General features: G+C 40.6%; 3 protein-coding genes across 7 annotated transcripts; all 3 read left to right on the top strand.

Annotated features, from left to right (window-relative positions):
- Positions 1 to 33,987: 33,987 nt before the first annotated feature.
- On the top strand, positions 33,988 to 53,316 carry si:dkey-205h13.2 (mucin-5B). Its single transcript, XM_059002627.1, has 13 exons — positions 33,988 to 34,188; positions 34,398 to 34,425; positions 38,169 to 38,202; positions 38,931 to 38,954; positions 39,564 to 39,735; positions 40,485 to 40,588; positions 41,434 to 41,605; positions 43,733 to 43,839; positions 46,044 to 46,224; positions 48,621 to 48,724; positions 50,175 to 50,346; positions 52,466 to 52,605; positions 53,008 to 53,316. Exons 1-12 carry the CDS (start codon positions 34,097 to 34,099, stop codon positions 52,569 to 52,571), a joined length of 1,296 nt encoding a protein of 431 aa, XP_058858610.1. The 5' UTR covers positions 33,988 to 34,096; the 3' UTR covers positions 52,572 to 52,605; positions 53,008 to 53,316.
- Positions 53,317 to 59,956: 6,640 nt separating this feature from the next.
- Positions 59,957 to 111,212, top strand: LOC117432409 (transmembrane protein 269). 3 transcript variants are annotated; one of them, XM_059002625.1, is made up of 7 exons: positions 59,957 to 60,211; positions 72,270 to 72,322; positions 94,149 to 94,290; positions 95,361 to 95,458; positions 101,141 to 101,284; positions 102,517 to 102,717; positions 108,218 to 111,212. In XM_059002625.1, exons 1-7 carry the CDS (start codon positions 60,171 to 60,173, stop codon positions 108,325 to 108,327), a joined length of 789 nt encoding a protein of 262 aa, XP_058858608.1. In that variant the 5' UTR covers positions 59,957 to 60,170; the 3' UTR covers positions 108,328 to 111,212. The 3 variants fall into 3 exon arrangements, with proteins under 3 accessions (XP_058858608.1, XP_058858609.1, XP_033910197.1); XM_059002626.1 differs by lacking the exon at positions 59,957 to 60,211 and adding an exon at positions 61,006 to 61,053; XM_034054306.3 differs by lacking the exon at positions 59,957 to 60,211 and adding an exon at positions 69,431 to 69,832.
- Positions 111,213 to 116,533: 5,321 nt separating this feature from the next.
- On the top strand, positions 116,534 to 140,287 carry LOC117431916 (zinc finger and BTB domain-containing protein 40-like). Of its 3 annotated transcripts, none has more exons than XM_034053178.3 (18): positions 116,537 to 116,741; positions 118,261 to 118,978; positions 119,911 to 120,038; positions 120,556 to 120,754; positions 121,430 to 121,575; positions 122,263 to 122,455; positions 124,652 to 124,788; positions 125,488 to 125,686; positions 126,855 to 126,991; positions 127,331 to 127,502; positions 131,463 to 131,843; positions 132,918 to 133,124; positions 133,707 to 133,871; positions 134,624 to 134,838; positions 135,363 to 135,525; positions 136,530 to 136,616; positions 137,960 to 138,129; positions 138,866 to 140,287. In XM_034053178.3, exons 2-18 carry the CDS (start codon positions 118,267 to 118,269, stop codon positions 139,061 to 139,063), a joined length of 3,609 nt encoding a protein of 1,202 aa, XP_033909069.3. In that variant the 5' UTR covers positions 116,537 to 116,741; positions 118,261 to 118,266; the 3' UTR covers positions 139,064 to 140,287. The 3 variants fall into 3 exon arrangements, 2 of the variants coding, with proteins under 2 accessions (XP_033909069.3, XP_033909070.3); XM_034053179.3 differs by having other exon boundaries at positions 116,538 to 116,741; positions 121,433 to 121,575; XR_004548736.3 differs by lacking the exons at positions 137,960 to 138,129; positions 138,866 to 140,287 and having other exon boundaries at positions 116,534 to 116,741; positions 134,624 to 134,812.
- The last annotated feature ends 3,892 nt before the right edge of the window (positions 140,288 to 144,179 follow it).

Raw genomic sequence — 144,179 nt, 5'->3', positions numbered from 1 at the left:
ACGAAGGGTACTTGGGGTATTTCCATCTCCACCTCAACCGCTTCATCCCAGGTAAATAACCAACAGTGACGTGTACTGTATCTTTTGGGAATTCGTGTCTTGAAAGCAAATTTCTGTCATTTTGTGCATTTTCAGTATTACAGTGGGCGTTTCTCTTGTGTTTTTCAGGTACCAGTGCAATTGCCATGCACTTTCAGGCGTACCTGCTGGAGGGGCTGGTGAGGTGGAACGAGGACCGCGCCGCAGCTGCAGTGGAGGGACCAAGACAGATCCTGCACAGCTACAGTGGCTCCCTGCAGCACGCCCTCAAACGATTGAGCCAGAAACTTCTTGGCTCCAGTCTGGTTGAGGATTTCACCAAGCCTGGCGAGTATACAGGTATGTAACAGCATTTACTTGTTAAGCATTTACTTGCAAACTGCTTATAACTGTGACTACGAAAACAATAAAGCTGCTCACACTTCTTGTTTTTGTTTTTTTTTGCAGGAGAGCTCATTGGAGTTGAGTACCTGTACTCGCAAACAGGCAGCGTGCTGCAGGCCGTGGACTTTTTCTCCCAGATTATAAAATATCCAATTGTTATTTTAAGACTTTGTCTCAGAACTGCAACTTGCCCATATTGCCTCGGGAGAGACTAAGACAAGCACTCCCGTCCTCCGAAACATTTCTATTTTTTTTATGGTGGTGAATTGTTTCTTTTTCACATTTTTATTGTTTTATCTGTCTTCTAATGTACCCCAGCAAACCTACATAGCTTGTTATTCAGCACAAGTTCTGAAAGCCCCCACGGTGAACGCCCCCATGTGTAAAACTGATTGAAATATTGAACCACAAGTGTAATGTAAACACTAAAATGCATATATTATAATCTGTTTTGTTCCAGTTTTAGCTGTTTTGTTTGCTATGTTGAAAGCTATATTGTTGAATTTGTCTTTCAATGTAATTAAATATTTATTTTACAACAAGTATGTTATTCATACTGTATATCGCACTACCTGCTCCACTGTTTAATAAGTATCAGTATCTCTGGACATTACTTTTTTCATAAACACTTTGGGCTTACCACTATGTTCTTGGGTGTTAAGCTGATCTAATCAAGACAGCCAGACAGCTGGGGGGGTGGGGGTATCTGAACAAAGTCACCTGGGCTGAACATTGAAACAAAAGATCATCTTATTAAATGGTTTACCTGATGGTTGCATGATATATGCCTTTATTTTCTATTCATTCACATTGAACATTGAAATAAAAGTTGTATACCTATTGGTTGCACGAGATATGCCTTCAATTTCCAGTCATGCAATGTAACAGAATAATGTCCTATAGTAAATTGTATGTAATTGTCTGGTGTGGATTTACTGCATTTTTTCATCTGTGGTTTTATCTTTTTTATTGTACACATGTTAAGTATCAATAAAATAAGAATGTATTTTTTTAGTACATTGTATTGGTTCATTTCATTTTAAAATGCCTATAATAGAAAGGAATTAGCAATATATAATATTTGATTAAAAAAAATCTTCTCCAGGGGTTTTCCTTACTGTTGACATCATTAATATATCACTATTATTACTATATTATTATTATTATGCATACTACATTATTCAATCAATTTTATTTTATATAGCATCTTTCACAAAGGCATAAACACTACATAATAGAATAAAAACAAAAACGAATAAAAACAAAACATTACACAAGCTGTATTATAAAAATATGATTTGAATCCAGTTATAAAAATAAATGCATTTAAAAATAAATGCATTTAAAAATAAACGGTGGACGCAATCTCTCACATATTAAGAAGCAGCGGAATAAAAATAAATGTTGTGCAGTGCCGTGAAAATTAAAAAAACTGAAAGTAGAATATAGAAAAATACAAAGATCAAAATGAAAATAGTGGACAGTCGTAAAGCGTGTAAATATTATGAACTTGTGGACGATATACTAGGACACTGTCCTATTATTACTGGTGCAGGGGCAGTCAATACTCCACTACTGGGCGTGGATGTTGAAGGCATTGTGTATAGGGTTTCTGCCGAAGACAAAATCACGGACGACATAACAGCAGTTGATATATGGTTACCGTTACCCACACGGATGTATGCATTTCGTGGGGACAACTGGGCTGTTTATGTACCATGCTGACACGGTATGGAAATGAAAGTTATGGAAACGAGGTATAAGAGCCGCCCAGCTCAGTGAGGAGAACCTGGTTCTGCAAAGCCTGGAGACGTCTCCACATAACATTCTGGAGGAAGAAAATCACAGCGCCGCTCTGCAGGGGGAAAGTGTGGAACAAGAGGGGAGGGAAGAGACCAGGAGGTGGGACTGCAAGTCCTGGAGGATCCCAAAGAGATGGAGATCCTCTATGAAAGAAACGAAGAGGAGAAAGTCAGTGTCAAGGAGCCTTGAAAGAAGAACAGCTGGCAAGCGAGAAGGGAAAGGTGTTTGACTGGGTTGAAAGATTTTCAAAGAAAAACCAGACAGAGGAGAAAGATGCTGCTGGTGCTTCTGCATCTAGGGAGGGTGGCAAACAAAAAAAAGAAAGGGAAATCTAATTTAAAAAATAATAAAAACAAATTTACATAATTTAAAAAATGTTTTAGAGATATAGAAAGAGAAAGGAGCACCAATAACAATTGGAATACAAAGACAATCTGCAATGACAACTTCCTGAAGAACAAGCCAATACAAGTATAGCGTCTGTCTCCGGAATTAAAAGAAACTGAACAGGTTTGGAGCTACAGTGTGAAATGGAGACTCTGAGAAGCACAGAAACAGGTGGGCTCCTCCTGAAAAAGAGGGTGTGACAGGGTTGGCAGAGTGGTGACGTCAGGCCAGATGCAGGAAGAAAAACAAACAGGCAAGTACTGCAGTGCAAAGGCGCTGCGGCGCCGATTATTTTCAAACAAAAACAAAATAAATATCCAAACAAAAACACTTTGCTCACAGAGCGAAAATAGAAGCTCAAACAAAACAAATCACGAATACAAAACAAAATAGTCAATACAAGTCAGGCTGGGCAAACGCTGTCACTGATCCTGTATGTTTTTTATGATTTTTTTTAAAATTTATGTCCTTTCTCCTCTCGCTCTCCCGTACTCTGCTCTGTACACCCACCCCAAACTGAGACCGCTTCTGGTTTATATTTACTATGGCCGAGGGGTTAACTATCAATTCTCTCATTACCCCTCGGCCACATTCTGCACACGTTTTTTAATTACTACTGGCAGAGCCGACTCGCCTCTGCCAGAACACACTTAAATGAAAAACAATAACAAAACAATGCACGGCTACGCCGTCATATATATTTTAAAATAAATACAAAAACTAAACAAAACAGATACAAAATAATACACATTAAAACACAGGGGCGGAGCGGTTCCCCATTCTATAATAAACAATACAAAAACCCCACATTTTATGGCAGGGCTTTGCCCCGCTCCCTTTTCATGTGCAGGTGCTCTCCTGCTCTGTGATGCACTCAAGAAGAACCCCAGAGAATGGAAGCGCCCACGTTGAGATAACTGCTGAGACGGAGCTAAGGCAGGTACATGTGGAGGGATTACTAGTGTGGATTTGCACTTCAGCTATAAGAAGGAACATGTATACCGGTAAGTTTATACAACGTTTGTGATTAGAAACGAATGATACATAAAAGACAATTTTGACATTTTTCACAGATATGCTCTATGGGCAGCAATAATCTTCTCCTTCCTTCAGATGGAAGTGTTGAACTTGCAGAACACGATGGTGTGGAATGGCTGTGGAGTGGGAGTGTGAAGGCAGTGAGACTGGGGCTGTCCTTCCAGCAGACAGGGCCAGAGAGTCAGAAGCAGCTCCACACAGCTCCAGAGACGAGTTAGGGGCAGAGAGACAGCTCCTGAGACAACGAGACAGGGGCAGAGAGACAGCTCCTGAGACAACGAGACAGGGGCAGAGGGACAGCTCCTGAGACAACGAGACAGGGGCAGCCTCTCACAGCTCTGGAGACAACGATACAGGGGCACAGACACCTCCGGAGACATGAAGACAAGGGCAGAGAGACCACTCAGGAGACAACGATACAGGGGCAGAGAGACAGCTCCGGAGACAACTAGACGAGGGCACAGAGACCGCTCCGGAGACAACGAGACGAGGGCAGAGACCGCTCCGGGGACAACGAGACAGAGGCAACCCCTCACAGCTCTGGAGACAAGGAGACGGGGGCAGAGAGAGAGCTCTGCAGACAAGGAGGCAGGGGCAGCCCTGTATTAGACGAAGCAGATATGCTATTATTATTATTATTATTATTATAGTAGAGCACTAGTTTTAATAAGTTTCTAATCTTCCAAAACTCTTAGTTGGTAGATCTAACAGAGTTCTCAGGAGGAAGCTGCCCTTTGCAGAAGATGAGGAGTCTACTGGTGAACCCCTATTGAAAGTGAGGGTGAGGAACGATTACACCATCATTCCATCGAACAGCAGCACCCTGAACCCACCCTGCGCCAGTGAAGAGGAACCTGGGGGTATGTGGAGGACCTTTGATTTAATTGACAAGGATCTTGAATGGGATTGTGACGGAGTGAAGACCCGTCAATTGTAAATCGTGTTTATTTCTGTGATTTATTGTGTTAACCTGTTATATACCAGTACTTGTTTTCATTCATTCCCATATTCTGCTACATCCACAGCAGTATATTACCTTCATTTTCAGTAAATGTGTTTTAGTGAAATGTGTGTTGTAAACCTAGTAAATAGTTCAGTTCGTGCCTTGTTTAAAATACTAGAATATGGACCTTGATTGGTGGGCCAATTAATCAATTCTTCAATTTGGGTTTACTGAGGCAGGTGTGTATAAAAGGCTGCACCTGGCCTATCTGTGTGCTAGTTCTGTGTGCTCATAGTCTTTACAGATGTGACTATACTGGACTCGTTTTTATTGTAGAGGGAAAGTGCTAGTTCTTTGTGCTCATAGTCTTTACAGATTTGACTATACTGCAGTCATTTTAACTGTAGAGGGAAGTTCCCAGTGATACAGGCTCAGGACATTATTAACACTAGTTCAGCAGCTGGACACTGATGAAGATGAAGGCTTTAGTGTTGGTGAACTCAAGCCAACAGATACAAAGTGATCCTTTTAAAGAAAAGCTAACACACTTACCTCTGATTAGCACTGCCAGTATTATTAGCGATGCTATTAAAGAGCAGCTTGGAAAGAGTATGAAGTGGAGTGGGGTGAGTGAATTGTTCTTAAAACATATATTGAACCAAAACAATTTTGTGTATCAATCTTAAAAGGGAGCATTTGCAATAGTTGAAGACAAAGGTATTTTTCTTTGCATTAAGTACACACAGGCCCATTACCGTCTCCTTTATCGTGCCAGTAAGTGTTTAACATGACAGTATTTCATCGGGTGATGCATACATTTTATTTACTGTCAAAAACGTTAGAATAACGTACCCTAGGGCTCCCGAGTGGCGCATCCAGTAAAGGCGCTCCGCGCGGAGTGCAGGATGTGCCCTATAGCCTTCGAATCCAGGCTATGTCACAGCTGACCGTGACTGGGAGTTCCTAGGGGGCGGCGCACAACTGGCTGAGCGCTTCCCAGGTAGGGAGGGCTTAGGTCGGCAGGGGAATCCATTGCTCACCGCGCATCAGCGACCCCTGTGGCCGATAGGGCGCCTGTGGCTCTGCAGCGGAGCCGCCAGATCTGTGTTGTCCTCCGGCACTATAGGTCTGGTGGCATTGCTGTGGATCTGCAGTGCGAAAAATTACGGCTTGGCAGGAGCACGTTTCGGAGGACGCGTGTTCCAGCCTCCGTTTCCCGAGTCGGCGCGGGGGTTGTGAGCGGTGAGCCGAGGATACAGATAATAATTGGGCATGCTAAATTGGGGTGAAAATCGGGGTAAAATAATTGGCGACGACTAAATTTAAAAAAAAAAAAAAGAAAAAAAAAAAAAAAAAAAAGAATAACGTACCCTTAGAGACCAATTATCTCATTAGCATATTATTAGTTTGATTCATAAATCTGTATTGTGCTGTTAATTGATCCTTACCAGCATCATAATTAACACCTGCCTCAGACCAGGCGGAGAATTAAATGTGTCTTAATGGTATCTTTTCCTAGCAAAATTTCTGCGTTTAGGAACATGTATTTAAGCTAATAGTAACAAAAACTAGGGGCAAGTATGACTATTCATGAGATAGGCCCTTTTTTTTTTTCGGCTTGTCTCGGCTCCTGTCGCTCCCACTCGGTCATTGAATGGTTTTCTCGGCTTTTTCCGGAGAAAAAACGACTAGAAACCCGTTTTTTGCATTTTTTTGATGATGTCGGACAGGGTCCGACATTGGACCGCAAAGGGTTAATCTAGGACTTGCTCTGGACTACACTGATGATGTGATTCATATCAGGTAATGTAACTATTTAACAGGCTCACAATTACTCACCTTTGCGGAGAACTAGAACATGAACTGGGCTCGGCTGCACCAGCTGTGCATAAGATCGTCCGTAAGTTAACACGTAAAGCCTCCAGTAAGGACTTCGTTGTTACGAGTTAGTTTATAACTAAGCACTCTTATTTCAGTTGCACCACACATACTTAATACAATACTTTACTATTTTATCACTAAGAGCGATTGATACTAAGTCGAGGACGTCATCACTGCTCAGTAGCCAATTAAAAGTGAGAATATTTCAGAGGGCTTGGTCAGTGATACAGATCGAAACGACATTTAAACTACTGGAAATAAACATACAATTTGATGTGATTGTTAATGTTTAGTTTTAGAGATTAATTGATTAAAATTAAATCTGAGCCTTTTTGTGAATCGGGATGCTGAGAGGGCACACTTTTTACATGAAGGAATCTTTGACACTCCACTAAAAATGGAAGACAGGCTGTTTGTGGAGAAGCTTCTGAGCATTAACTTGTTACCCCTGCCTATACCAAGTTGATAGAGCTGATTACAAAGATAAAAAAGAGAATGCTTGGACATCGATTGCTGTTCAAATGCAGTCCACTTGTGTATTTTACCCTCACAGCCAGTGACAATTTTCATGATTGCACCTTTATCGGCACATAACGTCATCGTATTGTCATTTGACAGATATCCCAACGATATGCTATGTAATTAATTAAAATGAAGTAAATGAGTGTACAACTATAGGACAAACCATGTATGTAGCCTAATTATACATTGGTCTAGTTATGCCAGTCTGTATCTAGCCCACCTAATGACCTACCCATTATTATTATTATTATTATTTAGTTAACAGACAAATTTAAAAAGTTGTAGCCTAAATAAATAGCCTACATACATTAATGAATATAAAAGATAGCCTGCCCATTGTAAAAAAGCATACAGACTCGTCTGTTGTGTAACCTATGGCAGCAGATTTTTTTGTTTTTTTAACTCAGTGTATTAACATAATGAGAGCTACATTATATTACAATTTGTAATACAGTTGAATCAACATGCGTACATTTATTACGCAACAGCAGTGCTCATTTTTTTTTACAACTTGGACAAAGACATTTCTCAATACATAGCTAATGTGTCGCCTATGCACTAGTTTATCAGATGTGGTTAAAACTAAAGACCTCATTTCACAGGCTACGTACAACCACACCATAGGATAAGCACGTTTAATGATGACAGACAGATATGAATATTTTTACAGAACAGCCTGTGTATTGCTATATGGATATTGGACAAGATCAATATTGTAATAAATTGTAAAATATATATATACATATATATATACATCTTGTTATTTCAGCAAAAGAAGTTCAAAAAATTTAAACGTCTGAGAGATGTTTGGTTGTGGGATGTATTATATTTATTTTCATATAAGCCACACCTCCCAACAATATTAAAAATTGTATAATAAATAATATTTATAAAACACACATTTTCTGTTTGTTCTAAACGATGTACAAAAAAATTGAGATGCCACATTATTAGAAACACATTATTTCAAAAGCATAAAATATAAACCAGTACTGTTCTATGGTACTTCTCCCTGCCTATTACTGTGGTTTAAAGTCCATATGTCACTTATTTCACATTACAATCTGATTATATTTTAAACTACACTATAATAGTGTTCCAAAAATATATATATATATCATTTATACTTTTGCGCTGTAACTGCAAGAAATGTACAATTGTAAAGCTTGTTTTGAGTGCTTCCACCAAAAAGCCCTGATTTAAAATCTTGACAAGCTTTTGTTTGTTGGTTTCTGGCAGGTACAAATTTTATTTTTTCTCTTTTGTAAGATACTGGTACAAGTTCACAAACACACGCAGACCTTTACAAAGACAGCTGTTCACGAAGACAATCAAGTGACCATTGATTCATTTTCCCCTGACAACAGCGGAACCATTTAGAAACAGCAATCCTTTTTTTTTTTACCAGCCTTAATTAAACAATTTTGTACCATTTACTTTCATATCAAAATACATTTTTAAATAGCTGCATCTATAAAATTAAATAAAATTGGATTTGAGTCACTGAGTATATGGCTTTCAGTGGCTTTATATAAAATGATGTGTGTATCTACTTGTTCAACCTTTAAAACATATAAGTAAAGTGATTTTGTTACAGAAATCTAACTATACTATGTTATATTGTGCAGGTTATGTAATGCATTGTATTTTGTTAACTGCAACCCTTGGCTTAAGTTATTGGCCACATGAATGAATAGTAATATAATACAAAATAACAACTGTAATTTAGTACTTGTCATCTTACTTTACAGATCTCTGAGTCCGCATCACAAGTCAGGTGTGTTTCTTATTTATTTGTTTTTAGAAGTATAGAACTGCAATGAGCAAGAAATGAGCGTTGAATGTACAGGTCCTTTATCTACAGAATCAGACGATGGGATCACATATGACAGTGACAACCACAACAACAGTGAAGATACAAATCACTTTGTGTCTGATGAAATCCTGGATGAATGACAAAGTTCTTGTACTTGACACAGACTCAGAGGATGAGTTAGAAAATGACCAAATTTCATTGTCAGATAGCTTGTCCAACTGGGCTTTTCAGTATGGCAGAACATTGGTTGCTTTGACCTCACTGTTGAGTATTCTTAGAATTCACCATCCAAATCTCCCTAAGGAAGCAAGGAGGTTGCTGAAGACACAAAGATTTGTAGTTGTTCATGAGAAAGCTGGTGGACAGTACTACTACTTTGGAATTATTGGAGCTTTCAGGGATGTTTTAAGTAAATTTATACATTATACCCCTGCAGAAAAATGTTTGACCTTACAAATAAACATTGTTGAAAAGCTCCTGTGAGCAGTTCTGGTCTATTTTAAGACTACTTTTAGGGTTTGAAATGAAGGTACCATATGTGATTGGCCTGTTCTGTGGGGAAAAAAGAAACCCAGCTCTAGTCCAGAGTTTTTAAAGGAATTTGCTCTTGACCTGCAAAAACTTCAGCAAGGATTTGTATTTCAAGGGAAAAAAATAAATATGAAGTTGTGTTTTGTTGTGGTGTGATACCCCTGCAAAATCCTTTACAAAGAACACAAAATGTCGCAATGGGTATCATGGTTGTGAATGTTTGATGAAGGCCATCATAACATTACACCACCTTTCCTAGAAGACAACGCTGGTTTTATTACTAATTTTCCTATTGATTATATGCACTTGGTTTGCTTAAGAGTTTGTTGGAGATTGGTGAATTTGTGGTTGAAAGGGCCCCTCAAATGTCGTTTATCTTCACATCTTGTCAACATGTCCACATCTTTGACCGATTTAAAAAGACACATCCCATTTAGGGAACTGGACCGATAGTAATCTACAGAATTTAGACAATTCTTGTTGTATACTGGTCCTGTCGTTCTGGCCCCTGTATTGGAAACTGCTGTATACAATCATTTTCTGTTGCTTTTTGCTGGAATTACGATATTGGCCAGTCCACAGCTGTGCAAGAGATATGCTGGTTATGCTCATAGCTTATTAGTTGCATTTGTTGAACATTATGGCATTAAATAACTTGTTCAAAAATCATGCTGAAGTACTTGTATGATTGTATTCGAGCAGTTTTTTGCTTTTTTTAATGGATGTGTAGTTTAATCAAAACATTTCTGCATGTTTAATACATATATATACACACACACACATTCATAATAATTTGCCTTCCTGGGCTTCTGATGTTAACTAGGGTAAAGCAACACTGAGCATCGCACACTACCAACAACACAATGCTGTGAGCGACTTTGTAATTAAAATAGGTGGAACCAGCATAACTACATGCTTCTCATCTGTGGCTCCAAGACAATTTGGAAAGTTCCAGACTTCATCTAACAGAGATGCTACTTGTCTCGATGTGCACAACTGGGGGACTTGAAGAACCTGGGGCTGCAATACATCCCCGAAGCACAACACGTCGCCTCTATTACCAATCCAATCTCTGATTTAGATCATCTGAAGGAGAAAGCGAGTGATTGAAATACAATGCAAATCGAAAATGAACTACTATCTTATTTTCGATTTTACAGCTTTATTCCTGCTCGTCTAAAACGATTATGAAATATGTTTTGAGATACAAAAGATGTTTTTTTTTGGGCCAACGTTATGATGTTTACTGGGCATTCTTAAAAATAAATTAACCATACTGTTTGTAATTAACCATGTTAAAAATAACAATCATAACAACCCAACTGTTCATAAATGTACCACCTTAAAAACAAATTAACCTTACTGTTTATAAATTAACCATCTTAAAAATAAATTAGCCACACTGTTCATAAATTAACCATCTTAAAAATAAATGAACCATACTGTTTGTAAATGAACCATTTTTAAAAATAAATTAGCTATGCTTTGTACATAAACAATCTTAAAAATAAATTGACCATACTGTTAGTAAATTAACCACGTTAGAAATAAATTAGTCATCTTAAAAATAAATTAACCTAAATTAACCATAGTTTGTAAATTAACCATGTTAAAAATAAATTAGCCACACTTCATAAATTAACCTTCTTAAAAATAAGTTAACCCTACTATTAATAAAATAACCATATTAAAAATAAATTAGCCACACTGTCCGTAAATTAATCATCTTAAAAATAAATGAACCATACTGTTTGTAAATGAACCATTTTTTAAAATAAATTAGCCACGCTTTGTAAATTAACCATCTTAAAAATAAATAAACCATACTGTTTGTAAATGAACCATCTTAAAAATAAATGAACCATACTGTCGGTAAGTTAACCACGTTAAAAATAAATTAACCTAAATGAACCATACTGTTTGTAAATTAACAATGTTAAAAATAAATTAGCCATCTTAAAAATAAATTAACCAGTTTATAAATTAACCATTTTAAAAATAAATTAGCCACACTGTTCATAAATTAACCTTCTTACAAATAAATTAACCACACTGTTCATAAAAAAAATCTTAAATAAATTAACCGCACTATTTGTAAATGAGCCATCTTAAAAATAAATTAGCCACACTTCGTAAATAAACCATCTTAAAAATAAATTAAGCACCTTAAAAATAAATGGACCAGTTTATAAATTAACCCAACTGTTTGTAAATTAACCATCTTAAATATAAATGAACAATACGGTTTATAAATTACATTACATTATTTATTTCTTAGCAAATTAATCACTGTTTATAAATTAATCATATTATTTATAAATTAATCACTTAAAAATAAATTAGCCACACTTTATAAATTAACCATCTTTAATAAATTAACCATACTGTTAAATTAACCATCTTAAAAATATATGAACCATACTGTTTATAAAAAAAACACTGTTTGTAAATTAACCATCTTAAAAATAAATAAATTAGCCATGTTAAAAATAAATGAACCATACCATCTTAAAAATAAACTAACCATATTCGTAAATTAACCATCTTAAAAATAAATTAACCTAAATTGACCATACTGTTAGTAAATTAACCAGCTTAAAAATGAATTAACGATACTGTTTTTAAATTAACCACCTTAGAAATAAATTAACCAGTTTATAAATTAACCCAACTGTTCATAACTGTGCAATCTTACAAAAAATGTACCATACTGTTTATAAATTAACCATACTGATCATAAATTAACATCATAAATGTTTGAGAAAGAATGATATATTTAAGTTACTCTGAGACAAATATTACTATGAATGGGGAAACAGATTTATGATCAAGCAAATTGCCATTAGAATTTCACTTAAACATCACCTCATAATGTTCTCATAAAAAACATACATTTTACATACTTACACATGGCTAAATAGTCTGTTGTTCTGTCAAAGCATCCAACATAATAAACATTACAATATTACCCATATTTTATGACCATATGTTGTATTATATGTTACTATACCATATTCCTTCAACCTGATGAAAACATACAGTATATATACAAAGTACAAGACAATAAAGAGAAGACACACACAATTTTGAAAAGAAACCCTGTTTATTTTAGAACCGTACATAACATTGGCAAAATATTAATGAGGTTAATACTTCGGGTGCCATCCTTTCAGTCCAGCAGACAGCATAAGACTTGTGCATTTGATGCTAAAGCTATGGAAGTATTGCTAACAGTCTTCCACTACAGTGCCCCAAGAAGAGTGTGTTTCAAGGTTTAAGTTGTTATATGTTTTTATTTTATAGTAGGAATATTTTATTGATTTAAAAATATGATTTGACCAAAACTATATACTGGTATATATACAGTTGCAGACTGAAGTCTTGCCACCCATCATTTGAAAGCGTTATTCACTGATTAATTTAGTTTCATATGTATTGTTTATTAAACTATACTTATTTATCAATTACATATTTTCAGAGTTTATTAAAAATTGATACAGCCTAGAGATAACTAATAAAGATTTCAGTTGATTGAACCGAGTTAAGACACATAGATACCTGTAGAGTTGCAGATACTGGCAACCACTGCCTAAACTCAAATAGTTTACAGCAATCTTTACTAGCACTCACTAGGATGAATAGGCCCCCAAGAGCGAGGTATTCCAGGGAGAAAGACTTGATGGGTCCCCATCTGCAGCTCCGGTTCCACTTTCCTGAGAGAAAACATTATAATGACTCTGAAAAAAGAAACAAGGACCACGGGTCACAAACGGAGATTAGATAAAGGGGCATTCAGAACAGAAAATAGGAGGCACTTTTTTACACAGAGAATTGTGAGGGTCTGGAACCAACTCCCCAGTAATGTTGTTGAATCTGACACCCTAGGATCCTTCAAGAAGCTGCTTGATGAGATTATGGGATCAATAAGCTACTAACAACCAAATGAGCAAGATGGGCTGAATGGCCTCCTCTCGTTTGTAAACTTTCTTATGTTCTTTTATTCTTAATAAGAGAAGCATTTGTATACATCACATTATTATTATTATTATTATTATTATTATTATTATTATTATTATTATTATTATGTGCACATTTACATTAATTAAAATATTTATTAATATATTATTCTTTTTGATAGCTTCTGTTTAAAAGAAGAAGAAAAAAATATTTTGACCTTTGATATTTTTGATCTTAAGTAAATGACATGCCTTTTTTATTTTAGGGATTTTTTTCAAGCCATTTGTGATGTATATAAAAATACAGAGAAATATAATTTTATATATATATATATATATATATATATATATATATATACACACACACACACACACATATATATATGTGTATATATACACAATTTTGAAAAGAAACCCTGTTTATTTTAGAACCTTACATAACATTGGCAAAATATTAATGAGGTTAATACTTCGGGTGCCACCCTTTCAGTCCAGCAGACAGCATAAGACTTGTGCATTTGATGCTGAAGCTATGGAAGTATTGCTAACAGTCTTCTTCCACTACAGTGCCCCTAGTAGAGCGTGTTTCAAGGAGAAGGGTGGGATGGTTCAGGACCTAATGAAAATACCAAGTGCACAGAAATAGAGAACTAATAGGTGATTTAAAAAAAACAAAACATGCCTCACACATAGTTGGAAGAAAATAGAAGAAGAGCTGAGATAGGTGACACTGATGGTACCTGGTGTTTTGGGGTCCCACACTGATGTTACCTGTGACAGATAAATGGTTGACGGCAATGGTATTCAATTAAAATGTTTTTTAATGAAAAATGTTTTTTTAATAAACATTAAGCATTTGCAAAATTGATAAAGAGTCATTAAAACAAAACTTTGACCTACCAACTAATAACAAACTAAAAAGCCTACAATATATCAAAATCCGAAAAACAAATCAAAGGTTATGCTTTTTGACATGGGTGAGGTCAAAGTTCACAGAATCTGAGTCTTACATTTCAAATAACATTTCATAGTGTGTAAAGATAGCTCTAATTAATCGGAGCTATCAAAACATTTATTTAATTATTGGTTTAAAAAAAGAGGAATAGTGCCCTATTATTATTTTGTGTGTGTGTGTGTGTGTATACATATATATATATATAAACGTAAACTGTACACAAACAAAAAATATAAACAAAATATAGGGTGTCGTAAACATGAAAAATGTTCTTACTGTACACAGTACAAGTTAGCTACATTCACGGGGCCGTTAGGCACCACTGGTAAATAAATGTTGAGGGCTGCCATGTTATTGTAAACGTAATGAACACATTTACAATGCTTTAACTAACATATAACCAATTAGTTCAGATCAGTCACAGAGTTTTCCATTTATATGAAATCCTCATTTTTGTTGGATGTACGCAAAGCTTATGCCGTAAAAGTCAATGCGAAACAAAAGAAAAAATATATATTTTAGTAATCTAACCAAATGAACCATTGAGAATGGCAATAAATATACCAATCCGGTAGCCATTATACAAATACCCCACCCCCTTACAGTGACCACCTATTATAACTCATAATTCTAAATGACAGCGTTACAAACTAGCAACCCACGCACGTTCCTTTGCCTCAGCAGCTTGACAGTTTGACAGGGAGCTCTCGGGCTCGTGAGTGAGAGACGCTAATTCAACTTCCTGTTGGTACTTTTTTTATTTTTTTATTATTATTATTATTATTATTATTATTATTATTATTTATTTCTTAGCAGACGCCCTTATCCAGGGCGACTTACAATTGTTACAAGATATCACATTATTTTTACATACAATTACCCATTTATACAGTTGGGTTTTTACTGGAGCAATTTAGGTAAAGTACCTTGCTCAAGGGTACAGCAGCAGTGTCCCCTACCAGGGATTGAACCCACAACCCTCCGGTCAAGAGTCCAGAGCCCTAACCACTACTCCACACTGTTGTTTTATATCATTATATTTTTAAAATGATGAATGGCGGTGGGCTGGCGCACCACCTGTCTCGACCAAACTATCTTTACGAACCAGCCTTGAAACCTCGGTCAACTGGTTAGCTCAGTGGAAAGATGAGAGGCAGGTTACTGTCCTGTTGTCTCTCCACTGAAGAGCTAAAATGTTTCTTCGCCATTGCATGTCCCCACGCTTGCTCCTACGCTCCCACGTTTTATAATCCCGCATTACTGCAGGAAAATTTCGCCGGTTCGTGTTACATGTGCCGCACGCATTGAAGCGAAGTCTATTTAGTTCTATCATTAGTGCTGTAGACGTATAAAAGTTGTCAAACCAAAGGTTGTAACCCTGGCCAACTAATGGTTCTACTAGTTCTAAAATAACTTTCTTTGCCAAGTCCGTAACACATCCATCTCGACCACCAGTGTATACATTAAAATCTAGAGTGTAACCAGTATCAGAAGTCACCAAAACCCACAGTTTAAATCCCCATCTAGTTGGCTTGTCCTTCATGTGCTGCCTAAACCCAGAACGACCCTTTGACTTTACCATCTGCTCGTCGAGTGCTAAATTTTGATTCGGCTGGTACAGTTTTTGACACGCCTGCTTGAGGTGATCTAACAGGTAACAGAGTTTTCAGAGTCGGTCCTGCTTATTTTCGGTGTCGGGGTCGACGATATGCAAGGCCGCCATAATAGATTTAAAATGATCCCGAGTCATGAAAGCCCTAGCCCATAAACCATGGTGAAGTGAAGCGGTACTCCAATACCTATGTAGGTCTGGAAGGCGCACGATGCCCATGTATACGATCAAACCAATAAACTTAAGGAATTCATCTGGTGTTACCTCATCCCAACTACCGTGTCGATTACCACAAGTGAGTCTGTCTATTACAAGACGCCACCCCTGGGTGTTTGTGAACCCGCAAATATCCGCAACTATTGCCTGTGTGAAAAACAACATAAAAAATCTATTTCACAAGTCATTCGAGATGTAGAAGATCAGAGAACTTGACTTGTGTTTCCTAAGTCTGTGCCGAGAGGACGCTTTGGTGTAAATGCCATAGGTGTGGGTGCTTGATCAGGGTCATCGTAAGTAAAAAAAACAAAAAAAAACAAACAAAAAAACATTGGGGTTAATAGGAACAGAGACAGAAGGAACAGAGAGAGAAGGAACAGAGCGAGGCATGCAAGGACGTTTCTTGATTGGCAAAGTGTACTCAGGAGTTATAAAAGTGAAACTAACCACCACAAGTATTACAGTTAAAGTAATTAATAAGAAATGTGTCTAGAGGTCAGGTACATGCAAAAGTAGTAGAGAACAGGAACAGCTGTAAATGAAAACTGGGGGGGGAAACAATTGAATAGGATACCAATGTGTATGACTGTGTTGTATACTTACCCTGCAGTTGAAGTGCTGGGCTGCGGCTTAGGCTCCTCCAGCTCATTCTCCTCCTCTTCCTCCTCCTGCAGCAGCTCTTCGTCAAGGAGGTCCTCCTCCATGGCATCCATGCCCTCGTGGTCCTCCACGAGGAGGATCTCAATCTCCTCCTCAGTCAGGGCCCTCCTCCTCTTCAGAGACTGAAACAGATGCTGGAACTCCTTGTCTCCATCCATCTTCTGGCTTACACACACCCACACAAAACATTAAAATACCAATTTTGATGGGCAGCAGTGTGGAGTAGTGGTTAGGGCTCTGGACTCTTGATCAGAGGTTTGTAGGAACGCTGCTGCTGTACCCTTGAGCGAGAGCAGACGTGTGTGAGGAGAGCTCCTGCTTAATTAAAACAGTGTTTTCAACTTTTTATTTTCAAAATCTTTTTACGTTCTCTTATTTCTAAAGCAGCAGGGCACCTTTTTTGTTAATAAAAACTTGTATTTATTGTTTTAAAACACACTTTTTTCTTTTGTTCTCCTACACTTGCTTTGTTTGCAAGTGTAGGAGGGCAGCCATTTTGGCTTGTTTTTTTCCTTTGTTTTGTTCTTTTAATTTTTACTCCATTTAAACTAGTTTCATTTCTTTGCTTTTTAATTTTTTATTAAATAGCACTTTCTTTAGTTTATTTTAAAATCACTACACTGTTTTAGTTTTTGTTTTAAAAATCCTTTTGTTTTAATCCCCTGCTTCTGCCTTGTGCAGAGTGGGGGAAGGGCAGGCAAGGAGCACATGCCATGTGCTCCTTTGTTTGATCCCTGCTTTTTTTGTTTGATTTTTATTTTAAAGTTTAAAAAAAATATATATATATTTATTTATTATTATTTTCTTTTTTGTCTTGTGCTTGTGTGTACCCCTGCGCTGGTAAGTGTTTGCAGTGCAGGGGTGTGTCTGTCTATTTTGTGTTTATTTATTTAAAATAAAACTTATTTATATTTATTTATTTTGGTCCTGTGTTTGTGTGTACCCCTGCATTGGTAACTGTTTGCAGTGCAGGGGTGTGTCTGTCTTTTTGTTTTGTTTATAAAAATAAGAATTTTTCATTTAATTTAATTTGAAAATAAATAAATAAAGAAATTTAAAAAAAATCATCATAATGAGTGGGCAATCCCAACAAGTCCCAAGAAGGTGGGCGCAGGTGGCTGCAGGGGACACTGCGACCCTCTCCAAAAATATCACGAGGAGGCACGGAGTCAGGTGCCTCCTCTGAGACTCCCTCTCGATCGAGGGCTTTGTTAAGGCCATGGCCAAGGTGGTGGGGCCATCGGCCATAGTGGCGGCCTCCAAGATGTACGGGAAGGCCGTGTTCTTCCTTAAGTCGGAAGCCGCCGCTAACACCGCGATCGAGAGGGGGCTCGCGGTTGCGGGGATGTTTATCCCTGTCGAACCGCTCGCGGCGTGGGCACAAGGATCGTCCTTTCAAACGTGACACCTTTCTTGAAGGACGACCTGCTCAGGCCCCACCTGCAGGCCCTGGGGGAGCTTAAGACCATCATCCACCCCATCCCCCTGGGCTGCAAAGATCAGCCCCTCCGCCACGTACTATCTTTCCGCCGCCAGGTGACCATCCACCTGGCGGGTCAGGAGGTGGCGGAGGGTAGCTTCGTGGTCCCCTTTGAGGGGACCAATTATGTGATTTTCTATTCCTCGGTGGAGGTGCGGTGTTACCACTGCAAAGAGCTGGGGCACCAGAAAAAGAAGTGCCCCAAGATCAAGCAGGGCGCAACACCATCTGCGCCAGCACCGCGCCCCTCCAAGTCCACCGCCCCCCCAGGGCCCTCCAAGAGGCCCACAGAGGGGGGTAAAATCACACATCCAAGGGGGGGAAGGGAGAGGAGGTACCCGGGGCGGCCGGACCCTCCGCGCCAGCTGACGGCGCGCGGGGGGAGAAGGCCGCCGAGTGGACCACCCCCCATGTCAAAAAGAAGGCGGTGGCCAAGTCCACCGGGGGGGCCGAACAGGGGGCAACGAAGCCCACCGCCGCACCATCTGGCGCTGAGTCAGGGGGAGTCCCGGAAAAGGGGACTCCCCCGCCGGAACCCCCTGTGAGGCAAACTAAACACCTCACCTCCGAGGGACAGGAGCGTGCCGCCACCGGGGACAGGACACCCGCTAGCACGGTCCAGCGGGGGACCGACTCCGGGAACGCCGGGAAAAAGAGGAAGGCCAAGGCCAACCTGCCCACTGTTGCAAGGAAGTGCAACAGGACCGGCCCCGCTTCCACCATTGTTGGGCCGGTGGCAGGGGGGTCGATGAGGGGGCAAAGAAAGCCCCCCATAAGCAAAAGGCCCCAAAGCCTCGTCTTCCTCCCCCGGCCGTGGCAGCTTTGGGCTCCACGGAAGATGTGGAACCCATGGAGGAGGCCCCCGCTGAGGGGCAGAAGGGGAGGAAGGAACCCGAGAGGGCAGAGGGAGCCCTTCGGGTAGATCCCCTCCCGGCTACAGAAAAGACCTCGGACGCCGGCCCCAAACGTACCATTGAGGGGCCGGCCGCAGCGGAGGTCGCCAAGGGGGCACAGGAGGGGCCCCCAAAAGAACACCTGCCTCGGGCACCGCCTTCCTCCAGTAGCGACACGGGTCCTGAAACCTGTGTTGCCGAGGAGGGGGCGGCGGAAACAGCTCCCGGGGCAGAAGCGGGCTCCGCAGGTAACACGGAGCCCATGCAGGCGACCCCCGCTGAGGGGCCAGAGGGGGGGGAAGAACAACCCCTCCCAGAAAAAGAGCTGCCTCTGGCTCCCGTCTCTGGGGAGGAGGCGGACTCGGCCCCCGAGGCAGGCGTGGGTTCCGCGGACAATGCGGAGCCCATGCAGGCGACCCCGGCTGAGGGGCCGGAGGGGGGAGAAGAGCCCCCCCAACCAGAAAAAGAGCTGCCTCAGGCTTCCCTCTCTTGCGGCGATGGGGGTTCCGGCCCTCATGCTGCCGCGGAGGGGGAGAGGAAAACACCCCCTGAGGTAGACGTGGGCTCTGCGGAGCCCACGCTTACAATGGTCTCCGGAGCGCAGAAGGGAGGGGAAGAACCCAAGAGGGCAGAAGGTGGTGCCCTCGAGGTAGATCCCCTCCCCCAAGCGCAACGGGGCCAAGAAACAGGTCCCCGACCTAGCATCGAGGGGCCGGTTCCAGTCACCGAGGGGGCGCGGGAGGAGCCCCTAGAAGAACAACCGCCTCTGGCTTCCCTTTCCGGCGGCGACGAGGGCTCCGGCCCTTGCGTGGCCGTCGGGGGGGGGGAACATCGCCTGAGGCGGTCCCGGTGACTGATGCGGAGGGAGTGGAAGGACCCGAAAGGGTGTATCCCCTTTCTCTAGGGGAGGGAGGGGAAGGACCCGAGATGGTGGATCCCCTTCTTTCGAGGAAAGAGGACGGGCCTGAGACCGTGCCTTGGACCTCAAAGGAGGGACACAGACCGGGAACCAAACCATCTGGCTCGGCGGCGTACGCTGAGCGCCTGTCTGCGCCCCCGAAATCCAGGGTGCAGACGGTCCCCGCGAGGGTCCCTCCGCTGGTCTCTCCCGCCGCGTCCCCTGAGGGTGGGGTGCAGGGAGGACCGGTGAAGCTCGAGATAAGGCGCAACGCGCTCACCCACCAACGGGAGTGCGTTGTGCTTTACCATCGCGAGGGGGGCGATGGAAAGCTGAGGGAGAGGGAGGAGGATACCGAGTCCACGGGCAGCGTGGGCTCGGAGGTTCCGTCCGTCTCACTCCCTGACATCACTGTGGTGGAGCTCCACGAATTCTTGGAGGCCACTGTCCACCGCAGGGACAAGGTAATGCTGGCCCTGGACAAATGGGGGGATTTCCAGAGGATCCTAACCTCTGTGAGGTCCTTCCTCAGGGCCAGCCACGCCAATAAAACTTCGGGCTCGAACGTGCACATTAGGGCCCACAAGTTACACGACCAGTTGGTGAGCTTCGGGAGAACTCAGGATCTCCCGTGAGCGTCACTGACAACTCCTGACAGAAGATCATGTATCACATCGGTACTGTGAACGTCAACGGGTGTAGGGACCTTTTCCGCAGGGCCCAGGTAATCTCCTACCTGAAAAAAGGGGGTTACTCTGTGTGCTTCCTGCAGGAAACCCACACGACCCCAGAGGCGGAAGCCAACTGGCTTCTGGAGTGGGGGGGAGAGTGTCGTTCAGCCATCTCACCGGCACCTCTTGTGGGGTGGCGACGCTCTTCTCCGGGTCCTTTCTTCCCACGGTACTCGATGTGGTAGACGTCGAGCCGGGCCGTCTGTTACACCACCGGATCCGGGACGGCGACAGTATCGTTCACCTGGTGAACGTGTACGCGCTGTCCACGGGTCCGGCGAGGGTCCAGTTCTTTCGCCAGATGTCGACCTATATGAACAACATCAGCGCCGACGAGTGCGTGGTCCTCGGGGGTGATTTCAACTGCACCCTCGAGGCCGCGGACAGGGTGGGGGGGCAAGAACACTACCCTCTCTCGTCGGCAGCTCTGAGAGAGCTGACCGCTCAGCTCTCTCTGGTCGACATCTGGCGTTGGCATCACCCAGACGTCCCCGCCTTCACCTTCACCAGGGTGAGGGAGGGGCGGGTGTCTCAGTCCCGGATCGACAGGTTCTACGTCACCAGGAACCACGCTCACTGCGTTCGCTCTTCCGACATAAGACCGGCGCCGTTCACGGACCACAACCTGGTGGCCGTGGCGGTGGCCCTGGTGCCAGTCGGGCACGCCTCCGCCTACTGGCACTTTAACAACGCCATGTTGGAGGACGAGCGCTTTGAGCAGTCTTTCCAGGACTTTTGGACGGTCTGGCACGGCAGATGATCTCGCTTCCCCATGTGGCGTCAGTGGTGGGACGTGGGGAAAGTGCAGATCAAGATCTTCTATCAGGAGTACGCGAGGGGCGCGAGCAGGCGGAGGGACTCACGGATCGAGTGGCTGGAAAGGGAGCTGCTCGATCTGGAGAGCCGCCTGGCTCGCGGGGACCAACTCGAGCAGAGCGCGTACGAAGAGAAGAAGAGCACCCTGCGGGACCTGCAGCTCCAGCGGTCCCGGGGGGCATTTGTGCACTCGCGGATCCAGTTCCTTCGGGAGATGGACCGCGGCTCACACTTCTTCTACGCGTTGGAGAAAAAGAAGGGAGACCGCAGGAACATCACCTGCCTTCTGGCAGACGACGGCTCCCTTCTGACGGATCCGGAGAGCGTGAACGAGAGGGCCAGAGCCTTTTACTCTAACCTCTTCTCTCCGGATCCCGTCGACTCCGACGCGTGCAGGGTTCTTTGGGATGGGCTTCCCACGGTCGGCGAGGGCGTCAGGGAAGAGTTCGAGGGCCGACTGACCCTGGCCGAGCTCTCTGGCGCTCTTAGTCTGATGCCCTACAACAAATCGCCGGGCATCGACGGGCTGACCGTGGAGTTCTTCAGAAAGTTTTGGGACTTGCAGGGGCCCGCCTTTGCGCGGGTCCTGGCGGAAGCCTACAAGACTGGGGAGATGCCCCTTTCGATGAGGCGAGCGGTGATCGCGCTGCTGCCCAAGAAGGGGGATCTCCGCTGCCTTAAGAACTGGCGCCCTGTCTCGCTGCTGTGCACGGACTGTGCACGGACACGTGCTGGCAGACGTGATCCACCCCGACCAGTCCTACACGGTCCCGAACCAGACGATCTTCGACAACATCTTCCTAGTTTGGGACCTGCTGCACTACTGCAAGGGGACCGGTCTCTCGACCAAGAGAAGGCGTTCGACCGGGTGGATCTCGAGTATCTCTTTGGAACCCTGCGAGCATTCGGATTCGGGCCGAAGTTCGTCGGCCTCTTCCGAATGCTGTACGCCTCTTCCGAGTGCCTTTTGAAGGTGAACTGGTCCCTGACCGCGCCCCTCGCGTTCAGGAGAGGAGTACGTCAAGGCTGCCCTCTGTCCGGACAACTGTACGCGCTGTGCATCGAGCCCTTCCTCTGCCTCCTTCACAGGAGGCTCGGCGTGCCGGACATGAGGGTGGTCCTGTCGGCTTACGCCGACGACGTGCTCCTTGTGGCCTCCAATCCGGTCGATCTGGAGAGGAAGCGGAGCTGCCAGAGCGTTTACTCTGCCGCGTCCTCTGCCAGGATCAACTGGACCAAATGCTCTGGGTTGTTGGTAGGCCCCTGGCGGGTGGACTCCCTCCCTGCCGCGCTCCAGCAATTCCAGTGGAGCGCGGACAGCTTCAAACCTGAGCCTGAGCCCCGCGCAGCCAACTGGGTGGAGTTGGAGGACAAGGTTGCTGCGAGACTGAGGTCGTGGTCGGGTCTGCTGAAAGTGCTTTCCTTCAGGGGCAGGGCTCTGGTCATCAACCAACTGGTGGCGTCGATGCTCTGGCATCGACTCACCGTCCTGAGCCCGCCCCCTGAGTTTGTGGCCAGGGCCCAGAGGAAGCTGACGGACTTCTTCTGGGCCGGAAAGCATTGGGTCTCTGCGGGGGTGCTGAGCCTCCCTCTGGCCGAGGGAGGACAAGGGTTGGTGTGCATCAGACTCAGAGCCCCTGCTGCACAACCCCCATCTAGGTGCGCAGGCGTTGGAATCCCCCGCGGTGCGGAGCCTGTTGATCTCGGCCAAGGTGACCAGAATCTGGGATCTCCTGGATCACCAACGCTCGGCGTGGCTGACTCCCGAGTCGCTGGTCGCAAGGTCGACTCGGGGGACCCTCAGAACGGCCCGCCGAGCGATCTGGGAGTGCAAAGCAGCTTTGCACCCAGACTCTGTCGGGTATCTCGAGGGGGTCCTCAGGACCGGGGAGCCATCGTCCTTCCCTACCCCCGGCTCTCCGGTCCTGCTGATCAAACCAAAGGATCGGGCTCCCCCTCAGCCTCCCCTCGAGAATCACCTGAGCAGGATCTCGCAGTTCTCCTCGACCCCCCTTCGTTCTGTGTCGAGGAGGACCCTGTATGCGATGGCGCTCCACACCCTCCACTTCCTCGCCCTCGTCTCCCGCCGAGACACCGCTTGGCGGGAGCCCCTCCAACCCCCGGAGGGCGAGAGTCCCCAGTGGGAGGCTTTGTACTCCCCGCTGGTCCCCAGAGGTGCTGGGGACCTGGGATGGAGGATGCTACATGGAGCGCTCGCGTCAGGAGAGGTCCTGCGTCACTTCACCGACTCGGAGTCCGAGTCGGTGTTCCACATTTACTTTCTCTGCGCCAGGCTGCAGCCGTTCTTTTTGTTCCTGAAGAACCTCCTGCTGCAGTTCTGGCTGCATTTTTCCCCCACCCTTTTTATTTTCGAGGCACCCTGTTTGTGGCTCCACCAGGAAGAGAGACCTCCTGGTGAATCTGCTCCTGGCTCTTGGCAAACTTACCATCTACAAGACCAGGAAGCGTAAGATCACCGGGGAGGGTCTCTTTGACTGTGGGGCCATGTTCAGGGCCCTCCTTCGTTCCCGGGTGGCGTTGGAGCACGCCGGCGCGGAGTCCACTGGCGACATGACGGCTTTTGTCGACCAGTGGGCTCTGGGTGGCGTGCTCTGTACCACCACCCCCTTTGTTTTGAAAATTTAATTTGGGGAAAAAAAATAAAATAAAAAAAAAACTGGGGTTAGTTAGTAAATTTGATTAGGGGGTGCCAAACTGAATCTTTTCACCGACTGCCTTTGGGCAGCTGGTGCGCCGGCTGCCAATAGGCGGCTGGCGCAGTTTGTTATCGGCCCTTAAATAGGCTGTACCCTTGAGCAAAGTACTTTACCTAGATTGTTCCAGGAAAAACCCAACTGTATAAATGGGTAATTGTATATAAAAATAATGTGATATCTTGTAACAATTGTAAGTTGCCCTGGATAAGGGTATCTGCTAAGAAATTAATAATAATAATAATAATAAACAATTCTCCATCTTTTTTCCACACACAGAAAAATTAAACTGACAACAACATAATAAAATAAAAAAGTAAACTAATAATAAAATACATGGCTGACTAATAACTACAACAAAATAATGCCTCACTGTTCTTTGCACAAACAAAATAAAATATTCATGGCTAAATAATACACAAATAAAGTAAATCATGATAAAATACATGGCTAAATATTAATAACTAACTTACAGCTAAGTCAGGCCTCTCTCTTCTTTACACACATATACATAAAGCAAAAAAAAAAATCCTAATAAAATACGAAATAATTACCGAAAGTTAAAATAGATAATAATAATATTAACTAACGTTACAGCTAAGAATGATACGTCCTAAAAAAAAAAACAACAAACAAAATATCAAAAGAATATTTAACATGTACTGCTGATGTAGTTTAAAATAGGGGGAAAATAAACTAAAATGAACACAAACAGAAGTGAAACTAAAATATTTTTATTTTATTTTTGTTATATGCTAGTACAGTAGTTACTCTTGTTTGGATCTTACAAAGTTAGCCCTGCCTAGCAAGCACGCACACACATACACACACAGACACACACAGACAGACACAGCGATTTTTTTTTTTTAAACCCAACAAATATAAAGTTTTAAAAACAAAATAAGGAAAAAAAAACAATACGACTAATTATTTTAAGTATTCACCTTTTAGATTATGTGCTGATTTCAGTCCTGGAATTGTAGAATTGTAGATAATTTCGAGTCCGCTGTCCACTCAGTCGTAATGGTGCTGGCAGTGATACTTGTCTTCAACTTCAAAATAATATATGCCACACCCATCCTAGCCTTAAACCAATGGTATAATGACACGGCCCGTGGTCATGGCAATGACCCAAACACAAAAAAACAAGATAGCTGGTTGGACGGCTGAGAAATTACCTTTTGTCATCATGATTTTTTAAATGAAATTAGAGCGCATCGGATGGAAAGGGTTAAACAATCACCCAGCAAGGACACGACTATCCATCCCTGTGCTCCAAACGAAGCCATTAAACAATCACCCAGCAACGACACGGCTATCCATCCCTGTGCTCCAAACGAAGCCATTAAACAATCACCCAGCAACGACACGGCTATCCATCCCTGTGCTCCAAACAAAGCCATTAAACAATCACCCAGCAACAACACGACTATCCATCCCTGTGCTCCAAACGAAGCCATTAAACAATCACCCAGCAACGACACGGCTATCCATCCCTGTGCTCCAAACGAAGCCATTATACAATCACCCAGCAACGACACGCTATCCGTCCCTGTGCTCCAAACGAAGCCATTAAACAATCACCCAGCAACGACACGGCTATCCATCCCTGTGCTCCAAACGAAGCCATTAACAATCACCCAGCAACGACACGGCTATCCGTCCCTGTGCTCCAAACAAAGCCATTAAACAATCACCCAGCAACAACACGGCTATTTTAGGACACTCATCCTAGCAACAACACGGCTATTTTAGGACACTGTCATCTCAGATATGCGTTGCTTTTATAGACATGTCACTTTCCTTGACAAGTAAACGCCAAAAGGTTGTTTTGAAAAATCTATATGATTTTGTCTTAGAGACACAAACACTCTATCATGTATTTTTGTTTCAGTATTTTAAAAGCTCATGACATAATTAAAACACTACGTGCCTCTGTTGAAATGTATAATGTAAACATGTAAAATGTATCAATTGTTATTTATTTTTTATAGGTAAAAAGATAGCTATAGGTAAAATCCCTGTTTCGAGGATGCATTTGTTAGATCTCCTGTCTTGTTAATTGAATTCCGAGGCGTCCTCCAAGATTACAAGGTTTCATACATTTATGCCCCAAAGAGATTTTTATATCATATTTCATTTGTTTTCCGTTGTTATTTTTGCTGAGTGTTATTTTTGTGGTTGTTATGAGGTAATTGGTTCCTTCTCCCACAGGGCTCTATTCTGGGCCCTTGTTATTGAATATTTATATGCTGCCACTTGGCCAGGTAATTAGTCGCCATGGAGTTAGTTTTCATTCTTATGCTGATGACACTCAGATTCACTTACAAACTAAACCTGACACAAAAATAGCTACTTCTGTACTTTCACGTTGTTGGCGGAAATTAAATTTTGGATGCAACAGAATTTTTTGCAACTAAATTGCAATAAGACAGAGGTTATGCTGCTTGGCTCTTCGCGTCAATTGAGTAAATTGGGCAGCTTCAGTTTGGTCATTGACGGGCTGGAAATTAGCACAAGTTCTGAATTTAGAAATCTCGGTGTTATCCTTGATCCTTGTCTAATCTTCGAAGCACATGTTCAAAATGTCAGCAAGGTGTCTTTTTCACCTGCGTAACGTAGCCTGTTTAAGACCTATTCATTCTCTATCTGATGCAAAACAATACTGTAAGCAAAATGTACAGAGCTCAGCAGATTAAATCTTGAGTCCCGCCCTGGCAGCACTGGCGACAGAGATGGTATGTCTGAGCTCCCCAGGGCTGCAGGTAAAATTACAGATCTCGACAGGTGGATTTCGAGCCCTGAAACAATAGTTACAGGCATTGATATACTGGGCAGGTTACATCCCACGGGGAGTGGGGTTCCTACCCAAAAGAGGTGTAACCTATTAATTCTTACCAATAGCAGAGCCGCCCCCTCCCCCCCTTCGAAAGAAGGTGGACTTCTGTGATTCTATTGCGCCATTTAAGCAGGTAAAAAAGTGTCATTTCTGATTTTACCAGACAGGCTTGTGGTTTTACAATAGAAATGAGGAAACAGCCATTGAAGCAGTAACATGTAAACAAAGCCCGGACCCAAGGTTATACCAGTTCATCTCGGTCTTGTTAAAACAGCGTGGTTCACTGGGCTGGGCTGGTTAAGCAGTAGATTTGAAAAGTCTTAAATTAAATACAGGAAAATCACACAATGTTCAGAGACAGACTTGATTTCTCACTTCTTTACCACTTAAAGGGGCACTTTGGCAAAGTGGTTGCAGTGCGCAGGTGTAGGGGTTATGCAGTGCTCAAGATAATGACAGACAACAAAGTACTGGTGAAATGGAGGTTTATTTTGTAATCCAAAGTCTGATGACGAAACAGTAAACAATAATAACAGACAATACACAGCGTTTGCGTATTGCACTGTTTAATCCACGGGTTGGCCCCGAAATAATAGTCCCAGTATTTAAACACCCACAGTTAACACAAACACGATCACAAGTCCACAGTGAGTGCTACAGTGCTTGTGGTGCAAATACAGTTGAATCATGACAGAAGTGCAGTGTTGTCTGGGTTTGGTGCTGGCCTTTAGCGACAGCTCCGGATTGTGTTAGCCATCTAATTAACAACAAACAGTTTTTAGACACGATAAAACAAACATAACACTCATGATTACAATACAGGTCTCCTTCCGGTTTAGCGTTAACCATAACAAAGAAACAGATCACCTTGCTACGTCCCCTTATATACTGTCAATTATGTCATAATGACCCCTTGGTTAACAATTGCAACTGCTCCTCCAATCCGCGGCTGCCACATCGTTTCCCTTCTGGGTCGATGATTTAGTGTATGGGAGCTCCACCCTCTTTCTAGATGGCTGACTTCTGCCTAACCCTGGGAATGAATTGTCTGGCCATCCAGTCCAGGGCACTCTGTTCCCTTTACACAGCGCCCTCACAGGTTGGGAGGGAGATTTATCACCAAGAATCATTCTGTCTCTGTCACAGGCACATAAAAGTATTACAATTTATTTAAGTCTTACATTCTTAATATGATAAACCCACCAACAAATAAATAAATAAATACATAAATAATAATATTGGGGACCGTTTATACATTATTAAGTGAACATTTTAAAACGTTATTTTTATTTATTTTACGCATCAGGAGCTACTGGGTTAAAGATAAGATGTCCTTGCGTGTGCTGACCCAGCCCTGTGGAAAGGCATTGGTTTGGGTCTGTCTTGGCAATGCTGGAGCGGCAGGGTTAGCTTCTAGAAGGAAAGGAGCACAAAGGTTTTCACAGTTACAGACTGGAGGATTATCAACTGATCAAAACAGTCATTACGCATGTATTTAAACACTTTGAATCATTTGCTTGTGCTGCAATGCACTGCATCATAAATGTCTATGGACAGGTTCTTTAGTTTTAAAGCTTTAAAAGGGCAAAAATAACTAAAACAAGCCTTGACTACTGGGGATGAATTTTAGACAGTGTCACTTTGTTACAATGTATTTACTTAAAATGAAAAACAGTTTTACCTTGGCTGTGTATTTTTGTCTGAACCTTGTGCCGATGGCGTTTGGCTGCTGGGCCCCTCATGGGCCGAAGAGGCATGGCTTACACTGGCTAGGGGTGGTATGATAAGAAAAAATAAGTGCCTGTTTGTGTTTTATTTTGAGATGCTTTTTAAAAGTTTGCTATACTTCATTTAACTAGGATGAGAACAGTTTCAAAGCGGGAAATGGTAAATAATTTATAAATTAATTAAAATAAGAGTTGGCTCTGGGCGCATTAAGTAAGTGAGCGGCTCAGTAAAACGGTTTGCTCAGTTCCGCTCCTGCTGAGCCGCTCAGAGCGCTCCTGAGCATTTTTCATCAGTGATCAGAGGGAGCGGACGCAATGGCCACCTGCAGGAAGCAAGTGGAGGTGACAGACGGAATCGACCGATTTACTTTATATGTCACCGACGATGAATTGTTTCGCCTTAATGAAGGTATGTATTAATAGCCTACATATAAGATGGTAAAATGTCTGATTTTACAATCATTTTTTAAATTGTGGACTTTTTTAAACTCAGTAATGTATTATTATTATAGTAGTATTCATATCAGACCCATTATAATTCATTTTCAGATCAATCCTATGCAATGTGGTTGTTAAACGCAGCTCGATTTGAAGCTCAGTGCAAACAGCATCGAGCTCAGCGAGGTACCAGCATCGGGGGACAGTAACTGCAGTAACTTCACACAGGGTACGGTCATTTTTATTTATCATTTTCAGTAGGCTACCTTGTCTACTGTGCGTCATTATAACTACTGGTAGCTACTAAAAATATGGATTTAGGCCTAGGCTGCTATTTGTAATTGTTTTTGTTTTGTTTTTTCTAGAGAGTGAACAGCGCTGCTGGACACATGCTGCTACGTTGCTGTTGATAGAACAGGTCGGATTAATCAGGAACAGTTCCACAAACCTGGCCAGAAGAAACGTGTCTGAATTGCATTTAATATACAGGAGGTTGGATACAGTTTTGTAATTCATTAATTTGTTATAAGAAATGGTGAAATTTAAAAAGAACTTACAAAACTGTATCTGGCAATAATAATAAAACTGGGAGAGGAAAAAAATCATGGAATATTTTGATGTTATGCATGGCATACTTGGTAGGGACCCTGCAATAACACCAGTTGCTGTGTTTGAGACGATGCTGCTGCAGCAGAAAACACAGCCTTCAGCCGCAGTAGCATCTCTTGATCCTCAGGCAGGGCCTTCAGTATCTACTCCTTCCTCAGCATCACCCAATACCCCTCCAAAATCTAAAAGGAGAACATCACAGAGTAGCCCACCATCATGGTTTAAAAAATTTGCTAATGAAAGAAAAGAGGACAGTGACGAAAAATTTAATAAATTAATAGAAATAGACAATAAACAATTGGAAATATTAAATTAAATGAATAATTTGTTGAGGGATTTTACTAACATCTTAAAGAAAACCTTAGAAAATAGGGCTGGCTTTAGTGGTTTGAGGTTTACTTTTTGCACATTAGTGCAAAAAGTTTTTTTTTTTTTTTTTTATATATATATATATTGGATTGTAATTTAAATCTGTTTCATTTTATATATGTATTTATTTGATATATGCATATATTATTTACTAGCTACCTAATTGTCAGGTACTAAATTGATTAAATAAAATGAATGAAATTGATGCATTTATCATTTGTAAGTTTCTTTTTTTACAAGGGACAGTTACAACAAAGGTAAGGTTATACAAGCATATTTAAACACACACACACCTTTACAAATTCAAATGTGCCATGAACACTGCGTGCACTATTCCTCTAAAAGGAGGTCCCTATGGCCTTAAACGGAGCATCATGCAATAACAATTACTAATTGATTTATGTACATTAATCGCAATTTACAATTACTGTAGGGCGTATGCTACACTACATGCATTCTGCAATGTTATCCCGTTTATGAACAGCCATATTTGTTGCAGTAGTGTTAGCATTGCCATGTTCATATCTATTTTCATCCTCAGCTTCTTCTTGGTCAACATTATTATTGCCTTCCCTGTCAATAATAACGTTGTGCAAGACACAAGCTGTGGTAATAACCTTTGGAATCATGTCTGCCCTTGATATGTCCAAATATTTCAACCTGCGAAACTTCCCTTTTAATTGTGCAAAGCACCGTTCAATCACTGAACGAGCACAACTGTACAAATAATTGTAGTGGCTTTGCTTTCTTGTAAGATGTCCATTGTCCCTGTAAGGGGTGAGAAGAAAGTTCTCTAAAGGGTAAGCAGAGTCACTGAGAATGTGGGCATTTGGAGGAAGCAGTTGGTCGCTCTCCATCGCTGACCTAATTGCACTATTTCTAAAAACGTGCGCATCATGCACAGACCCTGGCCAGCCTGCATTAACTTCAATGAATCGCATGTCGATGTCACAAACCCCTTGTAGTAAGACAGAGACTGAAAGCCCTTTCTGTTAAAATAACTGTCCTTTTCATTTTTTGATGCCTTAATGGCTATATGACAGCCATCGATTGCACCTATAACTCCAGGAAACCCCCACTTCTCTTCAAATGCTGCCATGTTTAACACAGCATTACCGATGCTAGGCTACTTGATAATGCTTGAGGCAATTGAGGACAAGATGTTACAGGTATCAAGATGTTAACAAGAGTTTGGTTTCTATGGGTACAGCTGAATGTTTTTGCTCACTAGCTCCTTTTATCAGCTGAACAACGTACTGTAAAAAAAAGGAAATATGTTGTAATATGGTTATATATGCAATATATTATATATAATTATAGATTTGGTATTTTGTATGCATTCTTTGATATTGATATTCGATACATATATATATAAACCTACTTCGACCGCCCATTTCAATATATATATATTGAAAAGTAGTATAATTTAATAATGGTTCAAGACTGTAAAATGGGACTGTGCTTGGTGCAGGAGGAACGGGATTACCATTGTTAATTATAATGGGTTTTACTGCTGTGGGGCTGAGTGCATGTGGAAGTCCGCCTGCAACCAGGACTCAACCAGGTCCTCGGTGAAATTCTCAACAGCAGCATTGCTGTTTGCTGGTCCAGCAGACCCTAGGACTGCTGGTAAAATATTTTCAATGTTGTTGTCGTTTATCGTTAAGATAGCTGAATTTAATAAAAATCAACATTTCTTGACATTTCGTCCATAATTACATCACAAATTGCTAATAAGGAAGCCATTTTTAAAAAGTCACTCAGTGCTCCCATGGAGCAGAGCGTTAGGTCATTTAAATCTGCTCCGTGTGCTTTCTGAGTGTTCTCACTCTGAGCGGCTCAGTTTCTTAACGTGCCCACTGTGTGTGTGCGTGTTAAATAAATAAAACCCGTCCTCTTTTGTATAAATAGCCCCTCTCAATAATAGCTTAGAACATTTCTCGTTACACAGTTATGTATTGTGACACGATGGCTCGTGTGGTGATGTCAGACCAGGAACTGAATGGACCCAGGCTGTTTAGTGAATGTGAATGAATGCGCTGATGCACCGGTTTACTGTAAAATAAAAGGTTTTAATAAAACGGAAACACAGAACAAAACACGTGGCCAAAACAACCAGACAAACAAATGGTGGACGAACCCAAACAACAAGTGACATAGCAATTGTTAGTATAATTTATCACCTCTCTCTACTCCCGTACATACTCACTGTACACCCAACCCCGAGTCAGTGAATCACTGCAACTTTTATGCAGCTGTACAGAGACTCAACTGCTAATCAATAATTCAATTGGAATCTCGGTACAAGGTTTACCTGTGAAACTCACGGTTTTTCACAATTTTGAGAGTCTCCCGGTCGTGCAATGGATTCTCAAGTTTGTGCATAAGTTTGTTATTGTTTGCGAGGCTGCAAAACCATTTAAACATGATAAAGCCGTAAATCCAATACAACTGTCCAAGCGTATTATTTCAAGCGGCGTATATTACCAATCTATATTCCTGTAGCTGCTACGCAAACTCCCCCCTGACAGGGTGGACCATTTTTATTGGGGTGTAGAATGTGTTTTTTTTTTTTTTTTTTTTTTTTTTTAGGATTACTATTACGTAACAACTGCCCTGGATATTTACTTGATGCAGGCTGTGGTCAAAGCAGCAGGGCTTCTTTTATATAGTATCTGATCAAAATATTAAATGTACAAAAAGCCAAGTTTGAAAAAGTAGCAGCCCTTTAACATGCCTAAAAAGGGACATTAAAGAATAAACCTGTATTAAATGACTTAGTTAAACAAGAGATCATTAAGGTTTATCTTTCATTCTTAAGCACAAAGTATTGTAACTGATAGAAAATCTAATATTTATTCAAAGGTCGTTCCTTAGTAAAATGGTACAATGAGATGGTATGGGTGCTACGCCAGCTTTAATTGTGTCTCGTATAACTAAGCTATCTTGTATCATATATGACCTGTGGGTGTTTGATATACGCTTTGCAGGTTTCCGCATACGTAGTTTAAAATGCAGCCTTAAGCAGAAAGTGATTTTATGCTATTACAAAAATGTTTATGGTATGTATATGTATCTATCTATCTATCTATCTATCTATATATATATATATATATATATACAGTATATACACACACAGTAATATATCTTTATATGGCATACTAATCAAGTAGCAGGATATCATTAATTTTGGTCATGCATGTTCCTATTTTGCTTATATTTAAAAACATATTAAGAATACATGTACATCAATATAAGGATATGTGATGCATATATGTAACATATAAAACGGTTACATTGCATATATTTATAATATATTGAAAATATGTGTTCTTTCTGTATGGGTTAAGAATAAACCGTTTCAACAACTGCTCAATTCCTTGGATACCTGAATTGTGTCATGCTCCTCATTGCAAAAACAAGAAAGTTAGCATCATTTTATTTGTGGAACACATATGCTCCTGGTACCTTAAAGGGTTAATGCTTAACTAGAGGTTAAAACTTCCTGTTTCCCTTTGTTTAAAGTTTCCACTGGGTATAACAAATGTAAATGTCTAAATCCAGCTCATGGTCTAAACTCCTGCCCAGAAGGTGTTTAGAAATATGAACTCCATGAGAAAGAAGGTAGCAGATCATGAGTAAGTATCTTTGGAGCACAATTTAACATCAACAATAGGTTCCTGTTCTTTGTTGTTCACATTGAAGGGTGTGGTTTGAACACACTTTGTTATAGCTATTGACCAGATAGAATTTCTGTGCCTGCTTAGTAATTATAATGCCACGGGTCTATTTAATTCCCAAAGGAATATGCTTCTCTGATAAACAGGTAGACACCGCAGATGTATCTTGTATCATATTTGCAGCTTGAAAAGCAGGTGAAGCATCTTGTACTGTTTACTGAGCTCTTGCAGTTGGAAAAGTGTTTTTTTAGGTGAGTACAAGTCCTTTACATTTTTAGTCACAATGCTCTGTATAATCTCCTGTTGAATCTCCAAGATCTGTTAATTTGAAGTTAAATAACTAGTCAGCAATTCTGGCAATAGTGGTACATGGACAAATCAATAGCTAGTTGAAAAGGAGGACTTTGTAATAGAAATGTATGGACAATGTTCACATTACTGCAAATGGTTTATTTTCCAGGAATCCCAGTGTCATGATGCAAGCACAGGTATGAATTGTATTCTATTTTGGAATTGGAAAAGTAATGTGACATATAATGAATGAAATCCATTGTTATATACTGTGACTTTCATTGTATAGATCCGTATATTTTATTCATTATGTGACATGTAACACTTCCAATGCATTTCACATGCATCTTAAATATATGGCTATAATGCATTTTACAATATATCATCTCAGTGTTTGTTTACGGTATGTTTTAAGATATATGCCAATATATGGGACTACTTTACCCAATATATTACAATATTATATTTGTTTTGTAAGGGCTTTCTTTAATACTGTAGGTAATATAATTGGGTCCCACCATTTTAAAAATCAAGAGGGATTCAACCCCAATATTGTCAAAGCACAGATAATGTTCTTTATTCCTATTCAAATCGTTTGAAATACAATAGTAGCAAATAGCAACTATTTATGTATGTATTTATTTATCCAAGGTGACTTACATTTGTTAAATGAAGACACAGCTGAAGTCTACCATTACACACATTGTGTGTTACGCCCTGAGTAAGCCTTGATCATAAGGACTGACCGATGCGGGCACTGGACATAGTCCATTAAAAAATATTTTAAAAATCACGGTCACACTTTATTTTAAGGGCTGTTTATTAACTGTTAAGAAACGTTCATTTTGCGGTAAGGCTTATACATTTAGATCTGTATAAAGTAATGTAACGGGCAGTGTTGTGTGGTGCACTGCCGTTACAGATTCTACTCCCTGTCAGTGAGATCATGTTAAAAGCTCTATAACCACGAATGCAGACAAGCCCAGTCACACAGAGGAGTTCAAGCAAAATAAACGTATTGAACAAAACTAAAAACACCCCCAATTTAACATTTAACAATCTAACCTTTCTGAATAATTTCTTCCTGATTAAGAAATGTTGGCTTCCCATATAGTTTGTACAGAGAGTAGTGATGTGTTATATGGGGGGTTATGAAATCCATCAGCGTCGATTGTGATTGGTATTTTATCTTTAGTAGCAGAAACCGGAAAGTCTTAAATAAAAAGTATTCTAGGAAAACTTTGAATTTAATTTTTGGGGAATATGAATAATATATTATGATCACAGTGCAATGCACAAAGGTTTATGCACAACAGGCGTAATACAGTATGTAACACAATTTTTGTTTCTGGGTAGTAAGTGTTATTTCCTAATTGCTTATGCCTCAAAAGTATAGAAAATGGCTATTATTCCCCACAAACTTTGCTTTTGTGACCAGGACAGTGATATTTGTGTCTTTTCGTTCACATAAAGTCAGAAAAAAACAACATATGAATCCAAATTAACATGTGCCGTAGTTCTTCACCAGAGTCTCAACCAGCTCCACATAGTTTTCGGCCTTGTGATTGCCCAGGAAGCCCCGAACCACTGCGACAAAGCTGTTCAAAGCCGCTTTCTCCTTTCTAGTGAGCTTCTTGGGGAATTCATTGCACTCCAGGATCTTCTTTATCTGTGGTCCGACGAAGACACCGGCTTTGACCTTTGCCTCAGACAGCTTAGGGAAGAAGTCTTGAAGGTACTTGAAGGCTGCCGACTCCTTATCTAGAGCTCTGACAAATTGTTTCATAAGGCCCAAATTGATGTGCAGTGGTGGCATCAGCACCTTCCAGGGGTCCACCAGTGGCTCCCACTTGACGTTGTTCCTCCCCACAGAGAACTCGGTCCGCTTGGAAGGGTCCACCATGCAGAAGTAGCAGTTGCTTGAGTGGTCAGTGGGTTCCTGCCAAATTCTTGGGATAACGAACTTCATGGCTCTCTTTTCCCCTCTGTACCATCCTACAAAAATACATTTATTTCACCCATGACTAATGTGTAAGAGATTCTCACAACATTTTTCATATATGATAAATTTTTTCAATAACATTGAAAATTGTAAAACATTTTAAAATTAAAAACTTTTACAATTTTAAAAATTTTAACAAATTTTATAACATAAAATTCCGAGCAACAATTGTCCATCTTACCTTCCAGAGTTTTTTTTGCAGTGCTCGCAGGTGAAATGAGGTGCCCAGGGTTTGTCTTGATCCCCGACAGGCATGCAGAAATATGCCTTGTAGGCCTCACACATCTTAGCACGGAGTACTTTTTCGCTCTTGTCTTGATAAATTGGCCGCAGACATAGCAAAATGCGTCTGCCGGATGCTTGCAGCCTCTTGATGCCATCTCAGAAAAATGCAGATATGTATCCACTTAGGCAGCTGGAACTAAACTGAACTGGTGGGCGTAAGGCCCCTGTATTTATACTACTATTTATATTACTGGAAAGTTCTAGAAAGTTCTAGAAGTTACTCCAAGTTTACTCAGCACTGAATCTATCTGGAATGTTCTGGAAAATAGGTAAATTTCAAAATATCACTGTCCTGGTCACAAAAGCAAAGTTTGTGGGGAATAATAGCCATTTTCTATACTTTTGAGGCATAAGCAATTAGGAAATAACACTTACTACCCAGGAACAAAAAAAAAAAAAAAATTGTTACACGGTGATATCAGTGATTTCAGTACCATGCTTCACTCATTTACAGGCCTGCACTCCCACCAGGTGAGGTCCTTATTAACCCTTTCACAGGAGGCACTGCACTTCAAAACAAGCTCCTCTGAGCAGCTTGTATGAGAAGCAGACTTAACCCTTTCACAGGAGGCTCTGCACTTCAAAACAAGCTTGTCAACTTTGTTGATAATTATGCAATAAGTATAAATACCTGTGACAGTCTGGCTGAGTGGTGTTGTCAGAACCAGGAAATGAACATACAGCACTGCGAATGAAACAGTGAATGAAAGCGCTGCTGCGCGGTTTATTAATTACGGAAAAATAAAAGCTTTTAACAAACACAAAAACACTTTGTAAAATAAAATAAAACACAGAAGCCAAAACGAACAGACAATAAACAGACAAACAAACGAGTGAAACCAGACACAAACAAGTACACGTAGTAGCAATTGTTATTTTAAATATCTCCTCTCTCACCCGTTCTCCACTCACGAACACACAACCCAGAGTGAATTAAATGTGCATCTATATATACAATTGTGCTGGGATTCAATTACCAATTATTTATTCACTTGAATCCCAGCACGTGAAGTGCAATCCCCGTGCCTAAATACAATTGACATTTTAAATACTCGTGCTCATTACCCACATTATATCCCGTGTACCAACTACAATACACCAAGATTAACACACGCAACATACAACATAAAACACAAAAATACACACAGGGGCGGGGCACATTGCCACAATACCATATTTGTAAATTAAAAGGCGGTATATTGTGGTATGCACTCCCTGTAATACTTTAAAGACACTATATGTGATACTGCCTCCGTGTGAGCAGCACTCGCGCTGTAATGAAAACACAGTGGTATTAGGAAGCTGTTAGGAACCTCTATCTGTGTTGGATTAGTTCTCTGCACCAGGGTCTATCAAGCCAGCCCTGTCAGTTTGCCTTGTTCATGTTTCAAATAATTACCCAGCAGTTCATGATTCCAGGTAATGATCAAAAACACTGTTCCAATGTACAGTATATCCAGGATTGGATTGTTAATGAGATATATTCTGCTATGTGCTTGTATTTATTGCATTGATTTTACATGGCTATGCTACAGTACCTGCAATGTGTCCATGATAAGATTTCTGTACTAGTAGCCAACTTAACCACAAACTCTTGCCGAGGTTTGTCAGTTTGCTTCTTATTTTAATTATTTTTTGTTTGCTTTTTTATAGATTTTTTCAGTTTTATTTGCAGTTACTTATGCAAGTAAGTAAAACTTTTAATTAAATCACTATGTGTGTGAGTTTTGGACGGAACAGCTTGCTATAAAAAACTTAAGCCCGGGCCAAATCAAAACTTTGACAACCCGCTAATCGCACTTAACAAAACTGTATGTAATAGCGCTTGTTTTTTTTTTGTAAGTATCTTATCTCTTCTACTCATAAATAGAAAACGCTATTAAATACAGTTTTGTTAAGTGCGATTAACGGGTTGTCAAAGTTTTGATTTGGTCCCAGCCTTAGTCAGCAATACTATATTTTCTGTTTGCAAACTCAAGGAATGATTAATGTACTATATTTAATATCTATATAAAATAATAATAATAACATACATATTGAATACCTGAGTTGCTATACCTTGTATGCTGTTATATGTAGCTAGTGCCCTGAGGATTGGCTTTGAGTGGTTCTGGGGTCTATTGCTCCAGTATTGAATTGTTACAGCTTCCTTATCCCAGATTTGAGCTTGTTTGCACACTGAACAGCCCTCCTTGTTCCAGTCCAATCCTATGACATGGCATTCAGTGCTGTCAGGTACAGGGCTCCTGTCCTGTGGTAGAAGCCCTGGATACTCTTTATCTGACCCATTTCTTTGCTGTGCAGTTAATGCTTTTCTACAGCAGCAGCACAAGGTGCTTTTTATAACCAGCCTGTACATACTCTGTAAAACTGCAGGAGCGAGTAACACAAATTGTTCTTTTATCATTTCTATAGATGGGAAGGCGATCACTGAAAACAGTAAGTACTCTTCCATCATTTAAACTAGAAAACCCCCTGTGAGCAAAGAGCTAGATTTCCTATTGGCAGAATGGTTATTACGTTGAGAAATAATGTTTTTCTTAAAGGGGCCGTTTAATCATCTATATTGTTTGCTATCCTATTATGTTTGTATGAGTGTAACTGGAAAAATCTGAGTGCAAGGAACATTTGCTGGGGCAGAAGAGACGGCTCCAACTGGAGAGCATCAGTTCTATTCCGGAGAGCACTTGGTTTAGTTTTAGAAAATAATACTTCAGTCTATTCAGCCTCTCTCCAGCCCCTCCAACACTCCGCTCATCATAAAGTGTCGTTTTCATAGCTAAAGTAGTAGCCATGGCCAGCTATAAACACGTCAAAGTATGTGGTACTATAAGGTACTAGCCGACACATTTGTCTTGACTTGGTTTATATTACACTTCCCTGCAGCTTCCTGTTATTATTAACTTTAATCGACCCATGAGAAGTTAGGGGGGAGTCAAGAGTGGGAAGTTTCCATACTACCTGATCACTTTGCATTGAGCTGGAACCAGGAACACTTTCATTAAGTCAAATATCTTAACTTCACAGTTTTGAAACTTCTTTTTTAAGTATGTAGGACACGCTGGTTTAACGATGGAAGCGTAACAAGCGAAGGAGACTTTGAAATGCTGCCTGACCTTCAGAAGAAGAACCCGGGTCAGATCTGCTCCGATCCAGTAGATATCGAGACTCGGACCGTCTCAGGAATAAAAGCTGGGAACACAGGGAACACATTCCACATGTAATCCCAATTTTTACAACTGCTTTAAAACTAGAATAAAGAGAAGAGTACACAATGTAATGTTTCTCTGTCACGTATCATTCATGTTATTTGGTTTCCTTGTTATATTCCTGCATGGTTCCCAGCTGTGCTTTCTCTACTAAAGAGCATTAAAGAATGCTTGTAGTTCATTCCCTATGAGGGTGTTTGCATCATCAAAGGTAAAGGCATTCATTTTATTAGTCTAACCTTCAACACTGGAACCTGGAAAAAAAAACAAAAAAAAACATCAGAATCATTGCATCTCATTAGCAGCAGCAATTAACTCAACCAGCTTATCACAGCACAGCCGTCAGCAGGGAAGCTCTTAAAGTCTGTCAGGTCTGTTTTACAGAAGAATCCTAAGTTCCAGAACAGAACACCCTCATTCCATTGAAATAATAGGACATGACCTTTCAAAACTGCAATGCCCATCTACTCTATACATGCAAAACAGGAATGGAATGAGGAGGACTGCAGTCCCGGCACTTAGGATTCTCCAGACAAGTAAAGGCAGATTTAGAGAAGGAGCAACAGAGCCCAGAACTACACAAAATGATTGCAAATACCACCAAAAAGAAATGGAAATATGAAAAGCAATAAGATTGGAAGCTACTGTTTAATAGGGTAAGCACTATAGGAAGCACTATTAACTCTGGCCCCATTGAAATATATGTCTAGCAGACTTGATTGATTTTGAATCATGGCTTTGTTCTGTTTCTGCTCACTAGATATAACCAGTCCCAAGGATTTGCATGCTTGAATTCCGAGCAGTGGAGGAAGCCTTGTGAAGATTACAAAGTCGTGTTCTCCTGCAACGGCACATTCTGCTCAGGTATTAAAACTGAAGCTAAACTTTTCATTTATCGATCTGCACAAATACTGTTTTCTAACTGTACACCTCACTTATGTATCGATTTTACCACTTTTATTTTATTGGCATTGAAAGATAATCTTGTTTTTTCTCATTTTTATTTGTTTGTTTTGCGTTCTGTTTGTATTATTTTTAAACACAGTTTTGTAGTTTTTCAGGCAGTATCTAAAAAATGGCTTGTCCAATTGTGTTGAAACTTGCTAAGGCATTCAGGGAGTGCATATGGGCGTAATGGATTTATTTATCTTGTCACTCCTGAGAGAGGACAAAAAGTTATTAGTTGTTTATTTGCAGACTTTTTTATCCAAGAGGCACTTACAACAACAACATCTCACCTGAAAGAGGGAGCATGAGGTTAAATCACTTGCTCAGGGTCACACAGTGAGTCAGTGAGTGAGTGAGCTGGGATGTGAACCAGGGACTTCCTGGTTATAAGCCCTTTTCTTTAATCACTGGACCACACAGCCTCCTTATAGAAAGAGATCCAATAGCTTAATAGATGCTGAACCGCTGACAGAGTTCCGGGATCTGTCAGCTAATAGAAACCAGACGAGCACTGATGAACTGAATGGTCTCCTCTTATGCTTGTAAGTTACTGTACAATGCAGGTTATACACTTTTAACAATGTAGGTGTTAAAATAAAACACACAGAGACTACACCTATATTGAAAAGATGTATTAAAAGCAAAATAATTTTTGAGATGCAGAGAGAGGAAAACAAAACAGCAGCGTGTGAACAGGCCAGGCGGCTGGTAGTCAATGCAAGACAGAAACTGAGAGTCTTTTTTTCTGTTTTCTCAAACAGGTTGTCAAACAGGGTGGTTTGATTATGATGACCCCACAGGAATGGGAGATTATGAAGTCCTGAGCCAACTTCTGACAAAGTATCCCAAAGAGATCTGCTCCCAGCCGCTGGCCATTGAGGCCCAGACGCTGTCTGGCACCCCAGCCCTGAGCACTGGAAACACATTTCAAGTGTGAGTCTGCTGTACTGTACCAGGGTATTAATATAATACCAAGTAAAAATATTTAAAAACGCAGGAACACAATTTTCTAGTTCAATTTTAGTAGCACTTTTATAAATGTGTTTTTTATTGACTTTTTAAATGTAACTACTATGGCCGGGCAAAAGGTGGGTTATCAAGCCAGGTTTGGATAAAACAAAACAGAAATGTAGGAAGTCAGCATGGCCTAGTGGTCTAAAGCATTGTAGCAGGCTGTTCAAGACCCAGTTATTTATTTTGCAAACTTGTGTGTCAATGGGACCTTGTATTAATACTGACACAATGATGCAGAAATACAAAACTTCCCCAGTTTCTTTTAAAAACAAATATATTATTACAAGGTGGGCTTTTCCTAGTAATGCTTTCACCTGATGATCCTGTTTCTGACTGTTGACTTGCAAACACCCACCGTATTAGCTGGTCAGGGATGTCATGCGCTGCACACCTTCGATGTGGTGGTCCCGGGTGTACCTGGAGATGATCTTGTAAGAGGTCGAAAAGGCAATTCTTGTTATTGACTCCAACCTGTGAAAAAGCTAATTAACAGATGCATTTAATAAAAATACACGAATACACTTCATTAAACAGTGGAATAGTGTTGTTTATATAAAGTGACAACATGTAGGAGTAGCTCAAGTATTTTAGTAACAGTAATGACAGAGTACAAGGAGGAGAAGTCTGGTAGGGTTATATCAGAACAGAATTTCTGAGGTCACAAATCCTTCCACAATGCCAATGCTAATACATTTTAAATGCTGTTAATGCAAACACCTCAAAGAGTATGGACTTTTACAGTAAAATATATTTAAGGTGATGTTCTACATTTTAACTGAACTTAAGAAAATGTAACGAGATTCTCTTCTGCTGCTGAATTTGATTTGATCCCTACACACCCAGCAAATGTACAGCTCGCTATAATATTGCAGGAATGCTTTAATTAAGAATGTAACTCAAGTGTAAGTATCTTTCATACATTATATTGAACAGTGAATATACTGAAGCCTGTGTGTCCCAAGGGCAGCTGCTGCCCTTCATCTTCAGGTTTTTTGCAGAGGCTGTGGTGGGTGGACCACTTCGACTGTATGCCCTTCATCTTCAGTTTTTTGCAGAGGCTGTGGTGGGTGGACCACTTTGACTGTATCAGTGTCACTCTTAACAACAAAGTCACTGTGAACCACTGGCTTCAACCTGTAAAAAAATGCTGGACTGGCCATTTCCCATTGACAGGTCTGACAGTCAGTCTCCTTACTGCAGTCTAATCAGAAATATGTATCATACGTAACATAAATAATAGAAAATGTAGGACTGAGAGGAAGCCATTCAGCTCATCTATGCTGGTCTTGTTCCTAGTAGCTGATTGATCTAAAAACTTAAAGGATCCCAATGATTCAGCATCAACAACAAGGCTAGGTATTCCATACCCTCACTGCTCTCTGTGTGAACAAGTGTCAGCTTACAGGCAAGCCTGCAGGCGCCAGGCCAGACTACAGGGGTCGCTGGTATGTGGTGAGTTGAGGACACCCTGGCTGACCTAACCCCCCCACCCCCGGGTGGCGTTCGGCCAGTTGTGCACTGCCCCTGGGAGCTCCCATCCACGGTTGGCAATGGAATAGCCTGGACTTGAACCGGTGACATCCAGTCTATAGGGCGCATCCTGCACTCCACGTGGAGTACCTTTACCGGATGCACCACTCGGGAGCCCCCTATCTCCACTTCATTTCTAACTGTGTCCTCTGGTGCTGGTTTCTCTGTTGCACTTGAAGTATTGGTTAGAGAACTTTGTCAAATCCTTTTTAAGATTTTAAAGACTCCAATCAAGTTCCTCCAATTCTTTAACTTCCTGAGAACCAAAAACTGCACAGTAATGCTGCTAGAGTTATTTGATGAATTCTGAGCAGTAATGTAGGCCCACATTATTGTTATAGGAAATGTAACTTCCTTTAAAAACAGTAGCACAGTTACAGCCAGCAGAATAACATAACAGCTTAAGGGTCATAACAATGTATGGTGGGCAATATAAAGGCTGTCATTTTTTTTCGCTCATGTCAGTGCCACTACAGAGTGTCCAGATGTCTTGACGTTTTTAAATCTATTTTGCAGCTATGATGCCACGTATGGATTTGCCTGTGTTAATGCAGAGCAGAAGGGGGGGAGCCGCTGTGAGGACTACAGAGTGAGATTCACCTGCCCTAGAGAGTTCTGCTCAGGTAAGTGAGTTCTCATCCTTACATTAGCATTGTTTACTTTAAAGCAAACAGCATAATCTGTAGAGGAAAGGTTCAGACGTGTGTGTGGCGGGGCACCTCGCCTCTGTGCATATTTTGTGTTTTATGTTGTATGTGGTGTGCTATTGTTGGTGTGGATATATTGGTAGGTAAAATGTGTATTAGTATGTGGGCACAGGGATTGCACAAATTAGTTCACATGCCAGGATTCAAGTGAATGATTAATTAGCAATTGAGTCCCGGCACAGCTGTATATATAGAGGCACGAATCACTCACTCAAGGTTGGTGTTCAGAGGCGGAACGAGAGTCGGGAGGTAAAGAAAAAGTGAAACTAAAAAAGAAACAATTGCTACGTGTGCTAGTTTTAGACTAGCACGACACTTGTTTTGTTCCGTGTCTGTTTGTTTTGGCCACTGTGCCGTTTTGTTTTGTGAAGTGTTTTGTCTTGGTAAACCATTTGATTCATAATAAACCGGCGCAATAGCGCACTCACTCACAAAACTGTTGTCTACTTCCTGGCCTGACGTCACCACAAGCCATCCTGTTCACAGTGTGTCACATTGTTATCTCGGTCAAGTTCAGGCCTATACCTTCAAAGCTGCTAGTCCAAGTTTGATTATAAATGTGTTACAACAAGTTATTCACACACTGTGAATATAGCTCACAGGACCTGGAGGTCAGTCCAATTCAATAAAACTGGGGTGGATCCCTTATAAAAGCTAGCATGGTAAATTCTCCTATGCTTTTGCCCTATGCATTTTCCATAGTTTAACATGGTTTGCCATATTCTTTAAGTAAGAAATAACCCACAACAGGGTGTGCGGTAAAACAATTCTTACTGCACACCCTGGGTGCGTTGTGAAGCACGAGGCTGCAGGCCGAGTGCCTTCAACAACCCAGGAAGTGCGGTAAGAATTGTCTTACCGCACACCCTGGAGTGGGTTATTTCGCTTATAAAATGGCTAGCTTTTTTAAGGAAAAAATTAGAAATATATTATGTATCCTTCCACTGAAAAAAATAGTCCCTGAATACACATATTATGTACATTGTTATTTGCCATAAACATTACATTGAGCATTCCCATTTATAGTGACATTTTTTAGATAAAATGGTATTTGGGAATTGAAAGCAGACTGATATCCCACATCTGAGGGAGGATTCATGGAACAGCTAAACACTGCACTGGCACTTGACATTGAGGGGGGAGTTTCCAAGTGTTTTTTTTTGTGTAGGAAATGATCCTACTCAGGTTTTGCGGTCTTCAAGAGAAGCTGACCAATAATTTCAGAGGCTGTTTTCACATTGATGGCTGGTAACCAGCATCATTTCCTTAGCTTGTAAACCAGCATTAGATGAATGTGGACTAAACGAGTTCTGTGTCAGTTTGCGCAGTGCCGCAGTCCTTCCTGTCCGCGGCGAGCACAATAGAATTCTATGCCGAACCCGACCTTGTTTAAAAGCCCAACGGTTGTGTCAGAAGAGAGCAGGAGAGATTTTAATTGTGTTTTAAATGTTTCTGAAATCGCAGGGTAGTGGTGAAATGTATCTGTTGTGTCTAATTTAAACATTGCCTACTCACTAGTTATATAAGGCGATATTTAGTTTAATAAGTAGATGCCGCTGCTGCATATATATATTACATGCTGAGAGAGACTTGCGTGGTGATTTCTCAGATGGCTTTTGAATAAAGTGTTACTGCTACTGCTTACCTCAGAGTTTTCTTTGTTCTGCTCTCTGACTAAATACCACAATATATTTGCCATTGTTGCTGTAATTCTTAGTGACAGAGATGAAACAAAACATTGTTTGTTGGGTAATTTAAATGCTGTTTCAGTTGTATGTTGACTTTTTTACCTACAGAAACACTGTTTAGATAATTGTTACTATTAAGATGTAGTAACATTAATAGATCAGGTAATTAAGTTGGTCTATGATGTCATAGCCATGCGGTAAGACAATTCTTACCGCACGGTCATGTGATCTTGTTAAGCCAATCACAGCACTTAATTTATCCAAGCCCATTTTATAATATGCTTTACCATACCTCCCTATGACTTTACAATGGTTACCTATGCTTTGGGAAACCTTTCTAAGGGGAATTGCACCACATTATAAGAATAATGTAATGGTTTAACTATAGTGGTGTTTAGAAGTCCTAATATCTGCTGTTTTCTTTGTTTCCAGTTACAGCAGAATGCAGGACCGGGTGGTTCAGCAGTGATGAGCCTTCAGGTACAGGAGACATCGAGAGCCTCATGCAACTCCAGCAGAAATACCCCGGGCAGATCTGCAGGACTCCCCTGTCAGTGGAAGCCCAGACGATATCGGGGATCTCAGCCCTGAACACGGAAAACATCTTCCAAGCGTAAGGGTTTTCATTGTGCTTTTTATGTTCCTAATCTGGTTCTTGTGTGGTAAGACATTACTATAAAGCCATCCTTCTTTTGGTCAGTTCATTAGACCAGGGGTGAGCCATGTATAAGGGGGTTAGCACTTTACATTAAAAGCAGCAAAGTTAAGTCTGACTCCCTGGAAAAATAATGTCATGTATTCAATTAGAGCTAGAGCTGCCCCCTGCTGCAAGATTGTGGAAGTTCAACAACATTTGAATTCAGTGTATTTGCATGCTGCAGAGTTAACAGGGCTTGTGATTTCTATCTTTCCATTTGCAGGGTAAATTGATGTTAACTACTAATTTGTTGTTTCTAATTTCATGGAGTTGGTGTCTCCTCACATAGCGTCGCCAGTTCGTTATTATTATGGCATATCTGTGTCGTTCTCTTCCCCTGCAGTGTGCATTGCTTAATTATGTATTCGCTCCTGCAGCCTTCAGGACCAGCACTGGTATAAACGTAATGAAATGTAAAGGCAGGTTTCAGAACACGTTTTAAGCACCTGCGTAATACAGGTAAACCAAAACATTACGATAGGACAGACAACAAGTAAGAAATTCATTTATAAGAAAATGCAAATAGATAAACGGCCCTTAAAATTCACCATCCTGAACTACAAGATGTTAAATGTAGTACCAGTATTTATTTATTGGAATAAAATTCAGAACAAATTACCCCCCTCCCCCCCATTTGTTATTTTTAAATTTATTTGATAATTATGTAGCTCTTATAATGTGTTAACACATGTATGTATAAACAAACACAAAATCTAGTTATTATTTTTAATGACCTTCTTATTTTTTTGTTTAAAATAGTGTACACACCTGCACAGCTCTTGCTAAATTCTAAATTGTTTTGGCTCTTTAGGGAAACGGAAGAATTTTCTTTTTGTTAACTTGATCTCTGCCTTAGCTTTTACTGAGGAGTCAAAAACTTAACTCCAGCCCTGACTAACAAAAAATGACCATACGTAAAATAAACTCATTTGATTGGTTGGTGCTGAAAATGCGTGGATTGAGTATAATCCTTTCCGTTTTAAGTAATGTCTTGTTCCCTCAAACATGTTAAAGGAGAGATTCTGAAATAACAACAAGTTAATCAAAACTATGAAACGTGAGCAAATATACCAACCCAACTTTTAACACCCAAAAGAAGAAAACTGCAGGGGGCGGGGGTGGGTGCAAATATGATTGACTGCCCTGGGGGCTAAAATGCTTAGTTACAGCTCTGATGGACAGAGTACAATGGGGAAAAAAAGTTTTGCTGGTTTGTGAAACAAGTATAGCATTATTTTAAAATGGATGTTTTTTTAATGAATGATCCCGATTCTGACTTCTATCATGCTAACTTGTACTAAAAATGTCCTTACATAAACATTTACAAAAATGTCCAGTATAATTGGATAAGCCATTCTCTAATAACTTATGTTAAAGAATGTCCTTAGAAAGTTTGAAAGTTTGACAATTAGACAAGTGGTCATTGAGATCAACAGTTTTTAACCTGGATGTCTGACTAGTCAGATATTGGGTTTGGGTTAAAGTAGTATATTCATCTCTATGGCAACCACTGGCTGCCACAACAGTGTGGGCTGTGCTGTGACTTAAGCACCTGCTGCTCTCTATGGGGCTCCACAAACCGAAATTCAAATGAAGAAGAGGCCGTTACAGTAAAAACACTGCTTCAGATACACTGGCACGTTCACAAAGAAATTTACTTTGTCATGAACACCATTTTTTTCTGAAAGGGGATTATACAGCCAGCCCCAAATTGGCAATCCATGAATCAATTTGGGAATGGCCACATTCCAAGTGTTTTTGCAGGGGTGGGCTTTTAACACCATCCGTACCAAATTTCCAAACTATTCAAATTCTAATAAACTTTATTTACAAAACACAAATAACAGGAAACAGACCCAGCAGTGGGCCACAGTCCCTGCCACAATTAGAACTCACTTTGTACAGGATGTAATCTCTCCTGAGAGAGCAGCTGGCACGAGTATAAAACAGAGGCATTTTAACTCATGTATTCCTCTTGTTTAGATTCACTTTGTAAACCAGTTTCTGTTTCATTCCTCACATCCTGGGGATTTTATAAAACTCAGAAACCCCTGAAGTCTCAATACAGCTCTTAAGCTTGTCTAATCTACACGTGGTACCCCAGAATGTAACCATTAACCCTTCCCCCAGTGGATGTAAGAATTATTACATTTGTTGTAGGTGGTATTTATTATTGATGTATTTCTCACATCCACTAGGGGCAATGTTGCAGGGTGGGAAAAATATTGTTTTACCAAAAGCGGGAAGTAGCTGAACTGGATAGACATTAATGTTACAGTGCCTTACAGTATGCGGGTTTCTTGTGGTTTTAGTTATGACACCACCTATGGATTTGCATGCATCAATTCAGCACAAAAGAACAGGATCTGTGAAGACTATCAAGTGAGATTTATCTGCCCAGCTGAATTCTGCTCAGGTAAGGACAGGCCTTGCAATGTAAATAACTTCCTATAACAAAAGGAGCCTTTGCGCTCACGCAGGTTTGGGTTCACCTCAGCATGCAGCAGCCTCTGCCGGTCAAGCACCCACGAGATCAGGAGGAGCCAGTCACGCTGGTCAGGCACCCACGAGGCCAGGAGGAGCCAGTCACGCTGGTCAGGCACCCACCGAGGCCAGGAGGAGCCAGTCACGCTGGTCAGGCACCCACCGAGGCCAGGAGGAGCCAGTCACGCTGGTCAGGCACCCACGAGGCCAGGAGGAGCCAGTCACGCTGGTCAGGCATCCACCGAGGCCAGGAGGAGCCAGTCACGCTGGTCAGGCACCCACCGAGGCCAGGAGGAGCCAGTCACGCTGGTCAGGGATCCACCGAGATCAGGAGGAGCCAGTCACGCTGGTCAGGCACCCACGAGGCCAGGAGGAGCCAGTCACGCTGGTCAGGCACCCACGAGGCCAGGAGGAGCCAGTCAAGCTGGTCAGGCACCCACGAGGCCAGGAGGAGCCAGTCACGCTGGTCAGGCATCCACCGAGGCCAGGAGGAGCCAGTCACGCTGGTCAGGCACCCACCGAGGCCAGGAGGAGCCAGTCACGCTGGCCAGGCATCCACCGAGGCCAGGAGGAGCCAGTCACGCTGGTCAGGCACCCACGAGGCCAGGAGGAGCCAGTCACGCTGGTCAGGCACCCACCAAGGCCAGGAGGAGCCAGTCACGCTGGTCAGGCATCCACCGAGGCCAGGAGGAGCCAGTCACGCTGGTCAGGCACCCACCGAGGCCAGGAGGAGCCAGTCACGCTGGTCAGGCATCCACCGAGGCCAGGAGGAGCCAGTCACGCTGGTCAGGCACCCACCGAGGCCAGGAGGAGCCAGTCACGCTGGTCAGGCACCCACCGAGGCCAGGAGGAGCCAGTCACGCTGGTCAGGCACCCACCGAGGCCAGGAGGAGCCAGTCACGCTGGTCAGGCACCCACGAGGCCAGGAGGAGCCAGTCACGCTGGTCAGGCACCCACGAGGCCAGGAGGAGCCAGTCAAGCTGGTCAGGCACCCACCGAGGCCAGGAGGCTGGCCCTTGTCCTGCAGGGTCCAGCAGCTTATTGACATCCACGGTACAGCTCCTGGGTGTAAATGGGTGCAATTGGCTTGGGATTGGAGTTATCCTGTGTTGTTGTGGGGAATTGAGGGGACACAATTGAACATTCTAAATTGGGGAAAAACTACATTTAAAAAAGAATATATAGTAGCAGCCAAGTCTTGTTTATGTATGTTCATGTAATGCACTGTGCAGAGTGGAAAGCTGTTTCACTTTTCATGAATCTGAAGCTATATATTTTTTTTTTTTGTAAAATAGAGTTTTGCCAGTTATTTTTATTGTAAGTTATCGCAGGGGCTCAGTATTGGCTCCCCACACTAATGATGAATTTTGTATCTGTGTCAGACTGCAGGACGAGGTGGTTTAATCGGGACAGTCCCAGTGGTAAGGGGGACTACGAGACTTTGCTGCAGCTCCAGGAGGAATACCCAGGAGAGATCTGCTCTGATCTGTGGAGGATCGAGGCTGTGACCCTCTCCGGAATCCCAGCCTCACAAACAGGGAACATCTTCCAAGTGTAAGGGGCTTGGTATACTAGCCAATGCACTATATTAACCTGGCTGCTGGCTGAACCACTGCTGCTGCCTGTCTGTGCGCAGATACCATTCTCAGAACCACAGGCTTGAACTGTTCTGTGACCCATCTGATGGGTATCTATGAAAACAATCTGTATAGACAGTGATGGAAAGAAAGTGATAGTAAAATACCAGAAGCCATCTAAAGAGTTTGTTTAAAGAGCTGCTGATCAGCATTGTGTAGTAAAAGGATGATCACTTCACTAAATGGAGACTTTAATGGGATGTTTTTTTTTCTTTCATTATTTCAAATTACTTGATTGAGTCTTGGAACTAAATTTACAGGTAAGCAGACAAGTTGCCTGCCCTAGTCATTGTTGTCAACATTTTTGTTGACCGATATTACAGTGGGTGTGTGTATATTATTGACACACTATGTAAAATATTGCTGATCATAAAGTGCTTGTATTTATAGTGTATGTGCATGACACATCAGCTCTTTCTGTGGGATAAACACAGGGTAACTTCTGTGTGATTGCACAGCAGATATATGCATTTTCTGGGGCTGGGTATTTATTTGTCTCCCTTCACACAAATGTCCACAGGCTACCTTATATAAACATTAATTGTGCAGTTCTTTATGGCAGCCCACAGAAAGCATAAAATGCATCATTCACGAGTAATCAGTGAGATGCACAAACAGATCAAACGGAGTGCACTGTAGTACTGTAGTAAAAAAGATACCCTCTCTGTTTTTCTTCTGCATTTAGATTATGTTTGCAGTTTTTACATACAGTACCCGCAGAGGTGAATCAGCAGTTAAGAGACTAGTTTGGCAAGGCTTTTACTGACTAAAACACCAGCAGTAAAGTTTATTAAGAGACTAGTTTGGCAAGGCTTTTACTGAGTACCACACCAGCAGTGAAGTTTATTAAGAGACTAGTTTGGTAAGGCTTTTACTGAGTACCACACCAGCAGTAAAGTTTATTAAGAGACTAGTTTGGCAAGGCTTTTACTGAGTACCACACCAGCAGTGAAGTTTATTAAGAGACTAGTTTGGCAAGGCTTTTACTGAGTACCACACCAGCAGTAAAGTTTATTAAGAGACTAGTTTGGCAAGGCTTTTACTGAGTACCACACCAGCAGTGAAGTTTATTAAGAGACTAGTTTGGCAAGGCTTTTACTGAGTACCACACCAGCAGTGAAGTTTATTAAGAGACTAGTTTGGCAAGGCTTTTACTGAGTACCACACCAGCAGTAAAGTTTATTAAGTCACTTTCCATATTGTAGACATAGTTTGTGCGCTGTCCAATTATGAGCTCCTGGGGTGGAATGTTTACTATAATGGAAATAATGAATGCTTATTTTATTATTGAAAAGTCACAGAAAGTGCATGTGCAGAAAGAAATATTCCACATTAAAGGGGAAGTCCGTTTCTCTTGACCGTTCTGCCTCTGGTTAACCAAAATAGTGCCAGTATCCAGCATTAAATCAAAATCACAGCTTGGGGGATATGGCACGTCGCAAGTGCCTGAGTTTGCACGTTGCATTCCTTTATTTTAGTGTTTATCAAAATTGCACCCCTAGTCTGTGCTACCCAGCTGGAGCCTTCATGGAAACCATCTCTCAGCATCCTGTTTGACAGAGCCTCCTCAGATGCTGAAACTCTCTGCTCACTTTTCTCTTGCTGTTTGATTTGCAGGTATGATGCTGTCATGGTTTTGCTGTGTAAATACACTCTGCTCACTTTTCTCTTGCTGTTTGATTTGCAGGTATGATGCTCTCATGGTTTTGCGTGTAAATACACTCTGCTCACTTTTCTCTTGCTGTTTGATTTGCAGGTATGATGCTCTCATGGTTTTGCTGTGTAAATACACTCTGCTCACTTTTCTCTTGCTGTTTGATTTGCAGGTATGATGCTCTCATGGTTTTGCTGTGTAAATACACTCTGCTCACTTTTCTCTTGCTGTTTGATTTGCAGGTATGATGCTGTCATGGTTTTGCTGTGTAAATACACTCTGCTCACTTTTCTCTTGCTGTTTGATTTGCAGGTATGATGCTGTCGTGGTTTTGCTGTGTAAATACACTCTGCTCACTTTTCTCTTGCTGTTTGATTTGCAGGTATGATGCCTCTCATGGTTTTGCTTGTGTAAATGCAGAACAGGCTGGGAAAGCCTGTGAAGATTATAAAGTCCGGTTCAGCTGTCCTCCTGAGTTCTGTAAATGAACAGCAGAGCTGTGTGGATTGCAGTAGGATTGGAGTAAGTGTCTGTGATTCCCTCCCTGTACAGTAACACTTCAATTACAAAATTATGAACAAACAACTAGTACAAGAGATCTTGAATTACTACATTACATAGTTGTTTAGTTCTAGTTTTGAAAAAAGGGTTTTTTGTAACTAAATACTGGAGGAAATACTTATGCCACACAGTATACTTTCAACGTAAGAACATAGCACTATTTCGTCCAATCGACCCTCCAGTTCCTAGTAATTAGTTGATCTTAAATCTTTGTCAAGTCGGGTCTTAAAGGATCCCAAGGATCTCAGCATTAACATGGCTTGGTAACCCAAAAATATAGCTAAGTGAGTAAAGTATCAAGAATCACTAAAAATGAAATGCATCATGAAACTCAATTTAAAAAAAATCTCTCTTCTTTTTTAGGATGCAGAAACAATAACCTCTGAAATCAAGACGTATGTGATGTGTGAATTATTTTTCGTAATTATAAATGAAGGATTTGGTGCCTGTATTAGTCCGGAGATGTGAAGAAAGAAATAATTGGGGTTAGGTTGTGTTTTAAACATATTTCAGTGAAGAAGGTACCAATATCAGCATCTCTCTAATGCCATTGAGCAGATTGCAAAGGCTCATGAGACTAAATTCTGTAAATGGTGACACAATTAGAGGGGTATAGTTTTGAGGCAAACATTGTCATCCGGGGATGTTTTAATAAAGTGTTTTTGGGTTGAAATGAAATATTGCGTATTGTTTCATTTTGTTATATTCCAGGGGTTAAAGTAATTTTAGCTAACAAAATAATCCTGTACATCCATTCACTATACAGGTCTGAAATGTGGAATTTTTAAAAGAAACCTGTTATTCAGCAAACATGTATTCTCACTAGTCTTGGACAACTCAGTTAGGCTATTTACATTATCATGCCACTAAGGTCAGACAAGGCCGGGAAGTTGCATCACATGTTGCCTGGCTGGGCTGGGCTGGGGGTTCAGCGGGTTTACATGTTTAGGCCAGGGAGTCCCGTCTTTATCTAATTAATATGTAAAATGGGACAATGCAGTTGTTCACAAAAGTTGTACCTCTCTCAATTTATAACATACTATGGGTGTCTAGAGTTAAAAATGGTTGGTTCACAGCTTTAGGAGCAGCCTCTTACTGGAGCAGCCTGACTCACTGGAGCAGCCTCTCACCGGAAGAGCCCGACTCACAGGAGCAGCCCGACTAACCGGAGCAGCCCGACTAACCGGAGCAGCCTGACTCACAGGAACTGCCTGACTCACCGGAGCAGCCTGACTCACCGGAGCAGCCTGACTCACCGGAGCAGCCTGACTCACCGGAGCAGCTTGACTCACCGGAGCAGCCTGACTCACAGGAACAGCCTGACTCACCGGAGCTGCCTCTCACCGGAGCAGCTCGACTCACTGGAGCAGCCTGACTCACCGGAGCAGCCTGACTCACCGGAGCAGCCCGACTCATAGGAGCAGCCTCTCACCGGAGCAGCTCGACTCACCGGAGCAGCCTGACTCACCGCAGCATCCTCTCGCAGGAGCAGCCTGACTCACCGGAGCAGCCTCTCACCAGAGCAGCTCGACTCACCGGAGCAACGTCTCACCGGAGCAGCCTGACTCACCGGAGCAGCCCGACTAACCGGAGCAGCCCGAATCACCGGAGCAGCTCGACTCACCGGAGCAGCCTGACTCACCGGAGCAGCCTGACTCACTGGAGCAGCCTCTCACCGGAAGAGCCCGACTCACAGGAGCAGCCCGACTAACCGGAGCAGCCTGACTCACCGGAGCAGCTCGACTCACCGGAGCAGCCTGACTCACAGGAACAGCCTGACTCACCAGAGCTGCCTCTCACCGGAGCAGCTCGACTCACCGGAGCAGCCTGACTCACCGGAGCAGCCCGACTCATAGGAGCAGCCTCTCACCGGAGCAGCCTCTCACCGGAGCAGCTCGACTCACCGCAGCATCCTCTCGCAGGAGCAGCTCGACTCACCGCAGCAGCGTCTAACCGGAGCAGCCTGACTCACAGGAGCAGCCAGACTCACCGGAGCAGCCCGACTAACCGGAGCAGCCCGAATCACCGGAGCAGCTCGACTCACCGGAGCAGCCTGACTCACCGGAGCAGCCTCTCACTGGAGCAGCTCGACTCACTGGAGCAGCCTGACTCACCGTAACAGCCCGACTCACAGGAGCAGCCCGACTCATGGAAGCAGCCTCTCACAGGAGCAGCTTGACTCACCGGAGCAGCCTGACCCACCAGAGCCTAAAATCTGAAAATTGTAGGTGATGCAACATTTTTGGCTATGGCTGTACATCATGGTAGTGAAAAATACATGCTAATGAGTTAACTCATCAAAATACTGTTCCTAACGTAGTGTTTTAGAACAATGGTAACAGGATCACAACAGTAACTTTTGACAGCTCTTCTTTTGTCACTCTTTAAAGGTATTTATTTACATCGTCTATACTAGCCAATGTACTAGATTAACCTGGCTGCTGGCAGAACCACTGCTGCCTGTCTGTGTGGAGATATCATTCTCAGAACCACAGGCTTGTACCGATCTGTGACCCATCTGATGGGCCCTGGTATTTGAAAGCAATCTGTAAGGACAGTGATGGAAAGAAAGGATAGTTAAATACCTAAAGCATTCTGTTTAAGAGCTGCTAATCAGTAGTGTGTTGTGAAGAGATGGTCAGTTTACTAAATGGAGAAATGTAATGGGATTTTTTTTCTTCATTTTTTCTAATTACTTGATTGAGTTGATTGAAATTTACAGGCAAGCAGACAATTTGTGGAAAATGACCTGCCCTAGTCATGATGGTCAACATTTTTGCCATACTGATATTTTGAATGTACAGTACAATGGCTGTGTGTGTTATTATTGGCACACTAGATAAAATATTGCTGATCATAATACTGGAGTGCTTGTATTTATAGTGTATGTGCTGCTTAACAGAACATTTGTGTGTGCATGATGCATCAACTCTGGTATGAGGTTATTTGTGTTGTGGATAAACACCAGATAACTTCTGCGTGATTGCACAGCAGATATGTGCATTTTCTGGCACTAGGTATTTCTTTTTCTCTCTGCTCCTAACAATAGAGGCTGTCCTATAAATACAGGGCATCTTTCACATGACTAAATGGCAGATATTCCACATTGAATATTTAGAATTTATTTAGAATGCAGTCATAGGCGCCGCCAGGTTTGTAACGTTGGTGGTGCTCAGGGGGCAGATTCCCTTATAGAAGAAATAATCTCTTTAAAAACCTTGTTTTTGAACAACAAACTCTAACATTTTCAGTAAACCCAATATCTATTGGACAGAAGGCTACCTTATGTAAAATGATCATCGTTGTGTACTTAAAAGATCTCATTTTTGTGTCTACAGTGTATCTTGCTTGTCTGACACACTGTTTGTATTGTAAAATTCCGTATTGAATGGGGATTTGTCATGTATTCTATTATTACCACAAGACTAACGTTTAATAATACTAACATGAAGATACACAGTAGATTTCATTGTATTCTATATTCATACAATTCAGAATATTAAAACAAACACATATGCTGTGCTTCTTATGTGAGGCCCCGAACGGTTTCCAGGTAAACTGAAAGTGCTCTGTGTTGCTGCTCTGGCCACTGGCTGTGAACACACAAACACGGTGCGCTTAAATTACACCGGCTTTCATTTCTGAAAGAGCTGGGAGATCCAAGTCACTTACAGTCTGACAGAGTATAAACAATAACTCAGGAGTCGTTTTTAAAGTAGGAGCATAGACAGAATAACTCAAAATACAAAAATAAGGTACATGGTAATGACTCTCAATTACCGTAAATAAAACACAAGAATAAAATCAATAAATAACTAAAATATGCATACATTACATGATAATGATTGACTGCATATTCAGTACACAGCTGAAGTAAGAATTTGTCATGTTTTGTGGCTTGGATTATAAATTAAATCGCTTCCCAAATTATAAAGGATATTTGAAAAACATTGCATTAACACTACCATTACATACCCTATTGTTATTGTGTGTTTCATACGGACAGGACATGGTGCATACAACTTGTACACCAATATAACCAAACCAGCAAAATAGGTGCATAACCAAGCATTTATACTAGTCCACTTAATTATATATTAATGTTTATACAAAGATAGAAGTAATTACTGATTAATGCATAGACGACTTACCGCTTAGAGAGCAAAAACATTTTGACGCTATTCTGTTCGCAAAATGAATTTGTTAAGGAGATTTCGTCTAGTTCATTAGTAACGATCTTTTGAACGTGCAGAATTGCCAAGTGATTCAGTCATTCATGGCTCACACATAGTGGTTTGCAAGTAATTCTTTAGTCTTCGTAGGCAGACTAACACACTACCATAATACTGAATACAAAAATAAAATATGCAAACATAGTACTGAATATGGAAATGACAAAAGAAAGTGGCCCCTGACACAATCTGGCCCTTTCTGGTTTCATCACTTAGTGTGAGAGCCGGTGGGCTGTGAGACATGAAAGGGTTGTGTAATTGACTCGGGCTCAGAACCTTCACTTAGCGAAGGAGAATAACGCTCATTTCCCTGTTTAACTAATCTGATGTGAAATGTTATTCGATAGGTTCGCTGCTTCTTATGTATTTTTCCATTATGAGGTGGAATTTTTAAAACATTGTGTATAAAGATACCATTCCCATCAAAAGGTACATGGAATTATTATATATGAGCTGAAAAACTGGTGGGATGGGCCTGCTTTCCAGAATATTGCTGGAGCTCGGGCTCCATGGGCCCATACAACTATGAATGCCGTACTCTTTCATAACAAACTGCACATGAATCTTGCTCATCCATTATGGCTTACTTCCCATCAATTCGGAAATTGGCAAAGCTGAAGATGTCGGTTAATACGCACAATAGCACTGAATGCAGGGAGTGAGCATGCCTGTATGGAACAGAACAGCTATACCAAGTACCACTACCTGCTTTCCAGCACAGTGGAAAATAAACATGCTACACAACAATGAAACCTGGGAGGCAGTGACAGTGGACCTTGGTGTGGAGGATGCAGTGACAGTGGAACCTGGTGTGGAGGATGCAGTGACAGTGGAACCTGGTGTGGAGGATGCAGTGACAGTGGACCCTGGTGTGGAGGATGCAGTGACAGTGGAACCTGGTGTGGAGGATGCAGTGACAGTGGAACCTGGTGTGGAGGATAAAGTGACAGTGGAACCTGGTGTGGAGGATGCAGTGACAGTGGACCCTGGTGTGGAGGATGCAGTGACAGTGGACCCTGGTGTGGAGGATGCAGTGACAGTGGAACCTGGTGTGGAGGATGCAGTGACAGTGAAACCTGGTGTGGAGGATGCAGTGACAGTGGACCCTGGTGTGGAGGATGCAGTGACAGTGGACCCTGGTGTGGAGGATGCAGTGACAGTGGAACCTGGTGTGGAGGATGCAGTGACAGTGAAACCTGGTGTGGAGGATGCAGTGAGAGTGGACCCTGGTGTGGAGGATGCAGTGACAGTGAAACCTGGTGTGGAGGATGCAGTGACAGTGAAACCTGGTGTGGAGGATGCAGTGACAGTGGAACCTGGTGTGGAGGATAAAGTGACAGTGGAACCTGGTGTGGAGGATGCAGTGACAGTGGACCCTGGTGTGGAGGATGCAGTGACAGTGGACCCTGGTGTGGAGGATGCAGTGACAGTGGAACCTGGTGTGGAGGATGCAGTGACAGTGAAACCTGGTGTGGAGGATGCAGTGAGAGTGGACCCTGGTGTGGAGGATGCAGTGACAGTGAAACCTGGTGTGGAGGATGCAGTGACAGTGAAACCTGGTGTGGAGGATGCAGTGACAGTGGAACCTGGTGTGGAGGATGCAGTGACAGTGGAACCTGGTGTGGAGGATAAAGTGACAGTGGAACCTGGTGTGGAGGATGCAGTGACAGTGGACCCTGGTGTGGAGGATGCAGTGACAGTGGACCCTGGTGTGGAGGATGCAGTGACAGTGAAACCTGGTGTGGAGGATGCAGTGACAGTGAAACCTGGTGTGGAGGATGCAGTGAGAGTGGACCCTGGTGTGGAGGATGCAGTGACAGTGGAACCTGGTGTGGAGGATGCAGTGACAGTGAAACCTGGTGTGGAGGATGCAGTGACAGTGAAACCTGGTGTGGAGGATGCAGTGACAGTGAAACCTGGTGTGGAGGATACAGTGACAGTGAAACCTGGTGTGGAGGATGCAGTGACAGTGGAACCTGGTGTGGAGGATGCAGTGACAGTGAAACCTGGTGTGGAGGATGCAGTGACAGTGAAACCTGGTGTGGAGGATGCAGTGACAGTGGAACCTGGTGTGGAGGATAAAGTGACAGTGGAACCTGGTGTGGAGGATGCAGTGACAGTGGACCCTGGTGTGGAGGATGCAGTGACAGTGGACCCTGGTGTGGAGGATGCAGTGACAGTGGAACCTGGTGTGGAGGATGCAGTGACAGTGAAACCTGGTGTGGAGGATGCAGTGAGAGTGGACCCTGGTGTGGAGGATGCAGTGACAGTGAAACCTGGTGTGGAGGATGCAGTGACAGTGGACCCCGGTGTGGAGGATGCAGTGACAGTGGAACCTGGTGTGGAGGATGCAGTGACAGTGGAACCTGGTGTGGAGGATGCAGTGACAGTGAAACCTGGTGTGGAGGATGCAGTGACAGTGGACCCTGGTGTGGAGTATGCAGTGACAGTGAAACCTGGTGTGGAGGATGCAGTGACAGTGGACCCCGGTGTGGAGGATGCAGTGACAGTGGAAACTGGTGTGGAGGATGCAGTGACAGTGGAACCTGGAGTGGAGGATGCAGTGACAGTGGACCCTGGTGTGGAGGATGCAGTGACAGTGGACCCTGGTGTGGAGGATGCAGTGACAGTGGACCCTGGTGTGGAGGATGCAGTGACAGTGGAACCTGGTGTGGAGGATGCAGTGACAGTGGACCATGGTGTGGAGGATGCAGTTGTTGCAGTGGCCACATAATGTGATGCAGTGAAAACATCACCTGTGTATTCTTAAATGGAATAACAGACAGCCTGGCCAGGCGATCCTTTTCGTTCAACATTCACAGCTCTCTTTTTCTTATTGTGTACTTCATTATGCCCTTGTTTCTTATTTAGAGCTTTTAGGGCTTATATATATATGTATGGGTTCATTGCACCTGTGTTTTTTCAGTGGCCCGTCTATTTAGAGTTTTGTGGTAATTCTTCCTCAGGGCAGTTTTGCTTTTTCTCCAGAGTTACTTACCTGAAAGGGGGCGGGCTTTTAGCAGGGTGTCTGCCTGCAGTTAGTTTAACATAGGGGAAGAAGGAAGTGATGGGGGGAAGCCATTTTTGTGGTTAGGCTCACTTTGTTTAGATTTTTTGGTTGCTATCTCCTTTGTTTTCTAATTTCTTTAAAAGTATATCAAAGTAATTTGTTGGCAACTGAACTAACAATTTAAGATGCATTTCTAACCCTAATTACCCTACAAGTTTAAAGATGGGATTCCTTGTTTGGGTCAGTTTGCTTTCATCAAAGGATTTTACAAACTGTAAGCTACAATGAAAAGAAACCAGCATCTGGAGTTACTGGAGCAGTCTGGGTGAGATCAACTTCGTTTTTTCTCTTTTGGTATTGGGATTTACAGTTTTTGAATGGCCATTCGTGTTTTGTTTTTTTGTCTATTTTTTTTCTCTGGATTATTTGAGATTTCTTTCTGTTTTTGAGGTCTTTGGCAATTGGATATACTCCGGGACTGTGCTTTGGATTTATGGACATATATATATATTTCGCTGTGGCACTAGATTTAAGTTAAAGTCTATACTGTTACACAGTGACAGTGGACCCTGGTGTGGAGGATGCAGTGACAGTGGAACCTGGTGTGGAGGATGCAGTGACAGCATAATCCATACACAGGCACTTGCAGTCCAGTAACTATATTAAATACTGTATACTGTTAATATACAAGTTAAAAAATCCAGCTACAGTATATTTGTTTTCTATTCATGACCAAACTTTATGTAGTATATGAAGCAGGTGATGGTGGATGAATAGAGTTTCTCTGTGATGTGTTGTGGAATACAGAAGGAAACGTGTGCTCTGAATGGCTGAAAGATCCTGAGCAGTCTATAATATACAGATATATCGGAGAGAGTGCAGAATGCATTCATGAGAACCAAGTAATACTGCCGCTAAAGTTAGGAGCTCTTGTGATGTGTGTGGAATAGAATACTTTTTTCCTCAGCGACAACCTTTTAATTATTCTTGAGGATCGTGTTACCCCCAGAGAAGGCTCGGAACAGTCTCTGGCTCTTGAACAAAAAGGCCCTGCCAACAATGATTTGTCATTGGAGAACTATGCAGCTGACAATACGGCTTCCAGTAACGTCCTTGTTATTCCAGGCTTAAGTTCAGAATCATCTCTGCAGTAAACAAAGATACAGAGTGAGACACACATGCTAATAACCGGACATTATTCATATTAAAAGTACTTTATTATTTATTTGTCGTGTTATAGTGAGTGTGTCCTGCACCATGCTGGGATTCCAGGGCTGGAAACCCTCATTTGCACGACAAGACAAGCAGTCTCTTGGCTAACTGTTTGTTCAGCTTCTATTACATGTAGCAAGCAAACGCTGCCGGTTGCCAGAGATAATATGCAGCTAAGCGAGGAAGACGCTGTACTATTTCTCCTCGTATCACTTTTTTGGGAAATAACATCACACAGGGTACTTCGGAAGTAAAAGACCACTGAGAAACATTAAATACATTTTGAGGTATTACCTTCCCTTATAAAGTTAACTGTGGTAAAAGCTTAACAGTTATTTCTGTTAATGGTTTTTGTAATGTTTAGCTGGACATTATGTCACAGTGGAGCCACCTTAGGCTCTTGTTACACGAGTCAATGCGCTGGCAACATAAATTGTAGCAACGTGTTGCCTGTGACGTCACCGCGGGGGATTTGACCTGTTACACGATACAACTAACAGTTAACTCGCATTCGATACAAATTGCCTTTAATCCAAGCAGTATCCAATCATATTTAAGAACTACGTCACGTGGTTCTGGTTTTCAGGTCATATACTTACAAATACCAAGCATCAGTACAACTATTTAGCATTACTGTCATCTTTAAATAATTGAACAACTAATAATTATAATAATAAAGTAGTACCGTTTACAGAATAAAAGCAAATAAGCCAAATATGTAAAACTCAATTTAACATACAGTACTACACGTAGATATGAATGAACAATAATTCTTAATTTCTTTAAATGCTGTAAAATACCTACTGTTATATGCTGTTCCCGTGCCATTAACGCCTAGAATCGCACCGAGTTCAGAGAGTTTTGCCTCTCGTTTTCCTCTTCTAAAATATTGTTCATCCCTCGGATCCCAGAGGAATTTGTGCTCTAAACAGTTCAATTAGAATAATTAAATCCACCTTCATTACAAAAAGCAGCATATATATATATATATATATATATATATATATATATATATATATATATATATATATATATATATATATATATATCAGTCATAATAAAAATATATATGGTTATATTATCACAGTGCTGCAGAGTAACGGCTTAAAAAAGGTAACAAAATAAAATAATATGGACATCGGTTTAGCAGAGTTACAGTAGCTACATTTTTATTCCCCTATTATTATTATTATTATTATTGCTGTCTTTTATACAAAGGTATTTTAAATATTAAGAAAGGGAGACCTGAACAAAGGTGCAGTTCGGGGGTAGTTAACAATAGTTGGACAAAGATTTTAAGTAGTTTAAAAAACTTGTTAAAAGTAACTCTCCCAGCATTGGTTGTTATCAAAATAGTCCACTACCAAAATAAAGATGTGTTGACCAACCTTCATAAAACTCTATGAGAAGTATTTATTTCTCCTGAGTCCAGGTAATTGCGGCTTTCGTTTCCATTTCAACTGTTGTTTTCACTGTAGCAGACAGAATCACGTGACACACACCAGTGCTCTGATTGGATATTGCCTGGAACCTGTTGCTTGCAGTAGGATTGCTGTCCACTCAAGCAATCGCGTTGCCACGCAGTTGCCAGAACGTTGACAATACGTTGTCAGGGCTGTTACACGGGGCAATCCTCACGGGATTTGGTCGCAGGCGATAAAAGTTGCTAGTAAATTGACTCGTGTAACAAGGGCTTTAGATAGAGTCGGAAGGTGCAAGGAAGCAGTAAAAGAGAGGGAAAAGAGAAAGAGGATTAGGATTGTGAGTTGTAACTGGAGGGACCACTGCTCTTTAAATTACTACAAGCTGTTGTACTAATAAAATGTACTGCTTTTCTGCTCTGTGCACGCCGGAGCTCAGCACCCTGCAGGGCTGGCGCTGCTTTTAACTAGGCCCACTCCTGTTGCCGTCTCCGTTCCGCTATGGTCACGGTTGATAGCTTGCTTCAAGTTATGGTTGCTGCCCAGCCCTCCATCTCCGACTGGTGCTGTGCCCGCTCCTCGCTCCGTGTGCTCCACCGTGACCAGCTCCTGTTCCCTGCCATCTGCCAAGGAACGTCAGCAAACACTGAAGTGCAGCGTAGTCCATGCGAATGGTGTAGTAGCCTGCAGATGTAGTGGCAGAAATGGCGCACTGTGGCCACCATTGCAAACAGCTCCTGTCTGGTCATGCCATCTCTCAGCTTTGTTCAGGGACCGGCTGAAGTATGCCACCACTTGTTCCCCATCTGGCCACTGCTGGGACAGGACTGCCCATATCCCCTCGTTGCTGGTATCAGTATCGAGCAGGAACAGCTGAGTGGGATCAGGTGGCAGAAGCACAGGTGCCTGGGTCAGCACCTCCCGCAGGCTGTCAAAGGCATTTTAACATGCCTCGGTCTAGACAAACAGCTCTTCCTTCCTCAGCAGATGGCGATGAAGCGGCGGGGGTTCCTGAGGCGAGCCCCAGGAACCCCCGCAGATGGCGTTGATCTGAGGGAATGGCCAGTCCCGGACGGCAGTGATCTTTAATGCCTTCCTCGTCCATTTGGTGTCCAAAGAAGCTGACATCTTGCTGCATCAGACGCACTTGTCCGGGTGTAGCTTCAGGCTGGCTGCCTCCAGGTGCTGCAGCACTTAGTTCAGGAAGCGTAGAGGCACACCAGGCAACGCTGTGGTGGGACCCCGTTCAATGCTTTCTCCAGCAGCCGCTTGAATACGGCAGGTGCATGGCACAGCCCGAACGGCATGAACTGCCATAGCCCTCGGCCGGTGGAGAAGGTCTTGAGCTGGCCTACTGTTGGACCATTCCCGGCTGTGGAGGCTGGACGTGGCATGCAGACATGCTGTCAACGGGCCCACAGTTTCCCATCTACACATTCTCGGTGGGTTAGGCGGTCCTGAGCGTGCAGCTCCCTGGCTTCAGGAACTGGTCCCTTGCGAGCTCCTCTTGGACCCTCAGTGGTATATGCGCATATGCTTTCTTAGTTAGCCAGTCGATGGCGGCCGCTAGTTCCCGCAGGGTTTCGCCCGGCTTCCTGATCCTGCTACGGAGCTCGTTCTGGCTCCCAAAACGGCTCCGCAGCGCACTGGTAAGGGCGGTGTAATCCAGCAGCTGTCTGGAGGAAAGCGTTAGGAGAAAGGGCAGTGCCTCCTTGACAAGGCTTTTTTGTGCTCTGTCCACCCCCCTGCTGTGCGATTAGCTCAAATGGGCTTTGAAGGCATCCCAGTCTACTTTGGCACTATATTTTGGGGTACGCTGCTGCACCTCTCCATAGTCCCCTTCGCTGCTCTCCGCTGGCTGTCTTAAGTCTCGCTGCTTGTCACTGGCTCCACTCTCCGCCTCCAGCTCGGTGAATGGCTCTCACCAGCAGTTCTGAAAGGTGCCTTCTCCTGTTGCCGATCACTTTCCATCCCACCCTGGCACCAGTGTAGCGTACCAGCTATTTAAAGAGAAAAAGGAATAGAGGAGAAGAGATGAGACAAAACGACATGAGATTCAGGTCCAAATGGCAATTCTTATATTCACAGTAGTCACAGCTGGGATAGCTGTTCAACAAGACCCTCAGCACTCCTCCTTAACGTAAGTCTATGAGAAACAGTCTCTTGCAACTCTTGCAAGGTCCAGCTCCCAATCGTGTACCCAGGAGCGTTCAGTGTGTTTCGCAGGCTAGTCTGCAAGCTCCTGGCACTGCTTTTGTGCTCTGTGCACGCAGGAGCTCAGCGCCCGGCAGGGCTGGTACTGCTTTTAACTAGGCCAGCCCATAACAACGGTGCAGCCACAGCGTTCCATCTGTATGCGCTGTTACAGTGTGAGGGTCAGAAGCATGGTAAATCATGTGGAGTTTTACTATAGCTTTTTTATTCTGGACATAAAATAAAAAAGGCAAAAGAAAATGTTTAAAATTCTGATGTATGCTTTAATGTTCTGTATTTAATTCATAATTACCTGCATGCGTATTCAATGGTTTTCCAGCTAAATTTGTCTTGTTTTGAAAACATCTAGTGGGTAAATGTTGTCTTTGGCGGTTTATGAGGTTGTCACCTGCGCAGGTCCAATCACCACAATGCCCTGTATAGTATATCCCCCCCCACCCCACCCGTCCTTTTTCATGGAGCTCAGCATCCAATAAAATGACAAATTACACTTGCATTCAGCAAATCCGTCTCAAGAAAATTGTGAACCCACCTACTTCCCTCAGCAGGGCCGGATGGATTAACCCATCACGGGGGCCCAAGGCAAACATACACTTCTGGGCCCTCTTCTTATATGAAGAACAACAAATATACGATTATATATATATAGGGCAGCTGGCTCTTTGAGCTAATATATATATATATATATATATATATATATATATAGCTCTGGAAAAAATTAAGAGACCACTGCAAAATTATCAGTTTCTCTGGTTTTACTATTTATAGGTATGTGTTTGGGGAAAATGAACATTTTTGTCTTATTCTATAAATTACTGACAACATTTCTCCCAAATTCCAAATAAAAATATTGTCATTTAGAGCATTTATTTGCAGAAAATGACAACTGGTCAAAATAACAAAAAAGATGCAGTGTTGTCAGACCTCGAATAATGCAAAGAAAATAAGTTCATATTCATTTTTAAACAACACAATACTAATGTTTTAACTTAGGAAGAGTTCAGAAATCAAGCCATGTACAAGGTTGTCCTGGAAGAAAACTTGCTTCCTTCTGCTCTGACAATGTCCCCCAACTCTGAGGATTGGTTTTTCCAGCAGGACAATGCTCCATGCCACACAGCCAGGTTAATCAAGGTGTGGATGGAGGACCACCAGATCAAGACCCTGTCATGGCCAGACCAATCTCCAGACCTGAACCCCATTGAAAACCTCTGGAATGTGATCAAGAGGAAGATGGATGGTCACAAGCCATCAAACAAAGCCGAGCTGCTTGAATTTTTGCGCCAGGAGTGGCATAAAGTCACCCAACATCAATGTGAGAGACTGGTGGAGAGCATGCCAAGACGCATGAAAGCTGTGCTTGAAAATCAGGGTTATTCCACCAAATATTGATTTCTGAACTCTTCCTAAGTTAAAACATTAGTATTGTGTTGTTTAAAAATGAATATGACCTTATTTTCTTTGCATTATTCGAGGTCTGACAACACTGCATCTTTTTTGTTATTTTGACCAGTTGTCATTTTCTGCAAATAAATGCTCTAAATGACAATATTTTTATTTGGAATTTGGGAGAAATGTTGTCAGTAATTTATAGAATAAGACAAAAATGTTCATTTTCCCCAAACACATACCTATAAATAGTAAAACCAGAGAAACTGATAATTTTGCAGTGGTCTCTTAATTTTTTCCAGAGCTGTATATATATATTAGCTTAACTCACGCTAAACCAATTTGCAAAAGGTATCATTTTCGTTTTTAAGCGATTATACATGGTTTTGATCAGAAACGGTCAATTATGGTTATTAGTTATGACGAAACTGCTCTGAACTGAACGACTGACCGAATCTGCCAGAAACAGTTCAATTGAAGGCGGTGTGCTAAATACATTTCAAAATAAATTCAGAAAAACCTGAAGCCTGCGTCAAATCCCATGATTGTACTGATTGCTTATGTTGAATATTATCTTGATTATTCAACGCCTTTTTTAAACAAACTTGAGATAAAAAAAAAAAACTTTTACAACCTCCCATGTGCCGACAAACATCGCGAAACGATCTAGTTACAGTAACAATACCATTCTTTATCAGACAACTTGAATATTCAACGCACTTCTTAATACACTTGCGATAAGAAATGTTTCAAAACGCTCCCTTTTGCATTTCTTCATTCTGACAAATGATGCGCTTTGGTGCTTTTAAAGTTCATTAATTCCCAAACTACACTGTAAAACATCCCCAAATTAACTATACTGTTGCGGGTGTTTTCCGTAATCCTGCCTCTCTGCTTTACAGTAACTCGTACTCCCCGTGGAACATCGAAGAATTGCATACGAAACATTACTTCTTGTATTTCAACATATTCAGTTTCTTTATTCAATATAATAGTTAAACAAGCTTTAAAAACTCCGTTATGAAGTAAGATATTCAAAGCCCTGGAGCCTAAGCTAAATTCCTCCAATTTCCGCCTTAACCTCCACCACCCGAAACGTAACTTGACGCTACTTACAGCAACAGTGCTCTATTTCTACTAACTGAAATTATACAGAACGTAAATCATTAGGGTAGAAATAGCAAGTATATTTCTATATTCCACAATACATATAGTAACAATACCATTCTTTATCAGACAGCTTGAATATCCAACGCACTTTTTAATACACTTGAGATAAGAAGTGTTTCAATACGCTGCATATTGCATTTTCCCATTCTGACATGCGACTGCCAGCTGAACTTTGATCTTTGGAACTTGCCAGCGAACCAATGCATATGCCACATTAAACCAATAGATATGCCAGCAAAACCAATGCATATACCACATTAAACCAAAAGATATGCCAGCGAAACCAATGCATATACCACATTAAACCAATAGATATGCCAGCGAAACCAATGCATATACCACATTAAACCAATAGATATGCCAGCGAAACCAATGCATATACCACATTAAACCAATAGATATGCCAGCAAAACCAATGCATATACCACATTAAACCAATAGATATGCCAGCAAAACCAATGCATATACCACATTAAACCAATAGATATGCCAGCGAAACCAATGTATATACCACATTAAACCAATAGATATGCCAGCGAAACCAATGCATATGCCACATTAAACCAATAGATATGCCAGCGAAACCAATGCATATGCCACATTAAACCAATAGATATGCCAGCAAAACCAATGCATATACCACATTAAACCAATAGATATGCCAGCAAAACCAATGCATATACCACATTAAACCAATAGATATGCCAGCAAAACCAATGCATATACCACATTAAACCAATAGATATGCCAGTGAAACCAATGCATATACCACATTAAACCAATAGATATGCCAGCAAAACCAATGCATATACCACATTAAACCAATAGATATGCCAGCGAAACCAATGTATATACCACATTAAACCAATAGATATGCCAGCGAAACCAATGCATATGCCACATTAAACCAATAGATATGCCAGCGAAACCAATGCATATGCCACATTAAACCAATAGATATGCCAGCGAAACCAATGCATATACCACATTAAACCAATAGATATGCCAGCGAAACCAATGTATATACCACATTAAACCAATAGATATGCCAGCGAAACCAATGCATATGCCACATTAAACCAATAGATATGCCAGCGAAACCAATGCATATGCCACATTAAACCAATAGATATGCCAGCGAAACCAATGCATATGCCACATTAAACCAATGCATATGCCAGCAAACCAATATGAATGAAGTTTTTCCTGAAAGGCACCTCTTAGAGATACACTGCCTCGGTTGAAATGTATCTGTTTAAAAAAACAGGGCCCTAGGCAGGTGCCTAGTTTGCCTATGTGTTAATCCGGCCCTGTCCCTCAGGACTGGTTAATATGGAGATTCTTACACAAGATTAACACTCATGCATTTCACCAGGGTTCTTGTTTTTTTTTTTTATTATTATTATTATTATTATTATTATTATTATTATTAATAATAATAATAATAATAATAATAATAATATCTTTATTTTTATATTGTGCCTTTCATAGTGGACCACCATCACAAAGCACGTTACAGAGGTAGGCTGTGAACTGTGCATTACATGCAGAGTCACTTACAATAGGACATTTAATTGCAAAGTAAAACCTTTTTTAGTTTTTATTCAACACCAATTTAAGAACTGTATCAGTGCAAATTGAATTGTTTTTTTTTTTTTTTTAAACTGTATCCTTGGACAGTTACATTCAATTTAATTTTACAATACATTTTTTGTGAATTTTTTTTTTTTTCATGGACCTACTGCAAAGGCAGGCAAAGAGCCTCGTTGTTTTTAAATGGACTTGACAATGGAGCCACTCCTGGTATCAATAGAAGGAAAACAAACGCGTTTGTCCTTGCAAAGCAGATAAATCAATAATGAAACCTTATATATATATATATATATATAACATTACTTACCGGTGTTATTTGTTTATTTTAAATAACTACTTAGCACTTATGTATATGGTTTTGTAATATATATATATATATATATATATATATATATATATATATATATATATATATATATATATATATATATGCAATTCGGAATACAGAGCGTGATCACTAAAGACAGGTTGCATTTAGCAAGGACAAACGCGTTTGTTTTCCTTCTGCTGATACCAGGAGTGCCTCCATTGTCAAGACCATTTAAAAACAAAGAGGCTCTTTTCCTGCCTCCACTATAACGAGTATTGGTTTATTATCGGACAACTTCTTACGCCAGTGAGTAAAATAGAAATATCTCGATGTTGTAGCGTCATTTCCGGTGGAATTTTCCAACGAAGATCAATCCGTGCCCTTTAAAAGAGAAGCGCTGAAGCGCTTGCTACCTACAGTATTATACAGGCAGTGAACAGCGCGGCACTGTGCAAGCAGAGAGGACCACAGAATTAAACTGAATACAGTTATCGGTGCTTAAAAAAAACAAAAAATTAAAATTAAAATAACATAAATATTTCTCATCAACGAATAGAGGCTCATCTAAAAACCATAAGACAGTGGAAGAAAAATCATATTCCTAAAGCGACAGTAACTAATAATTTCATTTGTGCAGGTAAGTCCATTCATTTTTCATTTTGCCACAATTTAAGGTGGACTGTGTATTTCCTGATATTAATGCAGCTGCAACTGCACAACTGGACCGATTTGAATGAAGGTCATTTTTTCAATGTAATTATTCAGAGATCTGCAAAATAAATAGTCGCAGAGTAGTCCACCTTAATCTGACCACTCTCATTGTGTTATACGACCAGTTAACCTTTTGATAACGTTATTATTATTATTATTATTATTATTATTATTATTATTATTATTATTACTGTATGGTTTATTATTTAATGTAATAATAACATTGTGATTTTATGTGATACAAAAAACATACATTGTTGTAATGATGGAGACATTATTATTTTTCTTAAAATAGAAAGTTGTCAGTGCAGCCATTGCACCTTTCCACCAGCAAAAACAAATACTGCTGCATCACGGAGACCATTTTTTTTTTTTTAAATGCGCAGCACTACCTCGGAGTTTCTTACAAAAAATGTAACCTCATCTGTATATTCTAGAACTTTCGTTCCTTAACTTGCATTCTCAATTTCTTGTGACCGTGCGCATGCCTGGATAGTCAGATGCAGTAAATTATCAGACTGCAGTGAATTAATTACTGCTGGTAAATAGAAATGTTGCTTTACTGTTAGAGCGCCGTTTTGTAGCAATTATAATATTAGTCATGTACAGCATTCTGCTTATTTGCAGGTCTGAAGTTTATTGTGAGGTTACATACATATATTTAAAGTCCATTTTATTACCTTTTTTCATGTTATGCATACTAATTACCTGTACACGCCACACTGCATCATTTTTCTGAACTCTGAGATTGTACACGTTAATAACTATTAAACACAATAGTGCTGAATTTAGCAATATTACAAGAAACTTAAATTCAGCGACGAACGTGTGGACTAGTATTTTCAGTGATTTCCGTTTCTTTTAGTATTTCTGATTTGTTTAACGCACGGCACATTGCGGTGTTTTTAAAAAATACAAATGGAACGTGTATTACATTCATGTATCTAGTTGTTACGTGCACGTTAACACGTACTTCTCTGTTAGTTCAAAGAATGTACGTCTGAAACGCACGCAAGCTTTATGCCGACCACATCAAATCTTTTCTAGTTGCTTCTTCGGGAGGCGGGCCTAAGTTCTAGGTTTGGACCATCATGTGATGGTTTTTTTCTCTGCAATAAAGCAGTCGAGAGTCCATGCTTCCTGTGAAAGTAACACACATTAATTACATTGTGGTTGCCAGTGCAGCAAACAACACTGGCAATTTCAATTCAAGCAACACATATCAAACTGACAGAAATGCACTTTTTACTGATTATTTTTATATGGGTTAGTTAAGGGATAACAGCATTGCTGGGCAGGTGTAGAGGTAGTAAGAACGTTATTTGAGCAGTGTTTATCTCAAACATTTAAAACGTAAAGGTTAAAATTGGCTGCATAAGGTTGTTTATTTTCTAAGCATTGGGCCTTACAGTTACAGCCAAAATCCAATTAATAGTTTACAAAAAAGTTAACCCTTTAAATAACGCATTTCATTAGGTTAACGTTTTTAGTTTGTTTGAAATAATTTTCATTATGAAAATAAACGGCTACATATTGAAAAGAACTCCAGTGGAACTGTTTCACTGCGTCAGTGCATTTCCATGGAGCAGCACAGAAAGCGTGTTGAAAGCTGTGGGTAATGAGCAACCTGTACAAGAGAAAGATTTAAACATTCCCGCAAACACTGTCAATCATTGTGAAAAACCTGGATGCCCGTGATCAGAATGGGACATGCACATTTCAAGTGCAGTTCACTTGCAATGGAAACTTTTTAAAATGTCACTTACAGCTGTATTTTCAATCAAATGCACAGCACTTTTAAATAATACTTTTTATTGTATTGTAATTTTAAATGTGATTTCAGTATTACTATAACCAATAAAAATGGACAGTTTGCATTTGGCTTAGACTCCTGATAATAAGAATCACTGGTAAGACAGATTTGAAATTCATATTAATGAGAACTGACTGTATTAAATTGTTACCAATCCTGGCATTTTACTGACTTTTAAAGATATACATTAATCTAAAGACACACACTGTGTTCTTGAAGTCTCTCAGTAAAGTTACAGGTGGTGTCCAGTGGAAACTGACCCTTTCCCTGCCACACTGTTTTAACCTCTGGAAATTGCCGGTATTAACAATATTGATGTATTTCACATATCCCATGTACTTAATGTTTACAAACCTTACGTTCTGATATGACATTACCCTTGTTCACAGAAAAAAAAAAAAATGTCAACGGGAATTGCACTTGTTTACCTGTCTGAGCTCTTTACTCAAAACTGAGGTGTTTTGCCCAGTTTGAAACATGACCTTAGTAAGAAGCCACAATAAAGTAAACCAGCTGCTAACACAATATTCCTGCTTGATTCTATCTGCAGTGTTGAGCTTCTACAAACTTCAGCCACCATGTTCATGCTGACACCCCCTACTGGTGAGTAATCCTGGACAGTAGCTTTCAGAACATTCTCGACTGAATTTGTAGTCCAGCTTCCAGATTGTTACTTGGTTATATTTAGTACTGCTGTAGACTAGTACTAGAAACCCAGGAGATCCGTGGAGAATGCCAAAAATACCTCATTTCCATTTGTAAATCCCAGTTTTATTATTATTTGTTTATTTAGCAGACGCCTTTATCCAAGGCGACTTACAGAATCTAGGGTTTGTGAATTATGCATCAGCTGCAGAGTCACTTACAATTACATCTCACCCGAAAGATGGAGCACAAGGACCTTAAGTGACTTGCTCAGGGTCACACAATGAGTCAGTGGCTGAGGTGGGATTTGAACCAGGGATCTCCTGGTTATAAGCCCTTTTCTTTAACCTCTAGACCACACAGCCTCCTTTCTGTCTTTCTATGTTTCACACTTGCATGTTTTTGGAATGCCCCGTCAAGATTTTGCCCCCAATATTAAATTTGGATGTTCTATTAAAATACACGCTTACGATTCCACTGGAAGTGCTTATTTAGTTGTAATAAAACTTGTTCTGGACATTGTTTAGCAAACGTTATTGAAAGTATGAGAATCTAGGGATATTTAATGTAACATTTGTCCTTCTAATAAACTAATGTTTTGCACGAGAAAGCTGATTATGGTAATCTCACTGACGTGCTTGTTTTAATTGGGGGGGGGGCGGGGTTGACAAAGTAATTAAGATTGGCAGTATAGTATAGAAATGCAACTCAAGTATTATGACATTGAAACAGATCCAACTCAACCCTAAGCTGGCACTTCTAAGAGGCATATGGAAACAGGGAATTCACTGGAACCAGTAGCAGATGGAAATGAGGTATTACTTTCATACCAGAGCACATTTGCAAGGATGGTTATTCCTTCATTTGATTTTTTGAATCAGTGACCCTGCTGAAACGAAGGTGTCCTTTCTGATAAACAGCAACATCTGAAAGAACCTGTAAAATGTTTCCCATGGCTGTGATTAGAGCACAAACAGGAAGAAGTGTATAGAGTTAAAATAAACGAATACTTGAATCATCTCTAGAAGGCCTGATTGTTTAGGTCTTAATTAAGTTGCCATCTCACGGCTGCTCTTTAAATGTACCGGCCGTAAGAAGATGGACGTTATGTTATGTAAATGTACAGAATGCTGATGTAAAAGTAAAGGATGGGGTATGATGGAAACTTGCCAGTAGACAGCAAATGCACCCGACAGGTTATGTTGCTGGTTTGTTTGTGGTCATGTTCTCTTGCTTTTTTTTAGGAAAGATAAAGCTAAAAGAGATGAGGTTTCTTTAATCAGGTGGCAGCTTGGAGGCTGCGACAGAACTTGGGAGAGTCTGCAGTTTATACAAACAATATACTGCATCAACCTTCAAAAAAGCAGAGTCTATTGCAGATTTATACATTGGATTTAATCTAAACTACGTTACATTTTTTGTAACTGATGTGTTATACATTTGTTATCTAAGTGTTACGAAAGTACTCATTTGCTAACAGCTATCTTATTACAATAAAGTTGCTTGTAAAATAATAGTACCCTAAAATAACCTACTTATTTTGAATCTATTTGTCAGTTTTTTGCACTTTTATTGACACATTACAATATTGTAAGTTAGCACCAGTTCTCTGTAAAAGTATTGCTACAGAACTGATACAATTACTGTACATTTGTAAAATACACGCTACAGTCAAGTGTTCATTTTTATATTTATTTATTTATTTTATTTTATTACTACATTGGAGAAAATTCTCAGTGAATGCGACCTCATACATATTTCAGGGTTCTGATCATGTTTCACTTTAACTGCAGAGTGGGAAACTGTGGGAAATAGTTACTTTTAACATTGGCTGTGTGTAAAGCTCTCACTGAAGCCCAGACAGTGACAGTGTGGCACTGCGAAAACACTGGACTTGAAATATAGTTAAGGCTTCTGATTTTAAGTTTTAACAGTAATAAAACACTCCCGAAACAAAAAATAAATAAAACAGTGCATATCCAACAAACACAGGAAAAACACTGGGAATGGTTACTCAATTCACATTGGCTTCACCCCATTCCTGGTGAAAAAAATAAATACAATAACCTATGAAAAAAAAACACATTTTCCCAGTGTAGTTGGGCAGTGTCCCTCCTTCCTGACTTGTATCTGCATTGATTCAATACTTTAAACCCATCCCAACTAATAAGTGGCAGCAAATTCCTACATTTCTATTGGAGGATTGCACACGCTTGTGAGATTTAAAACAAGATTATAATTAGAAACAGAGGATTGTTCTTGCCCGTGGGATTTTAGGCTATATTACAGTTCGATAGGGAGTATTTACACGCTCGTGGAGTTTAAAACAGAATTGCAGATTTTGACGAAATGTAAAAAACTGCGTAAACACACAAAACTCAGAATAATATGTCTGTGATCATAAGGATTTGATTGTAGAAGACAGCAAAAGAAAGAACGTATAAGTGTGCCAAGTTACTATACATATTGGAACAGAAAAGAACACCCAAAAGTAACCGAAATCTATAATTTCATACATAAAACTCAAAAATAGCTAAAAAAACCACAGAAAAATGATATTAATAAACACTGAAAAACAGAAGCCTTAAATATAGTGCATATACTGCAGTGAAATACCTGTTTTGGCCAGAGGGGCGCTGTAACAAACCAGAAGGTTCCAGCATCTGGCCAACATAGGACACTGGGGAACAGAAAGCCCAAAATGGGCATCCTGTTAAGAGACAAGTGGCCAAGTTGATTGTTTCATTGGTGAGCAATTAACTGGGTCACACGCTGTAAAAGTACTTGGCTAGAGAAGCCAGGCAGTCAGTGTGGACAGGCAGAAGAGGATATGTCTGCTGGGAGAGACCGTTCCCATTACCGGTATCATTATCATGACTGTGACACAGTAGATGTGTTTTTGTTAGTCAGTGGGAGCTAGGCTTTTGTTTTTATATTTTTTGTTGGAAAGTGTTTGCTTTCTTACTTTTCTGTAATAAAGTGCTCACAAGAGCTTTAATACCATGCAGGTGTGGAGTGCTTCCTGACACAGCCTGACCGCCTGCACCCCCACAGACAGCATTGCCTACACTCTGTTAATGCTTGCATGCCCCATAGTTACAGATTCAATCCATGTTTTTGTTTAACCTTGATTTCATTGCCTTACAGTGACATGGGAATCTGCCAGGGCTGATGCACTGTGTTTCGAAGCCTTGGCTTTGCTTGAGAGATTAACTGAATACAAGTCTGGTACTGTGTGACTAAACCATCTATGTTGCTGCAGCTGCAGGTGGCACAGTACTACGAGGATTTGAAAATCAAGTTCAGAAAATGAAAAATGGTTAAGCAATAACATGAATAGCTAAATATTTGGCCTCAAATGCATTCTACTTAACTGCACCATAATTAATGATGTGATTTATTATATCATGATTGATATTCATGAAACTTCCACTGTTGTAGCTTCTTAAAGGGGAAGGCGCATTGGACATTTGTAAGATTCATTATAAATGTACAACATACCCGATTGCAGTTGCAAGTAAAATCTGAAATGCCTGCTTGCCTTTACTCGTCATGTCGATCCACATCATCTGACTGCTTTACTGCAAGACCCCGCCATGTGGTAAAACCAAGCTGTCACGCTGCAGTGCGATAAAAACTGTCAGCGGCAAGATTTTTGATTGAATTCCTAAAACCTGTGTGGACACTTGAACTGTGACCAAACCAACTTGTTTCATCTAATTTAGTTCCCTTCTCATGAATTCAGCAGGTGCCTAGCCTATAGGGCGAGCTTCTATTTTCACATCTCACAACTACAGGGGCTCTGAAACAGATCTCAAACAGACCGTGTTGTCTTGTGTCATATCCTTCCCCCGATGTCGGCCAGTGCTTGGTCCTGGTTTGGGTACAGGTTGTATAATGCACATATTTAGAGGATTCTTGAAAGGAGAAACAGGTGTCCCTTACGCATGACAGTGAGCAAGGACCCTCAAGGGGCTGTGCACCTACCTGCTTACACAAACTGAAAGTGTTAAGGGAACACTAAGAAGCCCAGTGCAGAACTGAGGTAAGACATACGATTTTCATGATATTTCAACTTCAAACAGCCTAGAAAAGTTTTCTGGATCTTGATTGCTCCTAACTGTTGAGTGGTATTGTACAGATGTAAGGTCATTGGTGTTTCCCACAGAATATATTAGCTGAGAGAAATGCATGTTAAAATGCTGCAGAATCCCCTGCAGTGTTACAAGAAACACATACGCTGTACATTTGCTGTGTCCGGTGTTGTCCATATCGCAGCGTTATATTTTTTATACATATTGCTGACTTTTTTGACATTTTAATTCGCACATCATGGGTCATAAATCAACTGGACAATACATTACACAACATTTATTCAGGAGCGTTCGCCAGGAGAAAAAAAAAAGTCTAAGGATTGCAGTGTATCCAGATCACACTCCCTCCTGCAGTGTATCCAGATCATACTCCCTCCTGCAGTGTATCCAGATCACACTCCCTCCTGCAGTGTATCCAGATCACACTCCCTCCTGCAGTGTATCCAGATCACACTCCCTCCTGCAGTGTATCCAGATCACACTCACTCCTGCAGTGTATCCAGATCACGCTCCCTCCTGCAGTGTATCCAGATCACGCTCCCACCTGCAGTGTATCCAGATCACGCTCCCTCCTGCAGTGTATCCAGATCACGCTCCCTCCTGCAGTGTATCCATATCACGCTCCCTCCAGCAGTGTATCCAGATCACGCTCCCTCCTGCAGTGTATCCATATCACGCTCCCTCCAGCAGTGTATCCAGATCACGCTCCCTCCTGCAGTGTATCCAGATCACGCTCCCTCCTGCAGTGTAGCCAGATCACGCTCCCTCCTGCAGTGTATCCAGATCACGCTCCCTCCTGCAGTGTATCCAGATCACGCTCCCTCCTGCAGTGTATCCAGATCACGCTCCCTCCTGCAGTGTATCCAGATCACGCTCCCTCCTGCAGTGTATCCATATCACGCTCCCTCCAGCAGTGTATCCAGATCACGCTCCCTCCTGCAGTGTATCCAGATCACGCTCCCTCCTGCAGTGTATCCATATCACGCTCCCTCCAGCAGTGTATCCAGATCACACTCCCTCCTGCAGTGTATCCAGATCACGCTCCCTCCTGCAGTGTAGCCAGATCACGCTTCCTCCTGCAGTGTATCCAGATCACGCTCCCTCCTGCAGTGTATCCAGATCACTCTCCGTCCTGCAGTGTATCCAGATCACGCTCCCTCCTGCAGTGTATCCAGATCACGCTCCCTCCTGCAGTGTATCCAGATCACACTCCCTCCTGCAGTGTATCCAGATCACACTCCCTCCTGCAGCAATGCTAGTTTTCTGTTCCCACAATACAGCAGTCATTTCAATCACAGCACCAGCATTGTTGCAGGAGGAGCATGAACTGGATACACTGCGATTTTTAGAAGAGAAATTCTTCTGCCAAACATTTCCGATCAAACCTCTGATGTGTGAATAAAAAATATCAACACAATCGGGAATTTGTTGAAAAAAAAAATGGCCTCGATATGGACAATGCAGGATACAGCAGAGGCAAAGTCTTTCTTGTAAACACTACAGGGGGTTCTGTAACTTTTTAAAACACTTTTCTTGCAAAAAATATTTGGAAAAGATCGGCTTGGACTGCACTAAAGGAGGTGGACAAAAACAGAAACGTGCAATGATAGTGTAGCCTGCACCAGTGCTTCCCAGGCTTCTCTCTGCTGCAGCACACCTTGATATATCATTTCTGAGGCACAGCACCCTATTTTCTCCTCGCCCTCTAATAAAAGCCTCAATGTTTAAATCTCCTAAAACAATTCAACCACCCTCAAAAGAATTTCTTATCAGTTTTTAAGCCGTTTACAGTGAAAGCCATTTAATGACACAGGATACAAGTCAGAGCAACAGGTCATATTTTGCCTAGATACCCATGTAATAGAATTTTCAAATTTATTCCGCATGCAAGATTTTAAATGTTTCGAAATCCAATGGCCCAGCGTTTCAGATTTTGAATTATAAATTGCGGACCGCAAAAAATGCTAATTATATAACAGCCTTGCATTTCAGTGTAAAAGTTGGTATTATTGAAAAAAAGAAGTTACCATTTAAAGTTTCAACTGTTTGTTATTAATTAAGAAGGGAATGTAAAAACTGCCAAAAAGTTCAATATTCATAAAAAAAAATTTAGAACTGGTGAAAACAGTAAGATTAATTTCGAGGATTCGCTTGTAAAAGCAGGGATGGCAGAGCAAAATGCAAGAGTAAAAATGTGCAACAAATTGCCGTTAATATGAAACCTAGTCCTGCCTGGGTGAGCAGAGTCACTTGATCTGGGGTGAAGTGAAGATAAGGCATTTATTTATTTATTTGTTTATTTGCGTTAACGTTGTTTTCCTTCACAGTTAAAAATCACTCCCACTGCGCTGACTCGCGTTGCTATGGGCGACCACGCAAAGCATAAAATGATTGGTCCTGTGTTGCGCGCGAGTTGCATCGTTGCCAACATAGCGATTTTTGTCGCCCCTGGCCTACACTGTGGTGCAAATGGGCTGTTCATCACATGACTGATTCATTTTTTTATGGATTCTGTAATATACAACAGAGAATGTAAATGCCCCACTTCTATAAATATGACATTGATATCTCCTCTGAGAAATTGATACGTGCTGTTAGAACACAGCACAGCACAGCCTAAAGGAAAAGCAGATAAACACAAACATTGGTTTGACTAGATCTAGAATAATCAAACTTACTAAAAATTCATGGATCAGTGCAATTTAAAGGTAAGTTTTCTTTATTTTCAACTTATTTCAAAATTCAGGGTGTAACGATACACTAATGTCACCATAAGCTGACATGCAGGTCGCAATACAATATTTTGTTAAAAGATTAAATCGAGATAGGGAGAGCATGTAGTCTTATCAACTATAAAATACACTTCTTCATAACACATCATTTTGTTTGTCATGAAATTGTAGACACAGTCATACTAGAAAGGTAATACAGGGCTGCTTTCTTAATTATCTAGTCATCTATTTATGCACAACACACTGTATACATAATGACAAATTAAAAAGTTAAGAATTGAAAATATTTACCTGTTAAACAAGTAAAATGATGAAAGCTGTAGTCATGGGTTGTCATGGTAGTGGTGGGAGGAGGTTGCTGCTTGCAAATCCATTTCTGTACATTCCTGTTGTAAAGGCACAATGTCCTCAAAATGTTTCTCATATTACAGCTTGATCTGAAGCGTTCCTTGACCTGAAGGTCTTGGTGCTTCTTCACTCGGAATCATCCTTTGGTTAACGGGTAAAGGGCCCTTTCATAGCTAGTTTGTTTGTAAAGATCCGAATTAGAATTCACCTGAAAACAAACTAAAATGTTACCATTTTGCTTCAGGAGTTTAATTAAGAAACAGAATTGGCTCAAAATAAGTTGAAAGGGGCGTCACGTGTTCAAAAATAAAGCCTGAAAACGACATGCCCTCTTTATATAACAAAAAATCAACATGCACATGAAATGATTTTAGTTAATTCCTGTCTCCATAAAACCATTATGTGTACAGTCTTTCTACATATTTTATTATTATTTTTTAGATGATATGTATATAAATGGCTTTGGTCTCTTGTGCATCACGTGGCTCTCTCTGCATTGACACACTTGTCTGAAACAGCTCCTCATATGAGAAAAGGTATATTGATGCCTACTTTCCTTTAATAGCTTGGCTCATGTTTACTAACCCGCAACCCAGGGCTGTTCAATGAAATGACGCTAATACCAGTGTTTGAGATTTACCATTGCAGCATGCACGTTCTTTAAGCATAATAGAAAAACTATCACATGGCAAAGAAAAGAAAATATATGAAATGACAACTGAATAATGATTTAGCACATGCATTGCATCTGGCTTCATTATAATTGTGCCATATACACTCCCCAAGACAAAGCAGTACTGTGTTGCATCTGTATCTCACCATGCTGTCATGCGTACAACATTCACAACAAGCTATAATAATAATGATAAAAGGCACGCTGCTGTAATATTTGCATTCGCTTGATACGTCTTCTAAACACCAGGTGTCGCTCACGCATTTCATCCTAAAGAACAGTGCTTTTCCGACAAATACTTTGACGCTCTTTCAGCATGTTCCATTTCTTCGGCAATGATTTGATGTTGTAAGCGCCAAATAAACCAGAAGAACATGAACAGCACAGCCACAGCACGTAAAGTGTTTTCCATGTTGGGCATGATGGAAAAAGTTTCCAGAGAGAACTTAAGCTCTAGTAATCAGCAAGAGAGCAGAGTGCGTTTGGAAAAGTGCAATGAGAAACCAATAGAACTGTGGTCTGGCTGTAGCTGCAAGTGAACCAAACAAACACATTTGAATGCACTTTAAAAAGAAACTCAAGTTCGCTTTAATTTTTCTGGTGTGAAATGAACCGAAGCAAACTAATTTTGTTTGCAAGTGAACCATGATTCAAATCACTTGCAAGTGAACTAGGTGTGAAAGTACCCTAACGCGGAGACCACCTTTTCAAGTGAATCCTAGTACCCACATCTAGTGCGCACTGTGATGCTAAACAAATATTTTTGATGTTTCTCAACTGCCAAAACGAACTGAACTTGGGTGTTAAGTGAACTCTAGTGCAAATGATCCCCTCCCAACGAACTAGGTATAAATGGGCCCAAATATATGTACAGTAAAGACTTAGCTTCATTGAAGGTGGGCAAGCCAACACATCTAACACACATTTGAAGACATGCTATAATTTCCCAAACTGCACACATTAGTAAATCATTTTAGGATGGAGAATATCATTTGCTACAGATTTCCTCCCTAACTAAAGGCTGTTATCATTCAGACCAATTTTAACACCCTGGAGATTCATTGTGTTAAATTATTGCTGCCCTGTTTGCCCCTGGTAACAGATTGACTGTGTTGTGGCTGGTGGTCTGTTTCTTTGTCCAACCCCCAATATATTCTACCTAAAGTGTTGTCTGAGATACAGCAGGGTTAGGGTTAGGGTTATCCACATTTCACCTCATACAAGCTAGGCCAGTTTTTGTGTGCCAGAAAATTATTTCCTAGTAATTTAAAATGTTTTTGATACTTTTTTTTTTTCACAGAAATTCTAACGGCGATGAAACCCCTGTGTCCATTGTAATTGTATAATGCCCTTAATTTAGGGTACACAAGCATTCCCATGAAAACAGATTCCCAGTTGCTCCGTTAGGAAATTGTCAGCGACCTCGCATCGGAACTAATCACTCTCTCTGTCTTTTTGCTGCAGGATGTTTGTAGCCATGGAAACCCTGTTATGGGTTGAGCTTGAGTCATCCCCCGCTTATCTACTTGTGATGAAACTTGTTAAGGTTATTGAGAGTATCAGAATATGGGTATATATAGAGGCTTCTGTCTTATTGACTAGCTGTGCTTATATATGTAAGCCACACTAAAATCTAGAGAAATGATTACATCCGGTAAGGTCATTCTTTATTACAAATACACTATGAACTATGAAAGTTCTTATTTTGCCATATTTTGGGGGATAGACTTTTACTGTGGTTTTATATATAATCACAGATTGATCAGGTGACTAATTGATCGTTGACATGCTCAGATTAATCAATTAAAAGGAAATGAAAAACAGGCTGGTTTCACATAGCCTGAGTACTAATCTTGGACTACCTAGTATACAAGCTTAATGCAAATCGGGGATCTGTGAAACCATCCAAGAGTTTTTTTCATGATGTTGTCTTCTGCAAATGATGACTAACAGTCTTCCATGACACACCAAATTAACATATTTTTGCCTGTAGGAACTTGTCTTTATTAAATAAATAGGAAAGGCTTGAGAATGTAATATTTTGTTATTGAAGGCTGTTTTAACTTTGATTGAATGTCTTCTACCCCAGTTTGGTTTGTCATGTTCAAACATGGGTTTGAAAACAAATACAGATCTCTGGCTTGTTTGTTTAACGAATCCTAGAACCCTAACCAGGATGTAGCCCAAGCGAATGTGATGATGCAGGATCCTCTGCTCAGAGGGGAAGAGCATTCTGAGTGTGCACTAAACTTTTCTTTGAAATTGTTTGTTCAAGAGAGTTGAGATCCAGTTAAAAGAACAAGGTGTTTTGGGGTTTTTTTGCAGTGCTCATGTGTAGCAATAATGAAATCATAAGGGTACTGGGTTACACATATTTAAAGATATGAAGTTGGATGTTATCTAAAATATTTTGAAATTCAACTTAACCAGGTCAGTCCAGCTTTCAAATATATTGTTTTGCACTTGGACTTCCATGTCTCATGTTGTTCCTACTACTGCCGGGAACTCTAAAGACATTGAAATAAATCAGTAAAACATACATTTTATTGGTTATTATCCATGGTTTGATTGAGAAGAATGTGGAAATGATACAAGAAGTCTGTATTTAGATCCTGAAAGTTACATTTTAAATGTGTTGATATACCACAATATATTCAGAGAAACGGACAAGACAAGGAAAGGTGTTGTGGTGTTCAGGTATGTGAACTCCACCCTGTCTCTCTGATGCTGTGCTGGAAAGGTGTTGTGGTGTTGAGGTATGTGAATCCCACCCTGTCTCTCTGATGCTGTGCTGGAAAGGTGTTGTGGTGTTCAGGTATGTGAACCCCACCCTGTCTCTGCGAAGGTGTGGTGCCTTTCTAAGTATAAACTGGAAAAAAACAAGACCGCTCTATTAAACAGCTCTCTCTTGCTATATATATATATATATATATATATATATATATATATATATATATATATATATATATATATATATATATATACAGACGTGCTCAAATTTGTTGGTACCCTTACAGCTCATTGAAATAATGCTTCATTCCTCCTGAAAAGTGATGAAATTAAAAGCTATTTTATCATGTATACTTGCATGCCTTTGGTATGTCATAGAATAAGGCAAAGAAGCTGTGAAAAGAGATGAATTATTGCTTATTCTACAAAGATATTCTAAAATGGCCTGGACACATTTGTTGGTACCCCTTAGAAAAGATAATAAATAATTGGATTATAGTGATATTTCAAACTAAGTAGTTTCTTTAATAAGTATCGCACATGTCTCCAATCTTGTAATCAGTCATTCAGTCTATTTAAATGGAGAAAAGTAGTCACTGTGCTGTTTGGTATCATTGTGTGCACCACACTGAACATGGACCAGAGAAAGCAAAGGAGAGAGTTGTCTGAGGAGATCAGAAAGAAAAGAATAGACAAGCATGGTAAAGGTAAAGGCTACAAGACCATCTCCAAGCAGCTTGATGTTCCTGTGACAACAGTTGCAAATATTATTAAGAAGTTTAAGGTCCATGGAACTGTAGCCACCCTCCCCGGGCGTGGCCGCAAGAGGAAAATCGACCCCAGATTGAACAGAAGGATAGTGCGAATGGTAGAAAAAGAACCAAGGATAACTGCCAAAGAGATACAAGCTGAACTCCAAGGTGAAGGTACGTCAGTTTCTGATCGCACCATCTGTCGCTTTTTGAGCAAAAGTGGGCTCCATGGAAGAAGACCCAGGAGGACTCCACTTTTGAAAGAAAAACATAAAAAAGCCAGACTGGAATTTGCTAAAATGCATATTGACAAGCCACAATCCTTCTGGGAGAATGTCCTTTGGACAGATGAGTCAGAACTGGAGCTTTTTGGCAAGTCACATCAGCTCTATGTTCACAGACGAAAAAATGAAGCTTTCAAAGAAAAGAACACCATACCTACAGTGAAACATGGAGGAGGCTCGGTTATGTTTTGGGGCTGCTTTGCTGCGCCTGGCACAGGGTGCCTTGAATCTGTGCAGGGCACAATGAAATCTCAAGACTATCAAGGAATTCTGGAGCAAAACGTACTGCCCAGTGTCAGAAAGCTCTGTCTCAGTCGCAGGTCATGGGTCCTCCAACAGGATAATGACCCAAAACACACAGCTAAAAGCACCCAAGAATGGATAAGAACAAAACATTGGACTATTCTGAAGTGGCCTTCTATGAGTCCTGATCTGAATCCTATCGAACATCTATGGAAAGAGCTGAAACTTGCAGTCTGGAGAAGGCACCCATCAAACCTGAGACAGCTGGAGCAGTTTGCTCAGGAAGAGTGGGCCAAACTACCTGTTAACAGGTGCAGAAGTCTCATTGAGAGCTACAGAAAACGTTTGATTGCAGTGATTGCCTCTAAAGGTTGTGCAACAAAATATTAGGTTAGCGGTCCCATCATTTTTGTCCATGCCATTTTCATTTGTTTTATTATTTACAATATTATGTTGAATAAAAAATCAAAAGCAAAGTCTGATTTCTATTAAATATGGAATAAACAATGGTGGATGCCAATTACTTTAGTCAGTTTCAAGTTATTTCAGAGAAAATTGTGCATTCTTCGTTTTTTGTGGAGGGGTACCAATAAATTTGAGCACGTCTGTATGTATATATATATATATATATATATATATATATATATATATATATATATATATATACAGTACTGTGCAAAAGTTTTAGACAGGTGTGAAAAAATGCTGTAAAGTAAGAATGCTTTCAAACATAGACATGTTAATAGATTATATTTATCAATTAACTAAATTCAAAGTGAGTGAACAGAAGAAAAATCTAAATCAAATCCATATTTGGTGTGACCACCCTTTGCCTTCAAAACAGCATCAATTCTTCTAGGTACACTTGCACAAAGTCAGGGATTTTGTAGGCATATAGTCAGGTGTATGATTAAACAATTATACCAAACAGGTGCTAATGATCATCAATTCAATATGTAGGTTGAAACACAATCATTAACTGAAACAGAAACAGCTGTGTAGGAGGAATGAAACTGGGTGAGGAACAGCCAAACTCAGCTAACAAGGTGAGGTTGCTGAAGACAGTTTACTGTCAAAAGTCATACACCATAGCAAGACTGAGCACAGCAACAAGACACAAGGTAGTTATACTGCATCAGCAAGGTCTCTCCCATGCAGAAATTTCAAGGCAGACAGGGGTTTCCAGATGTGCTGTCCAAGCTCTTTTGAAGAAGCACAAAGAAACGGGCAACGTTGAGGACCGTAGACGCAGTGGTCGGCCAAGGAAACTTACTGCAGCAGATGAAAGACACATCATGCTTAGTTCCCTTCGCAATCGGAAGATGACCAGCAGTGCCATCAGCTCAGAATTGGCAGAAAACAGTGGGACCCTGGTACACCCATCTACTGTCCGGAGAAGTCTGGTCAGAAGTGGCCTTCATGGAAGACTTGCGGCCAAAAAGCCATACCTCCGACGTGGAAACAAGGCTAAGCGACTCAACTATGCACGAAAACACAGGAACCGGGGTGCAGAAAAATGGCAGCAGGTGCTCTGGACTGATGAGTCAAAATTTGAAATATTTGTCTGTAGCAGAAGGCAGTTTGTTCGCCGAAGGGCTGGAGAGCGGTACACGAATGAGTGTCTGCAGGCAACAGTGAAGCATGGTGGAGGTTCCTTGCAAGTTTGGGGCTGCATTTCTGCAAGTGGAGTTGGGGATTTGGTCAGAATTAATGGTCTCCTCAATGCTGAGAAGTACAGGCAGATACTTATCCATCATGCAATACCATCAGGGAGGCATCTGATTGGCCCCAAATTTATTCTGCAGCATGACAACGACCCCAAACATACAGCGAAAGTCATTAAGAACTATCTTCAGCGTAAAGAAGAACAAGGAGTCCTGGAAGTGATGGTATGGCCCCCACAGAGCCCTGATCTCAACATCATCGAGTCTGTCTGGGATTACATGAAGAGAGAGAAGCAACTGAGGCTGCCTAAATCCACAGAAGAACTGTGGTTAGTTCTCCAAGATGTTTGGGCCAACCTACCTGCCGAGTTCCTTCAAAAACTGTGTGCAAGTGTACCTAGAAGAATTGATGCTGTTTTGAAGGCAAAGGGTGGTCACACCAAATATTGATTTGATGTAGATTTTTCTTCTGTTCACTCACTTTGCATTTAGTTAATTGATAAATATAAACTATTAACATGTCTATTTTTGAAAGCATTCTTACTTTACAGCATTTTTTCACACCTGCCTAAAACTTTTGCACAGCACAGTACAGTACTGTATATATATATATATATATATATATATATATATATATATATATATATATATATATATACAGCTCTGGAAAAAATTAAGAGACCACTGCAAAATTATCAGTTTCTCTGGTTTTACTATTTATAGGTATGTGTTTGGGTAAAATGAACATTTTTGTTTTATTCTATAAACTGCTGACAACATTTCTCCCAAATTCCAAATAAAAGTATTGTCATTTAGAGCATTTATTTGCAGAAAATGACAACTGGTCAAAATAACAAAAAAGATGCAGTGTTGTCAGACCTCGAATAATACAAAGAAAATAAGTTCATATTCATTTTTAAACAACACAATACTAATGTTTTAACTTAGGAAGAGTTCAGAAATCAATATTTGGTGGAATAACCCTGATTTTCAAGCACAGCTTTCATGCGTCTTGGCATGCTCTCTTTCACATTGATGTTGGGTGACTTTATGCCACTCCTGGCGCAAAAATTCAAGCAGCTCGGCTTTGTTTGATGGCTTGTGACCATCCATCTTCCTCTTGATCACATTCCAGAGGTTTTCAATGGGGTTCAGGTCTGGAGATTGGGCTGGCCATGACAGGGTCTTGATCTGGTGGTCCTCCATCCACACCTTGATTGACCTGGCTGTGTGGCATGGAGCATTGTCCTGCTGGAAAAACCAATCCTCAGAGTTGGGGAACATTGTCAGAGCAGAAGGAAGCAAGTTTTCTTCCAGGACAACCTTGTACTTGGCTTGATTCATGCGTCCTTCACAAAGACAAATCTGCCCGATTCCAGCCTTGCTGAAGCACCCCCAGATGAGTCCAATTTTCAGCTTTGCCCAACACCTCGTCGTCTAATGGTTAGACGGAGACCTGGAGAGGCCTACAAGCCACAGTGTCTCGCACCCACTGTGAAATGTGGTGGAGGATCGGTGATGATCTGGGGGTGCTTCAGCAAGGCTGGAATCGGGCAGCTTTGGCATGAATCAAGCCAAGTACAAGGTTGTCCTGGAAGAAAACTTGCTTCTTCTGCTCTGACAATGTTCCCCAACTCTGAGGATTGGTTTTTCCAGCAGGACAATGCTCCATGCCACACAGCCAGGTCAATCAAGGTGTGGATGGAGGACCACCAGATCAAGACCCTGTCATGGCCAGCCCAATCTCCAGACCTGAACCCCATTGAAAACCTCTGGAATGTGATCAAGAGGAAGATGGATGGTCACAAGCCATCAAACAAAGCCGAGCTGCTTGAATTTTTGCGCCAGGAGTGGCATAAAGTCACCCAACATCAATGTGAAAGACTGGTGGAGAGCATGCCAAGACGCATGAAAGCTGTGCTTGAAAATCAGGGTTATTCCACCAAATATTGATTTCTGAACTCTTCCTAAGTTAAAACATTAGTATTGTGTTGTTTAAAAATGAATATGAACTTATTTTCTTTGCATTATTCAAGGTCTGACAACACTGCATCTTTTTTGTTATTTTGACCAGTTGTCATTTTCTGCAAATAAATGCTCTAAATGACAATATTTTTATTTGGAATTTGGGAGAAATGTTGTCAGTAGTTTATAGAATAAAACAAAAATGTTCATTTTACCCAAACACATACCTATAAATAGTAAAACCAGAGAAACTGATAATTTTGCAGTGGTCTCTTAATTTTTTCCAGAGCTGTATATATATATATATATATATATATATATATATATATTGTATGGGTTTATTTCCTATCTGCTTCTCATAGTTTATTTTGGTACATCAACAAGAACAGAATGTAACTTTCAGGGTCTCAATATAGGCTTCTCATATTGTTTCCCCATTATTCAAAACTGGAATATGACACCAAACCATGGGTAATAATGCTGAAGTGTAAGTTTTATTGATTTATTATACTAGCTTCAGTGTCTTTAAAGTAGAAGAAAATGACTTGAGAAGCATTAGGCTTTCATTTATTAGTTTTAAAGTTAGTATTTTTCTGGTTTATGCTGCAGAATAGTTAATGCATTTTCCCCAAATAGAATGATACCAGCACAGAACCACTTGATCAAAGAGTAACACATTTATGACTTTTTTTCACATGGGCTATATTCTCAAAGCTAATAATCCTCATTAGTACAATGTTTTGCTCAAATGAAACAATTCTGATTTGAAAATGAAACCATTTTCTGTTTTGGTTTCTTCATAGGGTGAGGTTTTCCTGTCTGGAAATAACTGCAGTAATGACAGTTTCACAAAAATGAAAGTAGCAAGCACTCAAAATCCACCACCTGGCCTGATAACCAAGAGTATCAAGGGGGAAGCTACAAGGTTGTAAATGGGGGATCAATATATTTCTCTGACAGGCCAGAATTGGATGACTTAATGTGTGTAGGGGGCAGTCCTTCGTCCTGAAGTTTCAAACTTAAATAGCTTTGAGACTCTATCCTTTGTGTTTTTGAGGGCTCGAAATTCAGCGTATCAAAACTCACGGTCTTCCTGAATCGGTAAGTGGGTTACAGCAGTGAGTTGACATTTGAAATTTGGTCGAAAAGGAGGTCATATAATTGAACACCAAATACTGATGTCTTTTTGAGATTGATGCAACTCAGACCAGAGACTCCATTGCAAAAAAATAAAATAATTTGAATTACTTATTTCAGGGATGCTCTGAAAAATGACACACGGAGATGAGAGGAGAGAACAGGTGTACCTGTTAAGTGTCCATTTAATAGTTCAAACACTTCTTCTGTCTTAAATGACTAAAAACTATAATTCAATTTAGTAAATCTTACACTGAAATGCAGTACTGTCCAATATGTTAAACAAAGTTTTGATTAAGTAACACCTACACTTAAAGGTAAACCTGTGTTTTGATCTAATATATTTTTAAAGGGCGATTTATTCCACAAAAAACCATGTGCAATTTTAGCAGAGATCTTGTTAAGCCGTGAATGTGGTTGCCAGAGAGCTCCTTTTGTCTGTCAGCAATATGGTGGATATCTGCTGCTGCTACCCCCACAGAAGATCTCAAGCACTTGAAATATGAATAGAATGAAATGCTTGGAATGCACACACTGTAGATGGTTCTTCGTCTGAATGCTTCATTTTTTTAAATGTATGTTGGTTAACATTTCTCATTATATATTAACAAGAGCACATTGTGGTCATGTGGCTTTTTGTTTTCCAGGTGATACAGACTAAATGCTTTGAGATATTGGCTTCATATTTGGTACACCACTTTTGTTCTAGGATTCTCTGGATTAACCCTTTGTTGCAGTAATTTTATAAAGCTGACACCACAATAGCATAGCCTCATATTCCAGAGACCACTTTAGGTAGTGACTTTGAGGTAAAGAATATTAAGTCAACAACTGTAACACTGACCTCTGTACAAAACTGGTTTCCTTGAGGTCATGTGACTTTTTCTAGGTTTTTGTATAATGCAAACAACACAGGTATCTAAGATGTTCAAATATTCCTAAATCTAAAAGCTCTGATCAAGCATAGCGGCCAGCAATGCATTTTGAGGTAGGTTTACTGAATAAGTTCATTAGCTTTTAGTCCTTTAAGCAAACCTCCAGGGATGTTGTGGGTCCCTTAGTGGAAAAAGGTTGGTTTTAAAGAACTTGTGTTTGCCTTTCTTAGGGGCAGAGTTTAGATTTAAGTAAACCTGACTTGGCACTTTCAACTTCATCTTATGAGAAAATATAATTCAGTTATTGTACGAGTTGGGTTGTGTTCTACACTAGTTGTCTAATTCAACCCAGCCTCTATAATGATGATGTGTTTTGAATCGGATACATTTCTTGCACATCTGTTATACTTTGTTACGGCACAAACGTGTCAATGTGTGAATTTCTCTGGTATTTGACCTGCTGAAGTGACACAGAAGTCTGGCACAATCTCCTGTGACATGTTGGGTGTGTGCTTTCACTTGAGAAGCATGGCTTTCATGTGGGGATATTACCACCCTTTCAGATTGTCAGACTGTTAACGAGCAGCTTTCTGACCCAGCACATTGACACGAAGGACCACAAGACCTCTACTAAACTTTGCTTCTTTGTTCAAAACCATAAAAACTCAGATTTTACTTAAATCTAAATATATACAATCCCTTACCAAATTAAATGTTTGAGCAACAAGGTTCTTGCTGTTGACAAATATTTTGTAACATTTGAAATTAGTTTGCGCTCTCATATTTAAGAAACCAAGACGAGATCGCTTTGAAAACTGTTGGCTTGTCTGTGATCTGACCTGCTGTTTTCTTTCAGATGAAGAGTCTCTTGAACTCGGCTGGCTTTGGAAACACGTGAAGTTCAGGGTGCAAAACAAAATAGTAGGAACTTGAACTTAACCCTTCTTACAGCAGAGCCGTTAGATACATGACCTAGTCTGGGGAGCAGCTCAGCATGTGGTTTGGTTGTTAGATATGGGGATGGGAATTTTACAGAATTCAGAGATTTAAAGACGTGGCTTGGGGTTGAAGAAAAGGTTTTACCCTCTGCATTCAGCACAGGAATGCAAGAGAAAAAGGGCAGTTCTGTACTATTGTGACAGAGAAACTAGACAGATCAGACTTTTATGATACCCCAGCAAAATTGTATGTACACATACAGTAGCATAAGAAGATGGTTGGATTTAATTCTGCAAATACAAGGTTTCCAGATTATTAAATGATCATCTTAAACACGTGTTCACTCGTTTTTGTATCTACATGCTGTGGATGCACTGAGACAGGGCAGAGTCTAGGCCTGAACTGATGACCATGCATGGGCAGTTTTAAACTCTACATTAAAAAGCCAAGCTCTTTGGTTCCCTAAGTGGCTTACCTAAGAAGTCTTCATTGAAGATACCACAAAAGCATTGCATTAGTTCTGGTGCTCCTACAGGAAGCAAAATGGACGTTTCTCCTTACTGTGCTACAGCGGACCCTACTAGCCAGGTATCCGGTGAGCTCAAAGCAAAGGCTGGACTTCATGGCCAGTAGTTCTCTTGACATCTGATGTAAAGAGGCAATTGGCTTGCTTGTCGGATCGGAGGGCGTCCACTGACCTTCAGTTCTGCTGAGTTGTGTGAGTAATTACTGAAGTGGGGAACACGATTGGACATTCTAAATTAGGGTGAAACACTGGGGTAAAATAATTGAGCAGATTAAAGAATAAATACAAGTATTGAGTAGCAGTAGGCTAAACTGGCTTTACCAGCGTACAATGATAAGGGCTTTGACAGAAATGTGTTCTGCTGTAGAAAGAGCTGTTTCTAAAGCCATGGTTATCAACCCTTTTAATCCTGCTTTCTTTTGAAATATACTGCTGTAAGTCTCTCCATTTTCATGTTTTTTTCTCTTACGGAAACAATACAAAAAACATGTACACTGAAAACATCCACCTGTCTTACTTTGATCTCAGTGAGCCTGGGTCTTATAGCTCCCATTAACATGCCCCATACAGAAATGTAATGCATGGTTATTGACAAAATCAACTATTATTATTAAGTTTCATTATTATTAATGTTTGCTATCTAATATTGTTATTATTATAACACGCTGCAAAGCTAAAACATCTTTATACATGTACTTAAAGTATTTTATCATAAATTATGTCATGTCATATAAATTCATAGATTGCACACTCAGAATGTCAATGACCAAGCATTCTAAATGTTTAAACCACATAAACTATAGTTAATATCAGTGTTTCACCTGTATTTTATTTAGATTGAATGACTTATTATATGTTTAAAGGCTGGTTTCACAGACTCTGATTTGCACTAATCTCGGACAACTCAGTGTTAATTTAGGTAAAGTAATCCAAGATTCGAGCTAGTCAGGGTCTGTGAAACTAGATGTCTTAAATGTTCAGTGGCTGCCTCTATTCAGGTTGAGTGGACAGTGTTTTCTCTTGCACTCTTTGTATGATAGGCCTGATACAGCAAAGAGTGTGTGAAAAATACTCAATTAGAGGTAGCCACCAAACACCTACAAACATACAATATAATCAGTCAGGCATCATATTGTTTTATATACACTAATATCAATGCTGATAAAAATAAAGAACTAATCAGCCTATAGTTGTATTTTACACTTATATGAATTAGGGAAGGGGGGAAATAGGACCTCTTAAACTAACGTCACTACATATAAAATAAAACCACTGACACAACTGCACAACATATGCTTTATTGCCACCTGGAAACCGTGTATTTGCAGTGAACTGTTTATATATTTGTTGTATTAATACATATTGCTAAGGGGTATCAACATATTGGTTTTTAAAGTATGCATGTGATTGATTTTGATTGATCCAGAAAATCCTAATAGATCTCCTATACATCTGTTTTATCAAACCATAACCACTGTTAACGGAAGCAGAGTTTCCTGCCGCACCCACTTATTGTAATTTCCGATGGCTTTAAGCCTGGAAATGGTAGAGGGTTTAAAATCTGTGGTATTGTATTACTGGGTGGGACTCTGCTGTTTTCTGCACACTTTATTCCCGCGTGTAAAGCATGATGCCCGGCCTCCTCTGAGCACCTCAATGCCGAGTGGCCAGACAGGCACGTTACCAGCAAGGGGGGAGGTTCAGTTACAAGCACCACCAGCAGGGTTCAAAGCAGGGCACAGACCTCCCATAACTGCATGCCTCACAACTCAGGTGCCATCTTCTTGAGAAATGCATTCAAACTGCTTGAGACAATAGGATTTACTCATTTATGGTGACACATTATGGTCATCAAAAGCTTTTTTGCTTTTAGACATACAAAGAGGTGACCTGCTTTTTTTAACTCTGTCACGTCACCAAGTATGTGCTATGCCTCAACACAGCACTGTTCATTTTTTTTTACCAAACAGACATTGGTATGTACATTAGTAGTACACATGGATGCATGTTCTAACAGAAAAAGAGACTGGTTAGCTGCCACATAAGTGGATTACTGTAAGATGTCTTGTACAACTAACCCTTGTTATGTGTCCCATATTTTGAGAAATACTGGCTTTGAATTAAACTATTGCACTGTGGAGAAATAAAGAAACAAAATGTAGATACAAATGGGCTGCTTTAAATTGACCTCATAGCCCTGTTTACTGAGAAACCCATAGTAAAAATGATCATGGTAGATATTTCACATTTCATTTAGCGTTAAATGCACTGTAGACATCCATTATCTATAAACCATGACATCATACATAGAATCCCTTGGCTGAACCCAGTAGACACCTGCGGAATTCACAGACATTTGCTTGTTGAGAGCCAGTCATCTGGTGTCAACTGGAAAACCTTCATATGAGTCAATTGAACACAAACAACTGGTGGCAATGCTTCAGTCGGACCTGTTAACTAGTTATCCAGATGCCATTTTTTATTTTTATTTTATTTGAACCTGGTCAGGAACTCTTATGCTTAAATCAGAGGTTCTCATACTTTGTGCTTGGGGAATCCCTTCATGTGAAAAATATTCTGATTAGGGATCAACTGAAAACTGAGGGAAAAGGTAATCGCAGAGATTGAAAACACATGCACATTAAATACACGTGTTGTTTTAGGAGACTTTTGTGTGGACCCCAGTTTGACAACCCCTGATTTAATAAAAACAGCTTGCTGCTGTGCACTGGGCTCTCGTCGTCCCTCCTAGCAGCCTGCTTGTCAGACAGGCTTTCACCACCCAGAGCCATCCCTCTAAATAACTCTCCTGTTGGTCTCAGGTGTCTTCCAGCATGCCAAGAAATTGTTTCTGAGTGAGCAAGCAGGCCAGCTCCAGGAGTTTGCACGGAAGAATGTGGCCAATGGTCTGTCTATGGCGAACATGGTGATGGGACTGTGCTCTATCCTCTGCAGCCTCAATGGGTGGGTATCTGATTAGACTGTTAGACTTGTGTTCTAAATGGGTGAATATCTGAGTGCTTGGATATTGTGAGACTCATGTCCTGTGAGACAATAAATGGTAGAATCACTTCTCTCCCTATGCTAGAGTGGTAGCCATGGCCAGCTATACACATGTTGAAGTATGTTGCAATATGCAGCGCGATTAAACTGGGGTCAGTGCGATATGCAGTTTAGTTAACCTGTCCTGCATCTTCAGCACGCAAGAGGGCGGTAGCTGACTAGAAACTGGTTTGTCACAGATAACTACTGAAATACAATGTTTCACCAGCAGGTGTCATACACAGAAGATCAGGTCACTAGTTGAACTGATGTTTCTCTAGTTACACAGAAATGTTTCTCTAGTTTAACAGTAAGATTTCTCTAGTTAAACAGTAACGTTTCTCTAGTTAAACAGTAACGTTTCTCTAGTTAAACAGTAATGTTTCTCTAGTTATACAGTAATGTTTCTCTAGTTAAACAGTAGTTTCTCTAGTTATACAGTAATGTTTCTCTAGTTATACAGTAACATTTCTCTAGTTAAAGAGTAATGTTTCTCTGCAGTAATGTTTCTCTAGCTAAACAGTAAGATTTCTCTAGTTATACAGTAATGTTTCTCTAGTTAACCTATCAATATGGAAATGCAGTTTTAGACTGAGTGGAAACTCTGTGACACTTGTAGACCATTCAATCTGACATGGCATTCCTCAGGGCCCTTTGTTTTTGTTCCTAGGTTTGTGATTTCGTAATGATATTTCCAGACCAATGTTAAAAACTTTTTTTTTAAGTATAATATTGCTTTAGTAAAGTATTCTACAGAGTAAATTACAATTTTGTTTCTTTAAAAAAGAGAAAAATACCTGTTAAAGTTACAGAAATATATATAAGCCCTAATATAAACGTTTGTCAGAAATAAAATGTAATATATGTTAACCACAATGTTAATATGCAGGCAATCAGCATGATTCCAGCTCTTATTCATATGGACTGGCACTAATTGTAAAATGTTATCTATGTGTTGCTTGCATGTTTACAAGTCTGTTCACTGTCTGCAGACACCATTACGCTGCCTGCTGGCTGCTTCTGGTGGGGTACCTCCTGGACTTGGCTGATGGAGCGGTTGCTAGGCAACTCAATGCCTGTTCAGCTCTTGGTGAGTTAAGTGTTGTTTCAGCATCAGACCTGAGATACTGCTGTCAGTAATCATGACACAACACATTGTTCAGACTTTTTATATCCTTACAGTAAAAGTTTGCCTTCCTTTTTAACCAAAAAGGCTGCACTTACACACACAACTAACAAGAATTTTTTTCAGTGTACTTATGACCTTGGTCGCCCTGTAAGCCTACTAGATGAACGAAAAGGAACTGCAATGAAGCCTACCTTTTTGACACAAAATTCAATATGACGTTTCTCTAGTTAAACAGTAACGTTTCTCTAGCTAAACAGTAACGTTTCTCTAGTTAAAACAGTAAAATTTCCTGTTAAACAGTAACGTTTTTCTAGTTATACAGTAATGTTTCTCTAGTTAAACAGTAACGTTTCTCTAGTTAAACAGTAATGTTCCTCTAGTTATACAGTAATGTTTCTCTAAACAGTAACGTTCCTCTAGTTAAACAGTAATGTTTCCCTAGTTAAACAGTAACGTTTCTCTAGTTAAGCAGTAACGTTTCTCTAGTTAAGCAGTAACGTTTCTCCAGTTAAACAGTAACGTGTCTCTAGTTTAAACAGTAATGTTCCTCTAGTTAAACAGTAATGTTTCTCTAAACAGTAACGTTTCCCTAGTTAAACAGTAATGTTTTTCTAGTTATACAGTAATGTTTCTCTAGTTAAACAGTAACGTTTCTCTAGTTAAACAGTAACGTTTCTCTAGTTATACAGTAACGTTTCTCTAGTTAAACAGTAATGTTTCCCTAGTTAAACAGTAATGTTCCTCTAGTTATACAGTAATGTTTCTCTAGTTAAACAGTAATGTTTCTCTAGTTAAACAGTAACGTTTACCTAGTTAAGCAGTAACGTTTCTCTAGTTAAGCAGTAACGTTTCTCTAGTTATACAGTAATGTTTCTCTAGTTAAACAATTACATTTCTCTATTATTATTATTATATATTTCTTAGCAGACGCCCTTATCCAGGGCGACTTACAATTGTTACAAGATATCACATTATACATTATTTCACATTATACAGATATCACATTATTTTACATACAATTACCCATTTATACAGTTGGGTTTTTACTGGAGCAATCTAGGTAAAGTACCTTGCTCAAGGGTACAACAGCAGTGTCCCTCACTGGGGATTGAACCCACAACCCTCCGGTCAAGAGTCCAGAGCCCTAACCACTACTCCACACTGCTTCTCTAGTTATGCTAAATCAACCAGTTTAACCTTGAACAAACCATCTTTAACAGTGTATGTAACCTATTCGGTTACCAGTATGGAAATGCAGTTTTAGACTGACTGGAAACGCTGTGACACTTGCAAACCATTCAAGCTGACATGATATTCCCCAGGGGCCCTTTGTTTGTGTTCACAGAAACTTTCAACCCTAGTTAAATGTTGTTTCAGCATCAGACCCGAGATACTGCTGTCAGTAATCATGACACAACACATTGGCCACTCACTATGAGTTAAGATGTATGTGTTGTGTCGGTGCCTGCTACTGAACCTGATAAATGAATATGCAGACCAGAGAGGCTTGTGTTATAACGCCAGCTCCTTCTCCTCTGCTGAAGGGGTTGATTTTTCTTTTTCTTCCCTACAAATCATTTTCTCAATGTTAAGGGCTGACGGTACGAGGCATGGAAGCCATGCTTAATCCATGGCGTACCATCTGTGTCGTTTCCCAGGCACTGCTTGTATCTATACAGGTATATATATATATACACATATATGTATAAACAAACTGATTAACAATGAGGTATGATTACTGTTCCAGGTGTGGTGCTACTTCAAGAACAAATATGTTTTTATTGATGATTAGAGTGTATCGTTTTTTAACAGTAACTGGAAAAGCGAAAAGATTTTTTGTAGATCATTTATTTGACTGCAGTGTTAATGGTGGTGTGAATACTGTTCTGTGAGCACGGCTCAACAGCTTCACATTTTCACAGATCCGTTTTACAGTATATTCTATCAATCAAGTTCCATGGTTTTCTCAGTCATTCTTGATAAAACTTGACCATTTTAACATTACACAGCGATGCCAACTGCAAGATCTGACCGCCATTATGAATAATAACAAAAAACTGATGTTTGGAAGTTGTGCAGACATTATCACCATTTCTTTTTAAGTGTAATGTCAGTGTTAACGTTTTCTTGGTAATGTTACTCTGAGTCCAAAGTACGTACCCAAGCGTGCATCCCTTGATCTGTTTCTGCAATGCATTGCAGGCTCAACCCTCAATAGACTTTCACATTAATCTGCTTGCTGTCTGGCAGTGCATCTGCATTTTAGCGAATGTTTTAAGAGCCTACATTGTATAGTGTTTTAGCAGGATTTGACTTTCCATAATTGTTGTTGTGTATGATATTTGTCTAGTTTTAACAGTGTTGTTACTCCTTTAGCAAAGGTTAGTAAATATGCCTCATTAATGTATGCTTGTGCCAAGGAGTTTGAGGTATAACTAGGGCTTATGATTTTTGGCTTTCACCATTAAAAAACGATAAAATACCCCTGATACAAAAAAAATGAAATCGGTGTATAGCAAATAAACACAGTAAAACACCGGAAAAACACTGGAAATGGTTACTCAATTCACGCTGACTTCACCGCTTTCCCATTTAAAAAAAAAAATACTTCAAAAAACAAAGCTACCTTTCCGTGCAGTTGGGCAATGTTCCTCCTTCCTGACTCGTACCTATCATTCATTCGTTCTGAATACTTTAAACCCACCCCAACTACTGAGTGGCAGCAAATTCTACATTTCTATTGGAGACTCCGCTTGTGAGATTTAAAACGAGATTACAATTACAGTAGAAGGCTTGTTTACGGGATTTAAAGCTATATTACAGTTAGATAATGAGAATTTAAACAGAACTGCAAATTGTGGCGAAATGTAAAAAACTGCCTAGACACACAAAAAACCCAGAAGAATGTGCCGTGACTGAAAGGATTTTGTTGTGGAAGCCAGCAAAGGAAAGAAGGTACAACTAAATGTGCAAATACTGTCGAGTTACTACTATTGTGACAGAAAGAAAACGGCCAAGCATTTAGGGAAGTAACCGAAAACAGTAATTTCATACAGTATATAAAAAGCGAAAGCCGCGAAAAAAAAACATTTAAAGAAATAATAATAATAATTAATAAAAACCGAAACACAGAAGCCCTGGTATAACTCATTTTAAAGAATTTGTTGTTGGTTACTGCACAGTGTTTGTGGCTTGAGCCCATATAGAAATACTACAGTACATGCTATAGCAAAGTAGTGTTTTTGGACAGTACTATAGTATTTTCTTGTATGGGATAGCTGCAGTGTATTAATATTAAAATGAAAAAAAATAAGTAAATATGGTGGATCTTTCTTGTGATGTATGTCTCTCAAAGTATATTGACAGTTATTTTTTTCCAAAGCTCTCACCAGCTCCACATTTCACACCCTGCTCTGCGTTTTGCAGCTATTGTGCACAAATGGCAATTGATGCATGACTTAATATGTGTTTTTTGTCAATTGCACAATCACTTTTAAACTAACCACAGTGAATCCAGTGGGATTACTCTGATTGTGTGAGTAATACTGGTGCTTACAGCGTTCCGCATATCTGAAATTGCTTAAATCTTTGACCCATAGCAGTATAATGAATTCATCCCCTCCTCCCCTACAGGAGACTGCTATAAGCTGGCCAGTGGTGTACAACAGGGGGAATGCTGTTTACCAGAAAGGTGGCAGGATCCATGCAGCCCTGCTAACCCTAGTGCTTTCACTGCCTCTGCTGGTGACTGCGGAGTGAAAAGGAAAACTGCTTTCTAAAGATAATCGAGCAGAGAAAATCAATCAAAAAGTACAATTGTACTTTTTAATATGTGATTCACCATGGATCTTGCCTGAGAAGCCCAAAACTTAGTATTTAAAAATTATTATTATTATTTATTTCTTAGCAGACGCCCTTATCCAGGGCGACTTACAATTGTTACAAGATATCACATTATACATTATTTCACACTATACAGATATCACATTATTTTACATACAATTACCCATTTTTACAGTTGGGTTTTTACTGGAGCAATCTAGGTAAAGTACCTTGCTCAAGGGTACAACAGCAGTGTCCCCCACTGGGGATTGAACCCACAACCCTCCGGTCAAGAGTCCAGAGCCCTAACCACTACTCCACACTGCTGCCCTAAATAGACCTAGTATAGATAATTAGGTTTAAGCAAGAAAGTGTATCCTTCCTTATCCACTGACATCTGTTACTTTAGTTAAGGCAGTCCAAGATTAGAGCTAACCAGGTTCTCCATATTTAAACCCCATGATAGGAGGCGTGCTGGTCCAGTGGTTGTTACCAGGATGTTCCTAGTTCAATCCTAGCAGCCACTGACTCACTGTGTGTGACCCTGAGCAAGTCACTTAACCTCCTTGTGCTCTGTCCTTCAGATGAGACGTAAAACAAGCAAGGTCCTATTGTAAGTGACTCTGCAGAAGCACATGTGATGCATAGTTCACCCACTAGTTTTTTTGACAGAGATCACAAGACACATGAATGAACCGAATTTGTCATTGCAAGGGCGTGACAAAACAGCTGCTGATTTGGCCAAACGTGTCCGCCAGTTTTGACAGAAACTGGATTTGTTTATCAACCAAATGACTAGAGTCCGATTTCACAATTTCCAGTTATTGAGCAGTGGTGTCAGTTTTGAAAATGAGCGCTGTGTTACCTGGCTGACAGAACTGCAGATTGCAGTCTCCCATGGAGTCCAGGATTCCGACGGGATGGGTCTGGCATGCTCATTTCTAAAATATCCTTTCTCTTTTGCAGTCAGAAATGTGAAACAGTTGGAAAAACTGTTATCACTGAATCGACAGCAATTTGAAAGTGACTTCCTTTCTCTGCAAGCCTCAGGCGACGTTGCTCAGTCACACATTCGAAGCACCTGATCTAATATACTTCAGTCTGAGGATTATGTTGAAGTCAAATCTGTTGGCACCAGGCTGTTATCTATGTTCGTGCCAACTTATCTCATCAACTTATCTCGTTTTCAAATCAAAGTTTAGGAGTAGACTTACAGAAGTAAATCTGGAAGTACAGATGCACTGTGCGGAGAACAACTCGCTGACTCACAATTTCCAGTTACTGGTGCAGAATAAGAACTCTCAGATTTCGCATTGATCACACAGAACGTAATTCCCAGTACTTCATTTCCCAGACACTGGAAACGTTTTGTTTTTCATTATGTGCAAACGTGTTTAAATAAAGTGCTGTTACTGTTGAATGTTTATATACAAAAGCACTGTTTAATAATTTATTTGTTCAATTATGTTAAAAAACTTTTCCACAGCTTTTATTTGTTTTGTGTTAATAAATAGTGTTCTACACTTTTAGCACTGCATGTGTGTATGTATATGTATGTATATATGAGAACTTCCTTTAACTTAAAGTAGTACCAGATATGTTTTTAAATTAAAATACTATAACATGCGTTTCTTTTACAAATGCACACTTGAGACTTCAGCAGCTAATGGAATTGCAAAATGGCTAAGGAGGGTTATGGAATGATTTAGCTACAATTACTTGAAATGCTGAAAACAAGCAGAAAACACCCCACCTCATTTTGGGTACAGTGCAGTTGACTGTGAAACACCAGTGTTAATGGTCCGACTTCTCTTTTTGCAGGAGCTCAGCTGGATGATTTTGCGGATTTCACCACGTTTGGCATCGCCACGGCACTGTTGCTGCAGGCCCATGGTTTACTGGATGGCATTCTGGTGATCTTCTACGTTATGGCTGTTTTCACTCGTCTCTGCTTTTACTCTAGTGGTAAGAAAAAAAGCAGATATTTCGTGAGATACCCAGACTTCTCAGAATGCTCTTAGCAAAACAGAGAGTTGTAATTGTCCTATTTGTTTAATATCTTAATATTTGAAACATACTAAACATCCACTACTTCAAAAGGCTCAATCCAAATTCTAAGTTAAAATATAACACACTAGTCAAGTAGACAAATGCTACACTTCTTCAAGACACTGGAGTTATACAGTCAGCCTGCCTGTGCGAAGTTGCCAGTCTTTGCTGGGGATTTCACAGGGAGCGTTGCATTGCCTCTGGTGTTCTTACGGGTTATGCAGGTAAAACAGACTGTTACTCTTCACTACGCTACAGTGGACCTGACTGGCCAGGCCTCCAGTGAGTTCAAATCAGACACCTTCAGGGCTGTCTGCTGTTCTCAAGAGGCCTGTAGCTCGCAGACATCCACTGCAGAGCTCTTGGGTGTAAAGAGGCATTTGACTTGATCATGGAATCGGAGGATGCTCTTCAGTCTCTGCTCGTCAACTGGCTTTTGGAACTGTCTCAGACGGGTAATTGACACTTAACGGAAACGCTGGTATCGTCCCCAGCTTTCATTAATAACCATGTTGCAACAAAGACAATGACCTGAAAAACAAGCTGGTCACCAAAGGATTTCAATTCAAGAGTTCCTGCTGCCTGCATTACAGTTAACTATTAAGTGACCCACCAAAAATGTGTTTTAGCTCTCCTGAGAAAAATGGAACGTTACCTTTCACCTTCACTTGTAAATACGGCTGTCGTATGAATCCCTGAGTGGCTCACCTGGTAAAAGCACGGGTTAGGGAGACAAAATTGTCAGAGACTGTATCTCCTCAAAGTGCAACAGAGGACCCTACTGGCTAAGCACCCAGTGAGCTCATGCGGACAGCTGCAGGGCTGACCTTTGTCTTCCAGAGCTCCTGGATCTTTAGATCGGTGCATAGTTCTCCTGAGTGCTTTTGGCAATTGCTGCAGCGAGGGAGTGTAATTAGATATTCTAAATTGGAGAGAACACCGGGGGCACTATAAATTACACTGATAATACACACTGGTTAGCATACAAGTTTTCAATAATTGTTCTAAGTCTTGCCACTACTGGTAATGGTGTTATCTATTCTTTCTGCTAGGGCTTCCTCCTGGGTATTGTAATATTAGCATGCTATTCCAATGGTATTTATTTCTGTAAGGGAGGCAGTTCACTCATCACAGACTGTCTTCCTCAGGCATCCCCTTCATGTACCGAGGGCTGCCCTGCCCCTATGCCTCTGCTATCCTGGCCTGCACCAGCCTGCTGACAGGAGCCAATGTGCTGGTGCTGCGCATCACTGCTGTGCTGATGATCCTCTTCATGGTGGACCACGGATTCTACCCCCACGACAAGGTGCTAGAGTCCCAGGCCTGGAAGAAGATTGTCTATGCAGGCGGTGAGTTTCAAACTATTTCCTGGATTGTACACACATGATACAGCAAAATACACCTTTACACAGACTTGAACCCGCGTGGGGTGAACTGTATGCCATGGGCCTACGTCTAGTTCTTACTAAATATTAGTGCTGGGACACACATGGTCCTCTCATTCAAAATTCAGACACGTATTTGTATATTCAATAATTTGCAAAATGTAATCAAAGCCTTTATATGTAACACTGTATTAAAGAAGAAAAATATTTCATTAGTAAGAATAGTTTTGAAGGCTTTACTTTACCTGACTACTTTGAACTACTAAGTTGAACTACTATTAATTTTTTTTAAATGTCTTAAAAATGTTTTTTGTATTTCAGGCCAAAAACAGTACATAAGGTATAAAGCTGATACAGACATGGATTTTTGTCTTACATGCATTACATGAATACAGTACATTCCAATTCATTCAAATATTTGAATATTTGTCCCAGCACTATTAAATATCTTGGTATTTCTGAAAAAATAATCTCCCATCTTCAGATACATGTAAAATAGGGATGCAAATCAGTTAGGATTGGTTCTGTTTTTAATCAACTGTGTTTTTAAAACCAAAACCGAAAGTTTAAAACCAAAAAACCAAACTGCATTTGTGCAGCCAAGGGAACGGCTACCATTATTACACACGTTGTTTTAACTGTGTTGTCTCACTCATACCAATGTCTTTATAATTAGACACAATGTAGAAAGAATAAAATAATGTACTGAGAGAGAGCTCCTTTAACCTGGAGGCCCTGTTGTTGCTGGAGTCAGCTGTAAGTAGAACTTCAGCTCCTGGCTTTTGAAATTGCGATTATTTAATCAACATGTTGGCTTCAAAGTGACAGAGAAGTTTGGCGGTCTTTTAAAATAGCTTCTGATGAGGAGACACTTCTAATTTAAAATGTGACCTAAATTGATGCAAGCAAAAACTTTATTATATTAACTATATATATATATATTACAGTGCCATGAAAAAGTATTTGCCCCGTCTGATTTTCTGCATTTTTGCACATTTTTCACATTGTATTTGGTCAGATTTTTTTGTGGGTTGTAGTAGTATATAGAGGGAGTCTGAAAGAAAAAATGAAGTTTGGTGCTTCTTTCATTTGTTTGGTGTGCAAGGTCAGGTGTGAAAAAGTTATTGCCCCCCCCCCCCCCCCCCTAGTTAACTCAACCCAATTAAAGGGATAATTAGGGTCAGCTGTTTGAGTACTTTGGTTAACAACCAGGCCTGATTTGGGCCAGCCCAGCCCAATATAAATCTGACTAACTTTGGCCCTTACCATCAGAGTGAAGTTGTCAGCACACAGGTTTAGAGGCATATCATGCCACGAACAAAAGAAATTCCTGAAGACCTCCGGAAAAAAGTTGTTGATGCCTATCAGTCTGGAAAGGGTTACAAAGCCATTTCTAAGGCCCTGGGGCTCCACAGAACCACAGTCAGAGCCATATTGTCCAAATGGAGAAAGTTTGGGACATTAGTGAATCTTCCCAGGAGTGGCCGTCCTGCCAAAATCTCTCCAATGAGCAAGGCGTAAAATTGTCCAGGAAGTCACAAAGAACCCTAGAACAACATCCAGGTATCTGCAGGCCTCTCTCGCCTCGGCTAAGGTCAGTGTTCATGACTCCACCATCAGAAAGACACTGGACAAAAATGGGATTCATGGCAGAGTAGCAAGGCGGAAACCGTTGCTCACTAAGAAGAACATGAATGCTCGTCTCAAGTTTGCCAAAAAGCACCTGGATGATCCTCGAGTTCTGGAACAATGTTCTATGGACAGATGAGTCAAAAGTGGAACTTTTTGGCCGACATGGGCCCCGTTATGTCTCGCAAAAACCAAACACTGCATTCCACAGTAAGAACCTCATACCAAAGGTCAAGCATGGCGGTGGTAGTGTCATGGTTTGAGGATGCTTTGCTGCATCAGGACCTGGATGCCTTGCCATCATTGAAGGAACCATGAATTCTGCTCTGTATCAGATAATTCTACAGGAGAATGTCCATGAGCTGAAGCTGAAGCGCAGCTGGGTCATGCAGCAAGACAATGGTCCGAAACACACAAGCAAGTCTACATCAGAATGGTTGAAGAACAAGAAATTTAAATTTTTGGAATGGCCTAGTCAAAGTCCAGACCTAAACCCCATTGAGATGTTGTGGCAGGACCTGAAACGAGCAGTTCATGCTCGAAAACCCACAAATGTCACTGAGTTGAAGCAGTTCTGCATGGAGGAGTGGGCCAAAATTCCTCCACAGCGCTGTGGGAGACTAATCAATAACTACAGGAAGCGTTTGGTTGCAGTTATTGCTGCTAAAAGTGGCGTAACCAGTTATTGAGTCTAAGGGGGCGATTACATTTTCACACGGGGGCATTGGGTGTTGCATAACTTTCTTTAATAAATAAATGAAATATGTATCACATTTTTTTTGTTATTTGTTCACTCAGGGTCCCTTTTATCTAATATTAGGTTTTGGTTGAAGATCTGATAACATTCAGTGTCAAAAATATGCAAAAATGCAGAAAATCAGACGGGGCAAATACTTTTTCACAGCACTGTCTATATATATATATATATATATTGTAAACGAGCCTTGCGACTTGGGTTCGTTTTGCCCTTTAAAATACCGACCAGACACAGATGGAGGGTTTGAAAGCGTTTTTGCGCTAATGTTTAATAACGAATCAATGAACAAAAACAAAACAAATCACGAACACAAAATACCCAAACACAAAATAAATACCTAGCTCTGTACGAGCACTAACTAACACACCCAGGAACACCCTGACTACACGTGGGACAGCTAGGCTGTTTCCCCACTAAAAATACACAACAACCACACAGGTTGAATACAGCACTTTTTCTTCCTCTCACGCCTGCCAGGACGCAGAGTACACCTTTCTGCTTCCTTCTTCTCAGCAGTCCTGAGCAAACTAACTGTTTCTCTTAAGTACCCTGCACCTGGTCCTAATTTACAATTGTTTCCAGGTGCCGGGAATAACTAAGCAATAAAACAATTAACACAACCAATTAAACAATACAGCACTACAATCAAACAAAACAAAACCACACATTTTACTGCGGGGATGACTCCAATCCCATCCCCACTGTGTTACACATCCTCCCCCCCAAGTGTGCAACACTGACTGGCCATTCCAAGGCCACCCCCTCCCCTAAAGCATAACCACCCACCCTCGAGTCCACAAAGTTCCACCTTCTCCCGATCCTTCGGGTGGGCTTGAGGATGGGTGGATTCCTCCGGTGCTTCAGGGTAGGGACCATGATCCGGCGAGGAGGGACCCAAACGGCTTGCTAGGGGCGACCGACGCGTAGGCCGGTACCCTGGACGGTGCAGCGACAGGCAGAGGTGTGAGCCACGGGACCGGCGCAACGACCTCTGAGACTCCAGGGGGAACACAGCGGGAGGAAGGGGGAACGCCAGTGACGTCACACGACCGCGTCGTGACGTCTGAGGTTTCAGGGGGAGCGGAGCAAGGGACCAGGTGAGCAACTGTGCCTGGTGGTGCCCCGACCTGGGCACTAGGTCGAGCACAGGGAGGTCCATGCATTCCGGCAGGGTGTCCACGAGCACGGGGCAAGGGACCGTACCCACCAGCTCCGGACTGCTTTGCTGGGGTGGAGGTCGGGGTTGTGGTGGTGCTGGGCACTTTAGCTCCTCTTCCTCATTCAGCTGCAGCTCCTGCTGCAGCTCAGGCAGCTCCTCCCCCTCTGGCTCGGGCGGCGGCAGCTCCTCTTCCACAGACAGCTGCAGCTCCTGCTGCAGCTCGGGCACTGCCGGTTTTCTCTCCGGAGCAGGCAGCTCCGGTTCCAGAGCTTGCACCTCTGGCTCTGGCTCTGGTACACGTGACTCTTGCTGGGGTGCCGGCCACACCAACTTCTGTAGCACTAGCTCCAGCTCTGACACGGGGGACTCCTGTTCCCATGTGGGCAACCCCCACTCTTGCCTCAACTGCTGGGTGCACTCGCTCTGCTTGCGGGTTGCCTCCTGCATCTCCGCCGTGGACTTTTCTAAAGTCCTGATGAGCTCTGCAATGTCCATGATTCTTAATTGTGCTGGTCTGTAGGGCTGAGTACCGCTGCCACCATATGTAAACGAGCCTTGCGACTCGGGTTCGTTTTGCCCTTTAAAATACCGACCAGACACAGATGGAGGGTTTGAAAGCGTTTTTGCGCTAATGTTTAATAACGAATCAATGAACAAAAACAAAACAAATCACGAACACAAAATACCCAAACACAAAATAAATACCTAGCTCTGTACGAGCACTAACTAACACACCCAGGAACACCCTGACTACACTTGGGACAGCTAGGCTGTTTCCCCACTAAAAATACACAACAACCACACAGGTTGAATACAGCACTTTTTCTTCCTCTCACGACTGCCAGGACGCAGAGTACACCTTTCTGCTTCCTTCTTCTCAGCAGTCCTGAGCAAACTAACTGTTTCTCTTAAGTACCCTGCACCTGGTCCTAATTTACAATTGTTTCCAGGTGCTGGGAATAACTAAGCAATAAAACAATTAACACAACCAATTAAACAATACAGCACTACAATCAAACAAAACAAAACCACACATTTTACTCCGGGGATGACTCCAATCCCATCCCCACTGTGTTACAATATATATATTGTATATATATATATATATATATATATATATATACCCATTTATTATAGCCCGTTACTATAATACATGTGACTGGATAAGGCCCTTATACTTGAATGCAATCAATATGCCGATTACAGCAACAAACTCATTTCAGTACCTGCACAGTAAATGAAGCTCCCTTAATAATAATAAACTGCCCTGCTCACAGAAGCTTCTAATTTAAAGCATCTTTCAGATATGTGTCTGCAGCTTCCCTTTCGCTTGTTTTTCAGCTTGACACATTTTACTGCTTATTCCGGTTTCACAGTGGTTCGGGACCTCAACTAACATTTTCTTTTCTTTTAATACTTTTTGCATTTGGATGTTTTAGTCAGTTCAGCATCATTAATTCATTTTTTATTAGGTCTGCACAGAGTAAATTTAACAAGACAATTATTTTTTTAACTCAAACTTCCAGCTCCAGCTTTCTACTTCTTAGGATGAGTGTTTGTGTATGCCTGCTAGTATGAGCCTTTCATCAACAAACCCTGTTAAAACTTGTTCACACTGTATCTGTATGATACTGGTAAAAAAAAAAAACGTAGTTTAGAATATACCAATTTGATACCACTTTCTGTCCTAAATCATTTTTCAGCACCAGTACATTGCATCCCTAATGCAAAATATTTTCATGAGAAGTAAATCCCACAAATGTAATGTTACTAAAATTAAAGAATAAGCCACACAGTGGTTTGCATTGTTGTATAAAAGACCCAAACTGGTACAATGAATGTATAGGTATGTGGTCGCTGTGCTTGTCCCCTAAAGCTTGCACTAATCCAGGGTTTCTCTGGTTTCTCTTTTCTTGCAGGAGTTGTCATGGTGCTGTGTTCTTCATTTCCCTCAGCTTGTGTTTACTACCTAATATGGTCAGTCTCCTACATTCTCTTCCCAGCAGCTCTCTGGAGTTGTAAAGTGTAACACAAACCCCAGCAAGTCTCTTCCTCATTCTAACCTTTCCAGCAAAAGCTTTGGCTACGGAAGCTGAGCCAGTGTTGGACAGACTCCATCATGAGGCAGCATGTCACCATGACAACTAAAGACACATTAACCTTCGACCTGAATAGGCTGCGACAGTCCTCAGTCTCTTTTTATTGAAGTGCTGATTTTAGGATTTTGGTGTTTTAAAAACCCTTCTGTATAGACGATTGTATATGTACATTAATTTGGTCGTCTAATGGAATATGATTCCATACAAAACTGCATTTTTAAAAGTCTCTTTCTTTGTGTTAAACGGATTGTATATTGCTTGTGTATTACTGAAGGGGGTATAATTGATATAATTGGGAGGATATTTAGGCAGTTGGTGATTTGCTGAGCTACAGCTGAGAAGTTGGAGACATGGTCACAGTTTACTAATCTGATACCCCTCACACAGGCCTTAGTGGCAAAGGCCTTGTAACAATGGGATGCAGCCTTTATGCTTGGAGTTTTTCATGATTTTGTAATAAACTGAACATACAAATGTATAGTAGCTGCTTAAAGACCTATTGTGACCCTTGTACACCTTTACCATAAAAGCATAATAACAAATAGTAAAAAAAAATGTGGTAAAGGATTAAAAAAAAAAACATGTAACCTTTTTTACATTGAATTAGCTTAACAGCATGATAACGTGTGTCCTTGTGTTTCGGCAGAGTACAGTCCTGAATATTTCAATATCAGGCATGTCTATAGCATGCAAACTTTCCAAAGCCAGTCATTGCCCCCCGGTGTGAGGAGGCACATTCAAGTATCTGCCCAGAAAGCTTCTGCTTCTCATCTGTGTCTCTCTGTGCATTTCTTCTTGATAAGGGGCTGTGCTGTTTTTCACTGTCATAGCAGAAGCAGGACAGAAGATATTTTTCCCGATATGTAAGATTTGTATATTTTTTTAAACAGTTGAAGGCTGTGTTAAAATGTATATTTATGTGATATAATGTATAAGCTATGCCCACTGTGAATGAGATTTAGGAAAGTATATCATCAGGACTGGTTTATACTGGTCTTCAGACTACTGGGAGACGTAACGTGACTGGCTAAAGTTCAACTCCACTATAGAGACTAGAAATCATCACGGTAGCTATGCTTTCATCAACAAGACAAACACATTTCGAGTGAACTTGCACAATTTCACACAATATATGCGAATCCTATTGTACAAAAAACTGTTTCCATCAAACTGGATTCTAGTGAACAAACAGCTGTATGTAATGACGTCACAAGTTTTTAAAAAAAATGGTTATTGCATAAATGTTTTTGATCTGAACAACAAAAAAAAAAGTTTGATTCATTTCCATTCATTTATTTTTCTATTTACTTGCTACTGTGTAAACTCAAGTGAATAACCAGCCTCGCTGAGCATTCAGGTATATAACTGCTGCTGGACTGAAAATGGACCAAGAAGGAACAGCGTATTTTCCAGAATTAACTGAAATTGCACAAGCATTGATATATATATATATATATATATATATATATATATATATATATATATATATATATATATATATATATATATATATATATGTATATATATATATATATATATATATATATATATATATGTACACACATTAATATAGCCTCTAAATTTAAAAGTATTTTTTGAAGCTGTACTTTTTCCCTTATGTAATTTAAGTAATCGTAATAATAATAATAATAATAATAATAATAATAATAATAATAAAGCAAACATAATGGCAGTCCAGTATCAGATACCCACCGGAGTTAGCTGTACCGAAACTTAAAAGAAGATCAGTCCTGCTTGGGAAAATTAGTATTTTATTTAACGGTCCAGGGGTGGAATGTAATGAAGGAATTAAAATCTACAGTGGCCAGAGATTATGCAGAGAATTGGTGTAAAAAGATGATGAAAATATTAAACGTGTCTGCAGCAGAAAAGAAGATGTGTAAGAAAAGCGAAAGAAAACAGGGTCAGGTGTATGTCGGCATTTGTGAACTTGGACCAGAACGACGCACAGAATGATCTCTGTCTCGCCCAAAAGCTGTTACAGTTTACCACAAGTCAGCTTATTATTTACCATCGTTGTGTAAATGTTGAAGCAAGTTCACTTTGAGTTTTTGAACCTAACAGAAATCTTTGGACGCTCTAATGCAAAAAATCTAATTGCAGCCATATTCAGTTGTTTGGAAAATGAACAAAATAATTATCCAGTCCAGAAAATTGTGGGGTTTAAATCGGACGGTGTATAGGTAGTGCTAGCCCAGCATTATGAAGTTTGTATATTTTATATGATCATGTCCATTAGTGAGGTTAGTATTTTGTAACGTGTCTGTCATGTAACGTGACTGTGGTGATCCCTGCAGTGATGTGTTATTTAAGTTGAATTACTGTAACTGCTTTGTCCGCTGCTCCCCAAGCAAGTTTTTTTTATATTACAAAAAAACATAGGAGATTCAAGAATCATTCTTTTTGATAATTACGGGGGTCAATTACAGCTGTGGAAAAAGTTTCGCAGTACCCTACAGTATTAACCAGTTTTGCTTCAAAAAGTCGAATGAAACCTGCTGAATAATGTTACGTTAACATATTGAATTACATACCGCTTTGTAGTTTTCCATATACTTAACAAAAAACTATTGATTAATAAAATATCTAAATTCTGTTCATGTAGTTTCTTTTTTTTAATTATGTCTCAATTCTAAAATTGTAGGTGATGTAAAACTTTTGGTCATAGCTGCAGATTTGATTAACATATGATATGTGTCATTAAGTTTGCATTAAGTGCCCTGTCTGACCACGTAAATACCACCATATGACTGAAAAAAGTATGCGCTAGCTCATAAAATGTGTTCAGAAAGTATTTCCATTGTATTTGTGTGCATCATTATCATACAGGATATATTTTTGTCTACCCCTATTAAACTTTTTTTTTTTGTCCGCTCACATGAATTAACCAAATTTCTCCTGTTTCCATCACATTTGCTAAGGTTTATTTTTACACGCATGATTTTTAGCGCATGAAAACAGTTTGATGGAAACAGCTACTGACAGTCTCTCGATTGCCGCATGAACCAGCCTCACACTATAATCTAGTGAAATCATTCCTCAGTGGAACACACTGGACCCTAGTTTAGACTAAAGATCTTCTACACTCAGGTTCTCCATTGTCCATGATACTGCCAATAGGGACATGCATTTGGATGCTATTAATGTAGAGAATATCTTTGGACACCCAACATTATTTTTTAAATACAGCTATTGCTGTGGACTCTACCATGTTAAGCATGTGTTCATTATAAAAAGGGTTTCTGTTTTTTGGTTTTTATAATTTGATCCCAGTTTTGGAGTTTACTTTTAGAAATGTTAGGTTTTATTTGTAAAGCACAAATAAAAAGCACAAATAAAAATGAAGTAAAAAAAAAAGAAAAAAGATCTGGAATTGATTTTTTTAACGGTATTATATATTATCTCTGAACCACTGTGCATACATGTTTCATTTTTGTTTAGTATAGTATAGCTTCAAATCATCATCCAGCTGTACGCATGTGTGATTTTGATTGAGTGGATTTACACTGATATTAGAGTGGGTGAAGCAGGCGTCTGGTGATTCTGCCTGTGGAGAGCGCTCTGTGCTGCTCATGAACTTTGCAGTTTTCAACTTTTTAGAAGTATAAATGCTCTGGTAAACATACATAATGTAATAATCACAATACTCATACTTTGACGGTATGATAACACATCTACAAAAAGTGCAAAGCGACAGAAAGTTATACCAAGTCCCTTTGGATCATTTTTATGTTGGCTTTAATAAAAAGTTTAGTTCTTATAGTTTTGAGGTTAATGTTTTAAAATATTGTAAAACATTTTAAATGGCACACAATTATACTGATAGGAAATAAATGGTAACGTGATAAACATTTACGGTGCAGACTATTTTGGATTATTTATAACTTTGCCAAATAGAAAGCAAATGTGTGCTTCTGAAGAGATTCCCATATACTGTCTTTTGATTCTATGTGTTTCTTGAGTGTTTATGGAATAAATGGGAACATTTTATCATTGTTTATCAATTAAAACCGAAAATCAGAAATCCTGTTTATAATGAAGATCAGATGTCTGCTCTCAAGTGTCCATATTGCCCTACCCAAATAAAGGGTCACGTCAGGGTTACATACACTTTATTTTATGGAGTCTTTCTGCGTTTCCTAATGCTACAGCTGGCAGACACAGTTACGGGTGACACCCCACTTTCCCTATAGTATGCAAGTTCAGTAAGCCCTGAATTACACAGTCGGCATGGCACATGGGTTTTGTATTGAGAGGACCATTTAGCAAGTGTGATGATGTGAAACTAAGCAAGTGTAGGAGGGCGGGAAGGCTATCTTCGTCTGAATGCAGGTAGCTCAGTAGTGAGCTCCTGCCTGGGCACTCACATGCTGCATCTCTGCTGGGTCTTTCTATGAACAAGCACTTAGACATTGACCACAATGCTAACACCACTAAACAAGCAACTGGGCATTGACCACAATGCTAAAAACCCTAAACAAGCACCTGGGCATTGATCACAATGCTAACAACACTAAGCAAGCACCTGGGCATTGACCACAATGCTAACAACACTAAACAAGCACCTGGGCATTGATCACAGTGCACACCACCACTAAACAAGCACTTGGGCATTGATCACAATGCACACCACCACTAAACAAGCACCTGGACATTGATCACAATGCATACCACCACTAAACAAGCACCTGGACATTAATCACAATGCACACCACCACTAAACAAGCACCTGGACATTGATCACAGTGCACACCACCACTAAACAAGCACCTGGACATTGATCACAATGCACACCACCACTAAACAAGCACCTTGTCATTGATCACAATGCATACCACCACTAAACAAGCACTTGGACATTGATCACAATGCACACCACCACTAAACAAGCACTTGGATATTGATCACAATGTACACCACCACTAAACAAGCACTTGGACATTGATCACAATGCATACCACCACTAAACAAGCAACTGGGCATTGATCACAATGCATACCACCACTAAACAAGATGCTGGAATTTATATAGGAGAAGAAGAGAAGACAATACAGTAGGGTTACACATCAAAGTAAAGGTTTTAGAATTCGTATTACTTGTGTTTTATTTAACTTTATTTAACTTCTGCATCCCTTAAATAAATTGTAATGGTGTTATAATATTCACAAAATTAAAGAGGTTATTTAAAGATATCATTTGCAAATTGTGTTTTTATTGATGTAAATGTGGACTTATACAAGAATAGGACATAAAAGGTTGTAGATACTTGTGATAAAACAAAACAAAAACTTTCTGCTGTGGCAGGATGGCTCGCAGTGGTGAGGTGTGGTGACGTCACGGACCAGGAAGTAACTGAAACCAAAACAATGGATGGGCGGGTGAAGCTGAACGCATCGGCGGTCAGCGTATTTAATAAATCAAATAAACAAAACAAATGATTTTAACAAAACAACAAAACAAAAGGGCACGAGGGCCAAACGAATCAGACAGACAAACAAGTAAGTGTCGTGCCTGCTAATCCAGCACGTTTTAGCAATTGTTAATTTCTGTCTCCTCTCTATCTCCCCGTACCTCCTCTCTGCACCCAACCCCACAGCACAGACAGCTGCAGGTTCTTATACTCTGGCCGAGGGGTTAACTGGTTGTTAATTATCTTATTACCCCTGGGCCACAGTCTGCACGCAGCTAGTTAAAGCTGATCAGTCATGCATCCTCACTGGGTTTTTAAATTATAAATATAAAAAACAATAACAAAAGACGCAGCGCTTTTATCAGCGCTGCAAACAAATACAAATAATAATAAATAGGGGCGGGACACTCCGCCACAGTAGCTCAGCACCAAGTCTGTAGGATGTGAAGAAGTTGTCACTTGTGACATTATGACCTTGGAGTCCTTGAGTCATTCCCAACACTACTCACATCCCCTGGTTTCTAGCAGGTGCGTCTCCAGGCAATTTCCCATATTCCATGCATAGCTGGATTTAGCATTGCAGGTTGCCCCTATTTTGATGCCATACTTAGCAGACTTGTTAGACATATAATGACTAAAAGATCAGTGTCCTCTGAAGGGGACAAGACGTTCATCCACTGTAACATTTGGTCCTGGGTTGTAGAGCAAAGGCAGCATTTCTACCCATGTTTCCCACACTTCCCTGATAGCAGTTAATTTGTCTCTTTTTATGTAGGTTGGCTCTAGTATCACGATTATCAAAGCGACTCTAGCTAGCAATGATGTGAAGTGTTAACAAATAACTTCAAAACCACTCAAAAGCCATTTAAAAGTATTACATTTGCTGTAGATGCTGTTCTAGAATATTATAATACCCTGTACAATGTGTTTTTATCAACTTCCTCTTTTCAGGTATTTTCACAGAGACTATTTTTACATGTACTTTTAATACCATGTTATCACACACTTATCAAGACTTTCTTGCCTGCACGATGATGATGAATGGTATGTTCAAAAGTGGGTAATAAAATGCTGATCAATTGCTTATTTTACATTTCAAAGCATAACAAACAACCTTGATGTGGTGCAATGGAGCAGGACTAGGGCTGTGTTCACACCGAGCCCCTTAGGGGGATTGGCTCCGAACTCAGTACGGTTTGGTTCGTTTGAAGTCTAGTGTGAACAACAAAGTTCACTTGGCAAACAAACCGAACTGAGTCCAACTGAAGAGGGGGTGTGACAGGATGTTCGAGTGGTGATGTCACAGACCAGGAAGTAACCACAGACAGGCACGGTACTACAGATGAGTTGCCACTGTGTTCTTAATTCTTTATTAATAACAAAATTATAAAGATTTAATCAAAACAATCATGAAACACAGAAATACTCGACAAAACAAAAATGGCACAGTGCCAAACAAACAAAATAGAACATGGCAAAATAAAACAAATACTGTGCTGGTTCAACTCCAGTATGCGCAGCAATTGTTATTTCTTCATTTTAGTTCTCTATATTCCTCCCATGTTCCTCTTCTCAACTCTCAACCAATCTCTATGACTGGCTGCTTTGCTTTTATATATATGTGGCCATCTCCCAAATGGTAATTACTTAACTAATTTGGGAGACGGCCACGTTACGCACGAGTTTTAGCTGGATGGGGGATTTTAACCCCATCCATGCTGCAAAACAATAACAAAACACTTGCTTTAAAATAAACATAAAACACTACCTTGTAGTAGCAATCACAATCCTAGCAACGTCAATAACAAGTATTTTGCAACGGAAATATAAATGAACTACCCTGAAATAATACAAATACACAAGGCAGTAGGATTGCGCGACAGATCCAAGAAAATTGCTGGATAAGTCAGGTTTGTTTATGACAAAAAAAGATGATGAAAGAGTTACTTCAGGTATGTTTAATATTATAATGTAACTTATTTATAAAATATTGGTATATTTCGATAACATTGATAAAATATGTATGCATTTATTATTATTATTATTATTATTATTATTATTATTATTATTATTATTATTATTATTATTATTATTATTAGCGATAGTAGTCGTAGTATTAGTATTATTAGTATTGTTATGATGAAACGGGTCAACTAGCCCTGTTCAAAGCTAACACAGTTTTTTGCGAAAGTTCGCCTAGTTGAAAGCACCTCAGGTGTGTGATGTGATGGATGAAGGTGAAAACAAAGCCCAGTGATGCGCTATGACACGAGCAGAGAACACTTGCAATGATGCTGTTATTGTCTGAATGTGAATTGAAACGAAAGAAACAAAAAAACACTGTTTTTATAATTTATAGGCATATCAATTTTACATTTATTACTTCCTTGCCTTGACTTTAATGACATTGGCGTGAGCAGATCTACCATTAGATGGCACTAACGAGCATGTGATTGGGATCAGTGAATATTTTTGTTAACCAGCGGTTCAAAGCGCTCAGTGATTTACAGGAGTTCACTTATCCCGTCAATAATGATGGTTAATGTGTACTACTAGTGCTGTAGAAACGCGTTCAACGGCTGACAACTTCAGCAAGCTTCCTACAGAAAAGACGACTTACTTACTCAAAATATTATCACGACATGTCTCGAGCAGTAATCACACAAAACACACAAGCAACACTACGCGCTCCTTCATCATGTGACGAGGGCGGTTCTATTGCCCCGTGATGATGTCTTTGAGGCTCCCGTGTCACGGGATGGAGGGTGGCTGTGCGTCGCAGAGTTCAAGATGGCGGATGTTTGTTGCGTTTGCTAAAGTTGCATTTTGAAAAATATCTTTATTGTTCCTGTTGAAATTTGTTCGTGGACTGAGTTTAAATAAAGAGCTGGATTATTTGAATGAGAGAGCCAGGTAAAGAACCGATATTAATTAGGGTATGCCGCGGGGACTTGTACTTTTTGATTTATCACAGCAGTCGTTTTTTTGAGATGGGCTTTGTGTAGTTTAGATTTGTGCAGTGGAAAATACAACATCTTTCTATTTTCCATTGCGGTCGTAATCATAGCGCATATGATTATTAAAATATGCGTTATGCTTTTGACAACAATATTTGCATTTCGTCTTATTATTTTCCTAGAGAACAATGTAATCCACCAGTAGCAATTATGGGTGTATAGTCTATGCATTGTTATGTTAGTCACCCAGGTTTAAACACAACACTTCCAACTTTCTGTTACCTATGCACAAGAAGAGTTATCTGTGGTTTAATTGAGTCCGTGTTAATTCTTAAGCATTCCATAAGTTTTTGATTCACAGACAGGCACAGCTACTTCAGCTGTTGCTTCAGTATACGCTATGTTCGTCGTGTATTTTTGTTTGCAGTTTTGCACCTATAAAAAGACGTTTGTATTTTTATAAATAAAAATATCGTTCATGAACAAATTGTCACAGTTAATGTTGATTACCTGAGGTAACACGGTCAATATAGTTGTCACAACAGTGTGTATTCATAATCAAAATTGACCTTCATAACAACACAGGCAATGTTGAGATCAACTTTCCCCTCCACATTACTTGATTTTACATTTTCATTTTAAAAAACAGAAATGTTTTGCTTCACTGATGGTCGCATGTTTTTGCCGTATAGAGAGTGTATCGTGAATTCCGATTTCCAAATATTGTTAAAGGAAAATTAGATTGGAATTACTTTCATGACATTCTTGTGAGAGACGATATTGCTAATAAAGATTAAAAAAAAAAATAATAATAATACAATACTTTGACATCAACAGCTGTGCTTATCACTCATCGCTGGTACAGGGTGAAATCGGGAGTGCGTACTGTGGAAGTGCCTCGCTACACACTTTCAGGATCTGCATGTACAGTCTGTCTATCTGTCTATAGGTGTTTGAAATTGATAATGAAGGTTATTTAGGGAATCATAATAGGGGTGGGTGGGTATGGGAGTTGCCTGTCTGACAGTTGGACTGGTTGTATATCACACCTACATATTTATATTTAGAGAACCACATTTCCAATTGTGATTAAACTTGCTACTGATGCTATCTGAATATGGGGGTATATTGAGGCTGTCTGCCTATATGTGACATTTAAAATTAATCTTTGATAATTTGCATAATAGAAAAGTAAACAGCAGGTGTATACATAAGTGAAGGAACATTTTGCACAACACTTATAAATAATGGATCCCACAGGATACATGCTCCAGTGCAGCGTAGTAAAGAAACTGCTAATGTTATGTTTTTGTTCTGAAACATTTGCACTGATCATGTCCTTCCGTCCATCAGTCACACTGTAAATGGTGAACACGGCAACTACACCAATCTTCACCTTTCATTCACTCCTAGCCTCCTTTTCACTGTTATTATTGTTTCATGTCTTTGTACCAAATGGTATGTTTTTCTTATAGGAACTCATGGAGCTTCCCAACTACAGCAGGCAGCTGATGCAGCAGCTTTACACTTTAAGGAAGGAAGGCCAGTTCTGTGACTGCACCATTCTCCTAGGAGTCACCCCCTACAGAGCCCACAAGCTAGTCCTGGCTGCCTCCAGCTTACTCTTCAAATCGCTGCTTGAGAACTCGGAGACGATTTCCATAGACCCTTCTGTTGCCACCTCAGATGAGTTTGCTAACCTGCTGGAGATGATCTACACAGGCAAGCTGCCCCCTGGCAAACACAACTTTACCAAAGTCATCTCCATCGCAGACAGCCTGCAAATGTTCGATGTGGCGGTGAGCTGCAAGAATATCCTAAACAGTTTATTAAAAAGATCCACGTGTGAACAAGCAGAGCCCAGCAGAGATGCTAGCTGCGCAGAACCTGCTCCAGATCATACCAGGGACAACCAGGCTATGGTACTTGCTGCAGTAACCACGCACGAGTCAGAGAATGATGCCCCTGAGCTCTCCACCACTTTGAACTTCAAAGAAGCGCAGGAAGACGCACCCCTTTTGGAAGAAGTTCATCAGCAGCTGAGTGAAATCGGGGATCTGGAAAGGTCTACAAAGCCTATATTCTCTGCAGAAGTGAAAGACGGTCTGACCGAGGAGAGTGGCATTCAGGACCCTTCAGAAGGCAGCCATCAAGATTCTCCACCTCGGAAGAGATGTCGATTAGCATTATCTGGTATCACTGTTATTATTTTTCGTTGAATTGGTTTGAGCTGCAGCTCTTCAGGATTATTTGACTTTGGAATTAATCAATGCATATTTTCAAAACTGTCAATTTAAGTGGTTGTTGCTAACAGAAGTGTTTTGTAAATTGTCCTCCTTGTGCACTTTTTTCAATACACAGTCTCAGATGTGCAGTTTTTGAAAGAGATGTACATGCTATAACAAACATGTGTATTTTCATGTTAACAAAGGATACCCGGTACTACACCAGGTGAAAGAAAGTCCTCAGCTTTCTTGCCTTGTCTTTCACCACAGCAGTGTCTTCTGGGTCAAAGCATCTTACAAGAAGAAAGAATATCAGTCTATAGTGGAAGCAGCTGGTTGATTACTGGCAGGAAAGAAGAACCTGAAGGGGTGGGGACAATTTGTCTCTCCAGGTGAAATGACCTAGGAAGTGCAAGACAATCTAAAAGCAGTGTCTGCAAACAGATTTTTAAAACATGTGTTTCTTTCAAAACTGCACATTTGAGACCTATATAGTGAGTTTATGTACATGACGGGGAATATTAATGGATCTATTTTGTTTGCTACAATCACTTTAATTGATTAATTCAAAAATAATTTCAATTTTTCAATTTTAGGCAGGAGAACTTTATCATACAGCTCATAAGCACGAATGTTGGAGTACCTTATGTTACCATAGGCAAGGCATTCCAAGATTAATGCTAATAAAAGTCTAAAAGATAATAATGAATTGTTTAGGATACAATCTTCACTCTTTAGCTTAACAGAAAGCAGAATAAATGGAAATTATAAGGGAGAGATGTTGTGCTGCCATAAAGAATATCTTCAATGAACAGGTCTTTCCGTGCCTTCCTCTTAAAGAATTCCTCCATATTTCTGAACACGTTGTATAAAGAATGCTTGTGTTGGTTATTTTCACAGACGGGTCTGAGGATGACCTGGAGGTTTTGGTGCAGAGCAGAAGTCGAATTGCTGAAACGATTAAAGATGCACAGCCACTCATTCATTTAGTTGAGACCTGCGAGTCACTTTCAAGCTCAGAGAAACAGGTAAGAACAATGCAAGTCTATAGTTGCTGAATGAACAAGCATCCCTGTGGCAGGAGCTTGTATGTTTTAGTAAATCATTTCAGATTGCGATTTCAAATTGTCTATGTTAAGGAAACTCTTAGGTGTGATCCAACAGACAGTGTTAAATACATTATCTCTACAAAATGCATTCTGTAATTCTCTCAATAAAGTTCCATTGCAGGTGGTGTCCAGTTGACGTTACCCTTTCCACTGCCACATTATTTTCAACTTGTGGGTGTTCGGTTAATATTCACATTTCCATCTTGCTTCAAATTTACAAACTTTTGAATATGATTTGAGGTACCCCTTAGATTATGCAACCAGTAATGCTTTTCTAGTTTAAATTTATTACAACAAAAGTGTAAGTCTTTGAACAGCTTTTTTAAACCGTACGCAATGCTTTGTCCAGTAAGACTATCGCATGAAATGTAAGAATCAACTGATATTTTGCAATGTCTCCCTCTCACTGCTTTTTACATTTTATTTTCCTGTACAGATTATTTTAGATTGCTGTAAAGAAGATCAAGTTTGTCCGAACATTTTTGACAGATTACTCAGCAAAGTCACTGATGAGAAGAGTCTCCCTGTGGATACCCTGTTATCAGTACTAGACCTCTTAAGAGATTCCTACCCAGAGCTAAACAGTGTGCTTCAGACTAGAAGTCTAAGAGAAGACAGCTGTGCCGCACAGATAGGTAGGAGATCGGAATGATGTTGATGACACAGTTTCTGCTTTTTGCAAGAGAGGCGCATAGTTACTTTAAAACCTTTAATAGGGGGCAAACTGTGTTTCAGTTTGGTTTAACAAAACATGCTATTGCCAGTGCTGTGTTTTGAATTAAGGGGAGTGACCTCATTAAAATATGAACAGAACAGTTTTGCAAACTGGATACTAGAAGTGGAGCTTACAGTGGCTGACTGAGGGCATGAGATCTTTTATTAGGTGAACTCAACAGAAACATTTTTGTTTTATTTTCTTCCACTGCCCTTGATTATGTAAGACCACTGGTTATACTTTAGCACAAGGACATACAGTACTTGAATATACTTCTGTTTCCTATTACTGATAGCTGGAAGCTGGATTTGGCTCTAATTTAGAATGTACAGTACTGGCTTAGAAGAAGATGAATGTCACTGACATTCTTGTTGCCTTAGCTTTCTATAAAACCACTCGCTCAAATTTTTTACAAGCAGTAATTGCAGCTCATATGAATTGGTTAGATGAAGTTATTTAATGCATTCATCTTTAAATGTGTGATGCAATGCTCTACAGTAAATGTTTACATGAGGATATGTGGGGCAGTGGGTGATCTAGGGCTTTCCATTTGTTCAGAGCAGCAGAAATGCTGAGTTTGTGTGTGTGGGCTCAGCAGGTGCTGCTCCAGAGGAGAGAAGGTTCTTTGACTTGCTTCTTGCTCATGTCGATGAGCTGGGGGACAGTGTGACTGAGCTGAGCCCCATCACTGAGTGCTTGGAAATGGCAACGGAAGGATTTCTAACAGAACTGGAGAAGGAGGTACTGGAGAAATATCAAAATGTACTCTTGCATTATGCCCTGGGGATGCCTGGTTTTTCTAAATTCATGAGGCTATGGAAATGACTGCTGCTTACTGCTTGAGCTAAAGTTTCCATTTATTATTATTATTATTATTTATTTCTCAGCAGATGCCCTTATCCAGGGCGACTTACAATTGTTACAAGATATCACATTATTTTTACATACAATTACATTATTTTTTTTACACATGATTTTTTACATACAATCACCCATTTATACAGTTGGGTTTTTACTAGAGCAATCTAGGTAAAGTACCTTGCTCAAGGATACAGCACCAGTCCCCCACCTGGGATTGAACCCACGACCCTCCGGTCAAGAGTCCAGAGCCCTAACCACTACTCCACACATTTAGCAGCAATGTAACTTTTAATCTGGACACAGACCTAGCTACCTAGAAGTATATGAAAGCTATACCCTGAGGGTTGTGTACTAATCAGCAAGTGCATTGACTTTACACAATCATGTATAACAGGTACATTGCTACACCTAAAGAGTTGCAGGGTTCCAGAGGAATTATGCCAAAGCCTCCTAGTTCAGGGGTCCCCAATGGCTATATGTCAATTGAGTGTTTTAAAGTTTGGAAGCACCATTTCTAAATCCTAAAACCCAGAGAGGAAAATCCGTTTTTATTTAATTTTTCTTTAGACTGTTCTTGAGTGCTGTAAAGGAGTGTCCCCCAAGGAAGCCATTGCAAATCTTTTGAACAAGGTGACGACAGAGAAGAGTATAGATCAGACCAGCCTGTTGAAACTGCTCCACGCAGTTAAAGAGGCCTTCCCCAACCTGCAGCTGCTGTTGGAGAGACTTGAAGCAGAGTGGACACAGCGCGGGGGAACAGGTATGTGATGCATTGCTTTACTTGAAGCAGAGGGCACAGCGCGGGGGAACAGGTATGTGATGCATTGCTTTACTTGAAGCAGAGGGCACAGCGCGGGGGAACAGGTATGTGATGCATTGCTTTACTTGAAGCAGAGTGGGCACAGTGCGGAGAGTGGGCACAGCGCGGAGAGTGGGCACAGCGCGGGGGAACAGGTATGTGATGCATTGCTTTACTTGGAAGCAGAGTGGGCACAGCGCGGAGAGTGGGCACAGCGCAGGGGAACAGGTATGTGATGCATTGCTTTACTTGAAGCAGAGTGGGCACAGCGCGGAGAGTGGGCACAGCGCAGGGGAACAGGTATGTGATGCATTGCTTTACTTGAAGCAGAGTGGGCACAGCGTGGGGGAACAGGTATGTGATGCATTGCTTTACTTGAAGCAGAGTGGGCACAGCGCGGGGGAACAGGTATGTGATGCATTGCTTTACTTGAAGCAGAGTGGGCACAGCGCGGAGAGTGGGCACAGCGCGGGGGATCAGGTATGTGATGCATTGCTTTACTTGAAGCAGAGTGGGCACAGCGTGGGGGAACAGGTATGTGATGCATTGCTTTACTTGAAGCAGAGTGGGCACAGCGCAGGGGAACAGGTATGTGATGCATTGCTTTACTTGAAGCAGAGTGGGCACAGCGTGGGGGAACAGGTATGTGATGCATTGCTTTACTTGAAGCAGAGGGGGCACAGCGTGGGGGAACAGGTATGTGATTCATTGCTTTACTTGAAGCAGAGTGGGCACAGCACGGGGGAACAGGTTAGAGTTAGGCTACAGGACATACAATACTAAGTACAGATAGGACATATTTACCTTTAAATCTTTGTCACATTCGATCTTACTCTCAACTCTCGGAATCTCATTCTTACAGTACACACCTCCTTGTCTACACCCAATAGAGGTTTACCACAGCACATTCGTCATTTTGCAGTTTTCCCTTTGCTTGTCATAGGCTTATACTATAGTTTATAATGTTTTTTATTTGTTTATATACTTTACCATATCTGTCTAGGTTTTACAATGCTTACCTATACTTTCACTGTGCTTTATTACCCTTTGCTATGCTTTTACTATGGGAAACCTGTATAAGAACAACATTTACCAGAAAGAAGGTTATCACTTTAACAGTCTCGTCATTTTCTAATAAAAGCTAGTTGTATTTTGTTATTGGCAGCATTCAACGATACAATTAAAAATACCACAAGGAAATTGAATCAAACTGAGTTCATAAAATGTAGCCTGTAAGCTACTGCTGATTTGTACTGGTTTGCAGTCAAATTGATTCTACGCTACCACCTATAGGCAGGAAATAGAAATGTGCATTTAAACAAAACAAAAGTACAATTAATAACAGTAATCATTTGTGATGTTTTTGTATCAAATAGGCTATGCAGCAAACAGAATATCAGTAACTGGGTAATTCTTGTATAAAATGTTAATTTTGGGTCCCAGTACTGTGTTTCTTTCCAAATGTATAATGATGTTATTCATACCTATATACAGTATTTTATTCAATCAAACCAATTGCTTTCATGAAATCTGCATAAGTGTATATCAGCAGCTGTAATCCTCTCCAAAGATTTGTCAGAACAGCTGGGTTTGTTTCAATAGGCAAGATATCGATATCTGTATGTTCATCCTACATCTATCTGTATGTCGGATCTAATCTGTCTGTCGGATCTAATCTGTCTGTCTGTGTGTCACACCCACGTTTTCACATCAACTGGGATGAAACCTGGTTGGGATATTCCTTTGTTATTGAGTATCATAATTTGGGGGTTTAGGGATAGAAGTAAGGCCCATTGCATAGCAGTTTGATCCATTTCTGGTTCTACTATGAGTTTAATAAGACACACCTGAGCTTGTTGACTATACACTGTGGCTTTTCAATCTGAAATGGGTGAAACTGCAATGCAATATCCTGGGGTACATGAAGGCATCTTTTGGTCTGTCTGTGTGTGCAACAGTGGATGTAGATCATGGTGATTTACTTTTTCATAATTCTGATTCTGATTTTGTGTATGCATCTGTGGCAGGGGTTGTTTGTCTCTGACATACGACTTGTTGTTAAAGCAATCTGTATGCTGTAATATACAAGTGATGCACCTCTCTGAAGAATTGCAGGTATTTCAGACATATTTAAACTAAAGAACGCTTAACCCACAGAAGAGAAGAGCCTAGAGGAATATGGAGCAGAGCTCTTGAGGAGATACCATGAAAACCTCAGTGAGATACTGAGTGAGCCCCAGCCTCTTACTGACAGCCTAGCAGCAGCTGGAGATATCCCTACAGAGGAAAGAGAGGTGTGCTGCTTTCATTCCTCTCCTCACACCTGTCCTGCCATCTACTCTTGTTTTTGTAAAGAGAATAGTCTTGTTCATTGTATTCCTCTTGTTTGGGAAGCAAAGTATATCGTTTCATTGTTGCAGCAATGCTAATGAAAAAGGGAAACGTGTTTCAACTCTAGCATTGCCCCCTGGAAAAGGGGGTTTAAAACCCTCTTCCACCTAGCATTGTATACAAAAGAAAACAATGATTTAACATGAACAATTACAACACAAACAGACATGGAGGTGCTCCGTGTTTTCAGGATGAGCTTGTCTGGAGAATCCGAAGTGCTGGGACTAAAAAAGCTTCTTCATCCCATTCAAATCATGTGACCTTTCAAACTTTGCAAGCCACACCTACTCCACTTGTATATAGACAGAGAGTAGGTGGGGCTGGCAGAGGTGAAAAGGCATGGTGCCACATGATTTGAATGAATGAATGTTCGGTGCCTGGCAGTTTGGATTCTTCAGACAAGCACATAGCCAGGTAAAGCAAGATTTAAAGAAACAATCTCAGTATCAGAGGAGCCCAGAACTACTCTGAATGATTGCAAATACCTTAAAATAGTAAAAGAAAAAAACAAACCTGGCTCATTTGAATGACTTCCTCTTTGAACTAAGATAGTGTATAGGGCAGGGATTCCCACATATTCCCTTGTTCCTGTGTTTTATTAGTTTGTGACGAGGATGCTGGAGGAGGATAAGGACCCTGGCAGCTTTGGCCGGTTGATCTCTGTGGTTCTGGAGGAGCGCAGCATACAGACCCTGTCCGTGTGGAGGATGCTGCTCCGAGCACAGGGAGGGATTCCACTTCTAGCTTTACTGATAGAGGAGATCAGGAGGGACCCAGACGCGGATAAGCTCATCCAATCAGGTGTGGTTTCAAAATGGAAGTATTTCTTAAACGTTTTTGTCCAGAATAGGCACGTTTAAGTGTTCCATTTAAGTGTTGTCTTTGCTGTATCCTATGCTGTCCATATTGCAGATTTATTTTTTTCAATATTCCCGATAGTTTAGACATCATAGGTAAATAAATTGGTGAATTACTTTTTTTTTGGGACATTCGCCAGGAGAGAGAGATTTTTTTCTTCCTGTCATGGCAGTGTATCCAGTTCATGCTTCCTCCTGCAACAATGCTGGGGCTTTGGTTAAAATGAGTTGCATTGTGGGAACAAGAAACCAGCATTGTTACAGGGGGGAGAGTCATCTGGATGAGCTGCCATGTTAGGAAGAAAAAATCTCTCTCTTCTGGTGAACTCTCCCTAGTAAATGTTGAGAAATGTATTGCCCAGTTGATTTATGACCCATAATGTGTAATTAAAAATGTCATAAATGTGATTAAATATAGCACTGCGATACGGCCAACATTGGCTATATCTAAGGTAATATAATGCGTTTCTTGTCAACTTTACAAGGTGTTCAGTAACACTTTAAGGGGTTAACATCTTTTTTAGTTACATTTCAAAATGTTTATGTATATTTCAGAACTTGTTCCATGCCTTTCTTGTAAAGCTAAAAATGACATTGAAGTAAGTCACCGTCCGTCAATTCTATCCTACCCACAAAATTGGTTACAGAACACCTTGTAATGTGTACACTGTGATGGTCATCAGACAGATCTATGATGACCATCACAATAATTAAAGACCTTAGAATATAATATACATAATATATAATAATTATGCTGAAAATATAGTGCTGGGATACAAGAAACACATGTCTGTTGTCAAACACTACAGGGTGTTCTGCAATACATGTTAGACCAGTTCTGGCAGTCACCACTGCATTGCTTGTAAATGGATAACAATTAGGCCAGTACTGCAGGACGTCTTGTTTCTTAAGGTATGTTGCCATTGTTTAGTAAGCAAGTGGTCTCGGTAGGGTAAAACGTTTAATATAAATGCCCACCAGATGGAAGTGCAGTACAGATATCTGGCAATATACAGTAATTGAATTCACTGTAGATGTAAATTGGGCAGACAAATTGAACACAAGTGTTTTCTAAATGTGAAATCTATATTAGTTTTTTTTTCTTTTTCTAGTCTTTGACAAGGAAAGCAGAGCATTGGATATTTTATTCAGGCATAAGGAGTTGGTCACAGAGACGATTGATGACCTTGGTGCGTTATTAGCCTGTGTAGCGCAGGGAGTGGAGTGTCCAACGGGGGAAGCCATTGAGGTAAAATAAAGACCCATGCATCCATGTCATCTTTAGATCCGCTCATCATCCTGAAAATCCTTGAGGTTCTAGAATCTAACCAGGGTTACCTGCTTGCTTGTGCATGGTTTCTAATGTGTAATTGGTTGTACTAATGAAGGCTAGCTATGATTCACATCTTGTTACAGTACGTTATTGAACAGGGTCATTCATGTTATAATGTCTTAATGATGTACTTTGAAGGTCATATGCAGATGGTTATTTATAAATTATTATATTCCCAAATCTTGCTTATAACTTGTAGTATCATGTATTTTTTAAATCAAATTTCTTTCAATGCTATCCTGTTTTGTTTCACAGATTATTAGAAACTGTTGCAAGAAGGAAGGTCCAAGGGAGTCAGTAACAAATCTTTTAAGTAAAATACTTGAAGAAAAATCAATTTCTGCTCTTCCGTTCTGCAAGCTGCTGTGCATCGTCAGAGAGTCCTTTCCCAATCTCATGCCACTGATTGAAGAGTTGGAGCGAGCAGGTAGGAGACTAAAGTCAAGGGAATGACTGTTTGGGACAGAGAGTCTGCAGTGCAGTACATGAAGACCGTACAGATTCCTCTCCTGGATAAATTAACAGTTCCTGTTAGTGATCGTAGCTGACACAGTAATCTCAGAAATCTTACATGTTTTGCACTTCTGTTGGCTATATAGGTCTCAAAGGTGAAAGAAATGCATGTTCTAGCAAACCAGTATTTTCATTTCAAAACATAACATTTGGTACTACATTGGGTTAAAGAACCCATGCCTTACTCTCTGGTAATCTGTTGGATGGTTTGTTTTATGAATTTTCTTTGAAAGTGGTTTGCAGCGAGGTCACACAGCTCTTTTGTGTTCAGGTGCCTGTGGCAATGTGCCCCGCCCCTGTGTGCTTATTATGTGTTGTATGTTGCGTGCGTGTGTTAATGTTGGTGTATAGATTGGTACACGGGATATAAACGGGTCTGTGTTTCACGTGTGATTTAAAAAGGTAGATTTGTATTTAGGCACGAGGAGGGCACAAATCACTTCACGTGCTGGTTAAATGTAATATGTGAGCACGGTGTTGCACAGAATTAATTCACGTGCTGGGATTCAAGTGAATAATTAATTAGTAATTGAATCCCAGCACAATAGTATATATAGACGCACATTTCTTTCAGTCGGGGTTAGGTGTTCGGTGAGTGGAGAACGGGATTGGAGCGGAGGTAAATTATAGGAAAAAGAATAATAAGAAGTAGTAGTAAAATCTGTTGCACTTCTTTGGTCCTTTCACCTCAGGACTGTTTTCTCAGCCAAAGCAAGTTACTGGCTGAAAGCATGTCATTCAATAGCAGAAGCATCTTGTTGGTTAATGACAGGAAAGAAGCCGTTGAAGGGGTGGGGACAATTTCACCCTCCAGACGAAGTAACCAAGGAAGTGCAACACTAACTGAAAGCATGGCTTGCAAACAGATTAAACTATTGTAGTACCATATGTTATGTTTTAAATAAAATGTTTACTATAACGTGTTTCTATCAAAACTGCACATTTAGACCCATGTAGCCAATGGATGTGCAAACACAATTTTGTATGCAGTGCTAGTAGATTTCTTCAAGAAGAGTGTGCAACTCCACTGATCCTTAACAAAAGCACAGGTGTTTGCTGCATGTCAATAAAAAGAAAATGTGTTTGAAAAGGTTGTCGGTACAATAGGTGCCCTATTGGGACAAACCTCAGGAGCAGCCGGAGACTCTCGCTACAATTCTGGCTAGTCTTAACAGCAGTGAAAAAACATTTGGAAAGCTGTCCAGGGGGTCTGCCGTGTGCTATTCTTGGAAAAGGGCGATTGAACAGTTTGTTAAAGGAGATAAGAAGTTACATTAATCATGTTCTAGTTCTGTAGTAGAATTGTTGCAGAAATTTATAGAGAGGATGTCCATTATGCCCTGGGTGCCCTCTGGAGATTCTCTTTAATATAAGAGAAGCTGGTCTTCAGTGCCATTCCCTGATAAGACTTCAACACTTTCTTTAATTTCATTAGGACAGGTATTGAGTTGAAAATGTGGAAGCTTTCAAAGTTTCTTATAAGCTTGCAGTTCTATTGTGCTGCTACACAGCTAGGAATAAGATTTCCAGGGATCGTCCCTTTATTTGACCTTTGTCTGAAAGAAACACGCAAAGCCTTGATTATTGCAACAAAGTGCAGTAGCATGCTCATGACATCCCCTTATTGGTTCATCCCGGTCCCTGAATAGTTATACATACTGATCGTATAGGCTGCTCTTCTCCTTTTTTATATCATTATAACTGACTGAACAAGATCATTAAGGACTGGGCTGCCCAGTGATAATGACACGCTGGTGTATAATACAAGACTGGAAGAAATGGGAGGTGGTTTTGTTTGCCAACAAGAAAATGAGTGTGACATCTCCATTCCAAATGGGAATTGTGTGGCTTTGAACTGGAGTATTTGTGAATTCCTTTAGCTTGCTGGTGTTGAATACAGAAGGTCTGCAGGCAGTAAAGGAAGTTGTTACTGTAGTGAGCGCCTTGGCCATGCAGCTGATTCACAGCTGGGCAGAAAAACAATGAGGTATGCATGGACTGTCAATCAGTAATCTGATTAGCATTATAACTCTGATCACATAGCGATTCTGCTGTACTGCAGCTTGTCTCCTGCGAGTCATCAGTGTCAGTGAAAAAGAATGCATGTTACAGAAACATCTGTATCAAAAATGTATCCACACTGGAACGCTGCAAGTGTTCAGGCTGCAAACATGAAAATACAATGCGATCGAACATGTAGGAAACATCATTAGCACCCCCGTTAGTGTTTGAAAGTGATCCTCACAATAGGTCCACGAAAGTGTTGTTGAAATTTTTTTTTCATTGATGATTTTCCTTTTTTTTTTCTCCAAACATACTGTGGTCCATTTTGGGGGAAAAGTTATATTTTAGTCTCAGTGAATCAGAGAATTTTGAAGAATTTTCAGATTCCTGTTCACATTTATTGGCACATTTTAGATGGTTTGTTTTATGAATTTTCTTTGAAAGTGGTTTGCAGCGAGGTCACACAGCTCTTTTGTGTTCAGGTGCCTGTGGCAATGTGCCCCGCCCCTGTGTGCTTATTATGTGTTGTATGTTGCGTGCGTGTGTTAATGTTGGTGTATAGATTGGTACACGGGATATAAACGGGTCTGTGTTTCACGTGTGATTTAAAAAGGTAGATTTGTATTTAGGCACGAGGAGGGCACAAATCACTTCACGTGCTGGTTAAATGTAATATGTGAGCACGGTGTTGCACAGAATTAATTCACGTGCTGGGATTCAAGTGAATAATTAATTAGTAATTGAATCCCAGCACAATAGTATATATAGACGCACATTTCTTTCAGTCGGGGTTAGGTGTTCGGTGAGTGGAGAACGGGATTGGAGCGGAGGTAAATTATAGGAAAAAGAATAATAAGAAGTAGTAGTAAAATCTGCTCACCGTGTTGTGTTCGTCTGTCTGTGCACTGTTTAGTTTGTTTTGTTTGTCTATTTATTTTGGCCTCAAGTGCCGTGTCCTGTGTTTTTGTTGTTTCAAACCTTTTATTTTCTGTTCTGTTTATTAAATGCTGAGCGAAAGCATTCGCTCAGCTTCACCAAACCCCAAATCTCTGTCTGTTTATTTCCTGCATCTGGTCTGACGCCACCCACTCCGGCCGTCTTTGTGACAGTGCCTTTCTACAGTTTGATGCACTATTATGCATGATGCTTCTAAAACTTTCTTTGAGTCCTTGGCTGTTAGTCTTGGATTTTTTTTGTAGCTGCTCTGATGATTCTCCTACCTGTTGTATCCGAATTGTCCGTTTCCTACAAGCGTTTTAGTTTAATTTGTTCATGGAACTTCTTGATTATTGCTCGGGTTGTGGATTTTGGCTTTAAAACGTTCTTCAACGGATGTTGGAATGCTTGTGTTAAACATGTTTTCTGGAATTCTCTTATATTAAGTGTAGGGTGCCACTACACTTGTCTGTAGCTGTAAATATGTTTTGTTTTTAATAGATATTCTTGTCACTCTTATAACCTGAGACACCTGTCCTGAATTGACAGTTAATAAGATTAATGATGTTTCCCATAATAATGTTTTAAAAACATGCTCAGATGTATTGCTAATACTATGTGCCGTTCCATCTCAATGAGTTACTTCTGCATGCCATTCTCTGTAAGAGGCTGGTGGAGAGTTTATCGAGAGATCTTCTTTGCCACAAAAGAAAATAATGGCCAGTGTTTTTTTGGCCATCCCCAATTTAATCCCTTCTCTTGTCAGCTTTTAGACAAACAATTTGATGCACCAGTCATCAAAGTTCTGTTTCATTTCCATTCCAAAGCAGTTGAAGAATGCCAGGTGTAAGGTTGCACCTGTGACATATTGTTAGGCATCACTCCCATTTTCTGTAGTTACCCAGTTACGTTTTCTAATTTGTTTTCTAACTAGAAACAGAAACTGAAGAATATGCCAAAGGGAAGCTAAAGAAGCGCCAGGTGAGCGGTGCGGAGATGGAGGTGATGCTGGATGAGGAGAGCAGCCCCTCCGAGGTGAAGGAGGAGACGCAGAAGAGGAGCAGCAAGCAAAGCTTCACCTGCAAGTGGTGTGACAAGAGCTTTGAGTTCAAGTGCAGGATGGAGGTGCATCTGAAGCGCTGCCGCCTGTCCTCGCAGGCTCCGGTGGAGTGCCCGGAGTGCGGGGAGACCGTGGCCTCTTTAAGAGCCCTGCAGCTCCACACCTCGCAGTCCCACGGAGACGCTCCCAGGAAGAAGCGGAAGCAGGGGGCTGTGACCTGTGACATCTGCGGCAAAAGCTTTGCACATCAGTCAGGTAAAGAGAAATGAAGATTCTTATTAATGATCTGGCCAGGTTTACAGTGAGTGAAATGCAAGACCGGGGTGTCCTTACCTACGGTTTTTAGTTGCAGCCATAACTTCCAAAAAAGCTTCATCAGAATTCTGAGGTTTCATGTTACTTTATCTTATGTTGGCCATATCACAGTAATATATGTATTTCTCAACATGCTCTCGATTTTTATTTTGATATTTTTATTCACACATTATAGGTAAGTCAGCTAGGGAATTTGTTTTTCAACTTTTACTCCAGGAAGAAGACTTATATTTTTTTCTAAACATCGCAGTGTATCCAGTTCGCTGCAGCTGATTGTGGGAACTGGAGACCTGGTGAACGCTCCTCAGTGAATTTTGGGAAATGTATTCCCCAGATGATTATGACCCATGATGTGTGTTTAAAAATATAACGCTGTGATACGGATGAAAGGGTCACAGCTTAATGTAATGCATGTCTTGGAAGCGCTGCAGGGTGTTCTGTAACACGTTAAACACAGCGCTACGCCCCATTGGGGTCTATTCAGAAAGTTTTGCCTCAAGCTTGATGTTCTTTAAACCTTTACATTTTTTCCTTAAAGAGTAAATATAGCTTCAAATTACATTGTCTTTTTTTTACTCAGAGGAGTGATTTATCACCGTTTGAAACCCTCTGTGTAAAACAACTAAAAATAAAGAATCCCTAAGGTCCTAAGTTTCCTGTTTGATTTAGTAAAATATGACTTACTTTTTGGCTGTAAAGTGTGGAGGTTTTCCTTCTCTAAGCTAAAAGGTTGTGTGCAACACAGGTACAAATTACACTTAATTGTCAATTGAACATATTGTAATGAATCTTCTCCTAGTGGCTGATGAGTTAATAACACTGACATTAGCATAAACCACGTACTTGCCCCTCGACTGCAGAGTTTGCTCTTTAGTTGAACGGTAAGGTGTTTGTCTTTGAATCGTATGGATCACAGTTCACGTCCAGCCCTTGCATTTCCATTCAGTTCAGTGGGTTGAGATGCCAATTCATTACAATAAAACAATTTACATGTAGACTTGCCTTGTTCTGCAGGCATGCTTTACCACAAGCGCGCAGACCACTTTGATGAGAAGCCCTATTCCTGTGATCAATGTGGGGCGAAGTTTGCTGCCAACTCCACCCTGAAGAACCACAAGAGACTGCATACTGGAGAGAGGCCCTTCTTCTGCAAGCACTGTGACATGATGTTCACACAGGCTGCGGCGCTCGCTTACCACACCAAGAAAAAGCACTCTGAAGGTGCTGCCCTTTTCTTTTCCATGAGGGGATTGGAGATGCCTATGTTGGAATACAGGCCCCTATTCTAAGCATTTACTATTTTTATTTAGCTTTTCAAACTTGATTACTTGGTAACCAAATGGTAGAGAGTCGAGTAATTTTTCAGAAAATAAAGCAACCAGTTCTGAAGGTCTAGTACATGGTTTAGCACATCTGCAAAGTGACTGTTATGTGACGAGGGCGCATCTAACCTAGCAGAAGAATAAATGGGAGGCTAATGGCTTGCCTGTCAAATCATTTGTGTGCCTGCTACATACAGTAACACTAAAAACTGTCCAACACATTTTGGAACTAGTGTTCAAGGTTTAATATATGACATGACTTAATATATTTTTAATATCATATTTTAAATCACATTAAGATTCATACAAATATGTTGAATACATTCCTGCCTTGTCCATAATCATTAAAGCTCTTTTACAGTATGCTTAATTCTTCACTAAAATTCATAAATACATATTTTATTTGCAGCCGTTCTTGAAGTGCACTTTCGTTTCTTTCTGGTGAGTTCAGGATCCTGTGCTCTTGTGTGTTTTCTCCTAGGTAAGATGTATGCCTGCCAGTACTGTGACAATGTGTTTGCCCAGTCCATCGAGCTCACCCGCCACGTGAGGACGCACACGGGAGACAAGCCGTACGTGTGCAGGGAGTGTGGGAAAGGGTTCAGCCAAGCCAACGGCCTGTCTGTCCATCTGCACACCTTCCATAGTGAGTGCGCAATTCAACAGCTCGGGGTTCATGCCTTCTGTTTATCTGTCAATGCCTGACATAGGGGTCAGTTCAATGAAATATTAAAATGTGTACTGCAATCCCCCTGCAAGTTGCATCCTTGGTGGGTAAAGTAGAGTTGCAAACAGTCAGCTCAAGGAACTTGTTCTTCTTGCGATCAGTGTTACTAATTTCCATTTCTTGTATAGTTGTCAGCTTTTCAAATATTACATATTACAGCTAGCCACTACATGCAATCCGGTAGCAGTGATTGCAGCTTGGCTGTGCAACAAATGACTTGTAGATCCAGCTCTAGTTTCTTACCATATATAGGTTTATAAATAAGTGAAGTTCTTGTTAATTAATGATTAATTAAGATTACAGATATTGAGGACCCCTGTGACTGTGAGCATGTTGTCTGTTTGTGCTCATATTGAGGACCCCTGTGACTGTGAGCGTGTTGTCTGTTTGTGCTCATATCGAGGACCCCTGTGACTGTGAGCGTGTTGTCTGTTTGTGCTCATATCGAGGACCCCTGTGACTCTGAGCGTGTTGTCTGTTTGTGCTCATATCGAGGACCCCTGTGACTGAGCCTGTTGTCTGTTTGTGCTCGTATCGAGAACCCCTGTGACTGTGAGCGTGTTGTCTGTTTGTGCTCGTATCGAGGACCCCTGTGACTGTGAGCGTGTTGTCTGTTTGTGCTCATATTGAGGACCCCTGTGACTGTGAGTGTGTTGTCTGTTTGTGCTCAGATATCGAGGACCCCTATGACTGCCAGAAGTGCCGGATGAGTTTCCCCACCCTGGATGAACACAAGAAGCACATCCAGGTGGTCCATCCTCGGGAGTACTACCCCTGTGAGACCTGCTCCAAAGTCTTCAGCGCCTCTTCTGTGCTGGAGAGACACATGGTCACCCACGTGGGAGGGAAGCCTTTCAAATGTGAGATCTGCAACAAAGCATATCAGGTCAGATTCATCCAAGGGGTTTATTCTCATTTACTCACTGTGATCCCATTCTCTATTGTAGGATTAATTTAACAGCACAGAATAATAACACAACGAAGTTTGGATATGTTATGTAGAACCCCTGGGCACACCATGGGGCAATACCAAAGTAAGGAGCTGTCCAAGCAGTGTTCAGTCTTTCATCCATAACTATAAAGCACTCAAACATGCTAAATTTAGAAATATAAAAATAGATGCCACTGGCCACTGCGTGCCGATGTTTTTATCAGGGTCAGTTTTTAGTGCGCTTGGTTCAGTAGGTTTGACACCAGTTTTTTATATGGAAATTATTTTAGATGTCTAGTTAGAATTTTTGAAACTGTAAAAGTTCCTCTAGAATGTTTAAGAATTATTCATTATGGAACTCACTTAAATACAGAGTTTGTGAAATATATAATTTCAACATAAGTAGAGTTACATCGGAAGAATAATTTTGTGCATCATTATTAGATTACTTTTTAACTGTGTGATGAATCTTTTTACAGCAACTCTCAGGACTGTGGTATCACAACCGCACCCATCATCCTGATATATTTGCTGCCCAGAATCATCGCTCTTCAAAGTTTGCTTCTTTCCCGTGCTCCTCTTGTGACAAATCATTTCCCAACATAACATCTCTCAAAAGACACATGAAAGCAGATCATGCAGGTAAAAACTAAGGACCCTATTTTCCACCATACAGTAGGGACCTATTTCTTATTCAGTTGAGTGAAGTAATACATTACTTTTTATAATTCAGTATACAGTACACATTTCAAATACGACTCTGTGCTAGACTTCTTCCCTACTTAAGGTAAATTTCACTGTAATGTTTAGCTACAAAACGGACCACGTGACCTACAGCACAGGAAGTGATTAGGTACCAGGAAGTAGCAATGTGTTCTTTTTTCATCTATGGCAGTGTACTTGGTGAATCTGTATATTCTCAATGAAAGTGAATTAAAGCTGCCACAAATAAGTACAGAAATGAAAATTGGGGGCTCCCGAGTGGCGCATCCTGTAAAGGCGCTTCGCGTGGAGAGCAGGATGCACTTTATAGCCTGGACGTTGCCGGTTCGAGTCCAAGCTATTCCGCTGCTGACCGTGGACGGGAGCTCCTAGGGGGCGGCGCACAATTGGCCAAGCGCCGCCTGGGGGTAAGGTGGGGGGGGCTTAGGTCGGCCAGGGTGTCCTCAGCTCACTGTGCACCAGTGACCCCTGTGGTCTGGCTGGGCGCCTGCAGGCTTGCATGTAAGCTGCGTTGTCCTCCGACGCTGTAGCTCTGCGGTGGCTGCACTGTGGGCCTGCAGTGTGAAAAAGAAGCGGTCGGCTGATGGCACACGCTTCGGAGGACAGCCTGTGTTCATCTTCGCCGCTCCTGAGTCAGCTGAGCCTAAAAATAATTGGCTATTCCAAATTGTGATAAAAAATGACAAAACAATGTGAGATTTTCAAAGTGATGGTAATCCATATAAGATAAGATTTACTGGAATTTAGTTAGCTCTGGTGCTTTAAGTGAGGGGGCATGTCAAGAATATGAAATCTTGACTCTTTTCAGTGTTTATTATCAAGTAAGTGGTAATATTTTAAGGGGAGTTGGGAACACACCTTATGATCAGGCTTTAAGGTTGATGTTTTATGAGTTTCATTTATCAGACCTGTTTGTTTTATAGATGCAGAGCTTTATGAGTGCCAGAGCTGTAAAGAGGTCTTCTCTACTTTGGGGCTACTGAAGAAGCACACCACAACCAAACACACAGGTGAGCCAGATTGATAATCAGTATTCATCAGGAGACATGTGTTTTATTAGAACTGCAGCAGGGTTCATGGTATAACATGTTTACATCCTCGGACCCTCACATTTTAAATTGAACTGTACCCAGACTTTAGGTTTAGAACTGTACCTATACTTTAAAAAACATAACACTATTTTGCCAAATTTTGTTTTCAGGTATAATTTTATATTGTTGTTTACCTTTATTATTTTACTGTAACATTCCCTGGCAGGCAGTCCAGTTGGCTTACCAGTTTGTTTACATCAGCTCTGCTAGATTTAGCTGGAGATGGACAAGCTCGCTCTGAACTAAACAGACACCCTCTTGCTACTACACGCAGCAGCAAGGGGTGCGGACGCTCTGTTTTTAGCTCAGCCGAGCAAAACTAAAATGTAATTGAAAACATTTTTGTATTCGGATAAGATTTTATAAGAAGTAGAAACACCCTTAAAAGCTAATATTTTTAACATGTAACAATAAATAAAACGTCCCAAAAAGGACAAATAAATACTGTAAACCAGTATGGAGCACAACATTGTTATAGAGAGTAGAGAATGTAAAAAAACAGCTCATGGAAGTTCAGCTCCTGATTGTGCTGCAGGAAAGCAGCAAACTATATCACTAGAAAAGGGAATAAAACACAATATTTACTGTTTACTCTTTAACATAATTGCTTGAATATAAGACCCGTCAGAAAATAATTCAATAAAAAATCAACTTGTGGAAATAAACTTTATTTAGGAGCGCTTACCTTTTAAAGTGTCGTATGCAGTTTTTCCATTCTGTAATGTAATAATTTCAAACCTAATGCCCGAGACAGAAAACGCCTGTTCTTTAGCACACTGGAAAGCAGCTTTGTTTTTCAGCAATGCATCAGCTTTGCAATGTCTCACTAAAGCAGCACTGAGAGACATACAGGTACATTACAGCATGTTATAAAATGGCTTGGATAAATTGAACACCGTGATTGGCTGACCAAGATCACCTGACCGGCTAGAGGTGAATCCCCTCCTGAAAATCAAAGCGTGTGTGGGTCAACATAGTGGCAGTTAAGGACTTGGGGCCAAATAGATATTCAACATTTGTATATTTCTTTTATAGTCAAACACTAAGATATGTCTTACCCCCTGTCGTGGGTTATTGCTTACGTAATACACTGTAGGTAGTAATAGTGGAAATATTTTTAAAGTATGTTAAAAATGGTTATCCGTAGACAATCTACCTGTAAATAATAAGGTCCTGACTGTGCAGTGAGTTTGCACCTGTAGGTTCTGAACTCGCCCAGCTGTTTAAATCCCTCTCCTGTCCGGCCTCCTTCCGTTACCCAGGTGCACTGCAGAACCACGTCGGCACAGAGCACTTCAGCCACGACGGGGAAGCCTTCCGGTGTGGCCACTGTGATCTGCTCCTCCCCTCCCAGCAGGCCCTGGAACAGCACTTCCAAACCCAGCACCCGGGGGCAGGACCGGCCCAGACTCCAGCCACTGCAGCACAGATGGTAACGCCTCGTAGAAAAGTATTACTCAACACAGCATGGGGGCGTGTTTGTGATGGACTGGCTTCACTTATCTTTACTGCGTGACATAAGGCCAGATTCTCAGAGATTGTTATTAGCACATTTTTATTTGAAAGAAAAAAAACAACTATAAAACTTAGAAAGAAATAGTTAGTCTACTTTCAGAAATGATTAACTCTGCATTGTTAACTGATATGTGTAAGAAGTTTGTTTTGTATATAACTGTAAATATTTTTTGATTATATAACAAGTATTTATTATACAGGTTCTCATACTTTTTGGAAGATTATTAATATTAGTGCTGGGTATATTTAATTACTGTATTTCAACAAACACCACACATGTTCATGTTCCTATTTGTTCAAATTACAGAATTTATAAATGACTATCTAACAGATATCATGCAAAGGAAACCAAGTCATAAATTACATCTGAAATAAGTAGCATTCTACTGTACAGTGGAATGTTTCTCTCCTTAATAGGCCATTTAAAAAATAATAAAATACTCCCAGAGAATTGTTTTTACTGAAAAACTATTTTCCAGTTAATTCAAAATGAAAGAATATTTGAATATAAATGTGTCACCCCAGCACTAATTATTATCACTAATTGAAGTAGCATTTAAAACAGATGTGTAAGATGCTTGTTGTATATCTTTACTGTGAACGAAGGGGCTATGTGCGCTTATTCTTTACTCCCTTTGATAAATACTTTTAAGGTTATCCAGGCATCTGAACAGACGGAGGTGTCCGAGGAGTTGATTGCCCTGGAAGAGTCTCAGCTCGGCAGATCACAAGTGTATGTTGCCCTGGCAGATTCCCAGAACAATGCGTCCGGATCGGAGATCGTCGCTGTCAGCATGGAGGACTTACTGGATGGAACAGTCACTCTGATCTGCGGAGCAGAAGCTCAGTGACGTCTGACGAGACACACCTAGTTTAGCACATTTCACCATTTTTGCCATGCTTATTTATGTCTAGTAATTTCTAGGCAAATACAAAATACTGTGTACATACAAAACATCCTTTCAAGATTAATTTGTAACAAAAAAGAATGGTATTTTATCTTCCTGCGGATGTCAGTTTTAGCAGATTTAAATCCACTTCGTCATTGTTGGTTATAATAAAGAAAAAATATTTAAATAAAAAAATATATATTATTATTATTATTATTATTTTTTTTAGAAATTGAGGATTTCAGACCATGGTCACAAAGCATTTACCTTAGACCTGAGTTTATACTGTCTGATGTTAGAGTTCCAGGGCTTCAAATTTATAAACTTAGTGCTTTAATTGTTATTTGGGTGCAGTCTATAGCACCAACAGTATTGGGGTACCCAGCAATTAAATGAAAATCCCTTTTTATTTGAATCTGCTGTCCTTCAGTATAAGGAAGCTGAATGTACTGAGGACAAAGGGCAATGATGGAGTCCAAAACCACTGGCATCAGTGCACTAAAAGAGGCTTGTGGAATGCCACTTATGTCTCCGATCTCCCTTTGAAAGGTACCAGTGGCCAAAAAGCCAAGAGTAGACAGGACTTGTATATGTGCTGGAATGGGATGAGTGCGCTTGGTTGGTCTGTGTAGCCTTGGTTCCAACATATCACACAATTCCAATAGGACTTCCTTGCGAAAGCGGTCTCTTGCAAAGAGTGTACTTTGTGCACAGTAGTTATAAGGCTCCCTAAACACTCTGTTGACAAAAGGTGGCGTTAGCAAGGTCTTCCAAAAGGGCAAGATCTGCCATTTTCAAGTGGTTTACAATTATTCTGAGACTTTATAGTGAAACTGTTTGTGTTAATAGGCTGCATGTCTGTTTCTGTTTACTATATTATTTTGCAATTCACAATGCACAACAGAAAGGACTAACAACAACATTGTTTTCTATTTGGTTTGTAATACTCATGATGGTGATAATCAGTATTGATACCACTGTGTGTATAATAATTATATGTACACGTTAAATTTCAGCTATACACGCAATTGTTTTTCACTGTGCAGTGATGGTGTATCTTTATCCTGATTAATAGGGGTTAGATTTTTTCTTGCAGAACCATCATTCTAACACAAGGAAACGATCGTACGTATGGTCCAGAGTGTGAGTCTACAAACATTTCCACACAAAGTTGTATGTTGATAAATCTCTTACTTTCTGTTAGACTGTGCGTACACTTTAGAATGAAATACGCACGATTGATAAGTATAGCCCCAGGCGTGCTGATGCAGATCACAGGACAGTGTCAGGTTGAAGGGTAGTTGTAGCAATCTCGGGTGGGAAAATAAGGTGCTGGCCAACATCAGCTTGCAATCTTCAATCTCTAGTGGCCTCTAATGGTCCCTGGCAAATCTTAGTTCTAATAACCTTTCTTGTTGGTGGCTCTCCCGGGTGAGGAATGTTGTTCTGTGTGCAGCTGTCGCTGATATTGGTGGTGAGCTGTTGATCTTATTACACAGTTCTTCCAGTGCTAATGCCAAGCATCACAGCACCTGGTCATGATGCCAAGTGAAGCGACCCTGGCTCAGTGTGGAGTAGTGGTTAGGGCTCTGGACTCTTGACCGGAGGGTCGTGGGTTCAATCCCAGGTGGGGGACACTGCTGCTGTACCCTTGAGCAAGGTACTTTACCTAGATTGCTCCAGTAAAAACCCAACTGTATAAATGGGTAATTGTATGTAAAAATAATAATATCTTGTAACAATTGTAAGTCGCCCTGGATAAGGGCGTCTGCTAAGAAATAAATAATAATAAGAAGAAGAAGAATATGCTTCAGGGTAGCCGGTGATGAACACAAAGGACTTGCAAGGTTCTCCCCTACCCTCACATTAAGTTTCTGTGCTGATGGAAGAACATCCTATGTGGACCTGATCAGGAAGCTGATCCTCCTCTGTTCCATTGTCCACAGGTCTCGCCAGCCAACCTTGCGCTGTTCTACATTCTCCATCTCATCCATTCTCCCTGCTTAGCCTGGGACTCTTCCTTGACACACCTCATCCTTTCTTTCTGCTTTTCACTCCCATCTTTCCGCTGGAGCTGCTTTGTGCCTCTCGGGGGAGCCGAACAGACCAAATGAATATACAGGGTACACACGTAACAAACAGGAATAGTTGAAAAGAATGACACAAAAAAACAATCTGATTGTCATACTCTGCAATACCTAATGCATTCACATCAAATTCACACACTCAAATGGTAGCAGTACACAAAAAATAAGTTTCCTGCTTCTAATTGTCAAACTGCATGTCATCAGGATCCTGTCATTTTGTTCAGGATGAAAAGAGGAGTTGCGTTTGTAAAGAGATGTGGGTTTAACAAGAGGACACAGAGATTGACATCTACAGAATGACCCAGTTCCTTAGAGATTCAAAAAAGAAAAACGGAGGAATCGGCTAGTGACAAACGCAACATGTATATTCAAACCATTCTTTATGACTGTTGTGAGCTATGAAGAATACTAGTAAGCGCAATTCCAGCGAGACCTGTCTCTATCCATGAGATTTTTTTATTTAATATTCTGTTTGCTGTTCTTTATAAAAAGTTGCACTTTTCTATCAAGATAAAAGTTGAACACAAAATAAATAAAGTATGAAATGTCAATATGTGTTTCTATCCTAACTATCCCTCTCTGTGGATTTTATTAAATGTAATTTATTAGGCTAAAGCTTTTTCATTTAAATAATTTTACTTCTAGTTTTTCTCCCCAATTTAAAGGTACATCAGTTGCATTCCCTCACAACAGCTCAGGAGTACTGAAGGTCAGTAGGTGCCCACTGATTTCACACTGTTCCCTGTCTGCAACCTGCAAAGAACAATACTGACATATACTGCAACATTTACAGTGAATAATGCATTGAAAGTAGGATTCTGCTTTAGGATGTACTAAACTGAAGTGTAGGGCAGCTCTTTTCTGTTAATACCAAGGTTATAGTATTCAAAAGCATTTACTAAGGTTCCAAAATGTATTGCAATATTCTGCAATAAATACTACACTTGTGTTGTTGATTTGTTAGGGATATTGTATTTAATACTGTAGTACAATACACTACAAAGACAAGTAATAATTGTGATATATACATCGTCTACCTTACTGTATGTTATCCTCGGAAAAAAAATAAGCTTCCAGATCAAGATCAATGTAAATAATGTATTAATGGAGGAAAAGCTTGCTCTAAAAAAATTTAAACCACCATCTACAAAGGGTAGCCTACTCAACCCGAACCATGTGAAACATAAGTGATGAAGGAACAGATATTACTCCAAAAAACTGATGACGAATTTGACCAACTTGTATAAACCCTGGTTAATTAAAAAAAAAAAAAAAAACGTATATCGTTTTGAAAGCCAGAAGGATTTTTTAACCCAGAAGTCTGTATACTTGCCATCTCAGTTGTGTTTTCTTATAAATTAATAATTTTAAATATATATGAAAGTCGCTTGTATTAACCAACTAATAGTGTTTTAATGCAGGCATAATGCAGTAGAACTGTGTGGAATTTGGACCAAATGTGGTTTTGATTGAAAGGGTTTGTTTAATATTGTTTCTGTCCTTGAATTGTTTTCATTTCTGAGCCTGTTAGTATCTCAGAGATGCTTCAGAATAGGAACACTTATACATACAAAATGAAACCACTATTAAGACCAGTGAAGACTCCTTGTGAATTCTTCAAAAATAATTTAAAAAAAGCTTCCTTCATGAAAGTTTTCACAGCGATGTACGTTTAATGCAAGAGATGCTTGTCAGTAACCCTTTAAAACAGTCTGCGAGTCCCCGAATGGCTCCCCTGGTAAAAGCACAGCTGCATGGTTTGCAGGGCGAGTCATACAGTCAGGGGAGTGCAGGTTTGCGTCCTGGCTGTGCAGACGCCGGTCTTCCGGAGGGATCATCACATTGGTTTGCAATATTTCAATCGCAGTCGATCAATAACGTGTTTGTGAAGAGCGCCTCTTTTGGTTCTCATAAGACTTCAATTTCTGTTTAATCAGAATAACCCCACCATGTGTCTGAAATACTGTATAATGATAAAAATAGAACTTGATATTGCCACACTAAATATAATACCCAATCAACGTTCAGGTCTTAGGTTAAAATGATTAATTTCAGCTTCTGCTTGGCTGGCCTCTAATATTAGAAAAGATAGTAGCTTGTGGTAATACATTTTATTCTGTCCTAGAGGCTAAAGTAATTTAATGAATGTATGCATCTTTAAAAAAAGAAGACATCTTTAGAAGACATTGCTGAGGTGAAATGACCTGGGGGAGTGCAAGTGCAAACAGATCATCTGAGAATAAGCCATATAAACTGAGAGATTCATTCAAGCTAAAGTTGGACCAGATATAATATTTTAAAATTAAAATGTCCTATAACGTGTGTTTATTTTAGTAGACATGCTTTAAACACGTCTGCCTGCACTGGAGCAAAACAAGGCAGCATTGTTTTTTTGAAGCATGTTCTTCTCCAGTCAGGTTGGAGCTATACTGAAAATCATAGGAGGCTGTGTGGTCCAGTGGTTAAAGAAAAGGGGCTTGTAACCAGGAGGTCCCCGGTTCAAATCCCACCTCAGCCACTGACTCATTGTGTGACCCTGAGCAAGTCACTTAACCTCCTTGTGCTCCGTCTTTTGGGTGAGACGTAATTGTTAGTGACTCTGCAGCTGATGCATAGTTCACACCCCCTAGTCTCTGTAAGTCGCCTTGGATAAAGGCGTATGCTAAATAAACAAATAATAATAATAATAATAATAATAAAATCGGCTCACGTAGTTTGACCACTAGAGGGCGCTCCTAATATAGAGCAGTGTTTCAGTTAGGCCTCTGATCCTGCTGGGAACCTGGGTGAAGTAGTCATAAACTTGTATAATTGTGTCCTCTCCAGTGCGGTGTCTCCAGACATAGCAATCAATATACTATATGTATTTCCAAATCATAAGGTAGACTGCCTGAAGCTCATTTCTGGTCAGAATTACATGCTCACTTTACTTGAGGGAATCTCAAGATTACTTTCTCTTGCCATCAGCTTGTCAGTGCTTGGTGCTGCAG

The sequence above is a fragment of the Acipenser ruthenus genome, chromosome 27 (genome assembly GCF_902713425.1).
Source record: "Acipenser ruthenus chromosome 27, fAciRut3.2 maternal haplotype, whole genome shotgun sequence".
Taxonomy (NCBI): Eukaryota; Metazoa; Chordata; class Actinopteri; order Acipenseriformes; family Acipenseridae; genus Acipenser; species Acipenser ruthenus.
Note: the sequence above shows the minus strand (reverse complement) of the source record. Positions and strands in the feature narration are given on the sequence as shown.

Bases quoted from the DNA above. Each gene is read 5' to 3' on its own strand.
- LOC117432409 (XM_059002625.1), top strand. From the start codon at position 60,171: ATGAAAAGAAACCAGCATCTGGAGTTACTGGAGCAGTCTGG. The intron at 72,323-94,148 runs GTGAGTAATCCT...TGTTGGTCTCAG, and splicing joins CATGCTGACACCCCCTACTG to GTGTCTTCCAGCATGCCAAG. The intron at 102,718-108,217 runs GTGAGTTTCAAA...CTTTTCTTGCAG, and splicing joins GAAGATTGTCTATGCAGGCG to GAGTTGTCATGGTGCTGTGT.
- LOC117431916 (XM_034053178.3), top strand. From the start codon at position 118,267: ATGGAGCTTCCCAACTACAGCAGGCAGCTGATGCAGCAGCTTTACACT. The intron at 121,576-122,262 runs GTACTGGAGAAA...ATTTTTCTTTAG, and splicing joins TAACAGAACTGGAGAAGGAG to ACTGTTCTTGAGTGCTGTAA. The intron at 122,456-124,651 runs GTATGTGATGCA...CTTAACCCACAG, and splicing joins GACACAGCGCGGGGGAACAG to AAGAGAAGAGCCTAGAGGAA.
- si:dkey-205h13.2 (XM_059002627.1), top strand. From the start codon at position 34,097: ATGTATCTTGTATCATATTTGCAGCTTGAAAAGCAGGTGAAGCATCTT. The intron at 34,426-38,168 runs GTATGAATTGTA...GCTTTTTTATAG, and splicing joins GTGTCATGATGCAAGCACAG to ATTTTTTCAGTTTTATTTGC. The intron at 38,203-38,930 runs GTAAGTAAAACT...TCATTTCTATAG, and splicing joins ATTTGCAGTTACTTATGCAA to ATGGGAAGGCGATCACTGAA.